At 36.1% G+C, this 121699-nt stretch overlaps 3 protein-coding genes across 7 annotated transcripts; 1 reads left to right on the top strand and 2 right to left on the bottom strand.

The window, feature by feature from the left end:
• Nucleotides 1-1031: 1031 nt before the first annotated feature.
• On the bottom strand, nucleotides 1032-60110 carry LOC129283271 (synaptonemal complex protein 1-like). Of its 3 annotated transcripts, none has more exons than XM_064113909.1 (25): nucleotides 59977-60110; nucleotides 39000-39243; nucleotides 37798-37956; nucleotides 36834-36998; nucleotides 36052-36119; nucleotides 34864-34996; nucleotides 31988-32057; nucleotides 31434-31507; nucleotides 27891-27999; nucleotides 26584-26708; nucleotides 25944-26060; nucleotides 24586-24690; nucleotides 24238-24341; nucleotides 23206-23323; nucleotides 22232-22384; nucleotides 19824-20012; nucleotides 18082-18255; nucleotides 15710-15802; nucleotides 14120-14266; nucleotides 12232-12493; nucleotides 11390-11443; nucleotides 10249-10406; nucleotides 9245-9403; nucleotides 7594-7686; nucleotides 1032-3896 (listed from the first exon to the last, which is right to left on the bottom strand). In XM_064113909.1, the coding sequence occupies exons 2-25, from the start codon at nucleotides 39168-39170 to the stop codon at nucleotides 3723-3725; spliced, it is 3174 nt and encodes a 1057-aa protein (XP_063969979.1). In that variant the 5' UTR covers nucleotides 39171-39243; nucleotides 59977-60110; the 3' UTR covers nucleotides 1032-3722. The 3 variants fall into 3 exon arrangements, with proteins under 3 accessions (XP_063969979.1, XP_063969980.1, XP_063969981.1); XM_064113910.1 differs by lacking the exon at nucleotides 59977-60110 and adding an exon at nucleotides 41447-41554; XM_064113911.1 differs by lacking the exons at nucleotides 11390-11443; nucleotides 59977-60110 and adding an exon at nucleotides 41447-41554 and having other exon boundaries at nucleotides 3637-3896.
• A 6392-nt stretch (nucleotides 60111-66502) lies between these two features.
• LOC129282407 (uncharacterized) lies at nucleotides 66503-77255 on the top strand. 3 transcript variants are annotated; one of them, XM_064113997.1, is made up of 6 exons: nucleotides 66503-66610; nucleotides 68240-68346; nucleotides 71639-71783; nucleotides 72957-73176; nucleotides 73846-74038; nucleotides 75617-77255. In XM_064113997.1, the coding sequence occupies exons 3-6, from the start codon at nucleotides 71660-71662 to the stop codon at nucleotides 75713-75715; spliced, it is 636 nt and encodes a 211-aa protein (XP_063970067.1). In that variant the 5' UTR covers nucleotides 66503-66610; nucleotides 68240-68346; nucleotides 71639-71659; the 3' UTR covers nucleotides 75716-77255. The 3 variants fall into 3 exon arrangements, with proteins under 3 accessions (XP_063970067.1, XP_063970068.1, XP_063970066.1); XM_064113996.1 differs by having other exon boundaries at nucleotides 66505-66610; nucleotides 68224-68346; XM_064113998.1 differs by lacking the exon at nucleotides 68240-68346 and having other exon boundaries at nucleotides 66504-66610.
• Nucleotides 77256-81089: 3834 nt separating this feature from the next.
• Nucleotides 81090-90750, bottom strand: LOC129283022 (interferon alpha-inducible protein 27-like protein 2A). Its single transcript, XM_064114007.1, has 3 exons — nucleotides 90635-90750; nucleotides 89106-89184; nucleotides 81090-83081 (listed from the first exon to the last, which is right to left on the bottom strand). The coding sequence occupies exons 2-3, from the start codon at nucleotides 89165-89167 to the stop codon at nucleotides 82787-82789; spliced, it is 357 nt and encodes a 118-aa protein (XP_063970077.1). The 5' UTR covers nucleotides 89168-89184; nucleotides 90635-90750; the 3' UTR covers nucleotides 81090-82786.
• Nucleotides 90751-121699: the final 30949 nt, after the last annotated feature.

Genomic DNA, 121699 nt, shown 5'->3' with positions numbered 1-121699 from the left:
ACGCTATACATGGATTTTGTGCACAGATGTCCCAGGTTTAGATGGTTAGCACTCTCTAAACAAGGATATTATTTTTGTGCAGCACATTTGCAAATTACATATTCTATTTAAACTGAGTTGGGCCATAGCGACCTAGGTTTTTTTTTAAATCAGGAGTTGAGTTTTTGACACTCATTTCGCGATCCGCCCTACCTGCAAAAACATCCCTTTTCCCCCATTATTTTTCTTCTCACAGATGCTGTCTTGTCAAATGGTAGTGACCCCTCCCCCCCAAAAAAAAAAATCTCCCTCAAAGTTGTAGGCCCTTAATATCTCCAATTCTCTTTCCCATTCCCCTCTCTCTTTCTTTCATTATCTCTCCTTTTATAATCATTTGATTTACCCCCCCCCATCTCTCTGCCAATCAATCCCTTTCCTTCCCTTCTGTCCCAATCCCTCTTATTTTTCTCTCTCTATGTTCTCTCTTTTTATTATCCTTTTGCTTTCCCCCTCAACTGTCTCCTTTATACCTCAGTCACATTTGCTCTACGACGAGTCGAAAAACAACCGTTTTAACACTTTTTGTACAGCTACATATAGGTGGTTTGAATAAAACGGCTGTTTTTGACTCGCCGCACGGCTGCTGTAGAGCAAATGCGACTTCAAAATCCTTTCACCTGGCTCCACAACCCCCCCCCCCTTCTCTCTCTATCACTGCAATCCCTCTACCCCCCTCCATCACCTTGTCTTCATCCATCCTTTCAACTCCCCACTCTTTCATTATATTTCTCCCTCTCACAATCATCATCCTTCCCCTCCTCTGTCTGCCACACCCCCCCGGCTTTTACCTTCTATCTGTATAATTTATATATATATATATATATATATATATATATGAAAGAAAGTGGAGAGTTGAGAGGAAGGATATACATATACGGTACTTATTGAAAATTATAACTTTTCTTAAAGCTCATCTCGATCTTCTATGGAATCTTCAAATTAATATTGCTTAGTATTGCTTAGAAGGCAGGACCAAGAGAATATAAAGCTTTCAGACAATTTAAAAAAAATTTATTTTCAGCATAACAAAAGATAACAAACAACTTGTATTGAATACTTGTAGCTATTTTAAATGTATTATCACATTCCATTTATATAGTTTGTCTATATATTTTCATTCGTCCCCAAAATCTGGCAGAAAAGGCAATTACAATTTCTTACTTTACATCTGATGTTACTAGATCACACATTAATAACTTCAATAAATATTAATAAATACATCAATGTCCAGGTAAATTGCAACGTTTATATTTTCTTACTATTTTTATATATGGATGAATTAATTAATGAACAAGAAATAGATTATATGTAAACATAAATAAATACATAAATATGGTAATAAATACATAGATAAATAAATAATCAATAAATATACCATGCATAAATTCAAATCACTAATATTTCAGGCACAAATTCAATTGATAAGGGTTTTTGCAGATAAATACTGGCAGTGAAACAATTTATATTCCATATGTTATGGAATGATTATGTTCAGACAAACTTATGTCGAATGTTGATACAATAATATGTTAGCTTCTATATTTCAGGTAAATTTTCATTGAAATGCTTGGCTCCGTCGATAGGTAAAATAAATTCATCTTTTTAAAGATTCTTAGCTTGAAAAACAAGTTCACATAAAACATGAGTTATTGATGTGAAGCTTTATAAAATATAAAATATCTTGGAATGTACCTAGTAAACACATCTTTAACGTATCTACAATTATTTACATTATTCTATTTTATATGGAGTTGTTTTGAAAATATTATAACACTATTGTGTAAAGAGCCATAGTAATGTTTTTAATAAACTCAAAACTAAATAACTTTTTGAAATATGTACAATATGTACACATGCAAAAATGTGAAAAAATGTATGAACAAGAAAATTAACAACAATTACACTTTTTTTTAAACACCAAGGCACAACAAGAAACTTGAGGTAAACATTAGACAGGCTAATTGAGAAACAAACACAACTGAATCACAAAGTTAATATAAAATACAGTACAAACTTTCATAAAATTAAAAAAATTGATGCGATATGATGAAACATGATAAAAAGAAAATGTGCAACAAATTATAACAATATATTAGTTTCAAGGAAAGAATCGTGAAGTGATTTTTTTTTTCTCTCTCTTCTTTGCACAGAATGCAGGTCACTCATACATAAAATTGTTTCTAACAAACAAAAATAATATCAGAAGCAAAAAAAAAAATGCATAGATATCTTTATAGGCCACTATTTCAAGTCAATAGTAAAACAACATCAAACTTCTTTTACACTGAAAAACCCCATCTCAGTATAAACCTACACAGTTATACAGGTAAATCATCATAATAGACAAGAGTTCTTTCCAAATCATTTTAGAATTCTTTCTTTTTGTGGGCAAGTAATGTGCATAGTAGTTGTCTTAATGCTATCTCAAATCCATCCAAATAGAACAACATCATTAATTAAAATAAAAGCATTACACATAATCATTCAACTCCATAAACAAATTAACCAAGCCTATTCTTCATAGTGGTTGAATAATATAAATATAGGCCTGTTACATAAAAGTTAGTAATGAATTGTACAAGGGTAATAGGGCGATTCCATGTGTCATACGGGACATTTTGACCACAATTTATAGTCTCTTAGCTGATTGCTTGGGCAATAAAAATATATTTCTTGTCAGTGATAAAGTTATAGTGATGTGAAAAACTGAATACCAACAGAAAATATTTGATTATGGGTGAATTAAAAGTAAAAATGTTGTGTGTCTTACGACACGCATAATTTTCACCTCTAATTCACCCATGGACAACATATTTTTATTGGTTGTCATTTTTTAGAGGACTACCCAGTAGTGCTTTGTTATTACCACAAAACAAATTGTAGTTCCTTCTTTGTTTGGACAGCAGGTTGAAAAATGTTGCAAAAATATAAAAAAAAGAAAGATATGCTGATTTTTCTAACATGGAATCGCCCAATACTCAATGACAAACCTTGTTGCATGCACATCACCGTCAGCATTCCCAGTATCATGTATTAGTCACATCGATGAAATGAACCAAAATTATCAATGGTATGCCAAACAAAATAGTATGTACAATAGTTACGTGCCGTATATACAACACAATTTTACACAGCTAGGCCTGGTGTGAAATCCCCTTTTATCTTTATGGTATCATCACAAAAGCTTTTATCTATTTACCATTGTTCAATGGTATTGAAAAGTTTTATCAGTTGCCTGAAGATCGCACCTCACGCAGGTTGCGTGAAACTCAGAGTTGCAATTAAATTTGATGAACCTCCAGTCAACCTTGTGAACTTGTGTTTATTATTCAAAGCTCTTCCTGTGAAGGACATCGAGCACTCTATACAAGGAAAGAATTCCCGAAGTATCATGAACTTCATATATATAATAATATATATTTCTAAGAGCCATGCTTATTTAACCATAATTTTCCAATTGATTTAACCCTATTTTTGCAGACCCCCAATCTGGAAAATAGGGATGATTTTGCTCAAAAATAGGAAGCAACAGTAATTCCTACAGAATTGTGCAATAATGGTATTAAAAAATATGAAAATCATATTGAAACAAGAGCTCAGAATGGCAAAAAAAAATCATATTTTTCCTCTAAATCTAGAATGCTTCTGAGGTTTACTATGGCCCCTGATGATAAAAATATTATTTAGTCAAAGAAACCATAGACAGCGTCGTTTTCAAACCAAGAGAGGTTGTTTTCTTTTGTTTCTTTGGTTGGTGCGTCCTTCTTCTTCTTCCTGCCTCTAGGAGAATCCCCCCATCCTTTGATCTTATAAGCTCTCTTTGGCGTCTTCCTTGCATTCTTGGTTGACTGGCATCCCTGCTCAAGAACATTGGAAAAAGGATGAAAACGGACAGTAATTTTGATATCAAAAGGGCAAGTTCGCTATGACATCAAGTTGGTTACTTAACTCATTGAGTGCTTGGTGCACGCTACGTATCCTACTATAACATGCCACACTCGTGCTCGCACGCCTACTATTGATTGCTTTGTGCTTGCATTGTTTCCTACCCTCGCCTGCTTCGTGCATGACTGCGCACATTCGGAATTACAATCATTGTTACGCCGTTTTGCATTGTATTGCGCATTGCATGCAAGCCTTAATTAGCACTATTGTGTGCAGTGCGAACTCTGCTTTCTGACAGATCAACTTACTCACGCAGTTTACATTCGACTTTTTCGAGTGTTTCTACATTTTTTACAAGATATGGCTCCGCCTCCGAGAGGGAAGAGACCTAGGTTTTTTTATCCATACAAAACACTCCACAAAATGGAACTACTTGATACAACTCATAGTTTAGCGGTTAAGATAAGAACCAATCCATATAATGAGGACACCATTATAAGAGTATGAAATTTCCTACAACTTTACTACACAATATTTTGTGGATAAACTAATCATTAGAGAGTTACAAGCAATTGTAATCATGACTATTGAAAGGAGTGAATACGACTCGCGATCCCAAAATCAATGTGGCACAGGGGGGTTTTGTGGCTGGCACAGGGGATTAGCATCGGATTAGCACTGTGGCGTTGGGTTAGTAGTGTGTATGGTATGTTAAGAGTTAACACCAGGGCCCCATCTTACAAAGAGTTACGATTGATCCAATCAACCACAACTATGGAAAGCCAGCATCGTCAACATATAAAATGCATATTTGTTCAACATATTTTCAAGATATGATGTACATTCATACATTCATCTTTCTCTTTCATGTAAGTAGCTCTGTGTGGTGTCTTCCTCCCATTCTTGGTTTGATTGGTTTCCTTGCTCAAGGCCCTGTTGCATAAAGATGGTAGCTTTGCCATCCAATGGTAACTACCATGAAATCCTTGATTTTGATTGGCTGATGAGCATTGTTACCATGGTAGTTACCATTAGTTACCATAATAGTAACTTTTATGCAACAGGACCCAAGAAAGAGATGACCTGAATCCCATGTGCCATTTAGAAGGGAATTCTAAAAGCTTGCCAGTGACTTGACAAACGTAGCAAAAAAGTAATGTTCACAAACTTGAAACAAATACGTTGAAATTAGGTTCATTGGAAAGAAACATTGATATACTCAGTAAACTGTCATATCAGCTGATTCACAGTCGGCTCATTCTCAACTTTTCTTGAATGGCCTTTCCTATATTTCATTGGGATTAGCACTTACACTTTCAAGAAAGATGTTACGTAAGCTTAATAATAATATATATATTATATTATAGGGAGGCGCGATAGCTCAGTCGGTAGAGCGGGGGTTTCGGATTCCGGTGACCCGGGTTCGATTCCCAAGTGGTGCGCTAGTGCCCTTTGGTAAGGCATTTATCCTCATTACCAGGTCCCTCGGAGAGGACCTTAAGCCGTTGGTCCCCTGGTTGCTTGCTCACAGGCATTCGTGCTTTCTTAGCAGTCAGGTAAAACAACCTCGGTATAACAATAACAATATATTGTGTATACATGTATTTTTAATGTTTTTATCCGTATAGACAGGACCCCTTGGCAGAACATTACTCAATTTTGAAAGGGCTACCCTGTATAAAGAAGACCAAATAAATAAATAAATCAATAATATAATACTTCTATGGGGCTTTTCCCATAAGGCCCAAAGTGCCTACAATGAAAATACTTAAAAGAAATTATATAATGCTAAAACTATGAAACTACAAACTACGAGAGAGATGTGTTTTTAATGCCTTCCGGACATAGCCTTATGTGGTAGTCAAATTCTAAGTAAAAAAAGACATGGTATAGACCAGGGGTGGTATTCTGAAAACGTTCTTATCTTTTATCTTATCTCATTGAGATAAGAAGACGCTAAAATGATTGCAAATCGGTATTCTGAAAATCTTCTTAACGCGTTCTTATCTCTGTAAGGACTGCCTCCTTCTTATCTTCAACACGCCCATTTTTTAGGATATTACCAATCAAAATGCGCTTTATATTGTCAGTTTAACCAATAGAAGCGTTCCTTATGTCAAGAGAGTATCATGGGCACTGCGCGAACACTGTTTCTGGCGCATTGCGCGAAATAGGCATTTTATACGCATTAAAAATGACTGATTATTATTTCAAGACACGTGCACAATAAGGAAAGAAAGAAAGAAAGAAAGGGAGGGAGGGAGGGAGGGAGGAAGGAAGGAAGGAAGGAAGGAAGAAAGAAAGGAAGTAAAGAAAAAAAGTAAATAAAGCAGGTACGAATAAAGAATAAAACAGGAAGAAAGAAAGTAAGTAGGTATATAAGAAAGGAGACAGAAAAGGGTCAGAATGAAGCAGAAAAAAAAATGAAAGGAACAAAGCAGAAAATAATGAAAGAGTAAACGAAAGAAAGCAAGCAAAAATAACTTAAATGAAGAAAAGGAAAGAAAGAAACTTAAAGGAAAAAACGAAAAAGGACCCAAAAAAAATTAAAAGGATAAAATGAAGGAATAAAAAACTGAAAAAACTGAAAAAATGAGTGAAAGAAAAAAAAGAAAGAGAAAAAGAAGGAACAAAAAAATGTAAAAGGTGAAGAAAGAGAGAAAAAAGGAAAATGAAACAATGAAAGAGAAATTAAAGCAAAAATAAAGACTAAAGAAAGAAATCGAAAGAAAGGTTAATTCAAAGAAAGAAAGGTTAATTCAAAGAAAGAAAGAAAAAGAACGAAAAAGGAAAAATAAAAAGGAAGAAAGATGAAGAATAAATGAAACAAAGTAAAATAAGAATAAGGAAGAGATTAAAAAATTCAAAAGAATAAAGCAAAAGATATAAATGAAGAATGAAAGAAAGGAAGATAGACAGATAGAAAGGAAGAAAAATTGAAAATAGATAAAGAAAGACAAAAGGACAGAAAAAAAGGTGAAAAACAAAATAAAGGGTGGATAAAAGAAAGGATGGAAAGAATACATGTTATTACCAGTGGCCATCTTTTTTTAGCAAGAAAGAACGCGAACATCGTGAGATGTGATAACCCTCTAGCTATCTTAAATATTATCATAAATATCGTAAAAGATAAGAAAGATAAAAGATAAGAACGTTTTCAGAATACCACTTATCTTTATTTTGTTCTTATCTTATTTAGCGCGCTTTGGTATTATGCGCGTGTAACAAATTTACGCGCTCAGCATAGGATGGAAAGCAAGATAAGAAAAAGATAAGAACAAAAGATAAGAAAAAGATAAGAACGTTTTCAGAATACCAATTTGAGAACGTGACGTAGATAAGAACAAAATTAAGATAAGAACGTTTTCAGAATACCGCCCCAGGTGACTAGGATGGTGTATGAGTGATCACGTTTGGAAATCATTTATTGTATCGTTCGTTTTTAGCCCATTGATTACTGGCTGCTGTCAAATTCTAATGAATATGTTAATCTTCCGGGGAATGTGATGAAAAGAAAATTAAAAAATGACAACATTAATAATCATGAAATCACAAATACTTATGTCAGCTAATTTGAAAGCCACCTTCATGGTTTATCTCAAATGACTTAATGTTGATCATGCACAGATGCAACTGTGAACTGATCTATTGCGAAAATCATAACTGTACCTTTTGTTTTTTGTCCATCTTATCAGTGTCTTCATCAGGATATAATTCATCATAGAGCTCTTGCTCTTTCTGTGTTGTGCTTTCTTCCATTAGCTGTGGAGAGAAAAAAATGAGAATTAATTGAAATGATCTATAATATTTAAATTCAAATAAACATTTATTTTCTTCCATTTCATTACATTTTTCGTAAACATAAATTCATACATAAATCAATTTGTTATGTAAAATATAAATATGTACATATACACATGTACATGTACATATAAGCTAAAGCCCAACACACAGTGTACAATCCTCTAGTAACAGCATTTGATATGAACATTCTAATCTGTAAAATCTAACTGATCAATGTTCTGAAAAGTTGTGGAGTATCAAAATTGAAATCCTAGGCTACTTTTGTCACTGATGACTTCAATTAAACAAGTGGAATGCCTCTGGCCGTCTCACCTGCATCACGCGATTCAATATAGCAGCAGTGCTGATTTTGAAAACTACTATAACTCGCACAAGATGTTCAGTGATACTTGGTTACTCTTATTTCCACGTTTTATGAACTAGACCAATACACTTATAGAGATATGATGGCAATTCAACAAATACCCCCAACGTGGCCAAAGTTCTTTGACCTTACATGACCTTTAACCTTGATCATGTGACCTGAAACTCGCACAGGATGTTCAGTGATACTTGATTACTATTATGTCCAAGTTTTATGAACTAGACCAACACACTTTCAAATTTATGGCTGTAATTCAACAAATACCCCAATTTGGCCAAAGTTCATTGACCCTAAATGACCTTTGACCTTGATCATGTGACCTGAAACTTGCACAGGATGTTCAGTAATACTTGATTACTATTATGTCCAAGTTTCATGAATCAGATCCATAAACTTTCAAAGTTATGATGGTAATTCAACAGATACCCCCAATTCGGCCAAAGTTCATTGACCCTAAATGACCTTTGACCTTGGTCATGTGACGTGAAACTCATGCAGGATGTTCAGTGATACTTGATTAACCTTATGTATAAGTTTCATGAACTAGGTCCATATATTTTCTAAGTTATGCTGTCATTTCAAAAACTTAACCTTAGGTTAAGATTTTGATGTTGATTCCCCCAACATGGTCTAAGTTCATTGACCCTAAATGACCTTTGACCTTGGTCATGTGACATGAAACTCAGGCAGGATGTTTAGTAATACTTGATTAACCTTATGGCCAAGTTTCATGAACTAGGTCCATATACTTTCTAAGTTATGCTGTCATTTCAAAAACTTAACCTCAGGTTAAGATTTGGTGTTGACGCCGCCGCCGCCGTCGCCGCCGCCGTCGCCGCCGCCGTCACCGTCGCCGTCGGAAAAGCGGCGCCTATAGTCTCACTCTGCTATGCAGGTGAGACAAAAATCATAGTGAAGTAATAGCACATGCTGTTATTAAACATTTTGGATAACCTTGTAGAGATTCAAAGATTATCCAAAGTTGTTGAAAGTTGAATGACAACATCCACTTAAGTTGGAATCTCCTTGATCTGAGGAGACAGATTAATACACACAACTAGGAATGGAATGGTACCTAACGGTTTGATGTTGTTAGTGATCTCCAAAGATAGATTAATACACAAAACTAAGAATAGAATGGTTACTACGTACCTTAATATTTGATGTTGTTAGTGATCTTTGAAGAGGTCCCTTTGGCGTTGGTTTCTGACTGATTTGAGGAGATGGTTTGATACGCATCGGCGTGACAGCCCGGCTTGGAACACGGCGATCTGTGTTATTGTGCTTCAGTCTGTGTTCCACTTCCTCCAACTACAAAGAAAAAAGAAATAATGAATTATTTCTTCTAAAATCCTGTACCCCGGCCATCATTGTTTTGGGTATATTTGCATGTTTTGGGGGTTTATTTATAAGATGATGTCTCTGTTTCTTAATAAAAAAAAGAAAAAACTTCAGCCTCTATCTCTTATTATCAAGTTTAGAATCAGATTCTAATAAATTTCATTGTCATCAACATCAATAACATCGCCCCCCCCCCACAGCTCCCCCAATGTCACTCTAACCCTCTCCGACCATTATCCAGTTAGTTTACCTTAAACTCCATCAGTTGTAATACAGATGAATCTCGGCTAGCCCCATCATCATCATAAATACCCCCATCCCCCACCCCTGCAAATAAAAATCCCCCTATAAAGCTCCCTCTATGGCCATTATCCAGATAGTTTACCTCAACTCCATCAGTTGTGACGTAGATGAATCGGAGCTAGCCCTATCATCATCAACACCCCCCTCCCCCCCCCCCCCCTAAAAAAAGAAAAAAATTATATATATATTTATATCCCTTTATAGCGCCCTCTAAGACCATTATCCAGTAAGATTACCTCAAACTCCATCAGTTGTGATGTTGATGAATCAGAGCTGGCCCTATCATCATCCATTCATCATCAACACCCCCCCCCCCAAAAAAGATATATATATATCTCCCTCGTTTGCACCCTTTAAGACCACTATCCAGTTAGACTACCTCAAACTCCATCAGCTGTGATGAAGATGAATCTGAGCTAGATAATCATCATCATAATTACCCCCCCCCCCCTCCCCACAAATAAAAATCCCCCTATAAAGTGCCCTCTATGGCCATTTTCCAGTTAGATTACCTCAAACTCCATCAGTTGTGATGTTGATGAATCAGAGCTGGCCCCATCATCTTCCATCACATCATCGTCAGCAAAGGCTACATTACGCTTCAAACGGGCCGAGTTATGTTGCTTCAGAATGCTACGCTGGGGGGTGGTTCGTGGTGTCATCGCTTTGACTACATAATAACAGAGAGGAATTAAAATTTTAAAACATGTTTTTCACATTTTCGCCTATCATTACTTCAGCAATCAATGATTCGTGAAATGAGGAAAATTAGGTTATTTCAGAATGATTTGCTGTGGTGTAGACCGTATACTATGTATATAAATATTTACAGGCAAAGAGATGCAATGCATTAAGATGTTTTGAAATTTGTATGTCACTGACAATTTCAGAGTCTAACAATGTATTTAGTATTTAGTAGAGTATTTTATTCAAACCATATCAAGCACAAACAGTGGTACAAAGCACAACATCAAATAACTCAGAATGATAGGTTTGGGACCCAAGTGAAGCACAGCTTGTGGACAGGGTTCTTTTACATAGTGGTATATCACAAAAGTAACATATTCACAAAGATTATGGCCCGTATTCTTTATTCAGGTTTAACTTAAACTCAGGTTTAAAGTTGTGGTTTAAGTATGGATAGCCAATTGTTACATAAATCACTAACAGTAGAGATATCATATTTCAGCTCATTTGGCTCTCAAGGCATTAATAATTGTCTAGGAAGTATAAAAAGATGATTGTCTTCACCATCAATGAATCAGAAAAGAGCAAAATATATATGAAACATACAACTTAATAAAGATTTTGACTTTTGGCTTCCTATAATCAGGCATGAGAATGACTTTCTTGAAAAATATCTGAAAGGAAATTAAACCTACGGACGGGGTCCCAGGGGCAGCGCCCCCTGAAGCTCCTGGGCTTTAGCATTTAACTGACGCAGTGTTTAAAGACCTCCGTTGCCATACCTTATGCTGTCATTGCACAGGCGTATATATGTATCAATTCAAACTAATTAAGTTTTTGCTTCAAATATTTTTTTCAAATCCTCACTTCGAGGGGCTCTGAATTCAGAAAACAGTGATATGTGATGGTGATCTACCACTGAGCCATCAAAATGATAATTCAATCTCTCAAGGAATTTAAACTCACTGGTCAAAGGAGTTCTGATGTTCTTAGAACCAATGTTGTCAGAAGGTTTGCATCCTGGATGGAATAAATGGATTGGATAAAAAAAATCTGATGAACTAAGACTCTGATGAAAGACAACGCTATTTATTACTACTATATGCATCTAGAACTCTATCTATATATTTATAAAAAAACATGTTAACGTCCTCCTGCAACTCAAATTCCAAGATTGCTCCAATATTGGTTACAGGAGCAAAAAGGAGGGTTGATAAATTTGATGGAAAATTTTGCATAGGTTTAGTGTTCATAATTTGGTATCATATTAAAAGTAGAAGAAGCAATCACTATCAACACCTTACACTTTACAATATTGACAAATTAGGGTCCTACATGTAGCTGTCTTAGGATGATCTTGTAGCTTCAAATTGATAGGACAAACATGTATCAACACCTTACACCTTTCTACTGCTAACAACACCTCACATCCTAATCCCACAGATATTAACACTTATTACTATTGATTAGTGTTCTATGTGTCTTGTGATTGGCTTGTATTTTGGTGTTGATAGTAGCAGTAACATAAACCAACAAGTTACTTTTACTATTAGTAACTACATGTAGTATCAACACCTTAAACCTATTAGCAACACTAATTATTATTGATTGGTGTTCTAGGTGTCTTACGATAATCGTTTAGTTTGGTGTTGACAGTAGTAGTAGCTTCTATCAACACCTAACACCTATTAACAACACTACTTACTATTGATCGGTGTTCTTGGTGTCTTGGGATAATCTTTTAGTTTGGCATTGACAGTAGTTGTAGCTTCTATCAACACCTAACACCTATTAACAACACTACTTACTATTGATCGGTGTTCTTGGTGTCTTGGGATGATCTTGCATCTTGGTGTTGATAGTCGGAGTAACTGGAGTCCTAGGAGCAACCTTTGACACATTCTTTTGAGTTTTTGGTGTTGGACATTGCTGCTTTTCTTGAGTCTTTGGTGTTGGACTTTGGTGCTTCATCACAGCTTTCTCAGCTGCTGTTTTAGCTGCTTTCTCAGCTTCAATCAATTTCTCTTCTACCTTCTTGGCGTCAGCGACGAGTTTGTTGATTTCCTCATCCTGTTGATATGAAGTGAATGAGTTTGAAAAATAAAAACAATGAGTTTTACATGTACAGCTGTGACTAATGACAAGCTTGTTTTAGTAAAACATGCAATTACATTAAATTTTTGTGGCATAAGTTTATCAACATTACTACATGTACTGATTCCTTCAAATAAAAACTCAGGGGCAAATAAACAAATATATAAATTTGATGTAATAAGTACATCATTCAAAGTTTGAAGGAATTTTCATACCTTTTGCAATCAGCATAAGATATGAACCTATTAAATCAAAATTGCTTTACACTGCTTGTATGGACTATGAAAATTCCTTTCAAATTTGGGGGCATATATAAGACTATACATACACAAATTAATGTACATGTACAATAACTTATGTTATGAAGTCAAAGAGATTTTCATTATTTTACAATCAGCATAAGATATGGACCTATCAAATGAAAATAGCTTTACACCGCTTGTACAAATAATGAAAATTCCTTTCAACTTTCAGTTCAGGGGCACATGTACAACTACATTGAAAAATTGATGTAGCAAAATACAATTTGAAATTTGAAGGCATTTTTTATTGTTTTTACGATCAGCATTAGATATTAACCTTTTCAATTGAAATAGCTTTACATCGCTTGTATGAATGGTGTAAATCCCTTTCTAATTCAGGGGCATATGTACAACCTTACAAACACAATTTAATGTACAAGATTTTACATTATGAAGTCAAGAGATTTTCATTGTTTTTACAATCAGTATAAGATATGGACCTATCAAATCAAAATAGCTTTACACTACTTGTACAAACAAGAAAATTCCTTTCAACTTCAAATTCAGGGGCAAATGTACGAATGCATGTACAAGATCTCATATTATTAAGTCAAAATAGATTTTCATTGTTTTTACAATCAGCATAAGATATGGACCTTTTAAATCAAAATAGCTTTACACTACTTGTACAAACAAGAAAATTCCTTTCAACTTCAAATTCAGGGGCAAATGTTCAAATGCATCAAATATATTTGATGTAACCAAAAAAAAAACACAGTTTGAATTTAAAGGCATTTTCATTGTTTTTACAATCAGTATAAGATATGGACCTATTAAATCAAAATAGCTTTACACTGCTTGTATAAACAATAAAAATTCCTTTCAACTTTGAGCTCAGGGGCACATACAAGTACAACTATATCAAAAATTTGATGTAACCAAAATACAATTTGACGTTTAAAGGCACTATCATCATATCTACTATCAGTACTAGATATGAACTCATTAAAATTAATGGTCATTATTTACATCAGATAGGAAAGGTCATTTCTATAAGCATAGTGGAGTCTTTCCTCAAAATATCTGTAAGCTTATGAAGTTACCACTAAGCACTTAAATGCCGACACGTACACGATATCCAAGGCGCAATCTTATTGATCAATACGCAGTATTGAGAATCTTCTTGGCATGATCGACCAAAACGCACGAAACTATGTATTTAAGTGTGACATTATTAAAGTAATACTTAAGTCATACCTGGTGTATATCATTTACCACAAGACACGGTCAACAGTCACTTGTAAAATTGCAACTTTTGAAATGCCCAACTGATTTTAAGAAGACCCTAATTAGATCCTACCTTTTCCTTGAGCTGGTTTTCTAATGATGTTATTTTCTCTTCCTTTTTATCACCATCATCCTCCAGACACCTTTTAGAAGATTCAACATCTTCCATCTTCTTCTTCAAAACATCCATCTCATCTTCTAGTGTCTTTCTCTTGGTCTCCTGTATAACAAATAGATGGAATATATAGAGTCAGAAAAAAATATCATTTATGAAAAAAAATCCTACTAAATACATTATAATTCATCAAGAAATTTACCCACATTGAGCTGCACTCAACCAAGGTGAGGTGAATGGGTATTTGGTAGGAAAAATTCTTTAGTGTCTATTGTGGCAGCACAGCTATACCCGGTGTAAAAATAGCAGCTCTTTGTATCCTCGGGCAAAAAACACTTTATAAATCCAGCTATTAATATTATTATCACTATTATCATTAGGAGTAATACAGTAGCAGTAATCATCGTTGGGGAAAGTACTCTTAAACTAGATGGATTCTTCAGACGGTTCTTAAGTTATGAATAACAAGTACAAGATATTTCACAATACATAATAACCTCTTTGGCCCGTATTCTGAAGTCGGGTTTGACTTAAACTCAGTTTTAAAGTTGTTGGTTAAGTATAGATAGCCAATTGTTACATAAATCACTAACAGTAGAGATATCATATTTCAGCTCATTTGGCTCTCAAATCATTTATAATTGTCTAGGAAGTATAAATAGATGATTGTCTTCAACATTGAAGAATCAGGAAAGAGCCAGTAAATATAAGAAACATACAACTTAATACAAATTTTGACACTTTTGGCTTCCCATAATTTTAGCAGAGAGTTAGACCATAGTCTAAGTTAAACCCAACTTCAGAATACGGGCCCCTGACTATTAACTTTTGACCTCATGACACCAAAGTGCAATCAGGGCCCTGTCTTTAAGAGTTATGATTGATCCGATCAATCTGAATCGTATGGAAATCTATCCATACCATGATTTTTTCAACAAGAAATTTGCACAATCTCCTTAGTAAACAAAAATAATCGCACTGAATCTTCAAGAGAAAAAAGAATGTATGAGCATTCATCATATCTAGAAAATATTTTGAACAAATCTGCTCTTTAGATGTTGACGTGGCTGGCCATCCATTTTTGTGGTCGATTGGATCAATCGCATTTCTTTGAAAGTCGGTGTACTGATCATCGTTCCTCCAATATGCATACATGAACCAAGTTTGCAGTTGACATTCCAACTATTTTTTTTTCAATGCATATAATGACCTCTATGACCTTTGACCTCAAGAGACTAAATCTAATCAGGTCATCGTCCCTCCAACATGCATACATGAACCAAGTTATAGTTCTCCAGTTACTATGAGAATGAGATATGCCAATGTAAGTAATGACCTCTGTGACCTTTGAACTTTGACCTTATGACACCAAAATCTATTCAGACCATTTCTATGTAATTAAATTAAATTCAATTTCAATTCAATTTCAATTCAATTTCAATTCAATTTCAATTCAATTTCAATTCAATTTCAGTTCATTTTCAATTTTAATAAATGAGCTGTGACTTTTACCTCTGACCTTGAGAAAATAATGAAGAAAAACATTACCTCATCTTTCTTGGCGGTAGTTTGATTAGACACTTCCTTCTTGATTTCATCGATGATGGCGCACTTATCCTCAACTATCTTGTCATAGTTCACCTGAATAACATTAACCAACATAGGAATATGAACAGCCCTCTTAGAAGGTGAAGAATAATGTGATTTGATCCTTAAAATTGACAAACATTCACGCACATGTACACGGCTTGAAGATTAAGATGAAGAATGATGTGATTTAATCCTCAAATTGGCATCAATAATTAATTTATTCATTTCCATACCCACGTAAGGAGTATACATCAGTAAAATTATAGGATAATACCAAATTTGCTCATTTAAAGTTATAAACAGTAACTTCATTGTTTTCAACCTGTTTCCAATTAAGAATGTATAATGATTAGCTGAAGTTTATCATTCTCTTTTTAGTCATACTCCAGTACTCAAGTAATTGCTATGATTCAGAAATGAGAAAGAAACTGCAAACATGTTTCCTACAGGAGGCACTGAACCTGTATGGATTATCACATGGGTGAGTAGAGGGACTGTTTCATAGGATCCATGACATTTGCTCCACAGACAATTGCTCAGCTGATGATACCATACACTAAAGGAATGACCAACTTTAACCCTGAAACACTATGCCCTATCTGAAACCCAACTCTAAACCTAAAATAAGGCCCTATTACAACCTTAACCCTTTATCTTCAATGAAATAAGCCGCATAATTTTTTAGCAGATGTCGTGTCATCATTTAAAAAAAGCTATTCTAAAAGTTACAAACCTTCTTACAATAAACTGTGATTTACATTTACTCAAGTTGAATTGTGCAGATTTTGCATTGTTTCAATTTAAAACAAGTGGAATGCCTCAGGCGGTCTCACCTGCATCACGCGATTCAATATAGCAGCAGTGCTGACTTTGAAACCTACTATAACTCGCACAAGATGTTCAGTGATACTTGGTTACTCTTATGTCCACGTTTTATGAACTAGACCAATACACTTACAGAGATATGATGGTAATTCAACAAATACCCCCAATTTGGCCAAAGTTCATTGACCTTATATGACCTTTGACCTTGATCATGTGACATGAAACTCGCAGAGGATGTGCAGTGATACTTGTTTACTCTTATGTCCAAGTTTCATGAATCAGATCCATAAACTTTCAAAGTTATGATGGTAATTCAACAGATACCCCCATTCGGCCAAAGTTCATTGACCTTTGACCTTGGTCATGTGACCTGAAATGCGCACAGGATGTTCAGTGATACTTGATTACTCTTATGTCCAAGTTAAATGAACTAGACCAATATACTTTCAAAGTTATGATGGTAATTCAACAAATACCCCCAATTTGGCCAAAGTTCATTGACCCTAAATGACCTTTGACCTTAATCATGTGACCTGAAACTTGCACAGGATGTTCAGTGATACTTGATTACTATTATGTCCAAGTTTTATGAATCAGATCCATAAACTTTCAAAGTTATGATGGTAATTCAACAGATACCCCCAATTCGGCCAAAGTTCATTGACCCTAAATGACCTTTGACCTTGGTCATGTGACGTAAAACTCATGCAGGATGTTCAGTAATACTTGATTAACCTTATGTCTAAGTTTCATGAACTAGGTCCATACATTTTCTAAGTTATGATGACATTTCAAAAACTTAACCTTAGGTTAAGATTTTGATGTTGATTCCCCCAACATGGTCTAAGTTCATTGACCCTAAATGACCTTTGACCTTGGTCATGTGACATGAATCTCAGGCAGGATGTTCAGTAATACTTGATCAACCTTATGGCCAAGTTTCATGAACTAGGTCCATATACTTTCTATGTTATGCTGTCATTTCAAAAACTTAACCTTAGGTTAAGATTTTATGTTGACGCCGCCGCCGCCGTCGGAAAAGCGGCGCCTATAGTCTCACACTTCTATGCAGGTGAGACAAAAAGCATATTTTCATGCATAGTGTGCTGAAATATAGATGAAAATCATTTCCAATACAGTCATAGCTTCTACATCGTGCACAAATACCACCAATACAAATACTAAAACATGACTTCTGTGTCCCCTAAATGGGCGCAGGCATAATAACGGAAGTTAGTCGTTCAAAAAAGGTTATCATTTAATTGAATTGCCCATGAGAATAATCGTGGGTTTTTTTTCAAATAGTATTGATTGTCAACTATTAGTGTACATTGTATCAACATAATCAAATATCAATCAAATATAATTACAGTATAAAGTATATGTATAAATTCAGCACAATGAAATATGGTGTGTGTGTGAATTAAGGTAGTCATTATAAAGATCATTTAGAATAAGATCTGTAAGTGCATGGGGCCTTTTCTTATAATGATTTTGTTGAGTACCTTGTAAGTATTCATAGCTTCTTCAAAGACTTGTCTCTGCTCTTCCTGTGCAGCTGCTGTCAACTTTTCTTTCTTCTCTGCTATTTCCTTCAGTTCACAAAGCTCAGTCCTATCTTTCTTCATGGTTTCTATATCAGCTTGTGCTGCTTTCAAATCCTTCTCCAAGTCACTGACCTAGGGACGTTACATGAAAGAAATAAACAGAGATTTTCACGTATGCCTTCTGCATGAAATATTCCTCATGAGAAAAAAAAAGAAAAAAAAAAATTAAAACGAAATATGAATATCTATATTTTATTGTTCAAAATAGACATAAAATGAAATACTCTGCTTTGCCCAATTGATCATGGGCCCGGCAGCCGCTGTGCAGCGCCAGATTGACGGGGTTCTATTCCTTTAATTGTTGAACACCAAAGAGGGTAGCAACAACTCCCATCTTTTAACGTCTATTGGTCTGATGCCGCCAGGGTTTGAACTCCTGACCTCCGATTGTGAGACAGACGCTCTACCAACTGAGCCAACACACCAGTCTTGAAACAATTTAATGATGAAACAGGTTATATAATTACAATAATATTGTTCTTATATATACAGAAGAACATCAAGAATATGGCAAGGAACATTGTTTTCTCTACCATCGCAAACTAAAATTGTTTTCTTCACCATTAAAACATGAGGAAAGTGCAAAGTAAACCTAAGAAACAATTAAAAAGACTGGGGGGGGGGCTGAATCAGCCCCCCCCCTCGACATTTTTCGCGATAAATCTGTAACGCGAAAAGCTGGCGCTGCGCTGTTCCATTACTTTTTTTTTTCAAGTCTTGCGCAACTTTTGAGACCAAATTTGCGACACCCGGGTACGTGGTCCGAAATTTCGCAACATTTTGTAAGTGCATGTCGACCCGAAATTGCTCAAAAACGTGAATTTGTGTACAAATCCAATGCAAATTGTGTTTTTAGCCAAAATTCATAAATGTATCATTATTTTCAATTTTACTAATCAAACTTAATTAATTTCATCTTGTTTATGGTCAGAATAAAGTAGCGGACGATTTCCATTGAAAAAACAATAAAAACACAAGGTCGAAAAACAAAGAAATACATAAGAAATTAAAAAAACAATAAAATACATAAGAAAAGAATGGTGATATTGAACTTTTTTTAAAGTACATTTGATCAGAATCCTTTAAAGAGTCTGTGAATAAAAAATTAGCAGTTTAGAGGCCTTATTTAGTTAATTAGAGCAAATCTTTGATTTTACGCATAAATTAGCATAATTAATAAATTATGAGATTTTTCGGAAAATTTGATTCTACAGTCTTGGAGATTATGCCATGGGTAATGCACGTGCCAATTTTCGTCGCGATCGCGCGGTCAACGGCCGAGATCATAGGGGGGGCTGAATCAGCCCCCCCCCCCCAGTCTTCTTAGGCATCAAAATAGCCCAGTCTATTTAGGGTTAAGGTGCCTTTCAGCGCTCATGCATTCAATGAATCAAACCTGCTTGGTACCAATTCACCTCACCTGGGTTGAGTGCAGCACAATGTGGGTAAATTTCTTGCTGGAGGAAAACACGCCATGGCTGGGATTTGAACCCACGTCCCTCTGATTGCAAGACAAGAGTCCTAACCACTAGACCACGGCACCCTCACAAGGTTTACAAGGTTCAAACACCTCAGTTATATCATACATGTACATCCATTGATGTCTTTACAAACAGTTTTCTGAAAGAGCGCCCTCTTACCTCTTCTTCAAACAATGTTTTCTGTTTGGTGGTCGTAGTTAACTTCCCTTTCAGAGTTTTGATCTCTTGCTGCAAGTCTTTGATTTGCTTAGTCTTGCCTCCAGTCTGTCCATGAAGCGATTTATTTTTATCTTCCAGGTTACACTTGTCCTTCTTCAGTTGATCCAGTTCTTCAGTCAGCTCTTGGTTCTTTTTATACAGTGATAAAAATGGAACAAAAAGAATGAAATGTTGGATTATTTGATATTCTATACAACATTAAGTAATATATGATTAATGCTAAATGAAATTAGTTGCAGTAAAACACTGATTTGTGAGAAAGTCTGTAAAACCAAGGTTAAGTATTACTATATCATCGTGGATCTAGATCTGGTACAGTTACATAAACTGAACTTTGTGAAATCATAAAATCTAAGCTGAAAAACGATCACACTGAAGATCGCCAACACAGCACACGTGGGACAGTGGATATTATTATTGCTGGAATAAAGACCCGAATCTGCGCTTATTTTACTTATTTCTCAGCAATTACACAATTTGTTCCAGAATCCTTTGGCACATATTTCTTTTTCATACAAACAGACACTTGGGTGGTTATTATATTGGATTCTGTAAAAAGTCATTTGAGATCGTTACCACAACTGGCATTTATCTTTAATCATGAAGTAGTAGTTATAGAAGAAGTATACTGCTGTCCAATAACAAAATGAAACAACTGTGGAATGTGTTTCTTATCAAAAGAGGAAAATATGTCATAATCTTATGTGGAAATATATACAGTGCCTTGCTTTTGAAACATCTGTATTTAAAAGTTGGGGGGCTATGCAACTAGAATTACTTTATCATCATGTGGAGCATAAAAGAATATCCCAAATCAAGAACAAAAAAATCAATAAAAAATAGAGATGCATCCTTTTGTCATGGGACAGCAATATACATCTTTGTAGCACTAGCATTGGTAAACAGAAAGAAATGTCAGATTCTGTATGTCTAAGATATTAATCACTATATATGAAATGAAATAGAATGAAGGTATAATAACCATTCTACAATTAGTTACAAATACATAGAGAAGCAAGATATTTAGGACTATTAGTAGTAGTTTTAGTAGAAATACAATAGAAATATTGGTTTTCAGATTTAGTAATATTTGTTAGTTGGTATTATATGTAAATAGCTTTTGTTCTGCTCTGAAGCGCCTTGAGCATCATCAAGATGGAAAGTGCGCTATACAAATCTCATTTACCGTAAGTAACGGTCTATTAACCGCACCTTTTTCTTGGCGGGATAGAAGCAAAAGTCGGGGGTGCGGTTTATCCACGGTGACGGGTCTGAGCCAGCCCGTCGTAACCCCTCTGCCAGTTCACAACACATCGAGTGGTCGGGCGTAGCCGCCCAGGGCAATGTCGTTTAGAGGGGTATGAGCTGCGGGTAATGAGAAGCGATTATAACAAACGCACCCACCTTCATGACACTAATTTCGACTTTATTCTCGGTTCAAAGCAGCGAAGTTCCCTGGCTAAGTTCAAAGAGAAGCCAAGCATACTCGGTAATATTTTGTCACAGCTGAGCGAGCACGAGAGTTGAGTTAGCTGAGCTAGCTTGTGTTGTATATATATATTGTGGTTATAGTGCGACTTAAGCTGGCGCTATTCATTTTAACCCTCGATCCCCTCCAAAGTCCCGTTTCGCGCCAGCTTATTTTTTCTTTCCCGTTTGCTTTTCATAAGATACCATGTACACCACGCAACGAGAGACACGGCACGAAGCCGTCAAAACAACTGTAAAAAATGTCAATTTCTTTGTTTCTTGAACCTTCCTGTAATCCTGTATCCAAAATTCATGCGAAGACATCGAATGCTAGACAAATTCTGAAAGTGATTGTGAGTTTGTGATGCAAGAAATGTGAATGTTTCTTCCTCCTACGGCGGGAAAGACACAGATCATTATTTGATAAGATGTACTGGTACCGTATCGTAGTTTGCAATGTACAAGAACGGCAGTGCTGTGTGTGTGTACACTGTGAGGTGAGTGAGTGTGTAAGTGGCCAATATTGTCGGGACCTTTCTTTCTTGCAAACATTTGTAGATGAATTGATCAAGAACAGCAGATTTCCGCATACCGGTAATCTCTTTGGATACTTTGAAATCTTTAACTTAGTTTTTGTTTCTTCTACCTCAAATATAATGTGAGGATTTTTTTTTTTTTTTTTCCAAAGTTGGGGGTGCGGTTAATCCACGGGTGCGGTTTAAAGTCTGTTACTTACGGTATTATTATTATAATCATTATTATCGTGGTAGTTGTAGTAATTGCATTTTAAAGCATTTACAAGAACATAATCACCAACTTTCTCTAACCCCAAAATAAGTGATCTACATGCATTGTTTAATTATCAAAACAATGTATACCTGTTTCTTTTCCTCCTCTAAAAGAAGGTTGAAGTCATCATGTTGTTTCTCATTCTGGATCTTAAGATCATCATTAGCTTTCTCTAAGGCAGCCTTGGCATCAATCACAGTCTGTAATTTGGTCTTCTCTAATTTAATATCATTTTCAAGTATCTTTCAAAAAGAAAATTTGAATTTATTAACAATAACACAAATAATCATGTCAATGTAAAATACACATACACACAGACATATTAAACATTCATGGATGTCACTTACAATTGATACAAAAGTCTGAAAAATCACCAGGAACATTTTATTTTGTATGGTATAAATGTGTTTTTTACGAATGTTTGGTCTGAAATTAGGCTTTAGCATACGTGTACATTTGTAACAAAGTGCAATATAATTCATTATAATTATTCATAAGTGCAATCAATCACAAGGTTTTGTTTTACTGGGCTCCTGGGTCCCGTAACACAAAGGTTAGCGCTTGATGGCTAATTTCAAAGAACAATTCTGATTGGTTCATAGTCAGTCTACTTAGCAAAATGCGCATGCAAGGCGGATCTTGATTGGTCATTTCATTTAGCGATTAATCGCTAACCTTTGTGTTACGGCGCCCTGGTGTAGGATTGATTTGGGTACTAATGCAGCTTTATAATTTAGGGATGATTAGTGTCACCCCAAGAGATCATTGATTTATCAATTCAAATGATTTCATACTCCTATAACTTTTTACATGATGAGAACGATTTGTTATTAATTGGAGTAACATTTCACTGATATCAAATTACTAGTATATTATTATGAAATAATGATGAATTTTCATATTTTGGGACACAAAAGAAATACCAATGCCCTCTACAGTCAGGAAATTAACTTATATTTCTTTTCTGTTATCAATCTAAATAGTTCAAAAGAATACATTTAATCTACAACATAACAAAAACATTAATTTAATTAACATACTTAGTTGATTTAGCACAATTTACCTTGATTTTTGCATGAAGATCTTCAATCTCTTGCTTACATTTGTCCAGTTCTTGTTCCAAGATCTGCTTGTCTTTCCTTGTGTATTCAATGACTTCAACTAGTTTAGCATTCTCAGAGCTAGATGAGCAGAGAGAGAATGATAACAAAATTGATTTCAAATATTTAGGATCCTTTTTATTAAAGATTTTTTTTTTAAAGGAAATGGAAACAAACCCTTGACGATCAGACAGACACACACATACATGTATACTAACTTATGGTGGAATTTTAGGACATATTTTTTTTGTTTTTTTAGAAGAAATTCTATGTGACCAAAGAGTTTTGTATCAGTAGAGTCTGGCACATCTATGGAAAATTTACTATAAAATATTTAACCAATTAAATCAAAACTTGAAGAAATAGCTTTTTTTTTAATACCATGATTCTGTATGCACTGGACTTAGAACAATACTGTCACTGCCTGGTAATTTATATATATATTATCTCCTATTATGACCTCTAATGGCATCTGAAAGTATTTTTTATCTTGTGGAAAAGGGGCTATAGAAATTTCAACTATATCTTCTATCAATGTGATTTTTTTTTTTAGCTCTACCCCTATATGTCATGGGGAATATCCAGAGTATGCTGTGCATCCTCAGTTTAGGTATGAGATATGTGTGTCCCTGGTTGCCAGGCAAAAAAAAAAAATGTCATATTCCCACTTGTTCTTTTGTATTTTATTATATGAAAAGAGGTTTATTTAAAAAATTCTACCCAAACTAAAACAATTGGATTTACAAGTGATAAGGGAATTACTCATATCTTGCTGAAACTTAATTCATCATAATGGAGACACATCATTTAAAGATTTATGAAAAAATGAAACAATCATGATTTCATGTAATAACATACAAAAAGGTAAAGTGGTGATGTGACATCATCAGCCCACCTAGTGAATATTCATGACGACATGCTTAGAACTGTTTCACCAGAATAATGCAAAAATATAAAGTCATCTAATTTGCTTAGCAATGATAACGTAAAGTCACCTTTCAAGCTGTAGATCTTTCCGCATACTGTCTAGTTTATCATAGGACATCTTCTCTCGTTCCAATACTTCCTTCAATTCAACTTTCAAGGATGTCATATCTCCCTGTGTATAACAATATGAGAATTGTCACAGCTGTTTGATATGAGGGATTTTAATTGGCCCCCAAAATGTTAGTGTTATTGCAAACAGTAGAGGATTTTGAACTTACAGGTCATGCATGCATGAACCACTTTCACAATTGAAAATATCAATACCACAATGAAATACAATTCCATTAACTAAGATGGTCAAGGCGAACAAAATGTCTGATAAAATCTTCATATCATTTTCTTTCTTCAATTTTTACCTCTTTTTTACACAACATCTTGCTCTGTTCCTCAATGTTTTTTTCAAGTTGCTTTTTTTCTTCCTTCATCCCATTCAGTTTTGTGTCCAGTTCCTCTAAAGCATTCTGAAATAAGAAAAAAAAAATGTATTTAAGACCTCAGCGATACTCTCATGATGTTACCTGTAGTCAAACTTAAACATACAGTTATAGCACTGCTGGAATATATTTTTGAACAAACTATCTCTTGTTTCATGCTAACATACCAAATTTAAACATATTTTGCATGGTTATATTCAATAATTAATTATCTGTGATTTGACTTGAAATTTGAATGATTGCAATTGAAACATTCAAACATTGCCATCATAATGCTTGATGATTGCAACTTTAATTTGTAATGACTGCAATAGCAATTTCATGATCAAAATTCTCCACAATTGCAAGGATTGCAATCAAACTTTTCAATGATAGCAATTGAAATTTCCAATGATTGCAATTGAAATTTGGAATGATTGCAAGTAAATATTTCCATAATCAGTATTCAAATTTGGAATGAATGCAAGTAAATGTTTTTGTAATCAGCATTGAAATTTAAATGATTACAAATAATATTTTCAAATATTTCAATCTCTTCAGTGATTGCAATTGATATGCAATGAACAGAAATTCATACATGATTGCACCTGAAATTTCTAATAATTGCGATCAAATTTTTCAATGATTGTAAATAAATTTCTTGCATGGACCCCAACTAAAAAAGCTAAGTCTAGAACACCTCTTTTATTTTGATATTATCTTTAAGATCTTTAATGGATCTTGCTCAATCTGTTTCTTGAATATCAAACCTTACAATGGTCTTAAATACTTAAATGACTTTGATATAAAAATGACAAAGATAAAGTGATAGAATACCTCTTTCAGTTTGATGTCATTTTCAAAACCTTTAACTGATCGTGATCAATCTGTCTCTTGGATACCAAACCTTGTTAAACCCTTTGATAGTTTATAGACATAGTGACATAATACCTCTTTATTAAAGTTTTATTTAATTTTTTAGATCTTTGACAATCTTCTGATCTTGATCAATCTGTTTCTTTGATATCAAACCTTGCTAAGCCCTTAATACCCTCTTTCATTTTGATATCATCTTCTAGATCTTTGACTGATCTTGCCAAATCTGTCTCTTGGATATCAAAACTTGCAATGGTCTTAAATACTTGAATGACATAAAGTGATAGAATACCCTCTTTCAGTTTGATATCATCTTCTAGATCTTTGACTGATCTTGCTCAATCTGTTTCTCGGATATCAAACCTTACAATGGTCTTAAATACTTAAATGACTTTGATATCAAAAAGACATAAAGTATAGAATACCTCTTTCAGTTTGATATCCTCTTCTAGATCTTTGACAATCTTCTGATCTTTGTCAATCGTTTTCTTGGATATCTCAGCATCTTGCATCAGGACACGAAGCTCTTTTTCAAGTTCAACCTAACAAACAGAACAAGGACATTCCATTTTAACCAAAATAAAATAAGAACGAGGACATTGCATTTAGTACAAACTGAAAAAACCAGGGACATTTCCATAACAATCTATTTGATGTCCAGAAATTGATTAAATGAATAACAATCAAATAGCATTTTGCTTCTATACATAGATCATGCAATTTTGTTCTACAGCTAAGGCAAAATTCAAACTGATTGATACAGAGAGAGATATAAATGTGAACATAAGTGGGGTGAGATATCAAAAATAGGTTAAGAAAAAGAAACATGAAGGGTAGATACAAAATAATTTAAAATAAAAAACGTAATTTGTTTCACGGCAATTGTTTTATAAAAAGTGTAAAACTGGACAGATAAAATGTCTGTGGGAGAGAATAAGGATCAGGTCTTTGAAGGATAGATATAATAAAAGGCATTAAGAGGGGAGCCTCAAGGGTAAGAAGACAAGTTTTTTAATATGCTGATTGAGAAAACATGGTAGTGTTTATCAAATAGGATACTTATACCTGTTGAGATTGCAGTTTGTTCTTATAGCTGGTCGTTTCTTTGAGCTCTGATTTGATCTTTGACAGGAGCTGCTGGTTGGCAACAACTTCTTCATTCGCTTGGTTTAAAGATTCCTGAAGGCATTCTGTGAGAGACGGTAGGAGGGGTGAAGGTAATTACATAGAAATAGGGGAAGTTGATTAGCAAGTTAGCAACAATCTCTTTATTTGCTTGGTTTAAAGATTCCTGAAGGCATTCTGTGAGAGACGGTAGGAGCGGGTTAAAGTAATAACATAGAAATAGTGGCAGTTGATTAGCAAAAATGCCAAAAATGAACAAAACTTTCTGAAATAAAATTGTATACAAGTCTAAATTATTGTTTGAGATTATCTCTTTCAACATTAAATACTGTATAATACAAACTATAATGAACAACAACCTTTGATAATAAAGAAATAATGCACATTAATGAGAGTGCATGGCAATACAGCATATTAATAATAATAAAAACAAACACAGCCTTTATTATGCGCCATCTATCTAGTAAACTATGCTGAGGCGCAGAGGGATGACGAAAAAAAAAAATGTTTGCTTGTGTGGGCGTATGGTCAGATCAAATTACATTAACATATCTGTAAACAAAAGAAAGAAGAAAATAGAAAGGATTTGAAATACTTTTTAAATACTTTTTAATTCAATGGTTATTTGCAAATTGCCAATACCCGAGATGCCTGCATCGTCGATTAACATCATGAATTAAAATATGTGCATCATTTGTTTTATAAAATGGTTCAGCAGTATGAAATTCGTAGCAGACAGGTCGTTTGAATCCCTCCAAATTTTCAAGATTTGCACCTTAGATGAAGAGATCACACCTGATTTCTATCAAGCCATCACAGGCGCACCTAGTATGCAAGCCTAAGTAAGGCTCCGGCATCAAAATCTTTGCCATAGCCTTTTCTTTGAAAGAACACATATTTCAGATGGTGTCTCAGTTATGAGGAAATCACTGCTGGAGGAACACCTGACTTTCATATGCACTCACTGGGTGATTTCAAGTTCAGTGTTGACCTATTGGTGTTGGTGTTTGGTCAATTTTTACACGATTATAACACCATGAAGATGGTCCCAAAAAGTCACTCACTAGATGTTGAGATGTCAATAATGTGATCTGGATCAATTTTACAAACTCTGCATAAATTTTGGAGCTAGGGGGAGCAATCAAAATTTCTACACCAACACCAAGGCCAACACCGGACTTGAAATCACCCATTGTGGCTGCATCCTTGAAACTGATATTGAATAACTTGAAGGAAGTGAAACTAACCTTTCTCTTGATGAAGTACAGCTATCTGTCTTGACATCTTCTTGATGTCAGCTTGGAGATCAGACATAGTTTGGTCCTTCTTATCACAGATACATTGCAAAGCTTCACACTATATTAAAAGAAGTTAAGTAAGATCCTCACTGCCATTGCCAAAATCAAATAGTGTAATATATCAATAATATACTGATTTATACAGTACAAAAACTATGTGCATAATTATATTCTTCTGTGCTGTAAGAGACCCTAGAAGATGTTTGGAAATTAATGAGAATAGGTCTTTAGTTTGAATGTTTCTACAGATGGAGAAGTTCTCTTTTAATATGGCATTGGCAAGTTTTTCCATAATTTTGGGGCTGGGCAGGCAAATGTACAATCTCCTATGATGGTTTCAAGAGTTGTAGCATACTCGGCATACATGCATAGCTTCCTTCAGCCAAAGAAACTCATCCACATTGTGCTGGACTCAACCCAGGTGAGGTGAATGGGTACCTGGCAGGAATTTATTCCTGAGCGCTGGAAGGCTGCTTGAGCTACAGCCGGGCTAAGAATATCCAAGTCCATTGGAAGCGCATAGAGACGTTATTCATAATGTGTTATGCACTATACAAGAACTGTTTATTATTATTAATGAGCCGTTATATTAATGATTTTGGTTTTGTTTTGTACTCATACTTGAATTAGCAGCCATTGTGAGAAGTTCAATGTTAATTACAATGGATAAGAGAAATCTAGCAAAGTTACAAAGAATGCCAATTAAAACATAGAGCTTTACTATCAATGCAGTTATGAGTTTGGCAAATCTACTACTATCTAGAATAAAAGGTTTCTTTATTTTCAAATTTCTTCTTTGTTATCCATTTACTTTGAAAGATCAATACAAAAATGGTAAAATAATAACAAGAGGTGATTAAAACAACAAGTGGAATGCCTCTGGCGGTCTCACCTGCATCACGCGATTCAACATAGCAGCAGTGCTGACTTTGAAAACTACTATAACCAGTGAAAAAAATACACGGGGGCGGCGGGCGAATTCGCCCCGGAAATGCCTAAAGTCGCCCTCGAAATCACCCAAAATCATGCTTTCGGGGGCGACATAAAATCTTAATGTCGCCCCCGAAATTATTGCCGAGTGATAACAACTCAACGGCCCACTAGCGTCATATGCTCGAGCTCCGCTTACCATGTAAAAATCACCCAAAATCCACACTCAAAATCATGAATAAGCCTTGAAAATAGCGAGGAGCGCAGTTTCAAATTCCGAATTTACGTCTTTTTTCCTGTACCATGTATTTCCACACACATGGTACCAGGTATGGAAAAAAAAATGAACGCGACGGTCGGGAAACAGTTGCAAGTATAGGGGTCCATTATGACTACCACCATGTGCAATTTCTAATGCACATGTTTCCCCTACAGATATCATAATTCTGTGATATAATTCGAATTACACAGGAAATAAATCCCAGAGTCTAGTAACCTAGCATTGGTGAGTTGTCATTCGACTTTGCTTTTCAAAACGGCCTATTAACATCCAAAATAACTAACCTCATTTATTAATTATAACTTAAAAATCATTTGTTTTATTTTTCTAGGGGATTAGGTAAATATCAGACAATAAATCATCAAACAAAGCTCCATCTATTTTACAAGGCCGGCGGCAGGCTCACGCGCGTACGTACTGGTGCTTGTAATATATAGCTAGCCAGTCTGAACTCTGTCTCTCTGGCAGAGCTCTGGGGGACAATTCGCTCAGTAAAGGCATCAATGATGGTGATTTTCTGTTTCAGACAGAGTTTACATTTCAGGTATATTATTCAAAACTGCCAATAAATTTTGATGATTTCTTCATTGTCATGTAAATTTAAGTTCTTAATGAATACATTCTCACCAAATTTAGACTCTCCTGTGGAGAAATGCAATTTTCGTGGAGATCTGCGTTTTCAAAGAACTTCAGAAAAAGTTAGGGTATGTGGGCTTTTATTACATGTACATGGCCGAGTACAGGGTATTGTACTGGAATAGACGGAGTAGAAATTAGATATTAAATTCATTTATATCCAAGTCCAACTCACAGTCACACCCACACACACACACCCTCACCCACAACCTAAAAAATCATACAATATTAAGTAATAATTCATTAATAAGTGAACAGGTATTCAAAAATACAAAAAAGTAGCATTTAAAAAGAGCCCCCGAAATGCAAAAAGTAGCCCCTGAAAAGTAGAAATGGAGCCCCAGAAATTTGACAAAAAATTTAAAATGGAGCCCCCGAAAAAAAAAAAAATACACCAATACACTAACAGAGATATGGTAATTCAACAAATACCCCCAACATGGCCACAGTTCATTGACCTTACATGATCTTTGACCTTGAACATGTGACCTAAAACTCGCACAGGATGTTCAGTGATACTTGATTACTCTTATGTCCAAGTTTCATGAGTCAGATCCATAAACTTTCAAAGTTATGATGGTAATTCAACAGATACCCCTAAATCTGCCAAAGTTCATTGACCCTAAATGACCTTTGACCTTAGTTATGTGACGTGAAACTCATGCAGGATGTTCAGTGATGCTTGATTAACCTTATGTCCAAGTTTCATGAACTAGGTCCATATATATTTTCTAAGTTATGATGACATTTCAAAAACTTAACCTTAGGTTAAGATTTTGATGTTGATTCCCCCAACATGGTCTAAGTTCATTGACCCTAAATGACCTTTGACCTCGGTCATGTGACAAGAAACTCAGGCAGGATGTTTAGTAATACTTGATTAACCTTATGTCCAAGTTTCATGAACTAGGTCTATATATTTTTTAAGTTATGATGACATTTCAAAAACTTAACCTTAGGTTAAGATTTTGATGTTGATTCCCCAACATGGTCTAAGTTCATTGACCCTAAATGACCTTTGACCTCGGTCATGTGACAAGAAACTCAGGCAGGATGCTTAGTAATACTTGATTAACCTTATGTCCAAGTTTCATGAACTAGGTCTATATATTTTTTAAGTTATGATGACATTTCAAAAACTTAACCTTAGGTTAAGATTTTGATGTTGATTCCCCAACATGGTCTAAGTTCATTGACCCTAAATGACCTTTGACCTCGGTCATGTGACAAAAAACTCAGGCAGGATGTTTTGTAATACTTGATTAACCTTATGTCCAAGTTTCATGAACTAGGTCCATATACTTTCTAAGTTATGCTGTCATTTCAAAAACTTAACCTTTGTTAAGATTTTGTGTTGACGCCGCCGTTGGAAAAGCGGCGCCTATAGTCTCACTCTATGCAGGTGAGACAAAAATCAAATACTCTTTAATGATTAACACAGATAAGTAAGGAATTAAAACTGAAGTAATAATGCTGAATATTATCTTTGAGCCAGTGACTGATTGGTGTACATTACTTATAACCAAAAGTGAGACAAAAGGTAGCCCTTCTGAAAAGCCCCCGCCCCCTCCCCCACAACAAAAACATTTGTTAAAAATGATTGATTTGAGAGGAGTATTAGTAACAGTATCTTTGTTTATAATTACCTCTTTCTCAACTCCAGCTACCTTGTGGCCCATTGTTTTCTCAGCTTCAGTTAGTTTTATCTTCTCTTTTTGCACTGCATAATAGAATAATATTAATAAGAATTATGATGAAGATGTTGATGATTATGATATTTCAGTATTCTCAGAATGGCACACAATATTTTTTAACAGAGAAAACACCTTAAAACATGGGTCATAAAGAAAAAGTATTGTGAACAAGCGAAACGACAAAAGTTAAATTCAACTTAATTTCAACAAGTTAGAAGTGCATTCTTGAGATGTGTGCTTGATTTTGTTTAATGCATACCTTTCTCCAACGTCCTTCTTAAATCCAAAATTACATCAAATTTGTAAAAATTAACTGTAGCCCCTAAACTGTCTACCATCTATGATGAACTACACATGTAAAACTAATTTTGGGGCTGAAATTCCTTCTCTCTTTCTACTTTACTAAGTACTTGACATATTTTGTGATAAGATCTATAGAAATATTGTAAATTATCATACATTTATTATAAAGTTGATGATTTTATCATTTGCTAAATTCAACTCACATTCTGATTTCAGCTCATTGACTTGGTTACACTGAGCAAGGCTTAGGTCTTGAAACTTCATTTCCAGAACCTGTCAAAAATTATAGAATAAAACATACTTTCAACATAAAATGCAAGGTAAAATATTTGTTGTTCAAATGTAAAATGTGGTTAATTTTTTTTTACATATAAACTGAAATATATCAAACAATATCTTGCAGCTCATCTTAACTTGTTTAATATGTAGCATAGTCTAACTAAATCACACACCCATTTGAGTCTTATCATACAACATAATCCTAATCACTCAAGTTGCTTTAGTTTGTTCATTCTTAATAATATATTATATGACAAATTTGTTTTGTCTATCATCTTGTACATGTATCTCTTCTTAACCCTAAAATGGACGGGGGGGGGGGGGTTGAATCAACCCCCTCTCAACATTTTCTGCGATCATTCCGCCGCGTGAAATTTTTTGACCGCGCCACTCGCAGAGTTTATACTTTTAAGTCTCGCACATCTTTTGAGACCAAATTTACGACGCCCGGGTACGTGGTTCCGAAATTAGGCAACATTTTGTAAGTGCATGTCAGACCAAAAATTGTTCCAAAACGTGATTTTGTGTACAAAGTCAATGCAAATTGAGTTTTCTCATCTTATTCATAAAGATATGATTATTTTTACTTTAAACAGCTGAAAGCAATTGATTTTAGCATAATTATGCTTCAAAAAGGTTGTGCAATAAATCTGGTGAAAAAAACAAAGAAAAACAAAAGGTTGAAAAACAAGGAAATACATAAGAAATTCGTAAAACAATAAAATACATAAGAAATTGATTTCCAAACCAGAGTTTTTTTCGATTGCCATTTTTAAGAATGCTACAAATAATATTTTTACCAAAAATTAGCATTCTAGGAGCTTTATTTAGTGAATTAGAGCAAAAAGTACGATTTATGCATAAATTAGCATAATTAATTCATATAAAATAAAATCTCATTATTTTGGAAAATTTTACCATACAGCCTTGTAGATTACATCGCACACTACCAGCGTGCACATTTTTGCGGCGCTCGCGAGATCGGCGGCCGAGATCTCAGGGAGGGGGATGAATCAACCCCCCCCCCCCCCCCCCCCCCGGCCACAGAACAGCCAAAAAAGCCCGGCCTAGTTAGGGTTAAACCTGTCCACTATTTAGAAAATCATTTACTAAATCCATTTGAGTACAATATAAAGTTATATTACCCAAAAATTCAGTGTGTTATCATGTATTATAATCTATATACAGTACATATCAAAAAAAAGTTTACACTTTGAAAAAGCCCTGGGAATTAAAAAATATACAACATGTGGGTAATTTTTTCACGTATAATCTTGGGTTTGGGTCTCATCTATCCAATGAAAGTAAAAGTTATGACAGAATGTTACACTTGAGTGAGCACAGTCCATTTTTGTAAAGCTCACAGAAATCTGTTTGCGCAGAAATGCTCGTTTTCACGCTGTGTCAAGGGGAAAGGGCGAAATCAAACTTACCCTGCGAAACATTTCTCATACATTTCCCTTGCACTTTTAGTCAATTGAAATAAAACGGATACATTCAAGCATTTTGTAACAATTTTGCCACCCAATTTGAAATTTCAACACTTAGTAAGCACAACCTTTACCCTATTTTGCCAGCTGGATCTGAGGACATAACTGAATCTGAACAAAAGTTTATATCATACATCTCCAGCATATTTTCACTAAGTTTTTATCATTAAAAGTGGGTTTACATTTCATTTTTCATTTAATACTTGTTTATCCACACTTTTCCCAAGCTTGACAATGATTAACAAAATGAAAATCAAACCTAAGCCATTTCATGTAAATCACAGCTCAGTGGAAAGCAAATATCGTCACGATGGCCTCAGTGTGTGGGGAGTGGGGTGGGGCGCAAAGCACTCTTCAAAGTGTTTTGGGCAAGGAAACAAGTTAAAAAGGTAAAAGATATCTTCAAATCAAATTTACTACCTAAATTCTACGTGTTCTTCACGATTAAGGTCTACTTTTGTTCGCATAACTACTTCAAAGTTCTGCGCAAATCATTTTTCACTAACTTTTAAAAAGGAAGTGGTGCTCACTCAAGCAGAAATATTTTTCGACAGTTATATCGTCATTTGCTTAAATGGATCTCTACCAATGTTAAAATTTTGAAAAATCTTCAGGATATTACAAATGTATAATTTTAAAGGATTTTTTCTAAGTGTAAACTTTTTTTTGATACGCACTGTAGAGCGTTTTAGCCATATTTTGGTCTGCATCTATTGGTTGTGCAGTATCAGAGCGTATCCAGAGCGTATAATAATAGCAGGGCCCGCTGGGAGAACAGTTTTCGGAACTGAAGTGGCTATATACCCTGGGTAAATATGCCGATATTATTATTATCATTATTATTATTATCCCTAGAACGACCAAAATTCCGAAGAGTATCCCATAGGCTTCTGTACAAAATTTGCTATTGAATATGAGAGCATATTCAACAGTATAGTGCGCATGCGTGAAATATACAACGCGTACAACAATGAAATCAATGCGGTGCGCAGCATATATAAGAGCACAACGACACTCAATGACGTCATAATGAATTAACTGCAGTCAATTGTCAACAACCAAATTTGATCTTAAGAAGTGATGATGCCATTTATGTGATAAGTAATATGACTTGCTTAATCAAATTTCTCCCTCTTTGATTGCTAGGGGTGGGATAGATGATAATAATTATATTGGATGGCTTTCTTTCATGGAATACCAGAAATATTCCACTCGTTAGGGCCAGTATTCCACTCATGTGCGATTTGCCCAAACCCTTGGAATATTTCTGGTATTCCATTCTGAGCCATCCAATATAATATAAATATTACCTTCATATCTTCAAGCTGTCTTTGTCCATTATCTTGTATCTCCTCTCTGACATGTTCACTCTCAACCAGTTTGCTTTCTAACTTGCCTGCGTAGTCTTTCACCAAGTTACACATCTCCCTCGTTGATACAATCCTACATTAAATGGTAAATTGTCAATTCATCTATTGCCAACTCATCCACTCATCACAATCATGGTCTACCTTCCTTTAATAGTCTAATGGAATTCAGTCCATCAACATTTTATCTAACCATTTGGTCCAATAACCATTCGGTCCAATCATCATTTTGTCTATTCACCAGTTTGTCTATGACCATTTCGTCTCATAACCACTTGGTCTAATATATCCATTTTGTTTTCATTAATTTCACCCAATTAACACTTAGTCCACTGAGACCAAATGGTACATGTATATGGACTAAATGGCTATTGGACCAACTGTTTATTAGATAAAATGGAGTGTGGAAGAATTAGACCATGTGGATAGTGGACAAACTGAGGGTAGACCAAATGATAGTAAATGAGGTGGTAATTGGTAGAAATGGCATTAGACCGATTGATAACAGACCCATTCAACTCATCAAATAAAGTTAACCCTTAACCTACTGGAACAGTGGTATCCTTTACAAACTCTATGGGAAATTCCAAATTCTGTAGTCAACTGATTAAAGATTTAGGGGGATAGTATTTGCTGTAGTGGTCATTTCCCTACTTTTATTTATTCTAAAATGAGTATAAAAGATAAAGCAGGTCCACTCTGATATCAAATTGATTTTAATTAAATAAGAAATATTTGGGAACTACATTAATGATTTTCAATTATTTCAAATTATTTTTTTTAAGTAGTGATTTTGTGACATCATATGCAAACAGCTGACCCAATTCAATGTAAATTCCCCCAAAACATAACATTACAAATTCAGAAATAATAAAAGACATATCATAACTTAATTATAGCTTTGATAAACACAATTAAATAATTCAGCTACCCTAGACGATTATTTTAAATTAAAGTACAATGGAGGGACTTGCTGAAAAACAGTAAAGTCAGTGTTGTTATAAATGCAGACATTGACTATTAAATCACATCATATGCACTATTTTACAAAGCATAATCAATGAAGGATATCTGTCAAAATCTGTTTCAAACCATGAATTCAGAGCCATTATTATTTCTTCAGTTACTTACTTCTGGGAGATATCTATTCTATTTTCAATCTCCTCCTGTAGCCGCACACTAAGATTCTCATTTTGGAGCTGGAAAGGGAAGGAAAATATATATTATTATACTTTTGTTCAGTTTTGATAATGATTTACTATATGTTGGATTAGGTGAGCTCTGCTTCTTGTCTTTCAACCGATTAAGTTGTGAATTACATTTCAAATTTCAGAAAATTTCAGAAAACTAAGAAATATTTTACTTGTGAAACACTTAATTTTATTTCAATTTCAATTTCTTTTTTGATACCTACATACCTGCAATACTTCAATGAGATGGATTATCATCATCTTCATCATCATCATAATCCTCACCACCATACCATCATCATCATCATCATTATCATCATCATCATCATTATCATCATCACCATCATCATCATGATCATGATCATCACCATCAACATCATAATCATATCATCATCACCATCAACACCATCACCATCATCATCAACACCATCATCATCACCACCACCATCATCATCATCACCACCATCATCATCATCATCACCACCTTCATCATCATCATCATCATTGTAGGATTTTAGACCAAATTGAAAAGGGACCAAATGGGTTTAGCCTATCTGGGATCCGTTTCATAAAATTTTTACAATTACAAATTTACAATAAGATTTAAAAGCTACTGAAATCCTTTAATCTGATTGGCTAATAGTAAAATTGACTACTGAAATTGTGCATTTTTTTATTGTAACAAGTCATCATGAAACAGGGCTAAGATGTTTTTTCTCTTACCTGAAGTTCAAGAAGTGATTTCCTTTGTGATTCAATCGTTTGCTGAGCATCACTCAAACCTCTCTCTTTCTGTCTCACATCAATCTCCATCTGAACTTTCCAACGTCGTATTTTATCAGCCTCTTGATGAAGACGAGAATGTAAAGCATTCATCTTGTCTTGATTCTAAAAGGGGAAAAATAGCAATAATTACGGCCTCGTCACACAAACTCAATTTCTACACTTACTACAAGAATACATGAAATTTATTCTACAATAATAATGAAAATACTCTGTCTTTATTTGATACTAAGTGTGCTCCTCAGTGCTTCCAAACGGACACTGTATGTATCTCCTATACGATGAATCATGACTTTGATGTTTTCTATGGTTGAGATTATTTGGATCAAGATGGGGACCTGGAGCCTGTAACACAAAGGTTAGCGATCAATCGTACACTTGATTTTCATTAATTGATTGTACATTGTAGTCAGTGGAATCGATCATAGAAAATTGTTCTACGATCATTGCTAAGTTTCGTGTGACGGGCTGCAGGGCTGTCTTGCAAGAGTTGATTGATCTGGGGGGTGTTTCGTGAACCGTGTCAGCACTCACTAAATTGTCAGTGTTGACTATTTCAGTGAAATCCTTACTTTTGATAGGCTGAGAAGCTATGGCCTCTGACTGTTACTATGTTAACTGTCGGAGAAAGACATCTTGTCGGTGCTGACAACTTTCATGAAACACCCCCCCAGATCATTCATACACCAAACAGGGTAGCAGCAACTCCAATCTTTTAACATCTTTTCATTTTGGTCTGACGCGGGCAGGGTTTGAACTCCCGACCTCCCGGTTGTGAGACAAACGCTCTACCAACTGAGCCAACACACAGGTGACAAAGAACCTTTGACAAAAATATAAAGCCCCCTAATTTGTTGTTCTTAAAGTCGATCTTAACTCAAAAACGGCTTTATGAACCACCCACCTGTATCTCAATGGTTTCATTCTCATGCTGGGCAATAGATGTGTGGAACTCCTTGGTCATTTCTGAGGTGTTTTGTAGAAACTGATCAGAAACCTGTAGAGGCTTTGAAAAGAGCATTGACCCTTCAGAACCAGCCAATGATTGAGCAGTACCATTTTCCTACAATGAAATAACAAAGAACAAATGCAATCTGATCAATTAAGCAGTCATGAGGTGTGTTGGGGCACAAATACTAGTATTTGAAAAGTAAAAAAGAAAGAAAATATTTGATACATTTGCAAGAGACAGAGAGATAGGGACATCTAGTCAGTTTTCTATTATTTAATGTCATTGGCCAATAAATCACTATGAAAAATAAGTTGTTTTTTAGTTTTACACAGCTTTTATACGTATTATATTCATAAGAACTTATAATTCCATATATTGAGGAAAGTTCTAATAAATACATGTGAATAATGAACTTATGTTTATTGATATGGTTTGGACATTAATGAAGCCATAGTTCTTAACTCATGGCAATAACATTGATTCTAGCACTCTGTCTATTACACAATAAACAGAATAAATAAATGAATTAATTTCTTGAAATATATTTGAACCACAGATTCAAAAGTACTTTTGTTAACTTGGACCATTTTATTAGTAACAATTTAAACAAGCAGCAAATCACCTGCGATGATCTGTTTTCTTAGATTATACTGATTTCAGAAAACACATTGATGATCTTTGGTAGATGTGAACTTAGTAGGCTCTCTTCGGAGTTCAAAACTACCTTTTAAAAACATTTGGAAATTCTTAAGATTCTTGACACAGAAACCAGGACGCGTGGTCATGATCTGGAACGTTCTTTGATGAATTTAAGGGTATGCGATCTAAAGGTGTCTATTGATCCCAACTTTATGATACTACCAGGGGGGGTGTTTCACAAAGATTTAAGTATGACTTTTTTTTTAATAGAGTTGCACTTAAATACCAAGTTGCATACGGTATGAAAGGCTTGACCGCTTTGGTCAGATCGTGTCATGAGGACGCACACTAATATGTATCTATCAATAAGATCGCGCGTTGCATATCATGTACGCATCAGTATTTAAGTGCGACTTAAGTCATACTTAAATCTTTGTGAAACACCCCCCAGGTTATCTATTCCAATCTTTACATGTGCAGGGGAAAAAGAATTTGAAAAAGTCTGTCCTACTCACAGTGAAGAGAGAAGCTGCTGATGATGTCGATGTCTGCTGATCCCTTTCAATGTTTATGAAGAAACTATCTTGTCTGCTCTGACTCTGGCTACTGCTACTTGGTTTAAAGAACGGTTGTTTCTCTGTCTGATGATGTTCTTGGTGCTCTTGTTGTCTCTGCTGCTGCAGCATGGTTCTAATTCCTTCTGTTCTTCACAGGTCAAAGGTCAATAGTCATGCAGGGATACCGGGTAACTCACTGGGTCTGAAAAGAAATCAGAACATGTTAAAATCAATCAGACAACAGAGCTATATAAAACACATTTCACAAAAGTGTTATGTGATAAGACATATCTCACATATTCAATAATACATCAATACAAAATTAATACTTAATCAATGCTTCTACAGGAAGTATAACAGGAAATGATATGTTTACCAACTCCAACTTTCTTAAGAAACTATTACTCATTCTTCTTCCAGCTAAACTTCCGACACACACACATTTTACGGGTTTCTTATTCACTACATTTCATGTTCTCCCTAAAAGGTCAACTCCTCCAATTCGAAGTAAAGTTGAGACCTTAAATAATAATTACTTAGACCTCTGACTCTAGAGGTCTAAAGAAATTTACTCTAGTAATTTTTGGTCGTTTTTTCTGTTTGTGTATCAGATTTTCAAGATTTTTTTATCTAGATTTAGTAGACCATATGCGACCTGGCTGAGGACCAGGTTGTCTGCTTTCATATACAAAGGCTTCTGGCCTAGGTCTACATAGTTGGGGCCTAGACTAGTCAGATGCAAACATTAAAGGCCACTGTGTATGCAAGTTAATTAGGCACTTGCTAGGCCTATTCTTTTTTTCTAAGCCACCTAAGACTAAATATAAGGATATCTGTTCTCACTCAAGGGTTTCAAATCACCATCTCTGTCATCTCACTGTCCTGAATCAGTCTCACTCTCTCAGTCTCAGACTCGACTCAGCGGACAGAGCGAGGTCAGAGTCAAGTCTCAACATGTTCTCACTCCAAGTTCTCATGTCACAACACAGGGGCGGAACGGTTTTTAAAGTGGGGGGGGGCTGACCATGCTAAAAATCACAATCATATGGTAATTTTTACGTCTTTGTACACGGTTTTGGAAAAAAGTGGGGGGGGGGCTTCCCCCCCAAGCCCCCCACCCCCGGTTCCGCGGCCCCTGCAACATTACTCAGGACAGTAGTCTAAGTCAAGGGCGGAAATCTCTTCCCAAAGGTAGGGGGACCAGGGGCTGAAAAGCAAACAAAAAAGTTATCACCCCAAATGCAAGAAATGTTATTTCGACCAAAATAAATTTGACAAGCAAAAAAAAAATAGAGTCTAGATCTAGGCCTGGATCTGAAGCCTTAAGGTTATCACCACAAGGTTATTTTGACCGAAATAAAGTTTAAAAGCAAAAAAAGGGCGTTATCACCTCAAAATTAAGGTCATCTTGTCCAAAATACATGTTTTATTTTGATTTTTAATGATTGATGTAGATCTAAATCCATTTCTTTCCATTATAAAAATAAAATACCAAAAATAAGGGGACATTTGATATTGTGTCCCCCTAACGTTACTGCTTTGGGTAAGGGGAACGCGTCCCCCCCCCCCCTGGGATTTCCGCCCACCACGGTCTAACGTTAGATCTAATTTTAGATCTAGGCCTAACGTTAGGTCTACTCTTAGACTTAGTCTAGGCCTAGGCTAATTCTAAACAAATAAGAGTAGGCCTAGGCCTAACGTTAGAGTCTAATTTCAGAATCAATCACTGACTAAAGTTACTGAGTACTGTCCTGACTGACATGTCACTAACTTTAACGTTACTAACGACGTTAGTAACGTTTCAATCGATTCAGACTCAGTCAGAGTTCAGACCCAGTGCCAGGGCGGCTGGGCCAGGCTCAATCTGAAGAACTAAGTTAACGTTAGGCCTAGGCCTAGGCCCCCCTACTCCCTAGGCCTAAACTTTAAAGTGTACTAATACTATAGTAGGCCTACCGGTATAGCAATTAGAAACTAACGTTCGAATTTCAATTATGCTCATATTGTGCACGCGTACGGTACAGTACCGGTACACAAGGAAAAGTTTTACTTAGATTTAGGCTGCGGGAGAAGGGCTCTCTCTAACATAAAATCTAACGTTAGTCAGTCATGAGTAATGACTAACGTGACTCGGGCAAGGAGCTCCGCCGCGCCGCCGCCGCGTACTCGTGACAGCTGGACTCTGCCTCTAGACTAACCCAGGGAGCTCCCGCCCGCGTAGCGGGCGGGAGGCGGGTTACCTCTACTAGACTAACGTTAGAGCTCTCTTTTAGAATTTAGTTGACCGTCTTGAGCTTTGAGCTCGGTCCCTGAGGCTGAGCCGACTCAAAATTTGGCATTACTTTAACGTTAAAATCTAGTTTAAGACCAAAAGAAAGGAAGAAGAATCTGAAGATTATACTTACCTCCTAAAATAATCAAACAATGGTCCGGGAAAATAGGAATGTTTAAGTTAGTAATGAGAGTCATACATTATTGTCACCGCAACAGGAATTCCATATCTGAATTTTTGCGCGATATTGATACCAAATAAGTATCGATACCCGGCGGCGGCGGCCGATCGAGCAGGTGCCGTGGCGCATGGCATGGCCGAGTGTTCTTGCTATACAAGTCCGGGGTTCACGGTGCCCGCGGCTTATGTCCATAAGAAATCAAAGGACAAGTCCACCCCAACAAAAAGTTGATCTGAAGATCAAAAGGAAATCCAACAAGCATAACACTGAAAATTTCATCAATGATCGGATGAAGAAATTAAGTTATGACATTCACATGGTTGGTAAGCAAATGAAGGAACTGATGACATATCACACACTCACTATTTCTTTTGTATTTTATTATATATGCCGGGATTAAATGAAACATTTCTCCTCATTTTCCTATGAAGCAAATGATTTTCCTTATAGTTTATGGTTAAGTTAAGTTGGTCCTTAATGTTGATTGGTAAAAAATAAAATATTGTATGATTGCGATAAAAAAAACAAAAGAAATAGTGAGTGATGGACATCATCTACTCTCTCATGTCACTGAATTGTGAATAGAAATAAGCAAAACTTTAAAATGTCATAACTTTCTTATTTTACATCCGATATTGATGAAATTTTCAGTGTGAGGCTTGTTTGATTGTTCCTCTTGATTCAAGTCAAGTTCTGGGGTTGACTTGACTTTTAAAGCATTTAATCTACAATATATGCTCGTTTATCCTGCATTTAAATGTCATGAAAATGCTATAGGTGTGCACTTGTTTTTTTTTTAATGAAAAACAAAATAAAACAAAATGAGGGCGTGAACAATTAAACATACCTTTAGCTTGCCCGGTATGGGGGGGGGGTGGTGCCATCATACATAACACCATAGGCTTAAAAGCTAACGTGAGACAAATTAAATACCTTATTTTTCATAACAAAAATACCCTATAGGTAATATACTTATACACAGTCACGCAGCCGGATGTTGTGATAAAGTAGCCATATAAGACTCTCAAAACCTGGTTGGTTTTTTTGAAAACGAAGGTTCGTAATTCCGAAGGTTCGTTAATCCGAAAACGAAATGAGGTTCGTTAGTCCAAAAACGATATGATTAACGAACCTTATTTCATTTTCGGATTAACGAACCTTCAGAACAGCGAACCTAAGTTTCGTTTTCGGATTAACGAACCTACGGAACATCGAACCTTATTTCGTTTTCGGATTATCGAACCTTCGGAATAACGCAACAAATGTTCGGATTAACGAACCCTTTTACGTTTTCGGATTAACGAACATCATGATCGAGGTATAGGCAATTTATGTGTTTCGGAATTACGAACCTTCGAAATAAAGAACCTTCGGAATCATAAAGACAAGTGAAACCTAATTATGATATAGGGGGGAAAGCGGCAGCGGATAGAGATAAGGACTGAAGAGAAGAAGAGGGAAAAAACTTCCACTCGTGCTTGCATTCCCTGTTTAATGAGATATAGGCCTACACATCTTCCAAAAAGAACTTCAAAATATCATTTTTGAAAGGTCAAGTCCACCCCATGCAGAAAAATGTTGATTTGAATAAATAGAGAAAAATGAAACTAGCATAACGCTGAATATTTCATCAAAATCAGATGTAAAATAAGAAAGTTATGACATATTAAGGTTTCGCTTATTTCTCACAAAACAGTGAAATGCCAAACTCAGTGACGTGCAAATGAGTCAGTCGATGATGTACATCACTCACTATTTCTTTTGTTTTTTATTGTTTGAATTATGCAATATTTATCTTTTTACAGATTTGTTTCATAAAGCTGTTCGTAAAATACAAATGACTTTACGCACGACTGGTGACCCCTCCTTGCGCTGAATGATACGTCCGATACGTCCCTATGTCATTCATTTAAGACAAAAGAACATGTTCCAGTTGTAATTCGTAGAGTTGTGTGCAACTTTACAAAAAGTTTTGTGTACGTTTACCCTTTCCCTGATTACTTTTTTTCCAAAACTTTTTTTCACCCCCGCCACCGATCCCCCCCCCCCCCCACTCCGTCTCCAAAAATTTATTCTGTTCAATATGTCTTTGTTTAAGTTATAGGCTAGCCTATTGATTTTTCTAAATATTGCAGACCCAAATACATATAGGCCTTTATTAACATGCTTGCTATATTTTATGCGCATACATTCGTAATTCCGAAGCTTCGTTATTCCGAAGGTTCGTAATTCCGAAGGTTCGTATTTCCGAAGGTTCGTAATTCCGAAGGTTCATTAGTCCAAGAACGAAATGAGGTTTGTGATCCGAAGGCCGTTCATTTGTCCGAAATTGAAGTGAGGTTCGTATTTCCGAAGGTTCGTAATTCCGAAGGTTCATTAGTCCGAAAACGAAATGAGGTTCGTAATTCCAAAGGTTCATTTGTCCGAAAACGAAGGTTCGTAATTCCGAAGGTTCGTTAATCCGAAAACGAAATGAGGTTCGTTAGTCCAAAAACGATATGATTAACGAACCTTATTTCATTTTCGGATTAACGAACCTTCAGAACAGCGAACCTAAGTTTCGTTTTCGGATTAACGAACCTACGGAACATCGAACCTTATTTCGTTTTCGGATTATCGAACCTTCGGAATAACGCAACAAATGTTCGGATTAACGAACCCTTTTACGTTTTCGGATTAACGAACATCATGATCGAGGTATAGGCAATTTATGTGTTTCGGAATTACGAACCTTCGAAATAAAGAACCTTCGGAATCATAAAGACAAGTGAAACCTAATTATGATATAGGGGGGAAAGCGGCAGCGGATAGAGATAAGGACTGAAGAGAAGAAGAGGGAAAAAACTTCCACTCGTGCTTGCATTCCCTGTTTAATGAGATATAGGCCTACACATCTTCCAAAAAGAACTTCAAAATATCATTTTTGAAAGGTCAAGTCCACCCCATGCAGAAAAATGTTGATTTGAATAAATAGAGAAAAATGAAACTAGCATAACGCTGAATATTTCATCAAAATCAGATGTAAAATAAGAAAGTTATGACATATTAAGGTTTCGCTTATTTCTCACAAAACAGTGAAATGCCAAACTCAGTGACGTGCAAATGAGTCAGTCGATGATGTACATCACTCACTATTTCTTTTGTTTTTTATTGTTTGAATTATGCAATATTTATCTTTTTACAGATTTGACCATGCATAGGAACTGACTTAACTGAATCATTTAGTATTAAACAATGCTAATTCCACATGTCCAGGGAGGAATTAATTACTGTTTCACTTGACAATGAGTAGAAAATGAGAATATTTCATATAATAAATTACAAAAAAATAGTGAGTGGATGACGTCATAGTCTCCTCATTTACATACCAGCCAGGGTGTGCATATGTCACTGTTTATCGAAACTGATCATTTAGCGAAATTTTAAAATGTCATGACTTTCTTATTTTACATCCGACTTTAATAATATTTTTAGTGTTATACTTCTTGGATTTGTCTCTTTGTAACCATTTCCGGGCAATTCGTTCTCTTACACTTTAAGGAGCAAGCCGCGTAGGCTCATCATTCACAGGACACTATCTCCCAGACAAAAATTAACTACATTTTACAAATACTAAGAATTAAAAAAAAATGATTATCTGTCTGGGCGTTCCGTTCTCCTACACTTTAATGGGCAAACCCAGTAGGCTCATTATTCCCAGGAACTATATCTCAGAGAGAAATACACTACATAAACAAAATGAAATAGACAGAAATTAACTACATTCTATACAAATACTAAGAATTAAAAAAATGACATGTCTGCAGTGCGTTCCGTTCTTCGAAAAATAAAATACTCTGTCTGGGCGTTCCGTTCTCCTACATTTAAAGGGGCAAGCCCAATAGGCTCATCATTCACAGGATACCTTCTCCCAGACAGAAATTAACTACATTCTTACAAATACAAAAGAAAATAAAAATTAAAAAAAAACTCTGTCTAGGCGTTCCGGTCTCCTACACTTTAAGGGGCAAGCCCAGTAGACTCATCATTCACAGGATACCATCTCCCAGAAAGAAATTAACTACATTTTTTTATTCTAAGAATAAAAAAATAATCATATTCAGTCTGGGCGTTCCGTTCTCCAACACTTAAAGGGGCAATCCAGTAGGCTCATCACTCACAGGATAATTTTTCTTAGAGAGAAATTAACTACACTTTACAAATACTAAGAATTAAAAAAATAATCATAAGCTGTCTGGGCGTTCCGTTCTCCTACACAGTAGCACAGTAGGCTTATCGTTCACAGGATACCATCTCCCAGAAAGAAATTAACTACATCTTACAAATACAAAAAATGAAGAAACAAAATGATAATCTGCCTGGGCGTTCCGTTCTCCTACACTCTATGGGGCAAGCCCAGTAGGCTCATCATTCACAGGATACCATCTCAAAAACAGAAATTATCTACATTGAAAAAAAAATCTAAAACTTAAAAAAAAGATAATCTGTCTGGGCGTTCCATTCTCAAACACTTTAAGGGGCAAGCCCAGAAGGCTCATCATTCACAGGATACCATCTCCCGGAAAGAAATTAACTACATTTTACAAATACAAAAAATGAAGAAAAAAATGATAATCTGTCTGGGCGTTCCGTTCTCCTACACTTTAAGGGGCAAGCCCAGTAGGCTCCTGATTGACAGGATACCATCTCATAAACAGAAATTAACTATATTTAAAAAAAAAAAGAAAAAAAAATGATAATCTGTCTGGGCTTTTCGTTCTCCTACACTTTAAGGGGAAGCCCAGTGGGCTCATCATTCACAGGATACCATCTCCCAGACAGAAATTAACTACATATTACAAATACTCAAAAAATATACATATATACATCTGATACATCTACAAAATAAGGGACAAGCCCAGTATATAGGCTCCTGATTGACAGGATACCATCTCATAAACAGAAATTAACTATATTTAAAAAAAAATGAAAAAAAAATGATAATCTGTCTGGGCTTTTCGTTCTCCTACACTTTAAGGGGTAGGCCCAGTATATAGGCTCGTCATTCCCATGACACAATCTTATATTCCAAAATTTAAGGACAAGTCCACCCCAACGAAATATTGAATTGAATAAAAAGAAAAAAAATCCAGCAAGCACAACACTGAAAATTTCATCAAAATCGGAAGTAAAATAGGAAATTTATGACGTTTTACAATTTCGCTCTTTTTCACTTAACAGTTTTTTTTTTACATTCTGGCTGGTATGCAAATGAGGAGACTAAGAAGTCATCCAGTCACTATTTCTTTCGTATTTTATTATATAATATATTTTCATTTCCTCCTCATTGTCAAGTGATACGATTAATTCCTCACTAAACATGTGGAATTAGCATTGTTAAATACGATATGTTTAGTGAAGTTGGTCCATATTGTCAAATCTCTAAAGAATGAAATATAAATTCAAATAATAACAAACAAAATAGTGAGTAATGGACATCATCGACTGAGTTACCTAGTTGTACAAGTCACAGTTTTTTACGAAAAATAAGCAAAATTTTAAAATGTCATAACTTTCTCATTTTACATCCGATTTTGATCAAATGTTCAGCACTAAAAAAATTGTATCCTTCTCTATTTATTCAAGTCAGCATTTCTTTGGGGTGGACTTGACCTTTAACTACATTTTACAAAATCAAAAAATTAAGAAAAAAATAATATGTCTGGGCGTTCCATTCTTCTACCCTTTAAAGATAAAGCCAAGTAGGCTCATCATTCACAGGATATACCTTCACAGATACAGAAATTACCTACATTGTAAAAAACTAAAACTTAACAAAATAATAATAATAAACTGTTTGGGCGTTCCGTTCTCCTACACGTTAAGGGGCAAGCCCAGTAGGCTCATCATTCACAGGAAACCATCTCCCATACAGAAATTAACTTTATTTTACAAATAAAAAAACATAATAATTTGTCCGGGCGCTCCGTTCTCCTACACTTTAAGGGGCAAGCCCAGTAGGCTCATCATTCACAGGAAACCATCTCCCAGACAGAAATTAACTACATTTTACAAATACTAAGAATTGAAAAAAATGATATGTCTGGGCGTTCCATTCTTCTACCCTTTAAAGGTAAATCCCAGTAGGCTCATCATTCACAGGATACCTTCTCCCAGACAGAAATTAACTACATAGTAAAAAAGAAAAAAAAAATAGAAAAAAAAATGATAATCTGTCTGGGCGTTCCGTTCTCCTACACTTTAAGGGGCAAGCCCAGTAGGCTTATCATTTACAGGATACCATCTCATAAACAGAAATCAATTACATTAAAAAAAAAGAAGAAAAAAAGATAATCTGTCTGGACGTTCCGTTCTCCTACACTTTAAGGGGAAGCCCAGTGGGCTCATCATTCACAGGATACCATCTCCCAGACAGAAATTAACTACATATTACAAATACTCAAAAAATATACATATATACATCTGATACATCTACAAAATAAGGGACAAGCCCAGTATATAGGCTCCTGATTGACAGGATACCATCTCATAAACAGAAATTAACTATATTAAAAAAAAAATGAAAAAAAAATGATAATCTGTCTGGGCTTTTCGTTCTCCTACACTTTAAGGGGTAAGCCCAGTATATAGGCTCGTCATTCCCATGACACAATCTTATATTCCAAAATTTAAGGACAAGTCCACCCCAACGAAATATTGAATTGAATAAAAAGAAAAAAAATCCAGCAAGCACAACACTGAAAATTTCATCAAAATCGGAAGTAAAATAGGAAATTTATGACGTTTTACAATTTCGCTCTTTTTCACTTAACAGTTTTTTTTTTACATTCTGGCTGGTATGCAAATGAGGAGACTAAGAAGTCATCCAGTCACTATTTCTTTCGTATTTTATTATATAATATATTTTCATTTCCTCCTCATTGTCAAGTGATACGATTAATTCCTCACTAAACATGTGAAATTAGCATTGTTAAATACGATATGTTTAGTGAAGTTGGTCCATATTGTCAAATCTCTAAAGAATGAAATATAAATTCAAATAATAACAAACAAAATAGTGAGTAATGGACATCATCGACTGAGTTACCTAGTTGTACAAGTCACAGTTTTTTACGAAAAATAAGCAAAATTTTAAAATGTCATAACTTTCTCATTTTACATCCGATTTTGATCAAATGTTCAGCACTAAAAAAATTGTATCCTTCTCTATTTATTCAAGTCAGCATTTCTTTGGGGTGGACTTGACCTTTAACTACATTTTACAAAATCAAAAAATTAAGAAAAAAATAATATGTCTGGGCGTTCCATTCTTCTACCCTTTAAAGATAAAGCCCAGTAGGCTCATCATTCACAGGATATACCTTCACAGATACAGAAATTACCTACATTGTAAAAAACTAAAACTTAAAAAAATAATAATAATAAACTGTTTGGGCGTTCCGTTCTCCTACACGTTAAGGGGCAAGCCCAGTAGGCTCATCATTCACAGGAAACCATCTCCCAGACAGAAATTAACTTTATTTTACAAATAAAAAAACATAATAATTTGTCCGGGCGCTCCGTTCTCCTACACTTTAAGGGGCAAGCCCAGTAGGCTCATCATTCACAGGAAACCATCTCCCAGACAGAAATTAACTACATTTTACAAATACTAAGAATTGAAAAAAATGATATGTCTGGGCGTTCCATTCTTCTACCCTTTAAAGGTAAATCCCAGTAGGCTCATCATTCACAGGATACCTTCTCCCAGACAGAAATTAACTACATAGTAAAAAAGAAAAAAAAAAATGAAAAAAAAATGATAATCTGTCTGGGCGTTCCGTTCTCCTACACTTTAAGGGGCAAGCCCAGTAGGCTTATCATTTACAGGATACCATCTCATAAACAGAAATCAATTACATTAAAAAAAAAAAAAATTTTAAAAAGATAATCTGTCTGGACGTTCCGTTCTCCTACACTTTAAGGGGCAAGCCCAGTAGGCTTATCATTTACAGGATACCTTCTCCCAGACAGAAATTAACTACATTCTTACAAATACTAAAAAAAAATAATTATCTGTCTCGGCGTTCCGTTCTCCTACATTTTAAGGGGCAAGCCCAGTAGGTTCATCATTTACGGGATATACCTTCACAGATACAGAAATTACCTACATTGTAAAAAACTAAAACTTAAAAAAATAATAATAATAAACTGTTTGGGCGTTCCGTTCTCCTACACGTTAAGGGGCAAGCCCAGTAGGCTCATCATTCACAGGAAACCATCTCCCAGACAGAAATTAACTTTATTTTACAAATAAAAAAACATAATAATTTGTCCGGGCGCTCCGTTCTCCTACACTTTAAGGGGCAAGCCCAGTAGGCTCATCATTCACAGGAAACCATCTCCCAGACAGAAATTAACTACATTTTACAAATACTAAGAATTGAAAAAAATGATATGTCTGGGCGTTCCATTCTTCTACCCTTTAAAGGTAAATCCCAGTAGGCTCATCATTCACAGGATACCTTCTCCCAGACAGAAATTAACTACATAGTAAAAAAGAAAAAAAAAAATGAAAAAAAAATGATAATCTGTCTGGGCGTTCCGTTCTCCTACACTTTAAGGGGCAAGCCCAGTAGGCTTATCATTTACAGGATACCATCTCATAAACAGAAATCAATTACATTAAAAAAAAAAAAAATTTTAAAAAGATAATCTGTCTGGACGTTCCGTTCTCCTACACTTTAAGGGGCAAGCCCAGTAGGCTTATCATTTACAGGATACCTTCTCCCAGACAGAAATTAACTACATTCTTACAAATACTAAAAAAAAATAATTATCTGTCTCGGCGTTCCGTTCTCCTACATTTTAAGGGGCAAGCCCAGTAGGTTCATCATTTACGGGATATACCTTCACAGATACAGAAATTACCTACATTGTAAAAAACGAAAACTTAAAAAAATAATAATAATAAACTGTTTGGGCGTTCCGTTCTCCTACACGTTAAGGGGCAAGCCCAGTAGGCTCATCATTCACAGGAAACCATCTCCCAGACAGAAATTAACTACATTTTACAAATAAAAAACATAATAATTTGTCCGGGCGCTCCGTTCTCCTACACTTTAAGGGGCAAGCCCAGTAGGCTCATCATTCACAGGAAACCATCTCCCAGACAGAAATTAACTACATTTTACAAATACTAAGAATTAAAAAAATGATATGTCTGGGCGTTCCATTCTTCTACCCTTTAAAGGTAAATCCCAGTAGGCTCATCATTCACAGGATACCATCTCATAAACAGAAATCAATTACATTAAAAAAAAAAAGAAAAAAAAAGATAATCTGTCTGGACGTTCCGTTCTCCTACACTTTAAGGGGCAAGCCCAGTAGGCTCATCATTCACAGGATACCTTCTCCCAGACAGAAATTAACTACATTCTCACAAATACTAAAAAAAAATAATTATCTGTCTCGGCGTTCCGTTCTCCTACATTTTAAGGGGCAAGCCCAGTAGGCTCATCATTCACAGGATACCATCTCCCAGACAGAAATTAACTACATATTACAAATACTCAAAAATATATATACATCTGATACATCTACAAAATAAGGGACAAGCCCAGTATATAGGCTCCTGATTGACAGGATACCATCTCATAAACAGAAATTAACTATATTTAAAAAAAAAAAAAAATGATAATCTGTCTGGGCTTTTCGTTCTCCTACACTTTAAGGGGTAAGCCCAGTATATAGGCTCGTCATTCCCATGACACAATCTTATATTCAAAAATTAAAAGACAAGTCCACCACAACTAAATATTGAATTGAATAAAAAGAAAAAAAATCCAGCAAGCACAACACAGAAAACTTCATCAAAATCGGAAGTAAAATAGGAAAATTATGACGTTTTACAATTTCGCTCATTTTCACTAAACAGTTTTTTGCACATCCTGGCTGGTATGCAAATGAGGAGACTAAGAAGTCATCCAGTCACTAATTCTTTTGTATTTTATTATATAAAATATTTTAATTTCCTCCTCATTGTCAAGTGATACGATTAATTCCTCCCTGAACATGTGGAATTAGCATTGTTAAATACGATATGGTTTAGTGAAGTTGGTCCATATTGTCAAATCTCTAAAGAATTAAATATAAATTCAAACAATAAAAAACAAAATAAATAGTGAGTAATGGACATCATCGACTGAGTCACCTAGTCGTACAAGTCACTGTTTTTTACGAAAAATAAGCAAAATTTTAAAATGTCATAACTTTCTCATTTTACATCCGATTTTGATCAAATGTTCAGCACTATAGAAATTGTATCCATCTCTATTTATTCAAGTCAGCATTTCTTTGGGGTGGACTTGACCTTTAACTACATTTTACAAAATCAAAAAATTAAGAAAAAAATAATATGTCTGGGCGTTCCATTCTTCTACCCTTTAAAGATAAAGCCCAGTAGGCTCATCATTCACAGGATATACCTTCACAGATACAGAAATTACCTACATTGTAAAAAACTAAAACTTAAAAAAATAATAATAATAATCTGTTTGGGCGTTCCGTTCTCCTACACGTTAAGGGGCAAGCCCAGTAGGCTCATCATTCACAGGAAACCATCTCCCAGACGGAAATTAACTACATTTTACAAATAAAAAAACATAATAATTTGTCCGGGCGTTCCGTTCTCCTACACTTTAAGGGGCAAGCCCAGTAGGCTCATCATTCACAGGATACCTTCTCCCAGACAGAAATTAACTACATATTACAAATACAAAAAATGAAGAAAAAAATGATAATCTGTCTGGGCGTTCCGTTCTCCTACACTTTAAGGGGCAAGCCCAGTAGGCTTATCATTCACAGGATACCTTCTCCCAGACAGAAATTAACTACATATTACAAATACAAAAAATGAAGAAAAAAATGATAATCTGTTTGGGCGTTCCGTTCTCCTACACTTTAAGGGGCAAGCCCAGTAGGCCCATCATTCACAGGATACCTTCTCCCATACAGAAATTAACTTTATTTTACAAATAAAAAAACATAATAATTTGTCCGGGCGCTCCGTTCTCCTACACTTTAAGGGGCAAGCCCAGTAGGCTCATCATTCACAGGAAACCATCTCCCAGACAGAAATTAACTACATTTTACAAATACTAAGAATTGAAAAAAATGATATGTCTGGGCGTTCCATTCTTCTACCCTTTAAAGGTAAATCCCAGTAGGCTCATCATTCACAGGATACCTTCTCCCAGACAGAAATTAACTACATAGTAAAAAAGAAAAAAAAAATAGAAAAAAAAATGATAATCTGTTTGGGCGTTCCGTTCTCCTACACGTTAAGGGGCAAGCCCAGTAGGCTCATCATTCACAGGAAACCATCTCCCAGACGGAAATTAACTACATTTTACAAATAAAAAAACATAATAATTTGTCCGGGCGTTCCGTTCTCCTACACTTTAAGGGGCAAGCCCAGTAGGCTCATCATTCACAGGATACCTTCTCCAAGACAGAAATTAACTACATATTACAAATACAAAAAATGAAGAAAAAAATGATAATCTGTTTGGGCGTTCCGTTCTCCTACACTTTAAGGGGCAAGCCCAGTAGGCTCATCATTCACAGGATACCTTCTCCCAGACAGAAATTAACTACATATTACAAATACAAAAAATGAAGAAAAAAATGATAATCTGTCTGGGCGTTCCGTTCTCCTACACTTTAAGGGGCAAGCCCAGTAGGCTCATCATTCACAGGATACCTTCTCCCAGACAGAAATTAACTACATATTACAAATACAAAAAATGAAGAAAAAAATGATAATCTGTTTGGGCGTTCCGTTCTCCTACACTTTAAGGGGCAAGCCCAGTAGGCCCATCATTCACAGGATACCTTCTCCCAGACAGAAATTAACTACATATTACAAATACAAAAAATGAAGAAAAAAAGATAATCTGTCTGGGCGTTCCGTTCTCCTACACTTTAAGGGGCAAGCCCAGAATGCTTATCATTCACAGGATACCTTCTCCCAGACAGAAATTAACTACATTTTACAAATACTAAAAAATATACATGTGCATCTTATAGGGCGTTCCATTCTCCTACGAAATAAGGGACAAGCCCAGTATATAAGGATCCTTATTGACATGATACCATCTCATAGACAGAAATTAACTACATTTTAAAGATACAAAAATGAAGAAAAAAATTATAATCTGTCTGGGCGTTCCGTTCTCCTACAATTTAAGGGCAAGCCCAGTATATAGGATCGTCATTCACAGAATACAATCTCATAGACAAAAATTAAAGGACAAGTACACCCTAACAAATATTGAATTGAATAAAAAGAGACAAATTCAACAAGCACAACACTGAAAATTTCATCAAAATCGGATGTAAAATAGGAAAATTATGTCATTTTAAAATTTCGCTTATTTTCTCTAAACAGTTTTTTCCACATCCTGGCTGGTATTCAAGTAAGGAGACTATGACGTCATCCAGTCACTATTTCTTTCGTATTTTATTATATGAAATATTCTAATTTTCTCCTCATTGTCAAGTGATACGATTAATTCCTCCCTGAACATGTGGAATTAGTATTCTTAAATACTATATGGTTCAGTGACATTGGTCCTTATTGTCAAATCTTTAAAAAAATAATATTGTATAATTACAACAATAAAAAAGAAATAGTGAGTAATGGACATCATCGACTGAGTCACCTAGTTGTGCAAGTCACTGCTTTCTACGAAAAATAAGCGAAACTTTAAAATATCATGACTTTCTCATTTTACATCCGTTTTTTATGAAATTTTCAGCACTATGCAAGTTTGAATTTTCTCTATTTATTCAAGTCAGCATTTTCCTGGGGTGGACTTGACCTTTAACTCCATTTGACAAATCCGCAAAAAAAATTAATCTGTCTGGGCGCTCCGTTCTCCTACACTTTAAAGGTAAAGCCCAATCGGGTCATTATTTACAGGATACCTTCTCAGAGACAGAAATTACCTACAATGTAAAAAAAATGATAATCTGTCTGGGCGCTCTGTTCTCCCACACTTTAAGGGGCAAGCCCAGTATAGGCTCCAAAATTCACAGGATACCTTCTCAGAGACAGAAACTAACTACATTCTTACAAATACTAAAATAACAAAAATCATTATCTGTCTAGGCGTTCCGTTCTCCTACACTTTAAGAGGCAAGCCCAGTAGGCTCATCATTCACAGGAAATCAACTCCCAGACAAAAATTAACTACATAGGAAAAAAAAGAAAATAATAATCTGTCTGGGCGTTCCGGTCTCCTACACTTTAAGGGGCAAGCCCAGTAGGCTCATTATTCACAGGAAACCATCTCCCAGACAGAAATTAACTTCATTTTACAAATACTAAAAATAAAAAAAATAATCATAATCTGTCTGGGCGTTCCGTTCTCCTACACTTTAAGGGGCAAGCCCAGTAGGCTCATCATTCACAGGATACCATCTCATAGACAGAAACTAACTACATTCTTACAAATACTAAAATAAAAAAATCATTATCTGTCTAGGCGTTCCGTTCTCATACACTTTTTACAAACTTTTTACACACTTTTTACACATTTTACAAATACTGGGTGTTCCGTTCTCCTACACTTTAAGGGGCAAGCCCAGTAGGCTCATCATTCACAGGAAATCATCTCCCAGACAGATATTGAAAAAAAAAAAATAGAAAAAAAGATAATCTGTCTGGGCGTTTTGTTCTCCTACACTTTAAGGGGCAAGCCCAGTACGCTCATCATTCACATGAAACCTTCTCAGAGACAGAAATTACCTACATTGTAAAAAAAATAAAACTTAAAAAAAGTAATAATCTGTCTTGGCGTTCCGTTATCCTACACTTTAAGGGGCAAGCCCAGAATGCTTATCATTCACAGGATACCATCTCCCAGACATAAATTAACTACATTTTACAAATACTCAAAAATATATATGTACATCTGATAGTGCGTTCCATTCTCCTACGAAATAATGGACAAGCCCAGTATATAGGCTCGTCATTCACAGGATACAATCTCATAAACAAAAATTAAAGGACAAGTCCACCCCAACAAAACATTGAATTGAATAAAAAGAGAAAAATCCAACAAGCACAACACTGAAAATTTTATCAAAATCGGATGTAAAATAGGAAAATTATAACATTTTAAAATTTTGCTTATTTTCACTAAACATTTTTGTTTTTCACATCCTGGCTGGTATGCATATGAGGAGACTATGATGTCATTCAGTCACTACTTCTTTTGTATTTTATTATATGAAATGTGAAATATTCTAATTTTCTCCTGATTGTCAAGTGATACGATTAATTCCTCCCTGAACATGTGAAAATTGCACTGTTAAATACTATATTGTTCAGTGAAGTTGGTCCTTATTGTCAAATCTATCAAAAATGAAATATTGTATAATTCAAACAATAAAAAACAAAATAAATAGTGAGTAATGGACATCATCGACTGAGTCACCTAATTGTAAAATCTATGTTTTTTACAAAAAAATAAGCGAACTTTAAAATGTCATAACTTTCTCATTTTACATCCAATTTTGATGAAGTTTTCAGCACTATGCAAATTTGATTTTTCTCCATTTATTCAAGTCAGCATTATCCTGGGGTGGACTTGACCTTTAACTACATTTTACTAATACAAAAAAATAATAATCTGTCTGGGCGTTCCGTTCTCCTACACTTTAGGGGGCAAGCCCAGTAGGCTCATCATTCACAGGAAACCATCTCCCAGACAGAAATTAACTACATTTTACAAATACTAAGAATTAAAAAAATGATATGTCTGGGCGTTCCATTCTTCTACCCTTTAAAGGTAAATCCCAGTAGGCTCATCATTCACATGAAACCTTCTCAGAGACAGAAATTACCTACATTGTAAAAAAATAAAATAAGAAAATAACTACATTTTACAAATACTAAGAATAAAAAAAATAGGCTCATCATTCACAGGATACCATCTTCCAGACAGAAATTAACTACATTTTACAAATGTTCAATTGGTCTAATACAAATTTGTCCAATTGTAGAGCGTTGTTGCCCAGTGGATTAATATTTTCACTTTGAAAGGGATGGTCTTGGGTTCGAATCCCAGCCATGGCGTAGTTATGTTCAGCAAAAAAATTATCCACATTGTGCTGCACTCAACCCAGGTAAGGTGAATGGTTACCCGGCAGGATTAATTCCTTGATTGCAATGAGCGCTGAAAGGCAGCTCGAGCTAAGGCCGTCGTAAAAGTAATGATAAACAATTTTGTCCCAAAACCAAAAGGTTTTCATACAAAATGATCATAGACAAACTGGTGATTATATAGACAAAGTGATGGTTGGACCAAATGGTCACTGGACTAAATGGCTGTTAGACGAAATGTTGATGGACGAAATGACCTTAGTCTAATTTAAGGTAGACCGGTAGACCATGTGATGAGTGGACGAGTTGGCAATAATGGGATTGGCAATTCACCATGACACCATCTCTAACACAGAATTTATCTGTATTCTCACAATCGGTGGCGTACGAGCAAATTCTTTTGAGGGGACCAACCGACATGGCGGATGAAGCAAGAATTCTAACGTTGGGAGCAAACAAGCATATTTTTTTTATCCTTTGAATAAGAAATAATTTCTTTTCACTGATTTTGACATAATATTGCAAAGAAAGTATAATTTCACCTTTTGCATTTCCTTTGATTTTTTTAGTCCTTTTATTCCTTGATCGTGAAACTTTTTATGACATGGCTCCTAATCCCCCCATCATTACACCAGTGCTCACAATACTTTAGAAAATTATGTAGACGTACCGTTCGCATTCATATTAAGGGCTACCCCCCACAATGCCTAGATTATATCTAGGGTCCCTGCAAGACTCCACTTTCCACGCAACAATATTTTGCTTTTATTATTGTTGTGTATATACGATTTAAAAATGAAAAGGTGACTTATATATTGAAATATCACCGGGGGTGGTCTTGTATTCAAGATACAAATTCCACCCGCTCAGTGGGTATAGTCTCCCACCCCATGCTGCCCATGGCAGGTAGTTTATTTGTAAATGTCAAAATTTCCTAAAGCCACCAGAAGCCCCCCCCCCCCCCCCATGCACCCCCAAAAAGAGTTTGGAACCGTGCCTTCCTTCTTCATGATGATAGGATACCCTATTTACTTAAAGGGTGCTTCGATTGGTTTATGTGTAAAATTATAACTTTATTAAAAATTCGTTTAACATAATTATTATTCATTAATGACTCAATACAACCACACTTACACGATGCCGCAGATAACATTTCCAATGGACAAATACAGCTAGAGACTGCCAGAGAAATTTGTAGTATCAATCATTTGATTTTAAAAATTTTCGTTTGTCTCGAAAGTGTAGGGGTGTATAAGACATCTCCGAAGGAAGGGGGGGGGGTAATATCCCCATCTTCCGGGATTTATGCCAATATTAAAGTAATCCTTTATCTTAGAAAACACAATAATTGTAAGTGATTGTTATTTTCGTCTGATAAATTTTCATGCAGATAAATACCTTAAAATCGACAAAAAATGTGGATATATATACCTACTGCACCAACAGATACATTCATGATACTTTGAAGAAAAAAAGGAATGGAAATTGTTTCAATGTCTTCAACTGACAATAGATGTTAATCATTTGTAACTCTTGAAAAAATGTAATCACCGTGGTCTCCATGCATTGTTTTCTGAAATCATAACAAGATTGAAAATTTTATGAAATTAAATAATTTCCAATTTAGATACCATACACATTATACAAAAAATAGCACGTTGTTTAAACCTGTCACTCTAACCAAGAAGATTCTATGACTGGAGTTCTAACAGGCAACAAATTTATTCAAACAGCTGTTCATTTCTAAAGAAGCACAAAAGAAAGAACGGCAATAAAGACCTTTTGATGTCCGCCTTCGAAGCCGCCAGTTTCAGTGAAGAAAGCAGATGGGTGAAATTTTACGAATATCCATTTGTATCAATTTTCCATCTTTCATATTAATAAACAAACTGGAATTTTAATGCATGACAAAAAAATCAATAACCAAGCACTATTACGACGAGAATTTTGCCCAGATTATATCAATTAACCTGTAAATTAGTGAAAAAAGAAAGAATTTTACCTTTACTGAAACCAGATTTTAACACTTTTCCGATCGTTTGCGGCGAACGAAAATTTCAAATGTGGTCTGCAGAATATTGTTGTTCATTACTGCATATGCCAGATGAGCGCCCGCACATGCCCAGTCGAGCGAATTTGATTCATATTTCAGGACATAATGCACAGCTCATTTTCGCATGCCTCCGAATTATGTACTACACATATAACCAGACCAAGATGCGGCGAAAAAGTAATTATCATCACAAAAGCATATTTCCCTTTATGACCTATAGCTGCGGAGTCATGCGGGAATCATTTGTCTATACAATTGCAAGAGATGTTGAGCAAAGTGCATGCCTTACATACGTTCTGCTGGCGGCTTCGAACCTTGTTCAAAGAGATTGTATTTGCTGTTATTCCATCTCATTTAGAACCTCCTTGCTCTAACAAGTTGTTTAAACTTTATGTAATTGATTAAACTTTTCAAACAACTTGTTTAAACATGTTTCAACAGTTGTTTTGAAAAGTTTAAACAGTAGTTGTTAGAGTGACGGGCTTCAACGACGTGCTTTAAATACACCAGTTTGTAGTCACTTCATGGACAGTTTTGGTCAAATGACGTTTCATTTCTTTCATTATGATAGGCAGATTTCAAAGCAAGATATTACGTATGCATGCCTTACATAGCAGGATGAAGAAAATGAATAGACCAGGAGACTAGAATAGCACACCAATGAACACTCCATGAAGGTATTTATTCTTTGAATGCATTTTATATAGCATGCTGTACAATGTACTTGGCAAACTGTGAAATACCAGTCGTTCGTGGACGCATTGTTGTTTATTGTGGATGTGAATGAAAACCACAATTCAAAAGAATATATGAATAATCAAGACATCAAAGTTGGTGCTTATCTCATTAAATTTTAAACAACACGTCACTTTAGTACCAATAACCTTCCTCTGATCATGCGCAGAGTGAGACTGCACTGGCTTATTTTAAACAGCGTTTTTACAGTGTACGCCTGTTTGCATCTAGGCCTATATAAAAAAGCAACTGTCTAAATGAATTGCAAAATTAACTAAATCATCAGAATGTGCAATAAAGTATTAAAAAATAGAATAAAGGATCAAAATGCCTAAAATCCTGAAAAATTCACGATTTTCGAAAACTGTACGTAGGCCTATATCAATTAATTAACAATGGTGATGATGAAATGAGAGACTGCAAAACTTTTCTTTGATAAGTGCAGCATCCCACCTCCCCCCCCCCTCTCTCTCTCTCTAAATGAAAATATAGGCCTATATTTTCAAAATACTGTTTAGAGTGCATAAATGAGAGTTGACTTACATTGCCATCATATCCATATAGATAAAGAAACTCGGGAGAGAGCAGAAGTTCATGTTCACACAGCGAAGCTGTACATCGCCTTTAGGAGCCTATATACCATGTATACGTCGACCTACCGAATTCAATTGAAAGTCCCGGTTGTAATTATACCAGAGAATTTTCACGACACACGTCAGTGATTTACATTGACAAAGTTGGTACCAGCCAATCAGATTCAAGGATATTAATAGCTTGTAACGCGGTTGTAATGAAGATCACTGTGAAGATTCTTCGCGAAACACCCTCATCGACCTGGGAATAATCTCAATAACAATTCCCGGCTCCAACAATGATTGGATACAGTAAGCGCCTACCTTTGCTTTGAGCTTGACCAATGGACTCGTCGATAAAGCTTTCATTTAATCGGTAGCTACATTATTCTATTGATGTGCTTGCTTGACTCAATCACAAAGGCGAAACCTAGCTTACTATACTACTCCAGATCAGCGGATTTTCCAGGGGGGGGGGGCATATTTGTTCTGAACAAATTTTGACAAGCCGTGTCAGTGATACGCCTGAATGATGCTGAATTGTGTCACGAACAAGATTATGAACCTATTATACATTTTTCATAGTTCTCAAGGGGGGGCACGTGCCGGGTGTGCCCCTACCTGGATCCACCATGCATTCACTGCCAATGACATTCCGTCGGGTCGGATTAGAGATGGTTTGGTGTGACTTTTGCATTAGTAAACAGTCAATACATGTTGTAGGATATATAGGTCTGCCCAAGGGCGGACCCAGGATTTTCCAGGGGGGGGCACATTTTCCAGATAAAAAAAATCGACAAGCAAAACAAATTTCAACAAAAAGTAAGGATATTTCGTCCACGAAAAAAAATTGAAGTAAAAAATGAATAAATGTAAAAATTAAAAGAAAAAAGGTTTTCATTTCAAAAGGGGGGCACACTTCTGTTTTAACGGTATTTTTACATTACAAATTTTAATTGTGCCTCGGATCCGCTATACAGTGCGTCCCAAAAAACTTTACACTTTGAAATGGATGCCAAATTAAAACTACATCACTTTGGGTGGACACACTTACATATATGGAAGCCAATAAAGTCAACTTTCAAGTGACACCAAAAAGTTGGAAAATTATTCATGCTTGAGAGAGCCTAGACCACTTAAACAAAGGGTATGAAAATTAGACTAGGCCGGAATTAGCCTTCCAATTTATTCAGTTTCTGAGAGGCAAATCCGTTGGAACTTGCAAAGTTAATGGCGTTGTTATGAATTAATGATCAACCGTGACCAGTTTTGGTTGTTTAAGCAAATTTCATAAATCGTTAAATTGAACTTTAATCCATGAGTGAACACAAATTACACTATTAGGGCAGCATTTCAACACTATCATGTGAATATCAGCAATGTGTTCATGAGAGTTGGGAGAATAGGGGGTGAGATAGGACTTAAGTAGGATAAGTAAGTTGATGGAATAAGGGTCAACAGAACATTTGCCCCCCCTCTCCCTCTCTCCGAACGGTTTCCATGTACGGAAAAAAATATATATATTACCTGCCGGTACAGATAAGGCGCGCTTACCGCTCCCCCCCCCCCCCCCCCCGCCACAAAAAAAAATCACGACCAAGGAGAAAATTACAAAGTACAAAAAATTTGATTTTGAGGTAAAAATGCAAACATTTTTGCTCACTCGCTTCGCTCGCTTTTATAACTTTTATAAACTTGTATAACTTTTATAAACTTGTATAACTTTTATAACTTTTATAAACTTTGTCTGATGCAACATGCCCTTCATTTGTTTGGCTCATTTTTCTACTGTGCTCAGCTATTCAGCTCGCGCTGCGTGCTTGCATTATGACTTGATTTCTGATCCTCTTCGTGTCTTCCATTAAAAGTTATCAAAATAAAGACAGACCATGTGTCTCACTATTAACAAGCGCTACACCACTCCACCCACATCAGAAAAAGAGGAAGCATCCCCGAAGTAGGGATGAAAAATATATAAAATCAGGCCATGTAGACGTCTCACCGTATGCAGGCTCTAACCTACCCCACCTATATAGCTCACCTCCAAAGTTGGGAAAACGTCCCCGAAGTACATATGGATGAAAAATAAGAAATGTTAAAATATTTTTGTGAGTATCATTCCACTGTGTATAGGCCTCAGTGTATTTAATACATCATCTGTAATTTCGTCTGTCCCCGAGCTCCCATTTTCTGAAGTGAAAAATACATTGACCGGAAGAGACTGTCACGAGGGAGTGACTTTTTTTTATTATTTACTACACTGCTGCTTGACACCTAATAAGGAATACGTAATGCTGATGATTATAGTTATTAAAAGATTTGATCAAATCTCTTCAAACATTTTGTTATTTTCTTTTCATTTGTTTTACAACAATTTTACATGAAAATATAGTTGAATATTGATAACAAAATAACAAAATATAACTTAACTTAATAACAATAGGTGACTAGAGCCCCCATCATCTCTTCTGGCTTGATATGCCCCACTCGGCCCTGATGGTCGGTTCAGTTCCTGGCCTCCGCAGTTTGCGATGTCTCTTCCAATCGGCCTCGGCCTCCGCAGACAGTGTTGCCCCTTGATGGGTAGCCCCAAGATCAGAGAGATGTGGCTTCAACGAATAAGTGGACGAGATCGAGCCCCCAATGATGACATGAATTTTGACGAATCATATCGGTGGAGAACCAGCGGCAGCTGGGGTCGTTATCTCGTCACCGACGTAGTCCCTCGGTTTTAACTTCGACTGCCTGGACTAACATTTGTAGTCTACTCTAGCGTAGGTGGTTCTCCTCGAATTACTGAAATTAACCTACTAATATACCCTTCCGTTACTAGGACTAACTGTATAATTTCTATGAAGTAAAGACGACATGAATGGAATATAGAAGATATATATCTATATACATATATATATATATATATAAATATGTGAAGTTATACACGTACAACAGCTTTGGCAACTCTTTTATTTAAATATTGTGTGACAGAAATGGATGAAGAGAACAATGGTAAGCGTAGCTTAAATCAAGGTCCCCCAGAGCTATCTACCCTTTGGAATAATTGGTGATGCCGAAAAAATGTCTCTGCCGACAAAGGAAATTATAATTGGTATAGTGTCGAAAATCTGACGGTCAATCGGATCGGGGTCGCCCTAGCCAGTAACCCGTCTCTGTGGTTTAGTGGTTAAGGCACCGGCGTTCAAAGCTGGGGGCCCGGGTTCGATTCCCGGCAGAGACATTTTTTCGGCATCAACAATTATTCCAAAGGGTAGATAGCTCTGGGGAACCTTGATTTAAGCTACGCCTACCATTGTTCTCTTCATCCATTTCTGTCACACAATATATATATATATATATATATATATATATATATATATATATATATAATATATTTATATCCCCCTAGAGTCCTCTCCTAGAACAGCGCCTGGAATGCACCCGCCAATTTTTTCAAGACTAAGAAAAAAGGATAAAATGTGAGAAAAGGAAAGAATTTGTCAAAGTTATATTTTCATGAAAAATATCGAAACTTTTGCTCGCTAGCAATTTTTCACACACTGTGGCCTCTATACGCTATGTCTGCATCCCCTCAAACATTGGGGCTCAAAGTTACGCCACTGAACATCTACTCTATGATATTATCTTTACACTTTTAAATGAAAACTTGTTATTATTGCGAACATAGGCCTAAGACATTGATCTTAGCCTGCGATATTACTATACAGTGCGTCCCAAAAAAAACTATACACTTTAGAAATGGCTGCCAAATAAAAAATTGTAGCACTTTGGGAAAAAAGACTTACATATATGGAAAGCCAATAAAGTCAACTTTCAAATGACACCAAAAAGTTGGGAAACTATTCAGGCATGAGCGAGCACTGCCCACTGAAACAAAGGGTATGAAAATTAGGGTGGGCTGGAATTAGCCTTCCAATTTATGTCAGTTTTTGAGAGGCAGCAAATCCTTTCGAACTTGCAAAGTTAAGGGCGTTGTGATAAATTAATGATCAACCGTGACCAGTTTTGGTTGCATAAGCAAATTTTATAAATGATTAAATTGAACTTTAATGCATTAGTGAACACAAATTACACTTTTTGGGCAGCATTTCAACTTTATTATTTGGATATCTTTTTGGGCAGCATATCAACTTTATCATGTGGATTTCAGCAATGTGTTCATGGGAGTCGGGAGAATAGGGGGTGAGATAGGACTTAAGTGGGAAAAGTAGGTTGATGGAATAAGGCTCAACAGAACATTCAGCCCCTGCCCCCTCCCTCTTTCCCGCCCTCCCCTCCTGTTGAGAGACCAATGGCTATTGTCATGTACGCGTGAAGTCCAGAGCAGAATGTTGATTTAATGATTCATTTTGAATCGGGGCATCAACTTTTTCCTATCAATAATTTAATCAACAATTTATCAGTAAATCAACTCATTCAATGTGCAATGTGATCAATCAAACATTCATTTTTTTTTCAATTAATTATTTCATTAATCATCATAATCATTAAATTTTTTGGTAATCATTCAATAACAAAACTGACCATCAGCCACCGGTCACTTGGCAGTTATAAGTTTTGAATACGCTACAATCCAGGAAGTGAGAGAGAGGGGGGGGGGGCTGGGAAATGGTGGTGGAGAGGGGAGGTTACATATGACTTTTAATTTGTAATTTTTAAAGGACAAAAGGAAGAGGAATGCCCTTTTAACCAAGTCTTAGCATATCTCGCCCTCTTGCTTGTAACAGGTACCATCGCATTACTCTGACTCTCACGAACACACTTCTGAGGTCCACAAGATGAATATGCTACACTAAAATTACAATTGCTGTTCACTCATGATTAAATTTCAATTTAGTAACTCATGCAATTTAGTAACTTAGTAATTTGCCTAAGAAACCAAAACTTATCTCACTCATTAATTTAGCTTAGCAAGTTCCAAAGGACTAACCACTCTAAAAAACTGTAAGGCTAATTCCTGCCCAGCCTAGCCGAGCTTAGTCTCTCAGGAGAGAAGCGGGGGGGGGGGGGAGGGGGGTTGAGATGGAGAGAGGGGTTGCTAAATGTTCTGTTGACCTTTATCCCATCAACGTACTTCACCTACCTAAGTCATATTGCCCCCTCTTCTCCTGACTGTCATGAACACATTGTTGAGATCCACATGATAAAGACAAAATGCTGCACTAAAAATTGCAATTCATAATCACTCATGCTTTAAATTTCAATTTAATAACGCATTAAATTTTCACAAACAATAAACTGATCACAACTGATCTTTAATTTACCAAATAACCCTTAACTTTGCATGTACCAAACAAAAAACCTGAAAGAAATTGGAAGGCTAATTCCGGCCCACCCTAATTTTCATACCCTTTGTTTCAGTGGGCAGTGCTCGCTCAAGCATGAATAGTTTTCCAACTTTTTGGTGTCATCTGAAAGTTGACTTTATTGGCTTTCCATATATATAAGTCTTTTCCGCCAAAGTGCTATATTTTTTATTTGGCAGCCATTTCAAAAGTGTATAGTTTTTTTTGGGACGCACTGATACACTGAATTACCGCTGTGCTATTTCCAGCAGTGTTTGTTGATGATCAAGACCAACAACATTGTTTTCCTCAATTTTTTAGAGGGCATGTTTGTTTTCCTTCCACCGCCCCTCTCTCTCTCTCCCTCTCACTATAAACATGATAAAGGCGGCGTTTTGGTGTTTTGATATAAAACAATACGTTCCAAACGAAGATGACGTCACTTCTTACTCATTATTGAATAACGGGTATATGCACGGCGATTTTGCCAAATTTTGGGGTCCTTCTCGGAAAGAGCTATCACTCGAGGCTTCCGTAAAAATGTCAAAATTCGAGGGGGTACCCCTTCCGGATCGCAGCCCATTATTTATTCATTTATTTGTTTATTTATTTATTTATTTCAGTTTCTTCCCCTTTTCCTTTTTTTTACTGCTGGTAAAATCCAAGAAACGGTCACATCCTGTAGTCTTAAGTCCCTGGACGCGATTTCCAGAGTAAGCACCCCTCCCCCACCTTAGTTCGCCAGGGCAGTGATTTTCATATTATTTCTAGTCTCTTTTGCCTCTCACCCCCTTCTAAAAGCTCCTAGCCTTCGGGTGGCTGCTAGCGGATTAATAATGAATCATAAACCTGATTAATTATACATGTAGTTCTTTTTTATTTCGTTTTTTTTCTTCTTTTGCCATTGTATCTTGTTCGTTTGTTGGTTTAGAAGGCCGATTTGTTTTGTGATATATTTTTTCTTTGATCTGCATTATTTTTCTTTGTCTCTGTTTACTAGAGACCAAAGCTCCTTCACACAAAAGTTTGTAATCATTCTCTAAATATCGATGACCAATCAAGATAATCGTTGCATGCGCACTCTGCTAAAATACTGACCGGGAACCAATAAAGTGCGGTTCTTCCATATTTCGCTGAATTTTGTCGTGAATGATTAATCTGTAATGACCTACTTAGACAATGCTGATTATATTTTCCTGATAAAATGAGGGAAGGAAAAGAAAACAATATTGTTGCAACTATGCGAGGAAGGACGGACGTGGTAGCGAATTCGGGTTGACTAGACTTTGAACAAATCTACATTCGGTAAGCTATATCTTAAATTTCATTATTCATTTATATCGGAATCGGGATCGGAATGATATCTCTATAGGCGCTTTACAAACTTATTGGTAAATGACATGACGACGAACATTATGATCTATTATTATTATGGCAGACGTTGTCCTATAATCTATATAGTAACACATTGAAGCAATGGCTGCAAGCGGGACACTCGAAGGTAAAATAGGTTCAACTTCATTTGCATCTTGATACATTAATGTCTAAGTTCATATTCAACAGTTAGCCAATAATTCAATCTAAATTCACGTATAAAACCGGCAACGTTACAAAATCTCTTCCTTTTTGCTAAAGACCCCCAAAGATTTCCATGTACTGTATAAACAGTTTTAGATTTTTTGACCAGTGAAATCAACGGTATTGGTCATCGCCTGGTCAGATCCCGCCCTTGACCTGTTGAGTTTTCATCAGTGACGCTTGGAATTAATAGACGATTTTAAAGTCTATTTGACAAAAGTTTTTCACTTGAAATATGGGATATAATAACCATGGCAACGGCGAAAGAGACATCAACGTTTTATTCATGTCCCACTGTGCGATGACCTCAACCCCCCCCCCCCCGCCTGCTTCCTCAGAAGATCTGACTATGTATAATAAACCTGATTATAGCCTAATGGTTGTTTGATATGCATTTAGTTATCGAACTTCCCAGGAAAGGTCTATCATTATGAAAGGGGCGGATCTAGACCTTTTTTTTCCAAGGAGGGGGTTTGCCGAGAATTTTGACAAGCAAGCAAACAAAAAAAGAAGGGGGGGGGGTTCACCATAAAAGGTAATTTGCCGGGGTTGGATCCTAAATGTAGGTCATTGCTTTTTTTTTACCTGGCAGCCAAAGAGGGGGGGGGGTTAAACCCCCTAACCCACCCCCCCCCCGTAGATCCGCTACTGCATAAACTCATAAGAAAGATAAAAATTGTCAGAAGAGTAGATGGATCACAACCCCTCCCAAAGACCTCTCTCTTCATACTCCTACCCCCTCTCACCCTCACCCCCCCCCCCCTCCTCTCTCTCCTCTCCCCTCCCCCTCTCTCTCTCCCTCTCAACAACAGCAAAAAACAAACAAAAAAAAACTGCGACCTATTCGTACAAAAAATAACGATTTTGACACAATATTGGGAAAATATCAACATTCACTTTTTTGTTTTGCTTTCTTTCTTCGCTCTTTGATCTTTTCTCGGCCATGAAACTTTTGGGGGACATGACTTCATTTCCCTCTCTGTTAGTACGCCAGTGTCTGATTTAGAATAAATCCAATTAAAATAGGCAATCCCATAATTGAAGGTTATATGTTTTTGTATCATTTTCTTCTTGCTTTCAATGTTGGCAGACAGTTTCCAAATTGCAGGAAATCTCTGAATATCCCTTTCGGTATATATCGGAAGGGTCTAATTAAATTAAGTATGGGTTGCCAGACATCATCGGTCATAGGGAACCCGTTACAAGAAGCTTTGTGATTGATCGTGGGGCTGATTTCTACGATTGATTCAATTGATTATAGTGTATGATTGATCATAAAAAGCATATCAATGATCAATCGTTTAGCTTTATGAAACCGACCCCCGGTTACTTTTTATCAGTTCACCGTCCCTATAGGTGATAGGCCCTACACGGATATCTCTGCATGATAAAGCTCTCAAACGGTATACTGCAAGGACATAAAGAAGGTGTATATCTGATGACTGTGACCGGTGTTTTATCAGGTAAATATATTATACAGCTTTGTGTTATCATGAGGAATTAACTGCATAAAAAGCGTATTATGATCACGATTGTGTATACTTTGATTATTATAAAAGAATATGTTGCATTTCTAAAATTATTCTACTTACTCTACCGTTTTTTGCATATCGACAATCATGTCACCGATGAGTTTCAGCCTTTCAGGCATACCTCTTGCAAATCAATGAAGCCATGAAAACAGATACTCAGAGGTAGTATAGTGTCCTAATAGATAGCATTCCTTGGCCCCGTTTAACAAAGAGCTACGATTGATCCGATCAACCACAACTATGGAAAATCAGCAACGTCAACATCTAAAATGCATGTTTGTTCAAAATATTTTCTAGATGTGATGTATATCCATATATTCATTCCACCCTTTCACACTGAAAAAAAAAAATCGAAATTTGAATGATGATTCCAGTGAACAGTAGCGGACCGTGACCCGGAGGAGACAAAGCATTGGAGGGGCACTGTATTGTTTGTGAACAATGCTGTGCCCCCCCCCAATGCTTTGTCTCCTCCGGGTCACGGTCCGCCACTGCCAGTGAAAACTAAGGCTAATGACAAATATTCAGCACATGTGAAACCAAACTAGAACATAAGTTCATAAGTTCATTTTATTTGTCTTCCAACTTTGAGTTTGAATACATGACAAACATATAAGTGTGTATGAAACAATGAGCAGAGTACATGGTAAAACATACAGGTATATATAAAACAGAGTATGCAGAAAACATTGTTTTTAAATACATTATATACAGCTTAAGACAGAAAATAAATAATTTTAATGGAAGACGAGGAGACCTAAGTGAAGCAATGCTTGTAAATTAAGGTTCCTCATTACGAATTCAAAGAACATTGGATTGTTTTTAAATACATTATACAGCTTAAGACAGAAAAGAAATAATTTTTATGGGAGACGAGGAGACCTAAGTGAAGCAATGCTTGTAAATTAAGGTTCCTCATTACGAATTCAAAGAACAATGGATAAACAAAGAAATTGCAATATAATATAATATGATAACTAAAGAGAGAGGCGGGGAGAGAAGAGGGACACATTTATGTACAAAAGGGACAAAAAAGGGGACATGAGGACAGACATCAGCCAGGCCCGGGAAAGGGGGGGGGTGTTAAGTATTGATAATTTAGCATTAACTGATAAATAACACACGAAAAACATGATTAGAATCATGAACGCTAATCACAGTCACGATTACAATAGCAATCATCATTACAATGATGATTCAAGATTCACGTGTGAAAAGGTCCATTGTTTTCTTGAAAAATCAGCATGATCAGTCTGCTTCTTTTCTTTACAATGGACATCATGCAAATTTCCTCGAGAAATTATGACATTGTTGGATTTCCATATAGTTTAAGATCAGGGGAGCGTTTCATGAAAGGACTTGTCGGACGTTTTATCCGACAAGTCCCATTTTATCCGACAGTTACCATAGTAACAGTACCTCTCAGCCAATCAACATCAGAGAAAGATGTCAGATCTGACAACTTGTCGGATGAAAATGTTGATGAAACACTCCCCAGATCAATCGTTTTATAAGACAGGGACCTGGAATGCAAGATCACCTTCTCGATGTATGTAGAATCATGGACCTTACTACATAATGGACTTAGCACGAACAGGGCTTTGAATCTCACCATCGACCGCCAACATTCCTTGAATAAATGTTGTCAATGATATGCTTGTAAGACGTAGCAACGACGAATGTTGAAGTATGGATTCATTCCGTATGGTTTATTTTCGATTGGTCTAATGCCAATTCGTCCAATTCCCGTCAGTCAGTTTAAGGCCCTGCTCAAAACATACCTTTTCAATCAATGAATCCCAGTTGTGGGTCGGTCATTGGAGGTGCACACCAGTTTTAATCTGTTAGTTTTTTTTTTTTTTTTTGTGTGTGTGTGTGTGTGTGTTAATATGCCCATTTAATTTCTTTTTTCCCATGTAAAGTTATCAGAACACAGTGCGCTTAGAAACGCCCGTATTAAGCGCCCTATAAATGTTTTGTATTATTATTATTATTTAATTCCCAACTGCCTCACCCGGGCTGCCTCGTCTATTATTATTTGGTCTACCAATAGTTATAATAATAATAATAGTAATAATAATAATATAGGTATATTTACCCAGGGAAGCTGCTTCAGTTTCGAAAACTGTTCTACCAGCGGGCCCTGCTATTATTATCACCCCGGCTTTAGCTGAGCTGCCTAGGCGCTCAAGCATTCAAGGAATTTCTTCCTACCGGATACCCATTCACCTCACCTGGGTTGAGTGCAGCACAATGTGGATGAGTTTCTTGCTGAAGGAAATTACGCCATGGCTGGGATTCGAACCCACGACCCTCTTTTTCAAAGTCAGAAGACTAATCCACTGGGCCACAACGCTCCACACTATAGTTCGCCCACTATTCACGATTGCCCTTTCATCCATTCACCATTTCGTCTAATAACCAGATGGTCCAATCGTAGCCATTTGGTCCATATACAATTTGATCTAATTGGTCTAAGTGTTAATTGGGCGAAATGAATGAAAAGGAAAAGGGTATTAGACCAAATGGTTATAATACAAAATGGTCATTGACGAAGTGGTGATTATAGACGAAGTGATGATCGAACCAAATGGCTGTTAAAACGAAATGGATTAAATGAAAGAAGCCCATAAGATATGTGGACGAGTTGGCAGTAGACAAACTGGCAGTTTACCCGTGCTTTCATACATATATTTAACAGATGAATTGGATCCGTCATTGCGAAGGATAGGTCCAAAGTATAAAACATTACTAAATTTACTATAATTATGATTACAAAATATGATTGTACACTAATATATTCAAAGCTATACTTTATAAAGGTTGCAATTCACTTGACCAAATTACATTTTGAGAGAGGCTTGCAGGGGGCGCAGGGGGGGGGGGTCGGCTAGGGGTACAAAAACGTAAAATTTACCATCTGATTGTTAATTTTCGCATGGTCAGCCCCCCCCCCCCATCTTCAAAACAGTTTGCATAACTTTGGCTTAAACCATATCGTGTGTAAATGAAGGATTTTTATATGAAACCATCGTCCAAGTAACACACTTTGATTCGTGTAAGACCATGGCCTAAATCTCTACTAAAATCATGAGAAGCCGAAAATGTCCATGTTTAATAAATTGGACAATAAAAACATATTGGTTAATTTCACCAATTCTTTTTGAAGAATGCACTTATCTCAAAATACGCTTTATCTTTTTTATCATTTTTTTTTATTCAGGAAGATAATTGATGGTTCATCATGTGGTCTTTGTCAGCTCTCGTTCTTTGTCTCTTTGTGACGTCATTCTCTGGATGTGAAGCATTTTTCAATCTTAACTCGGTGAAAAAATCGTTTACCGCAACCGATTGTGGACAAAGATTAGGTACGGCATAATTTGTTTTATTTTATTTCTTTATTTATTTTATCACTTTTTTATGCATTTATTCATTTATCTATCTATTTGTTTATTTGTTTATTTATTCATTCATTCATTCATTTATCTATTTATCCATTATTTTATTGATTCATTCATTCATTAATCATTCAGACGATTCAAGGGGCAAGTCCAATCCAACAAAAGTTTACTGTAATAAAAAGAGAAACAAATTAAACAAGCATCAACTTTTTGCTGGGAAGGGCTTCCCCTATAAATAAATATTTTCAATGAATTTGGGGATTAAAAAGAAATATGGGAGGAGTGATAGGAATAAAGGTGTGAAAATGATCCCCTTTCGCAACTCTAATTGATTCTTTTATTAATACATAAGGCTGAAAATAATCCGATTTTAACAGTAAAAAAGAAATAATTAATGAAAAACTCTTGCAAAGTTGGGGTAGAAAGGATATTGGAAATGAGTTGATAATATTAACTCATTTTCAGATATTTTCGTTGATTTCGTCATTCATGGAAGACATCAAACACCTTTTTTACTCGGTCATGCGTATAATTATTAGAATCTAAATTTAGTAGAACTTTCCGTGTTATGTAGAGTAGAATGTTTATTTGAATAAAAATATCCCGGGAAGTAACAAGGCCACTGTACAAACATTGCAAATTGTGTTTTCCTCTGGTTTGGTTCCATGACATTTCCTCCGGCGACAATTGCTCAGATGAAAAAACTGCACATTAAGCCAAACATAAAACCTAACCTCCAAAACTGAGTAAACCCTAAATCTTATTTTTTTTATTATTATTCTAAACCAAAACTATATTACACTATTCTTGTCATAACTCTAACCTTATGCCCTCTGAGTTATTAAGACCAGGGGACCATTGCAGAAAGAGATGTGTTTAAACGCCAGCCAAAAAATAAATCGCAAGTCCAAAATGCGCGCAGTTGATTGGTTGAAAATCAAGTTGCGCCTAAATTTTTAGAGTTGCAATTGTCTCAGGAGAAATTGTCGTGTCCCCTTTTCGATTACCCCTCACACATTTCTCTCTTTATTATCATTAAAAAATGTCTTGCCTATTTCATTATTTTATTGTCTTTATCCTAATTGTACATCGTATTTCGAAAGATCTGACACAACAAATTTGGTTAAACTTCACTCTCAGGTCAAAATGCAGCTATCCGTTTCAACCAAGTATCCGTCACACCCGAGCCGATAACCCTGCCAGGAACGATACGTATCGCTGTCAATATCGATATCGTTCGTAACATCTCGCAGACATTGTCGGCTGATATCACAGTGAAGAGGCGACTCAATCTTGGTTGGTTTGGATATTCATGGTTTGACGTCACGCCGCCATGCATCCCATCCGCGGGACAAGGATGGTGAGAAATATTTACGTTACGTTCTTAAAGGGAAGTTCACCCAGTATAGGAATTTGTGGTAAGAATAGCAAAACATAGATAAATATTGGTGAAGGTTTGAGAAAAATCCATTAACAATTATTATTAATAAAAATGTTAAGTTTTGGATTGTGGCGTCATTAACGAGCAGTTGCCCTATATGTAACGTAATATAAAATGCGTAAATTTCATTTTTTAGTAATAATTTCCGCTATACTGTTATTTTTTGATAGACATTTCTCAAACCTTCGGTAATATTGTTAATTTTTTTTCTGCTATTTTCACGATAACCTTATTGTCAGGACGAACTTCCCTTAATTTTTTTTTTACATTTCGAAAAGTTTTAGTATTTTGCTCCTTACCGATAAGGTCTATGACCATTATGATATAGCCTTCTTTATTATAGGCTCACTTGTGGGTATGTCACATCCTAAGTCAAATTTCTTAATAGATGTTGAATAGAATTAGACCAATATGGACCCAAGAAGTTCGACCCTCGTAGATTCACCTAATTGTGCTTTTTGAGAATTTCCACCATTATAAATGTCTATTGTACTAACGTATCGTTCTAATTGTTTTATTCAAATTGTTTGAATAAAACGATTCATGTCGTCATGTTGTTATCTTCTGTTTACTATATAATTCTTATAGCCGTACTGACCTCTGTGACGTCATTAACTCCGTTGTGCAAACCGAAGGATGTCCAGCCGAGGTCATTGATAACGGTTTTACATGTGCCTGCCCTCCGATCACGGGATCGTACGTGACGCGGAGTAATCTCCCTCTCGTCGTCCAGATACGAGAAAGTGATTTGCCTCTTCAATTAGTTCGTGACCTCATTCAGGTTCGTAGCACTTTCGGCCAATCAGATCGAAGGCTTTCAGTAGATTTTCACTGTTAATGCAAATTTGTTTCTGTGACAAGTTTTATGAAACGGACGCAGGTTTGTACAGCATTCATTGATTGATTGATTGATGAAAAATTAACGACACTATCAACACATGCGTGTCATATACGTGTCAGACAGTTAATCTGGAAAGGTTACAGTACAAATTACCTTAATTCAACTTTACAAAGGAACAGGATTATAAAAAAGTAATTATCAGTAATAAATTAATAGGTTAACTACTTCCCCGGGATAACTTCCCTACTCTTTACGAAAAGAGGAGTAGGTTTTTTAACGTGCAAATGGTGTGACTCTCCTTTACACGGGACCGACGGCTTAGAGTCTCATGAAGATCTTTATGTTGGCATATAACACGACACTACAAAAACGCTGATGTAGATTAATTAACACTAAAATCGTATCTACACTGTAAAACACTGAAGTCTTCAAACTGACCCTAAGGTACCACGAACGGACCACATCTTAAGGTGTTAAATACATTGAACATAACACCGAACAGTGTACAGCCATAGGTGAAATAACACATCAATTGACACCGGAGTAAAATGCATATAGTGTAGTCCTCTATGTATATTTAGGTACAGTAGATGTGTAAGTTGAAACAACATCAGTTTAATAGTTGAAAACTAATCCGAACTTGTTTTGTCACTGACTTGTGTTGTCTGAACATCCCAGTGTTACCTCTAAACCAAACTGGTGTTGTTTCAACACTTTATCTGACGCTAACGAGCTGGTCTTAAATTAATTTAATGTTTGTTTAAGGGTCAGGTCCACCCCAGAAACATTTTGATTTGAATAAATAGGGAAAAATCAAACCAGCACAACACTGAAAATTTCATCAAAATCGGATGTAAAATAAGAAAGTTATGACATTTTAAAGTTTCGATTATTTTTCACAAAACAGTGATATGCACAACTGAGTGACATGCAAATTAGATAGTCGATGATGCCCCTCACTCACTATTTCTTTTGTTTTTTATTGTTTGAATTATACAATATTTCATTTTTTACAAATTTGACAATACGGACTAACTTGACTGAACCATATCGTATTAAACAATGCTAATTCTACATGTTCAGGGAGGAATTAATCGTTGTTTCACTTGGCAATGAGGAGAAAATTAAAATATTTCATATAATAAAATACCTTCAATAACAAGCTTTGCTTTCCAGAAGGTTTCTATTTCATTTCAAAATTTTATATTATATTTTGCTTTACTTTGTAACTTTGTTGAAATTTTGGAATGAATAAATTCGTTATCAATCAATCAATCAATAAAAAAAAACAAAAAAAATAGTGAGTGGATGACGTCATCAGTCTCCTCATATGCATATAACTGTTTTGTGAAATTAACAAAAAAATTAAAATATCATAACTTTTTTATTTTACATCCGATTTTGATGAAATTTTCAGTGTTATGTTTGTTGGATTTTTCTCGTTCTATCAAAATCAACTTTTTGTTGGAGTGGTCTTGTCATTTAAGGATTTATGTCTTGTTGTCTTTTTAATCACAGGGCACATACAAAGTAACTACAGAAGTCTATGACGGATCTGGATCCAAAGTGGGCTGTTTAGAGACTATATTTGGGCTTCTTCATAACCAAACCCCCTAGATATAAGAGCTCCAATCTAAATTGGGCTGTTATATGATATTACTTGGCGTTTTCTAGCCAACTCCCTAGATCAACAAAACGACGAGCTACAATGTACATGGGGCTTTGCTTGAGACTAGATTTGGGTTTCTTCATAGCCGTATACTCCATCTCTCAGAGAGTATAAGACAGTTTCAATTTACGAACAATGGATCTGCAATGGATTAAGTAGGACATTTATAGATTTGAGCTTCCTAACAGCCAAATAATGGCTGATTAGCCCGGGGCCACTTACATTGACGAGTGGATACCATGCGCGACCAAAAAAACACGTAAAAAAGATGTCTTTTTCAAGATAGGGCACGTTACGTACGTAACGTGATAAGGGTGTCAAAACGCAAAAATAATGAAAAAAGGGTATCTATTTCGCTAGAAAAGCTACGTGTTTAGGGTCAAATTTGCGGGGATGATAAAACAAAATCAAAATGTTTTATAAAGAATGTCCTTTTTTGCTCCGATTTGCGCGAGGTGTGGAAGGTGGGGCCGTACTAAACCAAATGGTGTGTAAAGGTAAAACCGACGACCTACGGAGCCGTGACATAACAATAAAATATCGCTGTACTTGTTTAGAGGTTCATTTTAAGGAATACTTGCCAAGAGTATCGTTTTGTTTCAAATACTTGTTAAGGGTAGAGTTTCACACGCCAATACTTGTTAAGGGGTGCATTTTTAGAATATGGGAAATACGTGTTTAGGGTGCATTTTGAGACCGTATGGTCGCGCATGGTATCCACTCGTCAATGGAAGTGCCCCCCCCCCCCCTCCCCCGGGCTGATTAGACAGTGAGACGGGGAGGGGTGGGATGTGACGTCATAAATATGAATAAATTAAAGCAATCGCCCTAGCAACCGGGGGCAGCAGTCTTACCGCCCTCAAACAGCTCTCCCCTTTCACGCTACTAAGGTGAATAAAATAATATCCAACCATGTTGGTCTGCATCATTGTGTGGGTTACACTTCGTAATTCCGAAGGTTCGTAATTCCGAAGGTTCTTTATTCCGAAGGTTCGTAATTCCGAAACACGTAAATTGCCTATACCTCGATGTTCGTTTATCCGAAAACGTAAAAGAGTTCGTTAATCCGAACATTTGTGACGTTTTTCCGAAGGTTCGTTATTCCGAAGGTTCGATAATCCGAAAACGAAATAAAGTTCGATGTTCCGAAGGTTCGTAATTCGAAAACGAAATAAGGTTCGTTGTTCCGAAGGTTCGTAATTCGAAAACGATATAAGATTCGTTGCTCCGAAGGTTCGTTAGTCCGAAAACGAAACTTCGGAATTACGAACCTCATTTCGTTTTTGGATTAACGAACCTTCGGAATTACGAACCTCCCTTCGTTTTCGGAAAAACGAACCTTCGGAATTACGAACCTCATTTCGTTTTCGGAATAACGAACCTTCGGAATAACGAAGCTTCGGAATTACGAATGTATGCGATTGTGCGTATGGCAAATTGTTTTCTCATTTAATCCATATTAAATTCATTACGTCATTTTCAATTGTATTATCTGATCACTGAAAAGGTTTGTAATTATGTTTAGTGTGTAGACATGAGAAAACGTTCTTTAATACCACGATCACGAAAAAAAATGTGCGTGTGTGTGTGGGGGGGGGGGTAAGCTTTCGCATACTAGGCTGCAATGTTGTTGTTGGTGAATATGATGGCGCTCTTCAATCTCTCCAGATTATACGCGCCAGTCGCTTTCGTAAGTAGGACGTCGTCGGCAAAGGAGATCCATACGACGTCAAACCATTGGTGACGATTATATGACATATTAATGTATATTAGTCACCCATCCACCTATTATATTAGTAGGTCCTACAAGATTAAACATCTTCGATGAATAACACTTTAATCAAAATAGAGAAATTAAATATCGCGCGTGCTAAATGATTGTTCGTGGAAAAGGGCACACCAGCTAACCAATCGGCTACTAGTTATATATTTATAGAATTTCTTACTATCTTCGTTTCTTACTATTCACGTCCTTCTTATTCTTTTGTTTTGTCTTTTCTTAGTTTCTTATTAATAAGAATTATAAGATCGTGTCTTGTGTTTGAAAAAAAAAAAAAAAAAAAAAAAACACACACACACACACATACACCACACCTAACTGTCAAAACGGTTAGTGACATATATTAAACATAGTAGTTCCCGTGTATAATCGGGATTAATTAACAATTGTTTAAGATTCGGGTCATTCATCTTAAGTTTATGGAACATAATGCGTCTCTCCTTTACATATTTTGAACAAAATAAAACAGCTTCGTTAGACCGTCGCGTCGTAGCTGGCGCTTTTGATGATGCAGCACGACGGATTATGCATCCATTTTCCAAGGTATCCCAAGGTAATAAATAAAAAATATAAAGTAAAGTGAAAAAAAAATATGGGTTTCGTGATTGTGGAATGAAGAACGTTTTTTCATATAATATATATACATATCGGATGGTTTCAAAGTCGGGTTCGTTGGTATACGTGACTCGAGTATTACACTAAATGAATCGAGCAATCAAGATAAATTTCACACGCGCATTTGGTGCCAAATACTGACCACGAACCAACCAGGGGAGCGCTTCATGAAATGACATGTCATGACGTTTCATTCGACAAATGTCATAATTATACTTGCTTATATAGCGCTTAACACTTTCTTTGTCAGAAGTCTCTAAGCGCTCTACAGTATATGCAGCATAATTACCCTGGCTTTAGCAGTGCAGCTGTTACGCGCGCTGCGTTTCAAGGAATAAATTCCTGCCAGGTATTATGTTATCCGATTGTTCAGCTTCTCAACAATCAAAATCAAGGAATGTTGTCAGATACATAGATCTGAAAACTCGAAGGATAAACATGTTGATGGAACAGACCCTTGACCTGTTCTTTCTTTGCTATTCACCGCTAAGCTTTGTATTACGGGGCTGGATCTCATCTTGGCATTTATTCTTAGGACTTTACGTCATTTTTCTCATCTATTATAAAGGAGAGTGTTTCATCAATATTTTGGTCGGACAATTTGTCAGACCTGGCACCACTTTCCTTGATTTTGATTGGCTCAGAAGCCCAGTTGCTATGGTAATTGTCCGAAAGGTCCTTCCAGATGTTCTCACATTGAAATTAGAATTGCATTTACTTGCGCGTATCTGAAGTTAATACAGATTAAGAGAGAGGTGAAATAGAGAAAGTAAGAACATGCTTTTTGTGCCATTGGTGGTGAATTGTGGTGAGTGATAGTGAAATGGGATTAGTGTGAAAATAGAAGTTTAACTTTCTAGTGTGAAAGAGGTCTTGTATTTAGTTTATTTTGTGCTTGATGTAGTTGAAATGCTGGAGTAAGAGGTTTAATTTCCTAGTTTAAAGGACAAGGCCACCCCAACAAAAACTTGAATTGAATAAAAATAGAAAAATCCAACAAACATAACACTGAAAATTTCATCAAAATCGGATGTAAAATAAGAATGTTATGACAGTTTAAAGTTTCGCTTCATTTCACAAAACAGTTATATGCACATCCTGTTGGGTATGCAAATGAGGAGACTGATGACGTCATCAACTCACTATTTATTTCGTATTTTATTATATAAAGTAGGGAATATCCTATTTTTCTCCTCATTGTCAAGTGAAACAACGATTAATTTCTCCCTGAACAATTGGAATGAACATTGTTTAATATTATATGATTCAGTCAAGTTGGTCCTTATTGTCAAATCTATAAAAAAAATGAAATATTGTATAATTCAAACCACTAGCGTACCTACGGGGGGCAGACTGTCCCCCTGACGAGTCACAACCAATGCAAAAAAACGTATACATGCCCCCCTGACGAGCTTGAAAAACCTTTTTGCCCCCCCCCCCTGACGAGCTTGAAGACCCCTTTTTTTTTCTTTTTTTTGCTTGTCAATTTGTTTTCTGGTACGGAATCCTTTATATGCGATTGAAGAACTTTTTTTTGGCTTGTCCAATTTTTTGGCGGACGGTTTTTACCCCCCTGTGGAAAATCCTAGGTACACCACTGATTCAAACAATAAAAAAAATAGTGAGTGATAGACATCATCGACTGAGTCACCTAGTTGTGCATATCACTGTTTTGTGAAAAATAAGCAAAACTTTAAAATGTAATAACTTTCTTATTTTACATCCGATTATGAAAATTATTGAATTATATGAAATTTTCAGCACTATGCTAGTTTGATTTTTCTTTATTTATTCAAGCAGCATTTTCCTAAGGTGGACTTGACCTTTAAAATGTCTTCTCTATAGAACATGTAGAATGCAAGATTTAAGAATATTGAACTAAATACTTTATTTTATTTAGCCCAGGATATGCTATTATGTTTGGGAATTTTCAGATGCAAATCATGCAAATTAAGTTTGGACATGTTCCTTTTACACGTAGAAAGGTACACTTGGGGCAGATACACCCAGCCAGTTAGAGACGGGGGGCATGCCAAGCCTGGGTAGGGATCCTAATCATATTTTGTTCTCGTTCGGGAAGCAGCCGCCAAGGCCTCGACAAGAGGCTAAGCTATAGGCTACCTATTCAAGGGCACACAGCGTGGAATTACTTCCTGCATGTACCCATTTACCTCACCTGGGTTGAGTGCAGCACACTGCGGATGAACTCCTTGCTGAAGGAAACTACGCCATGGCTGGGATTCAAACCCACGACCCTCTGTTTTAAAGTCCGAAGAATAAGCCACTGGGCCACGACGCTCCACTTATACTAAATATATGTTTTATATCACCTGATTGGTTAGGGGAAAAATATCATTTATCTCTCTCTTATCTCTTTTCAATCTCTCTATCTTCCCTTCCGCCTATCTCTTTCTTCCTCTCTCCCTGCTTTCTTTCTTCATCTCTCCCTTTATTTCTTTCTTCCTCTCTCCCTTTCTTTCTTCCTCCCTCTCTTTCTTCCTTTTTTCTCTCTCTCTCCCTCTCTGATACTCTGCTGCCTACGCAGAGACTTACTTCAAAATCTATTTTCTAATCTTTTCATTTTTTTAAAGAGTAAAATTGTTCATATCTCCAACCCAGACGAGCTCGACGAAATCATTGTGGGGATTCCCCACGATCGATAAATATAACCATCTGCTGAATGTGGGAATCCCACCAGAGTGACGTCATCAGTGCCCCTGACCAACATAACTCTCTTATTGTTTGTCCGATAATGTTCAAACCTACACATCTCCACTTATCTGACTTTTATTTTTTCCTCTAATAACAATCATCCTCCTCCCTCTCTCAGTCTTTCCCCTCGCCACGCTATTTTTAATTTCAATTCAAAGTAAATGTAATGACAAAATATGAATAGGCCTAATAATTGAAATACAGGACTAAACTAGTTATTGTAGCCTATTCTTTTATTCGGATACATAACAGAACATTGAACGCATGCATCTATGCAGGTAAGCAGATAATTTATAATACACGTAATACTTGGAACATTTAATAGAAAAATGGTCTAAATTAAAATTTAAAAACACGGAAGAATCTCAGTGAGGTGATGTTTGTTTTAGCAGTTTGTGTATTTATTGTAGAGGGACGCACCATTAGATACGGGGGGAGGGGCTGGAAGTTTGGGTTGATGTAATTTTCTCTCCTTTCTTCTTTGAGTATTTTTTTTCCTTATTTCATTGAGACAAGCCCCCCCCCCCCCTTCAGATGATTTGTCAGTGGGCCAAGTTTTGTTGTTGTTTTTTTACTCTGAGTCAATTTTTTTTGCTCATATAGCAAGTCAATGTGTTTTTTGGAAAGACTTCCACCCCCCCCCCACATTCTTGAATATCTAATGGTGCGTCCCTAAATCTGAATTTCCCCTTATGTTCTTTCTCCCCCCCCCCCCCCATCTCTCAATACAGCAAATGAATTGAGCATTTTACTCCGACTGCTTCAAATTTATTCTAATGAGTTCAAGGGTGGTTTGGAAGGAATAAAGAATAATCATTCTTGAGAGAAACCTTTGAAACTATTTGTGAGCCAAAATAATTTTGTAATCTTGAACTTGATTTGTTAGGCCTGTTCATGGTAGTAAACTGCGCAAGAGCAGTAAAAGGTCAAAAACCGTAAAGTGGTTTTCAAATTCACTGACATTGTTAATTGTGTTTTCATGATTTTTCATATATTACTTTTAAAATATTTGTTCAATCACATCCAAGCTGAAGAGTAACAAACCGCCCTTCACACGGTAAATACAATCGTAATTTGAATGATGATTGCAGTGAAAAATAAGGTTAAATGACGAATACTTAGCACGTGTGAAACCAAACGAGAACATGAACAGAATCACGAACGCTAATCACAGTCACGATTATAATAGCAATCAACATTACAATGATGATTCAAGATTCACGTGTGAAAAGACCCAAATTCTTCATAATCACTGGTATATGACAGTAGCCCAAACTATTAGTCAAATGTGCCAAAAGCAGACAATAAAATAAAATAAACAGCTTTCCAAACTTTACCCTTCAAGTGCTATTCTTGTCACTCGGTCTCGTTTTCCGTTCTTAGAATTTGAATGTTTTGCCTTAAAGAGATGTAGTGCTCATCTTTGTGAAAATTAAAAAGGTCATTTGAGATTAGATGATCATGAGCTAAATTGTGAACTTGCTTATTGATTAGCTGGAATGGAATTGAAGAAACGAGCCTATGCATTAAATCATAACGAGAAAGAACTAATTGAAATGGTGGTTTGACCATCGATCTCTATTAAAATGAGCTGATTTTGTAATTACTTAAAATCATTTCATGTTAGCAGGTTGAGGTTCTTTTAAGTAGGTAAAATATTTGTAGGTATTAAATAAAATGAAATACATGTAGATCTAATGAATCATATGATGAGCTATCGCCAAAAAATGCCTGCATTTATTTTTCCAACACTATTTAGGTATAGGGTTTAATCCCAAGAATGTCTTAACTGATACACATGTGTATATGTCCTTAGAATAATAACGTTGTCATATATTGATCTCTATAAGAGGACCTCATCCTTTTCATTCTGCTTTAGTTTAAATAAGTAGGCCTATACTATAGTGGTTGTTTAAGGACCGGCAGCATTGGCAATTGCGGCACCGGCGCCGCCCGCTGCCGCAATGGCAGCTGATGACAATCCAGCGGCTCCAACTGACTGACACACCGCTACTACGCTTCCTGCGGCAACTCCTCCGCCCGATGCTATTGCTGATGCTGACATCATTCCTGCGGCCATCGACCCAGCCGTTATCCCCGCTGCGGTGAATCCTGCCACCCCGAGGGCTGCGGGTAGAGCGACCGTTGCAGCACCGACCCCGATGATACTGCCGATTACTGGCACCAAAAATGCATCAGCACCTTGTCTGGGAAAACAATAATCACAATATTAAAAAGAGTTTAAACGATAACAGGAAAAAATAAAATTCACATGATATGCCTACTTCGCCATTATCATCATCATAATCAACACACAGCAAAAACTGTGGCGTTAACCGGCAGGCGCGTAGCCAGGGGGGCGGTGGGGGCGGTCGCCCCCCCCCCAAAAAAAAAAAAAAAAAGAAGGGAAAAGGGAGAGGAAAAAAGGAAAATGGAAGGGAGGAAAGGGAAGAAAGGTAGCTTTGTGTTTTTTTATTCTTTATATTTTTTTATCAAAAGAGAAACTCCTTCACTCTTGCTCCAAATTTATATATGTCTTTATATCAATTTCCAGCTCATTACTAAACAACCATAATTTTGGGCCAAACATGTTCCTGATTTAAAAAGAGGAAGGTATAAAATTTGTGTTTTATCAAATAAAAAAGTACAATATTTTTTATCGAATTTTATTAAACTTCATGTCATTTCCGTGCACATTGATCTCCTGTCCTGTTTTGCGCCCTCATTTTGAAATTTTGAATGACACTTAAGTTTCTTTATAATTCAAAATGAAGTGCTTCAGGATAAGTCAAAGAAATTCGGCATCCTTTCTTATCTAATTTCAATAAATCACAGAATTTTCAACTTTTTGCGCACTATTTCTTTTTGTAATGAAGTTCAGTAATCATAAGAAATCAATTGAATTAAGAGCCGTTGGGGTATTAGAGATATCTGCATTTGATGAAACGTCCGCCCTTTGAAATTTCAGAGTTTCATTTCTCTGCGCGGGGAGGAATATCTTCCTCCCGGTATATACACTTCTTCTCCTCTGTTTTGTGAGTTAAAGATATGCACTGTTGCTAAATATTGTTTGTAATAAAATCTGATCTTTCCAAGGGAAGTATTCAATATATCTTTGAGAATACCCTTTTTTCCGGGACAAAGTTTTTACAGTGCATCATCATCGCCATCATCGTCGTCATCATCATCGTCATCATCATCATCATCATCAGCATTACCATCATCATCATCATCATCATCATCACCATCATCATCATCATTATCATCATCATCATCACCATCATCATCAACATAATTACTACCACCATCATCTTGATCATCACCGCCATCATCATCATCTTCACCATCATTACCATCATCATCAGCAGCATCATCATCATCATCATAGACCAAATGATTCAGTTTTTGTTTCGTCTGTTGTTCATCTGGACTATGTCTTGCTTTACTTCACATATAGTTGCCAATTCTACCGCTTTTTACACATTTTGACCGATTTTACTTGTCATTTCTGTTGATTGCAATCAATGCGATAAATAGGCCTGATAATTCCCTATAGAATATCCATGGTGCGTTTCATCAACACTATATCATATCTGACAACATTCCTTGATTTTGATTGGCTGAGAAGCATTGTTACTATGGTAATTATCGGATAAAACAGGACTTGTTGTATAATAAGTCCGACAAGTCCTATCTAGAAACGCTCCTCTTACAGGCCCTCAAGATGTAAGCTATAATCTTTTTCAGTGTCGGTTAATAATAGAGAAAAAAAGACGATTTTATAAAACACCAAAACGTATTTTGCGTTCATAACTGCCGTTTATATTTATGTTTTATATACATGCATTTCTATATATTTGAGGTTTGTCTCGCAGCGTGAGTGTAGTGTATCTTTTGTGTAAAAAAGAATGAGAATAATGTATAATGTGTATTGTCAACCATAACTACTACAACTATTCTAACTATGTAAACTTGAAACAGATGCCCAAATTAAAAGTGTGATATTCTTTGTAAAGTAACAGATGTCACTCTCAATAATGGATATAGTGAGGTGTCAGAGCAAAGCTCCACCCAAGAATAATTGATTCCGTTATAGTATGTTGCCCTATCTAGATAGAGACCATAGAGATGTAGAGACCAACGAACGTCGTGTGTTGCTGCCCTCTACGTTCGTTGATAGAGACGAGGGGGTTTCAAAATCGCGACGGATTCTACAACATAGAAAATCTATTGTCAAAAATCCCTTCAAGACAGGTTCGTGACAAAGTAGTCTTTGTCGAATCGGTGAATGAAAATAGAAAATCTAAAGAAGAAGAATGGGAAGAAAGAAGGCTGGCGCTAGGTAGAGGTAAGATATCTCTACATTTAAGGAAATTGGAAAATCTTAATTAAAAGAATATATATAGTGAGAGTGAGGCAAAGGTATATTTACAACGAGAGACAAAACTGCAAAACAACATAAATAAAAACACAGAAATAAACAATACGAAGAATTGGAGTCCCCTTCCATGTAGAGTATAGGCACAAAGGGGAGAATGCTCCTAACCTGGGGACGGGGGGGGGGGGAAGTAGAACAACACTTTTTATCGTTTTTTTTTTCTCTCTCTCTTATCATGTCATATATCTTGTTAATATTTTATTTTGTAATTGCTGAAACACATTAGTATTAATTTCTGGTATCTTTGAAGTTTGATGTATAATTTGTATAATTATATTTGTTATGGATTTATTGTATAATTTATAATTGTGTTTCAAATTGTTTGTACAAATTGCTTATAGAATGTGATTGTGTAAACTATTTTGATTTGAGAGAATACAATAAAACATCCTTTAAAAATAGCAGTTAGTTCTGGTCTCTGAATAAACGACATGTTTGCCATTATCAGCTCAGAAACTTAGGACGATCAGGTGACCCCGTTCGCCAATATTCGACAAAGACCTCTCAGCTGTTCATTGTGGTTTGATAGGCATTTTCAATAAATGTTCTATGTTGTAGAATCAGTCCCAGTCGCGATTGCAAACTAAAACTCGCTAATGAATACCGAGGCAAACCGTGTATCGTACTAAAAAGAAAAACTATATGTAGCCATGTCGTTGCTGTTAATGTTCATTGCGGTTGAGTAATGATGACTGAATGGGAGCTACTAAATTGTGAGGGAGTAAAAACGTCTGAAATTTTAAAGTAATGAAGTTCTGAAGTAGATAATTTGTTTGTTTGTCGATAAGCTATAACATAATTGACAATGGTGCGAGTAAATGGGATACTCCTCATGCACATATGGCTAGTTGCGGGGGAGAATCTGAACAATACAAAATAAAAATTTACCTTTTTATACAAAAAAAAAAATGGAGGAGAGACTTTGAACAAAGTACAAGTATTTTTGGTCACAATCGTGTTTATAAAAAGTGAATAGATGTCCCGCTTTAGGTCTAAATCTCTCAAAGTTAAATCCGACGGCCTTGCCTGGCATTTATCATTTTCCTGCTTTTCATTCATCAGTGTTGGCATCTAAAGGCATCATCATCTTCTTAATCAACATCATAATCATCATCATCATCATCATCACCATCATCGTCACCATCATCACCATCATCATAATCATCACCATCATCATCACCATCATCATCACTATCATCATAGTCATCATCACCATCATCATCACTATCATCATAATCATCACCATCACCATCACCAACATCATCACCAGAGGCGGACCGTGACCCGGAGGAGACAAAGCATTGGAGGGGCACAGCATTGTTCACAAAGAATACAGTGCCCCTCCAATCATTTGTCTCCTTCGGGTCATGGTCCGCCACTGATCATCATCATCATCACCATGACCACCACAGTCATTCTCACCATGATTATCATCATCTTCACCATCACCATCATCATCATTATCTTCACCATCATCATCACCATTATCATCACCATCACCATCATCATCATCACCATCTTCACCATCACCATCATCACCATCACCATCACCATCACCATCATCATCATCATCTTCACCATCACCATCATCATCATTATCTTCACCATCATCATCACCATTATCATCACCATCACCATCATCATCATCACCATCATCTTCACCATCACCATCATCACCATCATCTTCACCATCACCATCATCATCATCACCATCATCTTCACCATCATCATCACCATTATCTTCTTCTCCATCATCACTATCCTCATCATCATCATCATCATCACCACCATCATCTTCACCATCATCATCATCATCTTCACCATCACCATCATCATCATTATCTTCACCATCATCATCACCATTATCATCACCATCACCATCATCATCATCACCATCATCTTCACCATCACCATCATCACCATCATCTTCACCATCACCATCATCATCATCACCATCATCTTCACCATCATCATCACCATCATCTTCACCATCACCATCATCACCATCACCATCACCATCACCATCACCATCATCATCATCACCATCATCTTAATCACCATCATCTTCACCATCACCATCTTAACCATCTTCATCATCATCATCACCATCATCACCATACAACCAACCCTCTAATTTAATTCTGACAAGAGAATATGAAATATTGTAATAGAATAAAGGGTATTCTATATAAATCTCTAATTCTAATTATATGTTTTATATAACGTGGTGATTTTTCAAACAACATTTATAGCATTATTCACTGTTCACACGCATTTCTTTTATGTAAAAATATCAAAGATTTGAAGGAATCAGTCTCGACTAGCACTTGTGCTACCTTCTGGTTCCTTCTTAACAACAATATTCAACCATTTACGTATCTTTTTGTTCAATCATCAATATTGGAAACTATGACTAGGATCTTAAAAATTGTTAAAACATTTGTTTTAGGTTTATACATGCATGTCACATTTTATGTATTCAGATTTATCGTTTGTATTCTCATTTTATCCTTCATAATGTTAGCAATTACATCTGCATACTAGAATAGTTACGTTTGTGCTGTGATGTTAACACATTATTGATATTGTTGTTAAGTAAATAAATAAACTCAAACTCAAACTCAACCATCATCTTCATCATCACCCTCATCACCATCACCATCATCATCATCATCATCATCATCATCATCATCACCATCATCATCATCATCATCATCATCATCATCACCACCACCACCACAGTCATCTTCATCCTCATCATTATGATTATCAATAAAAAAAACAATCGACTCTCCATTTCTTTTTCTTCTTTTTTTCAATTTTGGAAGACAATATTTGCAGGAATTATAAGGTCAATATTTATGTGATCTTCCTAATATTATTCGCCTTTTTCATTGGACATAGTGAGTATTAAAGTTCAGAATTTAAGTGCAGTTTGAATATTAAACGTGATCATCATGCTAAACATAAAAAAGGGCCCCGTCTTCCAAAGAGTTACAATTGGTCCAATCAACCACAACTACGGAAAGCTGGCAACGTCATCATCTAAAATTCATGTTTGTTCAAAACATTTTCTAGATATGGTGTTTATTCATACATTCATAGTTTTCTTGAAAACTCAGGCTTCTTTGGGTTTACAAATGACATTATGCAAATTTTCTGAAAAAAAAAATTATGACGTTAATGGATTTCCATATACTTGAGGTTGATTGGATCAATTGTAAACTCTTTGGAAGACGGGGCCCTTTTTATGTTTAGCGTGATGATCACCTTTAATATTCAAACTGCACTTTAATCATGAACTTTAATACTCACTGGCCTGTATTCTGAACTCAGGTTTAAACTAAACCCTGGTTTAAAGTTGTGGTTTAACTACGGAGAGCCAATTGGAGCACAAATCCCTTACGGTACACGTTCAATTTATTAACTCATGACACCCAAATTGATTATAATTGTCTGGAAATGGTAACTTAAGTAGTTTTCTTCATTATAAAAGCAAAAGGAAACAAAATAGTAAACATAAGAAATATACAATATTAACAGAATTTTTTAACTTTTGGCTTCCCATAATTTTAGCACAAATGAGACCATGGTCTAAGTTAAACCTGACTTCAGAATACAGGCCACTATGTCCAATGAAACAGACAAATAATATTAGGAAAATCACATAAATATTGATCTTATAATACCCGAAAATATTTTCTTCCAAGAATGAAAAAAAAGAAGAAAAAGAAATGGAGATTCGACTGTTTTAGTGTTTAGTTTTATGGGGGTGAGCCCAGGAATAACTTACCCTGTGAGAAGGAGGACGATGCAAACTATTGGTAGGAGATTGGTTTTCTTGAAGCTCTCCATTTCTTATCAGCTAAGTTCTGGGAGAGAGAACAAATGACGGAAAATTTGTATTGTATGCAACCCTTCCTTTCTAATGTGATTGGAAATGAAATAGTTTGTCTCATACATTATTTCTTATACTTTTTCAGCCTACAGCTAATTGCCCATTCATTTACTCGCGACAAAGTAAAAAGCTATAGGAACTAAAATACTTTCGATATTGAACTTAAGCGGAATTATTTGTGTCATATATTTTCAAGGATATGACAGAGCGGGTTTGAGTGTTCCTCGCGTATGATAAATATGATAAATAAGTATGATAAATTCATATCTTTATCCCCTCCAAAAACAGAAATAACTGTTTGAAACAGAATTGGTAGTGATGGTGTTGTTATTGTTGATGATGGTATGATGGTGATAATAAAAGGTGATGATGATTGTGGTGGTGAGGATGATGATGATGATGATGATGATGATGATGGTGATGATGATGATGATGATGATGATGATGATTATGATGATGATGATAGTATTGATTAAGCGATAGAGGTTTGAAACCTCTATTAGAGCAGATTTTGTAACCGTTTTGTTTTATGTTGTCGATGATTATTTCTGGTGGTGGTGGTGGTTGGTGATGATGATGATGATGATGATGATGTTGGCGGAGACGATTAAGATGATGATGGTAGCAATTACGTTGTTGATGATGATGATGATGATGATGATGATGATGATGATGATGATGATGATGAATGACGATGATATTGTTGTTCCCCCTGATTATTTTTTATTATCATATTGTTTTGCCATTCGGACCACACACTAAGAAATAAAGGTTCAAAATTAAACCCCGAAAGGTTGATGCAAAATCAGCACCCTATGGGTTCAAAAATTAAACCCCTGATTTGGGGTTCAAATATTGAACCCTGCGGTTGGGGTTCATTTCTGCACCCTGCGGGTTCAAAACTGCACCCCTAGGAATTCAATTTGAAATTTAGGGGTGCAGTTTTGAACTCGCAGGGTGCAAAATGAAACCCAACCGCAGGGTTCAATTTTTGAACCCATATGGTGCTGATTTTGCATCAACCTTTCGGGGTTCAATTTTGAACCTTTATTTCTTAGTGTGCACCCTTCACCTCACTACCTCTTTAGTATTCTATCATTTTCTCATCTATTATTGATTCCCTTCCATACATAATTCTTTACTTCTCTCATCTCGCCTAATATATGCGTAATTTAATATTTCAATAGTATCATTAAATATCATTTGTATATTTATCAATTGTATTATGTTGTGATTTATCTAATTGAAGATTGTACTGTGATTGTCGTTTTTTTAATTATGTAATTTACATGCATTTTAGTTTATGAATTGCCGATAGAACTCAAAATATACCAGCAATCATCCATCTCATCAAATTTACAACAAAATGATAGAAAGACATGGAATTGATAAATGACGAAATGTGGGAACTATTAATCGCTTACCTTAATTTTAATTTTGAAAAGAAACGGCTAGCGTTTTAACTTTCAACACTGACAGAGAGTCCGCTGCACCTCGTTGAGAAGCAAGAGTTGAATCGAGCTTGGGACACTAGAGTACCTTAGTGTTAAGGCGTTTCCTCTATTTCAGGTAACCTCGAAACCCGACAAGTAGGCCTATCAATCGAGTTTTGAAAAATAATAATGCCAGATGTTCAGATATAACACAGTTAAAGGGGTGGTCCGGGCTGAAAATATTTATATCTTATTACATAGAGTAGAATTCACTGAGCAATATGCCGAAAATTTCATCAAAATTGGATAACAAATAATAAAGTTATTGAAGTTTAAAGTTTAGCAATATTTTGTGAAAACAGTTGTCATGAATATTCATTAGATGGGCTAATGATGTCACATCTCCACTTTCCGTTTTCATATGTTATTACATAAAATCATATTTTTTTCATTATTTCATACTTGTGTGAATAATATGTCTCCCTTATAATGAAATAAGTTGCAGCAATAAATATCTAATGCACTAAATCAGTTGCCAATCCAATTTTTCTAGTTCTTGGAGGAAAAAATTTGAATAAACCTGATTTCACATAATAAAATACAAAAGAATAAGTGGAGATGTGACATCATCAGCTCACCTAATGAATATTCATGACAACTGTTTTCACAAAATATTACTAAACTTTAAAATTCAATAACTTTGTTATTTGTTATCCGATTTTGATGAAATTTTGGGCATTTTGCTCAGTGAATTCTACTCTATTTATTAAGCTAAAAATATTTTCAACCTGGACCATCCCTTTAAGATAATAATTTCCCATAACCCATCGATGTTAAAAAGAAACAAAAAAGCACTTGTAGTTTAGCCTTTCGTTCAGACCAAAACTTTGTGAACAAATTTACCGATGGAACTTATTTACTCTCACTTGCATTCGTTAAGAGGTATTCCCTGAATAACATCAGATACGAATGATTCTCGAAATCAAGACTATAATGACGTTAACTCTGGGATTCCCACAAGGTGACGTCACTTTCTCAATAACAATTGTCATTACGAATAAGTCTACACGATCTCTATGTCACCCTTTATATTTCTTTCTTTCATCCCCTCCCTCTCTACTTGAAAACTTATCAGGGCTAAGCGTGGGGCTGAGGCCCTGGCGTTATACACATTCAGGGGCGTGATCCATGTTTGGGATAGGGAGGGGGGGGGAGCTAAGGTGAAAGATAATCATGTCCGAAAATGTTTAAAATGTTTCAAGCTGTCAAAATCATTGAGGGCGATCGCCTTCCCTGCCCCCCACCCAATCGACCAGTCTGCATACCATCATTTAATGATTGGACGTCAGTCAAAATAATCTTATGGTCTGAATATTCAATAGTTTTAATAACATTGTTATCTTGCATGGGTGTCGATCACGGGAGGGGGGGGGGTGGGGGTATATCTCCCCAATATTTCAAGTGGGGGATGGCCTGTATTATCATCCCCCCCCAATAATTTAGGGTAGAAAAATTATAATGATGATGAAAAAATGAAAAGTTTGATCATGATGATTATAGTGATGATTATAGTATGCCATCAATCAGTTTTTTTCCTCGCAATTCGTGTACATTGTTAATAAATAAAAACATTCTTTTCCAGGACTTTTAACAGATGGGTGGAGGTTCAAGATGAAATAGAATGAAATCTTTATGTATATGATATTATTTAACACATGACATAAAAGGACCCCGACGGAAAACAACTTTTGTTGATAGGGTGTTCCATCCCACCAGTGGTGAATAACTCTGCGAGGAATTTGCAATGAGGTCTGACATGAGGCGAAAGATTTTCGGACATTAATGAGACTACCTGAAATAGATGTTGTTCTTTTTCACCCTTTTTCATATTCATTCCAAGGAAATTCAAAGAAAAAGACCTTTGCGTTTCTATAGAGTATAGGCTAATCACTTCATTTATTTGCCTGGTTATACACACTTTACCGATGTATGTCATGGTAGTATTGTTATATATGAAGTTCGGCATTCAGTAAACCTTTGAACAACAAAATATACCAAAAGGAAGATGTGCACACAACGAAAGTCACCCCTACTTGTATATCCAAATACCTTGACTTGAACGATAAGTTTTGGTCAATAATATTTTGCAGGAGAGCATTGATGTCCTCATTACCTTTCTATGTGGAAATGAGGTGCCTAAAGGCATTAAAGAGTGAGCCCATATCAAATGCAAAAATTTCACTTTTAAAAAGTCATAATGGTCGTTTTGTGATCAGTAGCTCATATGTATGGTGCTGTTGTTGTATACGGTTGGATGTAATCAATATTAAACATTTTATCATGTGACCCCATCAGATACCTCTCATGAAAAAATTGAGGTTCAGTGAGCTCAATATAATACGATCATATTTTTACAATTTTTGTCTCGCCTGCATAGCGGAGCGAGATTATAGGCGCCGATTTTTCGACGGCGGCGACGGCGGCGGCGGTGGCGGCGGCGACGGCGGCGTCGTCAACATTAACCAAGGTTAAGTTTTTGAAATATCATCATAATTAGAAAGTATATGGGCCTAGCTCATGAAACTTGGACATAAGGGATCAGCTATCACTGATCATCTTGCACAAGATTCAGATCACATGACCAAGGTCAAAGGTCATTTAGGGTCAATGAACTTTGACCATGTTTGTAGTATCTACATTGAAATCTTAACCAAGGTTAAGTTTTTGAAATATAATCATAACTGAGAAAGTATATGGATCTAGTTCATGAAACTTGGACATAAGGGTAATCAGCTATCAATGATCATCTTGCATGAGATTTAGGTCACATTACCAAGGTCAAAGGTCATTTAGGGTCAATGAACTTTGGCCGAATTGGGGTAATTGTTGAATTACCATCATAACTTTGAAAGTGTGTTGGTCTAGTTCATAAAACTTGGACATAAGAGTAATCAAGTATCACTTAACATCCTGTGCGCATTTTAGGTCACATGACCAAGGTCACATGACCAAGGTCACAGGTCAATGAACTTTGGCCATAATGGGGGTATCTGTTGAATTACCATCATAACTTTGAAAGTTTATGGATCTGACTCTTGAAACTTGGACATAAGAGTAATCAAGTATCACTGAACATCCTGTGCGAGTTTCAGGTCACATGATTAAGGTCAAAGTTCATGTAAGGTCAATGAACTTTGGCCACGTTGGGGGTATTTGTTGAATTACCATCACATCTCTGTAAGTGTATTGGTCTAGTTCATAAAACGTGGAAATAAGAGTAACCAAGTATCACTGAACATCTTGTGCGAGTTATAGTAGTTTTCAAAATCAGCACTGCTGCTATATTAAATCGCGTGATGCAGGTGAGACCGCCAGATGCATTCCACTTGTTTAATAAGTGAAATTAATTAATGGTTTCAGAAATAATCATTCATTTCTCTCTAAACCGTATCTTTGGATATGAACATTGGATACTTTTGTTCATGTTATTCATGTTATTGTTATGGACTTGAATAACTTAACTTGATTGATTTTTTTTATTTTTGCATTAAGAAATCTCTTTTAAGTTTGGAAAGGATGACAGTTTTGCATTCTATATGAGCACACTCATGCGGTACGAAAATTTCATTTTAACACATATATTAGCTGATATCACACACTGATGGTTCAAGAAAATGTTGGAGAAATATCATAACATGAAAGTTGAGTTTTGATTGTTTTTATGTTTGTTTTTGTTTCATGCACTTAAAACATGTTAAACAGGGTTAAAATCGTCTAAGGAATGACGGTAAGCCACACACTTTGTAATTTGTGCTAGTCTTAATTTATCCGAATCTGCATTTTATCATCATGCATTAAGAAGAAAAAAATATTGCCAGTCGGGTTAGATTTAAGAGAAAAGTTGTATACATCATGCTCAATAAACATATCACTTTGTACATGGTCCAGACAATTTTTGTCATTTTTTTCTTTCGTAGGAGTTTAGAATAGGCCTACTTGTAACACAAATTGATATTTTCCAAAAAATTATATAAGTACAGTACACTGCAACAATGAAGGAATTTCCAAGAACACCATGTATATCAACCACTCCCAAATGTCCTAACTTGTGATTTTAGTGGGGGTAATGTTGGAAGATCCCCATCCACCGTGTCAATCATCTCCCCAACCAAGAATACCGATCGACACCCATGTTATCTTGTAAAGAATATATCCCAGAGCGGGCAAAAATGACCTAGCACACATTATAACTATATAGTCGACAGAGGGCAGTAATCCACAATTGTTTTCCCTTCTATTAACTTTCTAAATAACTGCAATAATTTATCGGACATCTAAATAGCTTTTATCCGTAAAACCAACCACAGTTTAACCAACGCCTAAGCCACACTTCTTAACTATTTTAAGCTCAATAGTAACAGGAATGCAACATGCCTTCACTTAAACTCCAAGAGATCTGAGTTCTCGAGCTGAAAATATATGATAAAGGCCAACCTGAAAACTGGACATTCTAACCACTTTTTGTAACCAAGAACAACATGCGTACCTTATACTAAACTGTAATTGATGCGAGCGCGAAGCGCGACCAAAAAATTGATTTTCTAACGTAAGATATATTATGTTTTACCTCTAAAAAAATGTTATTCTATTTTATAAAATGGCACATATTATTTTGAAAATTTGGCATTTTTTCCTGCTGGGATTTTTTTTTTGGGGGGGGGGAGCGGGTTCCGCCGCCCCTGCTGTCATGTATTAATAGAATAAAAATACAAGTATCATCAATGTACAGTGCACCCACTGATTCATTATCATACATTATCATGAAACACATAGGGCTACAACCCCTTTACAGTAATCCGCATCGTGCACAAATAAGCATTAAAAAAAACACCCCGAATCTCGTAAAGAATATTTGCATGAGGAATGTAAATAATAAAAGAGCACGTTCTTTAAGCCAGTCACTCTAACAACATATTGTTTAAACTTTTTGAAATTGCTTGAACTTTTTAAACAACTTTTTAAAAACTTTTAAACAATAGATGTTAGAGTGACTGGCTTTAACAACTCTCTTAAGATTTTAAACTGCGTTATTAAAGTGTTGGTGCACCCTCCCGCTGAGGAATGTGAGGCAGAGGAGTTCCGACGCAGGCAAGCAAAATAAAATTTGTACCCCTTCTTTTGCTTTCAACAGCTGATTTTCCAAAGTATACAGTACTCCCCGTGCCCAATGTCAAACAAAGTTACCAGAATTGGTTTAGCTTTCTCCAACAATCTTCTTGGCAAACTTAATCTATATAGTTTGGTAGAAATAATCACTTATTAGAGAAGGTGAGCCCTGCAGATTGATCTCAATCGATATTCAATTTCAGTAGAATAAATGAAGAGGCGTGTATTCGTCTGTGAAGGGGTGTGGTGGGGCTGGACGCCGGGCAGTGGAGCAGGATTATTCTACGATAGCCCCCCCCCCCCCCCCCTCTTATTGAAAATCGGTATGCGTGCGGGATGAGACCTTAGTGTTGGTCATTTTCATGGCCGCATTCAGTATGGGACAGAGGGCAGATCGACCTTTGCCTTCCCACCCGCCACATTGCAAAAACTCCGGTGTTGACACTAGCGTACCTACGGGGGGGGGGGGGCAGTCTACCCCCCACCCTGACGAGTCACAACCAATGCAAAAAACTTAGACATGCCCCCCTGACGAGCTTGAAAACCTTTTTTGCCCTCCCCTGATGAGCTTGAAGACCTTTTTTTTTTTTTGCTTGTCAAATTACTACTACTAATACTACTACTAGAACTACTACAACAACTTCTACTACTATTTCTAATTCTACTACTGATGCAGCTGCTGATATCATGATAACAGAAATAGTAACAACAACAATGAAAAAAAATGGGTTTTAGGACAACTCCCCGAGAGGACTACCGTACTCCTCCGGAGGGCGACTCACCCATGACAACTCCCCAATGAAAACTCCCCCGAAGGACCATTCTCCCGAGGACAGGGTTCCCGGAGGAAAACTGATTTAAACCGGCACTTCTATTTGAGTGACAAATTAATATACGTTATTTTCTTAAGAACTTTCACCTTCTTGTTCTTATTATTCTGTTTAAATGAAAAAAAAAATGCTAAGATATGATTGCCCATAATGAAGGTTCAATGTTCCAAGAGTATGTATTTCCATAATATTTCCATTTTTCTTGTTTAACATTAAATGCACAAGATCATGAAGCAAAATTACCATAAAAATAAACGTTAAATGAGTAGAGTTAATGATTAAGTAGTGTCAGTGAAATAAGGCATCGTAAGTTTATACTGTAAGTAGCGGAAACACCCCCACCCTGCACCACCCCCCCCCCCGAGACGTTTCGTGCGCGCAGTGCGTGTTTCGCACGATTCGCGTGCTCACCACCGCCCCCTAAAATAAAATCCTAGCAACGCCACTGATTATAAATTTAGTTACCGGTAATTATTTGCCCCCCCCCCCCCCCCCCCCGATAACAGGCACCTGTTACGCCGCTGCAACGAGGCGTCTTAAAACCACTCGACCGCGGCAACCGATTAAGGGAAAAATTGGCGGTCTCGCGGGCCTTCGGTCTCGCGGACCTACGGTATCGCGGACCCTCGGTCTCGCGGACCTTTGGTCAAGTGGTCGGACCCCGTTAAGTATTCAGGACCGAGTCTATGGAAAAGCCTTCCTAGTAGCCTGAAATCTTGCCAAAGTCTTAATTTGCCGTATCAGTCCCCCCCCCCCCCTGGTTTCGTATTGGAAAATCTTTTGTGTTATAGGGATTGACCTTTGAAAGGTCTTGAGGCCTATTGTTAATCCCGCCACTTTCTGTTATTTACTTTATACTCTTTTATATTCACGTTTGAATGTATTTTTTAAATGTATTTTTTATGTGTTTTTCTATGCTATTGTACCTGCATTTTTTTCAGATTGTGGAAAATAAATAAATCTAATCTATAAAAATCTGTAAATACATGAACAATATAAAATATATACACGATCGAGATGATACATATCTACTTTATGATTTCCGAATTTTCGCCATCTTGTTTCTCTTTGTTTGATACGAAACATGACGGTTTTTTAATTTGCTTGTAAGTCAATGAACGTGGCCATTATTATCATAAAATTACCCTTTATAGCCTTGAATTTGGCCCTGTGTGATTGAAAGATCTTACAGTTTTCAAATTCTTCAAATGTACCTTTTACATGAAATTTAGTTTGATGCTTATCTGATATGTATACGCACGAATTAAAATTTAAAAGTGGGCATGGCTTAAAGCGTTAATCAACAACAACAACAAAACAAGGGTGCAAAACTGGCATGAACCTGATGTTGAATCAGTGTACCCTCAATTATCATTTCTAGCAAAGAAGTACCTTAATTTATGCTGACATTCTAATCAATTCTACTGGACTAAAATATAATATACTGGACTAAAATGTGCAGATGCACTTTCTTTGCATGAATTTAGCCGCATGTTTTCAGAAGATCCCTCTACATACTTCTCACACCATTCCGTTTTTTCTGTTCTGTTTTCGCAAATTTTCGTCACTTTTTTTCCTTTGTGAATATGTTTCTGTCCGTCAGCCAGTGGGACCAGGCAAGTTGCCTGGGTGGGGGCATTGTCGAGAGCTAGGGCGTTAGGTTTCTAACATTTGCATATTTGAATCGTTTATAAAATTAAGATTGCCACATTAGATTATTCGTAATATTGATCCTTTATCAAAGCTTAATAAACACACGGCTCAGAATATATACACCAACCAAATATCCAGGTAAAGTGACTACCAGTTACCATTTTATATCATTTTAATTATTAATTATCTTTATTTAGATATCAGTATCTGTTATTCCTTGTGTACTACTTTTATGTTGTTAGAGCCCAAGAAAAAGGCTCAGAGCCGAAAGCTCGGCAAATAATGAGAGGATAATGGTCAATACAGTCATTATCATCATCGTTGAACATCATCGCCATCAATTATCATCTTCATAATTTTCAAAGTTCATTTTATGTTTTCTGTAGATCACCAATGGAAGAGTCTGAGGATTTCGATGACATTCTGAGGAAAATTGCTAAGCAGGTCAACAAAAGACAGGATGTCGATGAACTTGGCCGTAAACTGGGATTTTATCCGTCAGAAATAGAATCATATTGTGAGAATAACAGGAATGGATCACATATGGGCACGCTACAGATGCTTCGTGATTGGAGGAATAGAACAAAGAAATCAAAAGAACGAGAATTGTTGAGGAATGCTCTTATTGACATCAGGCTTATTCGTCTGACAGACGAGTTACTAGGTGATGGCAAACAGAAGCGTCGTAAGCGGGGGCAGGAGGGCAGCAAACCCCCTTATCCAAAGAGAGCGGGACCGAGGGCAAGTTCGCCTCCTCCTATGAAGAAAAAAAAGTTCAAATAAATCACAAGAGAGGGGCGGAAAAGGTTAAAAGAAAGGACACATAATTTGTAACAGTACATGGAATTATACCGAAATCCTTTTTTTTTCGCAGCGCGCTTTGGGCGACTGGATTTAGATGAATACTTTTTTAACCTATAGGATAAGATATTTTCCATTGCGCAGTTACGTGTATGGTGGATACATGCGCTATAAAAATACTATATTATTATTAATGTGAATATAACATGAACGCTGATAATTTCATCCAAATTGGATAAGGAATAACAAAGTTTGACATTTTAATGATTTGAATTGTTTCGGAAACAGTTCTATGCATTGTCCTCATAAATATGTAATTTGCTATTATGTATCCAAATATTGTCTATTTCGTATGAAAAAAAATGGATTTACTATTGATCCTAAATAAATTCATAAGATATTCATTATTACAACTTTTTTTGTTATACAAAGGAAACATATCGTACACACATGTATGAAAATATGATGAGATTGTAATTTCATGTAGTACCATAAGAAAAATGAAAGTAGGGATGAGACATCATCACCCCACCTACTCATGATGGTTCGCAAATAATAATAATATAATAATAATAATAATAATAACGGTATATTTTCCCAAGGTAGCCACTTCAGTTCCGAAAACTGTTCTCCCAGCGGGCCCTGCTATTATTATTACCGGGCTAAGCAGGGCTACCGATTCTGGTGCACATGCAGCTTATTGAGGAATTATTTCCTGCCGGTACCCATTTACCCTACCTGGGTTGAGTGCAGCACAGTGTGGATAAATTTCTTGCTGAAGGAAAACACGCCATAGCTAGGATTCGAAACCACGACCCTCTGTTTGAAAGGCGAGAATCAGAACCACTGTCCTCACACACAAAAATGCTTACTTTGATATTAAATGACTTTTTTATCAGATTTTGGTGAAACTTTCAGAGTTTTGCTCAATTAATTTTCATTGTCAATGTCAAACTTTTTACTAATTTTACTTTAAAACGATATGCCTCGTTTTATACTTAATGCATAAGCCAGAAGAGGTCGAATTGCTTTAAAACTTTGGGGTTATATATGTGTGTGGGTGTGTGTGTGTGTGGGATTATATATATATATATTATATATATATTATTTATTAGGGGGACTTTTGGTAGATGTTTTAAATGAAACATATGAAAGGGTAAAACTGACAACCTCACAAAAGCAAGGTGTGATAACGTTATTGGAAAAAAAAGATAAAGATCCTTTATATGTCCACAATTTTAGACCAATTACACTTTTAAATGTGGATTACAAAATATTGTCAAAGGTTTTAGCAAAAAGATTTTTTTTAATCACTGTTGATTTTGAAAAGGCCTTTGATTCTGTTTCACATGATTTTCTTTTTAAGATCCTTAAACTATTTGGATTTGGGCACTCATTCTGTTCGTGGGTCCGTATTTTATACTCGGATATTACTAGTAGTGTCATGAATGGGGGGTTTTCTTCCGGTTATTTTAATATAAAGCGAGGGGTAAGACAGGGGGACCCCCTCTCCCCATATTTGTTTCTGCTCTGTATTGAAATACTTGCTCTGGCAATAAGGAAAGACAGACAGGTTGAAGGAATTCAATTTCAGAACCGTGAAATAAAGCAAATTTTGTATGCTGATGATATATCATTGTTTGTTAAAAATACACACTCTTTAGATCGTCTTCAATACCTTTTTGAAGAATTCGAGAAAATTAGTGGTCTAAAAATAAACAAAGGAAAAACTAATATTTTGTGGATGGGTCGGGATAATGACAGACCTCAGACACAGTTGTTTGGGAATTTTGTTCAGCATATTAAAATTTTAGGTGTTTACTTTTCTCTTAATGTTATAATAAAAGAAGACATGAATTACAAAGAAATACTTAGTAAAATAAAAAGACTGTTGGGATGGTGGAAACAAAGGGATCTCACACTTATGGGGAAAATTCACTTGTTAAAAACATATGCATTGTCAAGGCTAAACTTTGTTTCGTCACTAGTAGTGGTTCCTCAGTGGTTGTATGCTGAGGTTGAAAAGATCACATTTGAATTTTTATGGTCAGGAAAAGATCGGATAAAGAGAATTATAATGTACCAGGATTACTCACAAGGGGGTTTAAAAATGATGAATTTTAAGTTGTTTGTAAAGTCTCAACGTTTAATGTGGCTTAAACGATTACTTTACGGAGAACGAGATGCAGGATGGAAGTTGTATTTTGATTTTTGTTTTCGATCAGTTGGGGGGAGATTTCTGTTTCTATGTGACTTTGACACTTCAAAATTAAATATAAAAATGCCCCCATTTTATTCAGAAATGATGAAGGCTTGGCAAGACTTAAGGAGATTTCGTTATTCTGAAGAGGAGGTTAACCCTATTATATTCAATAATCAACATATTTGTATAAAAGGTAAAACAATTTTTGACAATGATCTTTTCAATAAAGAAATATTTAGCGTTGATCAAATCTTTGATAATGGCCACTTGAAGCCTGTAACTTTTTTTCAAAATCTCGGTATTACCGCAAATCAACTTCTCCAAATAATAGATATTGTGCACGTTATACCAGCAAGCTGGAAAAAATTTAATAGTTTAATAAAGTTTTAAAAAATTGATTTGGTAGACTTTGGGATAAGTATAAGTATGAATTTTGAAGTAATTAAATCAAAAACAATTTATAACTTGTTTATTACTAAGCTACAAGAGCTATACAAGTTAACACTTAAGGATGGTCACAGTGATTTTGATTTTACTGATGTAGAAATTTGTAAATTATTTGAATGTATCAGGAGTACAACTCTTATAAGAAAACAAAGGGAATTTCAGTTTATGCTTTTACATGGAGCAATATATACAAAAGAACATTTGATGAGATTTGGTTTCGTGGGAGATAATTATTGTTCGTTTGGTTGTACAAAAACTGAATCGTACTTTCATATACTCATGGATTGCATAAAAGTTAAACCTCTTTGGCAGTTTTGTATTGATCATTTTTGTTTAGCTGAATTAAGAACTTTGAATTGGAAGGAAATATTCTTAGGATTACTTGGAAATTCTTGTAGAATTAAATGTGTCAATTCTGTTATTCTTTTTATTAAATATGCAATTTTTAATTCCAGAGCTGAAGGCCGGGATAAGCCCGTCAGTCATAAGGACCATAAGTCATAATACTAACTGGTCATAAGGACCGCTAGTCATAACGTGTAAAATCCTATACCCAAAAGCTCGCTAGTCATAATAGGCAAAAGGGGTCACTAGTCATAAGGTCATAAGGACCATGAGTCATAAGGTCCGATTTTCATAATGCAAGATAAGGGCCGCTATTCATAATGGACCATAAGGGTATTTGATCATAAGGATCGCTAGTCATAATCAACAATGAGGTTCGGTATTCATAATACTAGATAAGGGTCGCTAGTCATAAAAAGGAAGAGGCTACATTAACCATAAGGGTCGCCAGTCATAATAGGGGATGAGGGTCGCCAGTCATAATAGTAGAAGGGGTTCGCCAGTCATAATAATACATGCGGTTCGCCAGTCATAATACTAAAAGGGGTTCGCCAGTCATAATATTAGAAGGGGTTCGCCAGTCATAATGGTAGATGAGGGTCGCTATTCATAATAGTAGAAAGGGTTCGCCAGTCATAATAATGGATGAGGGTCGCTAGTCATAATAATGGATGAGGGTCGCCAGTCATAATAAGAGAAAGGGTTCGCCAGTCATAATAATGGATGAGGGTCGCCAGTCATAATACTAAAAGGGGTTCGCCAGTCATAATGGTAGATGAGGGTCGCTATTCATAATAGTAGAAGGGGTTCGCCAGTCATAATGGTAGATGAAGGTCGCTATTCATAATACTAAAAGGGGTTCGTCAGTCATAATTGTAGATGAGGGTCGCTATTCATAATAGGAGAAAGGGTTCGCCAGTCATAATGGTAGATGGGGGTCGCTATTCATAATAGTAGAAGAGGTTCACCAGTCATAATGGTAGATGAGGGTCGCTATTCGTAATAGTAGAAAGGGTTCGCCAGTCATAATAATGGATGAGGGTCGCTAGTCATAATAATGGATGAGGGTCGCCAGTCATAATAAGAGAAAGGGTTTGCCAGTCATAATAATGGATGAGGGTCGCCAGTCATAATACTGAAAGGGGTTCGCCAGTCATAATGGTAGATGAGGGTCGCTATTCATAATAGTAGAAGGGGTTCGCCAGTCATAATGGTAGATGAAGGTCGCTATTCATAATACTAAAAGGGGTTCGTCAGTCATAATTGTAGATGAGGGTCGCTATTCATAATAGGAGAAAGGGTTCGCCAGTCATAATGGTAGATGGGGGTCGCTATTCATAATAGTAGAAGAGGTTCACCAGTCATAATGGTAGATGAGGGTCGCTATTCATAATAGTAGAAAGGGTTCGCCAGTCATAATAATGGATGAGGGTCGCTAGTCATAATAATGGATGAGGGTCGCCAGTCATAATAAGAGAAAGGGTTCGCCAGTCATAATAATGGATGAGGGTCGCCAGTCATAATACTAAAAGGGGTTCGCCAGTCATAATGGTAGATGAAGGTCGCTATTCATAATAGTAGAAGGGGTTCGCCAGTCACAATGGTAGATGAAGGTCGCTATTCATAATACTAAAAGGGGTTCGTCAGTCATAATTGTAGATGAGGGTCGCTATTCATAATATGAGAAAGGGTTCGCCAGTCATAATGGTAGATGGGGGTCGCTATTCATAATAGTAGAAGAGGTTCACCAGTCATAATGGTAGATGAGGGTCGCTATTCATAATAGTAGAAAGGGTTCACCAGTCATAATAATGGATGAGGGTCGCTAGTCATAATAATGGATGAGGGTCGCCAGTCATAATAATGGATGAGGGTCGCCAGTCATAATACTAAAAGGGGTTCGCCAGTCATAATGGTAGATGAGGGTCGCTATTTATAATAGTAGAAGGGGTTCGCCAGTCATAATGGTAGATGAAGGTCGCTATTCATAATACTAAAAGGGGTTCGCCAGTCATAATTGTAGATGAGGGTCGCTATTCATAATAGTAGAAAGGGTTCGCCAGTCATAATGGTAGATGGGGGTCGCTATTCATAATAGTAGAAGAGGTTCACCAGTCATAATGGTAGATGAGGGTCACTATTCATAATAGTAGAAATGGTTCGCCAGTCATAATGGTAGAAGAGGGTCGCTATTCATAATAGTAGAAAGGGTTCGCCAGTCATAATAATAGATGAGGGTCGCCAGTCATAATAGTAGAAGGGGTTCGCCAGTCATAATGGTAGATGGGGGTTGCTAGTCATAATAATAGAAAGGGTTCGCCAGTCATAATAATGGATGAGGGCCGCCAGTCATAATACTAAAAGGGGTTCGCCAGTCATAATGGTAGATGAGGGTCGCTATTCATAATAGTAGAAGGGGTTCGCCAGTCATAATGGTAGATGAGGGTCGCTATTCATAGTAGTAGAAAGGGTTTGCCAGTCATAATAATAGATGAGGGTCGCCAGTCATAATAGTAGAAGGGGTTCGCCAGTCATAATGGTAGATGGGGGTCGCTAGTCATAATAGTAGAAAGGGTTCGCCAGTCATAATAATGGATGAGGGTCGCCAGTCATAATAATAGAAAGGGTTCGCCAGTCATAATAATGGATGGGGTTCGCCAGTCATAATAGAATAAAGGGTTCGCCAGTCAAAATAGTGGATGAGGGTCGCCAGTCATAATACTAGATGAGGGTCGCCAGTCATAATAGGAGAAAGGGTTCGCCAGTCATAATAGTATATAGGGTTCGCCAGTCATAATAGTGGATGAGGGTCGCCAGTCATAATACTAGGTGAGGGTCGCCAGTCATAATAGAATAAAGGGTTCGCCAGTCATAATAGTGGATGAGGGTCGCCATTCATAACAGTAGATGAGGGTCGCCAGTCATAAAAACAGATGGGGATGCCAGTCATATTACTAGATGAGGGTCGCCAGTCATAATAGGAGAAAGGGTTCGCCAGTCATAATAGTATAAAGGGTTCGCCAGTCATAATAGTGGATGAGGGTCGCCAATCATAATACTAGGTGAGGGTCGCCAGTCATAATAGAATAAAGGGTTCGCCAGTCATAATAGTGGATGAGGGTCGCCATTCATAATAGTAGATGGGGGTTGATAGTCATAATAGTAGAAGGGGTTCGCCAGTCATAATGGTAGCTGAGGTAGATGGTAGATTTTGCGTATTGACCTTCAACCCACTACATTCAGCAAATGAATCCAAAATATTCAGTACATTACAGAAACTGGCAGCTGTACCATCGATAGATAAAACTGTGTCATCCGCATATTAAAGAACTTTGTATTCTTTTAAGCCAACATAAATTCCTTTGACAGATTGTGAATTTCGAATTGACAACCCAAGAATTTTAGCGCATAACAAAAACGAAATCTTAATGTCATTTGCCCATCGACTATACCACTAGAAAATGCATTCTGATATAATAATTTTATTCATGTAATGAAAGATTTGCCAAATTTAAAAATGGAAAGCGTTTTAAACAAAAAATCATGAAAAATCAGAAATCAGGAATATGTTTCTTCTTCGTATACACAATTAAATCATACAAAATGTTCTTATTTTCACCAATAAATCGTCCAGACAAGAATCCTGATTGATTAACATTTGAAAGTCTATTAGCAATACAACTTGACAACAGTTTATAAAAAACATTCTACAATGAAATTGATCTTCAATTTTTGATGAAATGTCTTACTTTGTCACCTTAAGGAATTAATGTTATCAAGCCAGTATTGTTTGTGAGATGGATAATTTTCCAGAAATATAAGCAAAATTCATACTTCGTACCAAGTATATACCTAAGTCCTGAAAGAATGCTTTAAAAAATTCAGTTGTAAATCCATCTCGTCCAGGAGCCTTATTATTTTTCATATTTTTAAAAGCAAAATCAACTTCACTGTAAGATATTTCTCCTTCTAAAGAAGAATCGTCTTCCTCTGACTATGGAAACTCTCTTCTCTAATAAGATAAAAAAAAGTTCTTCAGCATCACTATTTGCATGATATTTAAATAACTGTTCATTATATGAGCCAATTTCTCTTAAAATGTCTTTTTGTTCTTGCAATACTGTACCATTATCATCAATCAATTCAACAAATGTTTAGTTCTGCCATCCTCTGCTTTTCAAGATAAAAAAATATTTAGACGGTTTTTCTCCATATTGCATTATTTGAAGTCTTATCTAAATTGTTCTAATTCTTCCCTCAGTAGCCTAATTTTTTGTAAATTTTCTTTAGTATTTATATTTTGGTCTAGAAGTTTTTTTAAGTAAAGTATTTCAATTTCGAGGTTTTTCTACACTTTCTTCTTTTCTTTTCTCTCTTATTACATACAATATAGTCGCTGCTCTCAACTCCATCAACAGCAGGGGCGGATCTAGCCTTCGCCAATAGGGGGGGGGAATTTTTTTCAGACATATTTTCCCCGATCGGCCACTCGAAGATGATTTTTGGTTTCTTTGAAGGGGTAGTCCTAATAGTCACTTCTTAGCTTTATTCTTGTGAATAAACATTAATAGATAATATCATAATATCTTTACTTATATAATGTGAGCGCGAAGCGTGAGCTAATTCTTTTTGGAAATCTTTTGTATTTTTTCTGAAAAAGATGTGTATGCAAATGAATAACTACTACGAACGTGAAGCGCGAGCAGAAATGAACTGATGGAAAAGGTACATGTTGAAGACTGCTTGCAGTTAGCCATGAAGACGTTACATCTTTTAAAAATCAAATGATGCGAGCGCGAAGCGGAAGCTGAAATTCTAAGCACTTTTTGTAGATCAAACATAATAGGTATATAACTAAACAATTGATGCGAGTGCGATATTTCGAGATCTAGACCTACTAAACGAAACACTCTATTCAGGTTTTGTAAATCATGAAAAGGATGAGTAAGTGGGGATCTTCCTTACATTAATAATGCAATCGCAGAGCGCGAGCAGAATTTTTTTTGATATACGTTTTGAACTCATTATCGAAAAGGTACTTTGTCATGAAAACGTTCCATATTTCAACAATCAAATAATGCGAGCGCGAACCGCGAGCAGAGAAATTGTCAAATTTTAATCAATTTTTGTAATCGTGAACAGGATAGGTATATGCGAGCGCGAAGCGCGCGGGAAAAAATCGAAATTTAGACCTAAAAACGGGACACTATATTCATGTTTTTTAAATCATGAAAAGAATTAGTAATTTGAAATCTTACTACATTAATATAGCGAGCGCAAAGCGCGGGCAGAAATTTTTAATATATACGTTTTGATGTAATAAAAAATGACCTGTTAGCGGCTGCTTGCAGTTAGCCTAAGAACGTTATATATTTCAATAATCAAATAATGCGATCGCGAAGCGCGAGCTAAAATTTTTGACATTTCTAGCTGAAGAATGAAATTCTTAGCACTTTTTGTAATCGTGAAAAGGATAAGTATGTAACTAAACAATTAATATGAGCGCGAAGTGCGAACGGAAAAATTCGAGATTTACACCAGTGGCGTAACAGGCGGGGGGGGGGGGGCAGGGGGGCTAGCTGCCCCCCCTTGCGGATTTCACCGGGGGAAAAAAAACGGGGAAAAATAAAAGGGATGGAGAAAGAAAGGGAAAGATGAAGGAAAGAGAGAAAGGAAAGGAGGAAAAGGAAAGAGAAATGAAAAGTGGAAAGAAAACTAGGAAAAATATATTTTTGAAATGGAAAAGGAAGGAAAGCGGGAAGAAGAACGAAAGAAGAACATTTGAGAAAGAACAAATCATTCCGAAATAGGCCTATGTAGTGCAATAGCATGATGGGAAATAAATAAAAAGATGACAAAATGGCAAACAATAGCGGGAAATCAAGGTAGAATGGAATTAGTCAAAAGCTAAATTAGAAAACAAAGAAAAGGGACAAGAAATAAAAACACGACCGGGCTGACGAGGATAGAAAATAAAGAGCGGGAAGAAAGAGGGACTGCATACAACATTGTGCTATTAGCTTGCTAAATTTTATGCAAATAAGCTACCGGGGCTTTGCCCCAGACCCCAAGCAGTAGGGGCTCTTCATCTATGACCTTCAAATGGCTCTATTACGCCCCCCCCCCTTAGGGACCCTTCCTACATTAAGCTTTACATTCAATCACTGGCGTACATGAGCGGGGGGGGGGGGGTCTTGGTTCAAATAAAATCTTGGAGGAAATAAAAGAAATTATGGGAGACAACGTATAATGAAATGAATGGAAACAATGAAATGTGTTATTTGCTGAATATAATGGAGAAATCTATCACATAATTAGAATTTAATTTCAATAGGCAATTTTTTTCCAGCTCGCTTTGCTCGCTGGCGACTTCCCCCCCCCCACATTGCTATGTTTTGCCCCCTCAAAATATTTGGTTCAACTGGGTTAATGTGTAATGTAAAAGCTATATTCTGTATATACCCGCGATTTGATTAAATAGCGCGGCAATCTGCGAGGTATAAATGGCTTTTATATCAAGAAGTTCCGGGGGTTCCGCCCCAGACCCCAACCGCATAGCACTGCCGTATATGAGTATGGAAGAGTTGGGCCATGGTCCCCAAAAGTTTTACCATGTAAAAAAGGAGGAAAGAAAAGCAAAGGAAAAGTGTAGGATATGATTTTATTTACTGAATATAATGTCAAAAATATCTCAAAGTTAGATTCTCATGAAAAGGTGATTTTTTCTCGCTTCACTCGCTCGGGACTTATATTAAGCAGCTTTTTAGCACAAGCGCCATACTGCGCCCCTCGATTTTTGTTTTGTTTACTCTGCACGCTACTGCCGCAAATAATCCTGTTCAAAGTGGCGCACATATCACAAAAAAGGGATGGAAAGAGAGAAGAGTGAAATATATTCTCTAGATAAATCATGTCAAAATCTATCACAAAATTTGATTTTTGTATTAAAAATGTCAAAATTCTTGCTCGCAAGCTTCGATCGCTCGCAACTTTTTTTTAAAAGATAAATTCTGCCTCATACGCAATGTCTTGCCCTCTCAAAATCGTCGCCTAATTACACCATTGCGCCTGTTTATACCATGATATGACCGGGAAATTTTTGGCTCTTGCCCCCCCCCCCCTCCCCCTGGCCACCGACCCCTGTCACGCCGCTGTTTACACCTAAAAACGGGACACTCTATTCATGTTTTGTAAATCATGAAAAGGATGAGTAATTGGATATTTTCTACATTGATATTGCGAGCGCAAAGCGCGAGCAGAAATTTTTTGATATTGTGGAATAAAACTGGATAATGATTTATACAGAGAACAAGCTGCGTTTCTGAATAAACGCGCGCGTGTTTCAGATTAAGACCTAGAATCTGAGTGGGCATTCTAAATACTTTTTTTCATCGTTAAAATCGATAAAGTGAGCCCGAAGTGCGAGCTTAAAATAATATTCCGATCTGAAAAGGGTCAATTTAAGCTCTGTATTTCAAGCACTTTGTAGGAAAATTGTGAGGTGGATATGGATGACATTAAAAAAAAGAGTTTCATTATTTAAATTTCATTCAAAAGTTTCATTATTATTACTTTGAGTTTTGACATAGGACCAGGACATTCCAAGAACACTATGTCATCATATGAAAATTATGACTATATCTTCTTATTTTTCTTCCTAAGCGCAAGATGAAACTTGTCGATATTGCATTCTGAAAAAGGGACAATTTGATTCTTAAATTAATATCTTATTTATTAACAAAATAAGCCTAATGTGAAAGCGTGAAAACTGGACATTTAAAGACATTTTGTATTCATGATTTATGAAGAAGATGCATGAGTTGATAGATTTTCAATAATCAATGCGAGCGCGAATCGCGAGCCGAAATTTTAAATATTCAGACCATAAATCAAAAAGTTTTGCAGAGCACTTTTTAAAAATCAATTTGTAAATCAAACAAAATAATGAAAGTTCGATTTCTGAGCTGAAATATGTTTTCTTTGTTGACTTCAAATTTTGATATTTCAAGTTCCATATTGATATGTAAATCACCTAACATGCAATGCGAGCGCGAAGCGCAAGCGATTTTTTTTATAGTGACATTAAGGATTTAAAAAATCATTTTCCTAGGCTTCCCCTCATCTTATTTTATTCACTCGTCTTCTTCTTCTTGTGTATCCCCTTTTTTTCTCCTCTCTTTTCCCTTCTTTTTCTTTTTTCTTTTACTTATTGCTTGATGAGATCAACATATTCCTCATTTTCAAAAGCGAGTTATTAAATTTCCAATAATTGAATCGCTTATGACATTTATCTAACACAATCTCTAAACTGATCATTGTGTGATCGGTATGATATCCTAAATCAATATCACATTTTCTAAGAAATAATATCTGAAGATATCAAAAATAATCTTTTCTACTTTGCTTCAATGGTGTGGGCTGTCTCCAAGTATAACATTTTGAATTTGGATTTAACTGACGCCATGGATCAACTAAATTAACTAACTAACTCAAAACTTTGGACCAGGTTCCAATCACCACAAATGATTTTATGAGGATCATCATAGTCCAATAAGATATTTTCTATACATCTAAAAAGTTTAGGGTCATTTTGCCCATACAATGAAATCAATGAAAAAAAAACCCAGATTGAATACTCAAAGCAACATAGTTTCCATCATTATCGCATTTTACTCTCTTAATAACAAGTTGTATGTTTTTATGAAATAATATAGCATTGCATTAGATGATTTATATGAGAAAAAAAACCTTCCTCCACACTCCTTTTAGATGTTTTCTTCCAAATCCTTTACAAAATGAGTGTCCTGTAAACAATAAATATTTGTTTTATTTCCTTTTCAAAAAATGAAATATATAATTTGAAGGAATAATTTCATGCTCATATCATATTCAACATCAAATAAAAAAGTATAATATAGATAGTAATTACATTTTTCTGTAAAAAAAACCTCTATTGAAAAAAAGGCTTTTAGAAAATACTGTGGTACAGGTTTAGGTCCACACTATCTTAATAAATGAATATATTCAAAGAAGATTTCCTTTTTTATTGGAATTATTCACAATCTACACCTTTTCGCCTAAAGATAATGTGATTTTTTTAGGGGAGGGTGTCATTTCTAACAACTTCTGCTGGTTATGATGGAAAAAAGTCGCCGTAGGTAAAAAAATGCCCCTTTTCAAAAGGAAAATGCCTTTTGGCAAAATGAAATGTGCTCTTTTTTCAAAACTAAATACTATTTTTGAAGTCCAACATGAAACATTTCAGGATGGTCACAAAAGTAATGTCAATAACCTCATCCACTATTATGACTGGCAAACCCCATCTACTATTATGACTAGCGACCCTCATCTACCATATTGATTGGCAAACCCCTTCTACTATTATGACTGGCGACCCTCATCCATTATTATGACTGGCGAACCCTTACTACTGTTATGAATAGCGACCCTCATCTACCATTATGACTGGCGAACCCCTTCTTATATTATGACTGGCGACCCTCATCCATTATTATGACTGGCGAACCCCATCTACAATTATGACTAGCGACCCTCATCTACCATTATGACTGGCGAACCCTTTCTACTATTATGACTGGCGACCCTCATCCATTATTATGACTGGCGAACCCTTTCTACTACTGTATTATGAATAGCAACCCCCATCCACTATTATGACTGGCGAACCCCATCTACTATTATGACTAGCGACCCTCATCTACTATTATGACTGGCGAACCCCATCTACTATTATGACTAGCGACCCTCATCTACTATTATGACTGGCGAACCCTTTCTGCTATTATGACTGGCGACCCTCATCCATTATTATGACTGACGACCCTCATCCATTATTATGACTGGCGAACCCCTTCTACTATTATGACTGGCGACCCTCATCCATTATTATGACTGGCGAACCCTTTCTACTATTATGACTAGCGACCCTCATCTACCATTATGACTGGCGAACCCCTTCTACTATTATGACTGGCGACCCTCATCCATTATTATGACTGGCGAACCCTTTCTACTATTATGACTAGCGACCCTCATCTACCATTATGACTGGCGAACCCCTTCTACTATTATGACTGGCGACCCTCATCCATTATTATGACTGGCGAACCCTTTCTACTATTATGACTAGCGACCCTCATCTACCATTATGACTGGCGAACCCCTTCTACTATTATGACTGGCGACCCTCATCCATTATTATGACTGGCGAACCCTTTCTACTATTATGACTAGCGACCCTCATCTACCATTATGACTGGTGAACCCCTTCTACCATTATGACTGGCGACCCTCATCCATTATTATGACTGGCGAACCCTTTCTCCTATTATGAATAGCGACCCTCATCCACTATTATGACTGGCGAACCCCATCTACTATTATGACTAGCGACCCTCATCTACTATTATGACTGGCGAACCCTTTCTGCTATTATGACTGGCGACCCTCATCCATTATTATGACTGGCGACCCTCATCCATTATTAAGACTGGCGAACCCTTTCTACTATTATGAATAGCGACCGTCATCCACTATTATGGCTAGCGAACCCCATCTACTATTATGACTAGCGACCCTCATCTACTATTATGACTGGCGAACCCCTTCTGCTATTATGACTGGCGACCCCCATCCATTATTATGACTGGCGAACCCCTTCTGCTATTATGACTGGCGACCCTCATCCATTATTATGACTGGCGAACCCTTTCTACTATTATGACTAGCGACCCTCATCTACTATTATGACTGGCGAACCCTTTCTGCTATTATGACTGGCGACCCTCATCCATTATTATGACTGGCGACCCTCATCCATTATTATGACTAGTGACCCTCATCTACTATTATGACTGGCGAACCCCTTCTGCTATTATGACTGGCGACCCTCATCCATTATTATGACTGGCGACCCTCATCCATTATTATGACTGGCGAACCCTTTCTACTATTATGACTAGCGACCCCCATCTACCATTATGACTGGCGAACCCCATCTACTATTATGACTAGCGACCCTCATCTACTATTATGACTGGCGAACCCCTTCTGCTATTATGACTGGCGACCCTCATCTACCATTATGACCGGCGAACCCTTTCTACTATTATGACTGGCGACCCTCATCCATTATTATGACTGGCGAACCCTTTCTACTATTATGACTAGCGACCCTCATCTACCATTATGACTGGCGAACCCCTTCTACTATTATGACTGGCGACCCTCATCCATTATTATGACTGGCGAACCCTTTCTACTATTATGACTAGCGACCCTCATCTACCATTATGACTGGCGAACCCCTTCTACTATTATGACCGGCGACCCTCATCCATTATTATGACTGGTGAACCCTTTCTCCTATTATGAATAGCGACCCTCATCCACTATTATGACTGGCGAACCCCATCTACTATTATGACTAGCGACCCTCATCTACTATTATGACTGGCGAACCCCTTCTACTATTATGACTGGCGACCCTCATCCATTATTATGACTGGCGAACCCTTTCTACTATTATGACTAGCGACCCTCATCTACCATTATGACTGGCGAACCCCTTCTACCATTATGACTGGCGACCCTCATCCATTATTATGACTGGCGAACCCTTTCTCCTATTATGAATAGCGACCCTCATCCACTATTATGACTGGCGAACCCCATCTACTATTATGACTAGCGACCCTCATCTACTATTATGACTGGCGAACCCTTTCTGCTATTATGACTGGCGACCCTCATCCATTATTATGACTGGCGACCCTCATCCATTATTATGACTGGCGAACCCTTTCTACTATTATGAATAGCGACCCTCATCCACTATTATGGCTAGCGAACCCCATCTACTATTATGACTAGCGACCCTCATCTACTATTATGACTGGCGAACCCCTTCTGCTATTATGACTGGCGACCCCCATCCATTATTATGACTGGCGAACCCCTTTTGCTATTATGACTGGCGACCCTCATCCATTATTATGACTGGCGAACCCTTTCTACTATTATGACTAGCGACCCTCATCTACCATTATGACTGGCGAACCCCTTCTACTTTTATGACTGGCGACCCTCATCCACTATTATGAATGGCGACCCTTATGATCAACGAACCCTTTTCCTCATTATGACTGGCGACCCTCTTCCTTTATTATGACTAGCGACCCTCTTGTTTGATTATGAATGGCGACCCCCATCGTTGATTATGACTTGCGACCTCTATGAACAAAGCCCCTTATGAATAGCGACCCTTATGACTATTATGACTAGCGGTCCTTATAACTAGCGGGTATTATGACCAGTGGTCCTTATGACTGGCGGGTGGACCCCTGAAGGCCGGGTACCGTCATTTATTAAAATACACAAATATATAACGGGTTGTATAGAAGAAGAAAGACGCCTGGCAACGAAGTCAGGCAAGTTAAGTTTACATTTACAGAAATGGGATGAACTGAAGGTGAAAAGGGATTTGAATGTGAACAGGTGGGATGTGTCTAGTGTGGTGCGAGTGTGAATCCTGGTGTGAATGTTGATGTGTTTTTTTTTTTACTGGTTCTTTTCAATTTCCCCTTCTCTTGTATCAATATGATTTGCAGGTGTTTTTTTTTCTTTCTGTATCCTATTGCGCCAAAATGTTAAATGTTCCTTATGCAGATTTGTATAAATTATGTTTGTTTACGTATGCGTGGTACGTGCATGTGTGTATGGGTGTTAAGGTGGGTGTGTGTATGTGTGTATAATTATGCAAAGTTATGTTGAAGTTTGATTTAAAATGGGATGCAATAATACATTTAGGTTGATTTCCGTTTTCCTGCAAATCATTTATATAGCCTTTTAACATTGATTATTATTGAAATACATAGAGGGTTGGGGACTCAGTTAAGTTATTTTTTTTTCAGATATAAAAGTATAATTTTAAGGATTTTCATTCCGTCCTTATTTGCTTCAGTTCTTGGTGATTATATATGTACTTTTTTACATATCCTTGTTGATATGAAATGAAGATTTGTATTTTTTTTGTATTTATCTGCAGTTTATGTAATTCATTTGGATGAAATCCTTAATAAAAACATATTGAAAAAAAAATAATAAGGGTGTGTGTGAGGGTGTGTATATATATGACGTATGTCATAACCGACGAGAAAATATGTTTCCACTGAGTACGAGGTTAAACCAAACACTGATATCCAAACACTACCTTTATTCTTATTTTGCAGTGTTAGTACGTTCTAAACTGTTGTTTGAATTTACAGAAGTGAACAGAATAATTTCTTTTTCTCCATTGTGTAAGCATAGTGATGTAAGTCGAATCGTATGAGATGATATCTCACTGTATATTGAGAGCGAATTTTGAAAATATATCTTTTCATCAAAATTCTAAAATTTTGATAATGCGATTTATACGAAAATGAAATGCCTGTAGTGTAATATTTTGCCAAGTTTGTCTTTTGTTATCAATGCCTAAAGTATCATAGCTGAGAAGGTTATAAAAAGGGATTTTATCATGATTACGTTGTAATTAAGATGATATTTAAATTATATAATGATGTAATGAATACAATCTTAAGTGACATACTTTTATTTGCTCGTACATGACAATTTCTCGTCACTAATAAGTACGGTTGTACTATATATACTCAGAAATGCACGAAGTTCATGCTTATGCTAAATTAGTTGAAATTCATTAACAAAATTTTCAGAATGTCGTGGTGTATATTATGTGAGATTATAATCCGATGAGAACGAATAAATGCCATATAACAGAGTTAGATTTGAACCAAATATTGATGTCTAAACATCGACGATTACCTACTATCGCATATTAACTAATTCCTTGTCTTTTCATTGAGCAAAACTTGAAAATGGTATGTTTTTCGTTATTTTTTTTGCGCACCAGTGATGCGTTTCTTTATTAAAAAGGGAGACTATTCCAGAGTTTGGTTGAAGCACTGACAAAGGCACGATCAACTAATGTAATTTTTGGAAGAAATTGAGGCAATGAAAAGATAAACATATATGGATATGGAATATATATTTTCGATGACACAACATTCTGAATATCTCCTATTTGAGTTTTTAAATTTAACTTAAAGAACACACACACAATCATTTCACTGCAAAACTGCTACTAATGTCGTGTCTTTAAAGCAAATCTATGTGAAATTCCTTTCTTGCATTTTATATTCAGAAAAGTATGTGCGTATGTGTATGCTTCAAATAATTATATACATAGCAAATGAATGTATTATTGTTTTTAATATTGTGTATTTGAGTAATATGTCACCATTAATAGTGTAGTTAAAGGTATTGTTTAACTTTGTGAGCAGCCGATTAAAAAAAAATTAAACCAAGATGAAACATGTGTACAAACACATGTATTAGAACTAATAAACCCTGAAAACAACCATTATTGAGAATGAAAAGCTAAAACTACAAGGCAAACCCCGATTTTGTAAATAGGCGTCTAGTAGACGCCCAAATAGTACACAGAAGTGTATGGGATGAAATTGAGGTGGTGTTTCCGGTCACTATATATTTCAATTTTTGAAGCACTTAATAATTATTTTCGAACGCAATTTTTTCTGGGCTTCATTTTTATAACATATCACAGACACAGGTGACAAGAGTGACCTTCTAGCTCAGATTTTTTAAAAGTCAAATCAATGCTAAACAATCACTTTAACCAATTCTGATGTTCAATCGGACTATAACATATCGCTCAATAATTATCGATGACACATGATCACAAATATTTCTGTCATAAATTACGAAATATATGGATACACGTTAATACTATCACTATAAGCCTAATTCAGCTTAGAGAAATATTTGACATTCTTGGCACCGTCCCATAGGAATGCCCTGTCGCTGTCACCTTATCATATATAAACTAATCAATGAAAGAAGTAGACTGAAATCAGGAATATGTATTTCTTTTAAAATAAAGTGTGTACAATCCATTAATAAATCATAAATCTAGTGTTATGTTGGTTGCCATCCCTAGCCACATTCGCATTTGTTACTACCGTGTGAGTAAAAAACAAAGTTCTCCCAAATAATTTGGTACCATATGCATGTGGTATGTATTAACGCTTGAATGATCAGGAGGTATTCTTTGCTGATGTAAATTTTGATTTGCGCCAAAGTAAGGAATGACTGCAATGAATGAATGCAGATGTCACAGATATCATAGTCCTACAAGGGTTAAAACTCTCTTTCATTAATTTAAATTGTAATCATTTAATAAACCCATTTTAGAATCAATTCTCAAGTTGATTTCATTGAAAAGGGATTTTCAATCATATTCACTAACTCGTGTAAGATTATGACAACATTGCCATCCGTGGTTCAATCATTGCAGGCATGCCTAACTTTGGCGCAAATCAAAGTTCACACCACTGCAAAGATTACCTACTGATTGTCCAGGCGTAAAGACATACCACATCAATATGGTATCAAATTATTTTGAAGAATATGCTCTTTTCAGCCATATATATATAGAATAATTATACATTTATCACATTTCTTTCTTAATTTGGGCATATGTGATGTGTCAAAATTGTTTTACTCACAGGGTATATTTCTGGCTATCATATCATTATTGCTCGTTAGTATTGGATAGTTGGCTTGAAAGGGCGCTATGCCAGTTTATTATTGTAATAAGATTGATTGGGAAAAGATCTACTTGGCTGAGGAAAGCTATACCCAAGGCCTTGGCATCGGGTCTCATTGATGCAAATCACTTAAATTATTTCGTTATTCCAGTACGTTGAGAACGGGTAAACGTATTTTGTGCTTAGTAAAAAGATACCAGGGGCCCGTTGCATAAAACTTTTTACCTGAGAAAACTCAGGTTGTTTTTACCAGAGTTTTTGCCCTGTGTTAAAGTCAATTGCAGAAATCAGACTAACCTTAGTTTTCAGTTTTTACCAGAGTTTTCTCAGGTAAAAAGTTTTATGCAACGGGCCCCTGAAAGTCATGAAATTATACATTTGTAATTAACTACATTCGTCATACAGTATGTCCTAAGCCCAGGGGTAGTGTCTTGGCAGAATGAGGCGCCCAACGGGCGATCTAGAGAAAACTCCATGCAGAAAAAGAGCAGGTCTATAGTAAGTACGCAGAGCTTGGAGGGAATGGTTGAAGCAAACCCGGTAGTTACAAGTAGGAGGGGATGGGGGGTCCTTACACCAACTCCAGACCTGTCATCTTATCTATAAGAACAGACCATTGCCTGCATAGTATGTTTTTGCTGGACGAACAAGCTACATGTGTCTTTTATACACGTTTAAAAGCCGGGTGAGGGAACGAAGTTCTGTTCAGTGTTGTGCTCCTCCAAATTTCTCTATCTTTTTAAACTTAAAAATTGTATGAATATAATTCTAAATGCGCATTTCGTTCTGGAGTTCTTGGAGATATGTAGATGGGATGTAGATTATTACGGCCTTCTTAAAAACAACCCAAGACATTTATGTTATACAATTACCCTATAATTAGTGCGTTTTTCCTGAGAGTACCTTTAGTTAACCTTTCGCAAGACTCAATGTCATCCATAGATTTATGTAGTCGCCAGATTGGCTAACTTGGAATTCATTGCACTAGTAAGAAGATGAATAAATCATTCCTAATTTTGCTTAGTAGTTGCATAATTATGTTCCTATGCCTTACGATTCAATTGCGACCACTTTACAAACGTCAACAGTTGTTCGTAAGAGGACCGTAAGAATATCCGTTCGTAACTGTTACGCCTTCTGAAAACAACTCAAGGAGTTCTTACGATCATCGTTATAATTTAAGGCTTCTGAAATATTATCTCGACAATCTTGCGTAGTTTCTTACGATTTTCTTGTGACGTCCGTACGGTGTTTAACGGAGAGGTTTGGTATGAGGTGAAAAAAATTATTTGACAACACCATCAACCAAGCTGCTAACTTACAAACGGTCTACGAACGGACTGCGAACACTAAATCTTACGAAATGGTCTAAAAATCGTTCTTACGACGCTCGTAACAGTTAGATACTTCAAGCTAGAAATACTTATATCTCAATAAATAGAGTTAAACTCTCAGAGCGAAATCGGATGACAAATACCAAAGTAATCGAATTGTAAATATTTGCATTATTCCGGTGAAACAGTTCTAGGCATGTCTTAATGAATATTCATTAGGTTGGCTGATGATGTCATATCCCCACTGTTCTTTTGTATTTTATTATATGTAATTAGGTTCATTCAAAAATTTCTACCGAGAAATAAAACAATTGGATTGATTAAGTGCATTAGTTATTTATTGCATCAACTTATTATTTCACAATGGAGACAAATTATTTACACATGTAGGTCTATGAATAAATGGAACATTTATGATTCATGCAATAACATAAGAAAAAAGGAAAGTGGGGATGTGACATCACCAGCCCACCTAATGAATATTCATGAGGATGTGCATAAAAATTTTTTCACACAATTTTGATAAACTTTGAAATTCAATAACTTTGTTATTTGTTATCCGATTTTGATGAAAATGTCAGATTCTACTTTATTTATTTAAATATAAATATTTTCAACCCGGACCATCCCTTTAATTATGTTTTGTAACCGAACCATTAATTCTGCTTCCTTTCAGTTTGTAATCACATGTATATTATAGACCACTTTTGGTAGTGGATAACTTGACCTAGGAAGACAATTCTATTTTCAAGAAATGGCTTTATGGAATATGAACATACACAATGCTTTATTCAATACGCGTGACGTCAAAAGCAGACGACCGTATTTGTCGGGGAATACCAGCTTTGTTATACATGGCCCAATAACGATGAGCTATTGCGTCTTCCCCCCTTTAGATCACACTATTCTGCTTGCGCGACTCTCGTAAACAGCTAAGCATAAAGGGATGTTGGACAGGGGCGGCGGAACGATTTTCAAATGGGGGGGGGGGGGGCTGACCATGCAAAAAAATCACAATCATATGGTCATTTCAACGTTTTTGTACACGGTTTTGGAAAATAGAGGGGGACTGAAGTGCCACCCCCCCCCTTGCTTCCGAGGCCCCTGTTGGAGTTTGATATGGCAACCTTTTAAGGAGCATGAGGTTCATATTTAAATTCCTACTCCTCCCCCCCCCATCCGACAGTTGGGAAAGAGAGAGAGAGAGGGGGGTGGTGAGGGAGAAACGAACGAGCTTATTTAATTTGTTAAAATAAACTTCAGATCTGACGCTCACTCAATTGTAATGAGATTGCCCCTGCTGTGTATACAGTCACGCTCTTTCTGTCCTCAAATATGTCTCTATTGAAATTTAGGTTGGATTTGCATATTTTGTATTCAGGGACAGATATTGAATAGCTAACACGGTAACAGGTGTAACCTGTATGCCACGTAATATCAAAGTCCAATCTACATAATCTACCAGTTTCAAAAAGGTTTGTGAACAATTGCAATAGCGAGTTTTTGCTCAGCTATCCAGACTCATGGCCAGGGCTTTTACAGACGCGGGCGTATGACAGGCCCTTTTGTTTCTTGCTATCAAGAAATATAGTTCTTGATAATAGGATTCATGATATGAAGAATCTATGAATCATGCTGGGTTAAAAAAATAATCCAAGCTTGCAATAATTGTGTGCCAACCTCGGGCGTGAATTCTGGGAGGACGGGGGGTATCCACCACACATACATGCAACATACATACACTTTTTTTTAATTATGTTTTATTTTGATTTCATGAACAAAAGTTACATAACATTTCAATTTAATATTTCAAATCACATACCTTACACTTCATATTTTCACTTTTTTTTCACTAACTTAATAAAATCATGAATCATATATATCTTAAAGAAAACAATGAAATCAGTTATTATAAAAAAAAAAAAACTTCCCCCTCCCCCTCCCCACAAACACTCACACATACATACACACACACACACAACACACCACTGTCCAGAACATCTGCTCACACTCATCATAAACAAATCATGTTTAAAAGTACAAAACAATTCGATGAACAATTTTGAATATAGCAAGCTCACGGGAGAAGCATTACATATATTGAAAGTAAATAAAGATTTACAACTTAACCTTGTCACAATTTTACTGTTTCCCATTTTTGCAAGTGCCGCCCTAATTTCCCCATTTCAATAGCTATTTTCTTTTCTTGATCCTTATATTCTAAAATAAGTTTATGTTTATCGTCAATGGTTGGTAATGCCCCTCCTTTCTAAATATAAATAATATATATTTTACCAGAAATATAATAGTATTAAAACTTTTTATTCTATTTGTACTGCCTGACAAACCAACAAATATATCCCGCCAATTCAATTCCTTTATTTCATCTAATTCAAATCGCTGTATCAGTTTCCCATATCAGTTTGACCTTAAAGCAAGACAAAAATATATGTGAATATGTTTCCGTTTCCCGTTTACAGTACGAACATAGATTATCTTCAACAAATCCAAATCTAAACAAGTTAACTTTAGTGTAAATTGCCCCATGCAGAAGCTTGAATTGAAATTCCCTCTGTCTTCCAATTAATAATGTTATTCTTGGTCTAAAAAAATAGTCACCAATTTCTTTC

Source organism: Lytechinus pictus, chromosome 19, assembly GCF_037042905.1.
Source record: "Lytechinus pictus isolate F3 Inbred chromosome 19, Lp3.0, whole genome shotgun sequence".
Taxonomy (NCBI): Eukaryota; Metazoa; Echinodermata; class Echinoidea; order Temnopleuroida; family Toxopneustidae; genus Lytechinus; species Lytechinus pictus.
This window is presented reverse-complemented; position numbering and strand designations above follow the sequence as displayed.

What these genes read in the sequence shown, in the direction of transcription:
- LOC129283022 (XM_064114007.1), bottom strand. Translation starts at nt 89,167, where the DNA reads ATGGAGAGCTTCAAGAAAACCAATCTCCTACCAATAGTTTGCATCGTC. An exon ending in ATCGTCCTCCTTCTCACAGG is followed by an intron (nt 83,082 to 89,105) that starts GTAAGTTATTCC and finishes TTGTTTTCCCAG; the next exon opens with ACAAGGTGCTGATGCATTTT.
- LOC129282407 (XM_064113997.1), top strand. Translation starts at nt 71,660, where the DNA reads ATGTGGTCTTTGTCAGCTCTCGTTCTTTGTCTCTTTGTGACGTCATTC. An exon ending in CGATTGTGGACAAAGATTAG is followed by an intron (nt 71,784 to 72,956) that starts GTACGGCATAAT and finishes CTTCACTCTCAG; the next exon opens with GTCAAAATGCAGCTATCCGT. An exon ending in CCATCCGCGGGACAAGGATG is followed by an intron (nt 73,177 to 73,845) that starts GTGAGAAATATT and finishes TAATTCTTATAG; the next exon opens with CCGTACTGACCTCTGTGACG.
- LOC129283271 (XM_064113909.1), bottom strand. Translation starts at nt 39,170, where the DNA reads ATGCTGCAGCAGCAGAGACAACAAGAGCACCAAGAACATCATCAGACA. An exon ending in GACAGCTTGAAGATATGAAG is followed by an intron (nt 32,058 to 34,863) that starts GTAATATTTATA and finishes AATTTTTGACAG; the next exon opens with GTTCTGGAAATGAAGTTTCA. An exon ending in TAACAACATCAAATATTAAG is followed by an intron (nt 7,687 to 9,244) that starts GTACGTAGTAAC and finishes TTCTCTCCACAG; the next exon opens with CTAATGGAAGAAAGCACAAC.